This window comes from Budorcas taxicolor, chromosome 8 (assembly GCF_023091745.1).
Source record: "Budorcas taxicolor isolate Tak-1 chromosome 8, Takin1.1, whole genome shotgun sequence".
NCBI lineage: Eukaryota > Metazoa > Chordata > Mammalia > Artiodactyla > Bovidae > Budorcas > Budorcas taxicolor.
The window spans coordinates 19,083,436-19,227,614 of record NC_068917.1 but is presented as its reverse complement, the minus strand read 5'-3'; the positions used below and the strand labels follow the sequence as shown (position 1 = coordinate 19,227,614).

Below are 144,179 nucleotides of genomic sequence, written 5' to 3'. Positions count from 1 at the left end.
AATCATTTAAAAAATCATAGTTTGTGCTACTGTATGGAAATTAAAAAATGGGAGGGTTATCTTAAGAGGAAGGGAGCTTTATCTTAAAGCTAATTTCGCTAGTACTTGGGCTAATTCAGCAGAGTAAGACATTTCTGTTGGCAGATACGCTAGACCAAATGTTCAGAGATGGGAAAAGTTCAGATTCTGAGAGGCAGTTCAGTTTGGCTTCAGGAAAAAGTTTATGCATACATGTCCCTATGCAGTGACTTCCAAAATGTGGCCCATATCTATATTTGTTTTGATTCTTTCTTTCCAATTAGAACCTGTACAATAGCCAACCTGGTATATTTAGAATTCCACAGTATGTCTATGCTTTCCCATCTTTACATTGATTGATGTTTCTTCGTTATCTTCTTCCATCCTGATTGTCCCACCTGCCTCCATCTCTCCTCATAATGAAGATTTAAAAAAACAAAAGAGTTTTGCTCTCTGTTGCCAACTCTAGTAAATTGACAGAGTTTGGGAGGAGCAGTGGCTGCGCAGGTGCAGGAGGGCCTAGAGGAGCTATCCCATGTTGAAGGTCAGGAAGGGTGGCGGTAAGGAAATACCCCTCGCCAAGTTAAGGAGCAGTGGCTGTGCTTTGCTGGAGCAGCCGTGAAGAGATACCACACGCCCAAGGTAAGAGAAACCCAAGGAAGATGGTAGGTGTTGCAAGAGGGCATCAGAGGGCAGACACACTGAAACCATACTCACAGAAAACTAGTCAATCTAATCACACTAGGACCACAGCCTTATCTAACTCAATGAAACCAAGCCATGCCTGCGGGGCAACCCAAGACGGGAGGGTCATGGTGGAGAGGTCTGACAAAATGTGGTCCACTGGAGAAGGGAATGGCAAACCACTTCAATATTCTTGCCTTGAGAACCCCATGAACAGTATGAAAAGGCAAAATAATAGGATGCTGAAAGAGGAACTCCCCAGATCAGTAGGTGCCCAATATGCTACTGGAGATCAGTGGAAAAATAACTCCAGAAAGAAGGAAGGGATGGAGCCAAAGCAAAAAAAATACACAGCTGTGGATGTGATTGGTGATAAGGCAAGGTCCGATGCTGTAAAGAGCAATATTGCATAGGAACCTGGAATGTCAGGTCCATGAATCAAGGCAAATTGGAAGTGGTCAAACAAGAGATGGCAAGGGTGAACGTCAACATTCTAGGAATCAGTGAACTAAAATGGACTGGAATGGGTGAACTTAACTCAGATGACCATTGTACCTATTACTGCAGGCAGGAATCCCTCAGAAGAAATGGAGTAGCCAAAAAGGTCAACAAAAGAGTCCGAAATGCAGTACTTGGATGCAATCTCAAAAATGACAGAATGATCTCTCTTCATTTCCAAGGCAAACCATTCAATATCACAGTTATCCAAGTGTATGCCCCAACCAGTAACTCTGAAGAAGCTGAAGTTGAACGGTTCTATGAAGACCTACAAGACCTTTTAGAACTAACAGCCAGAAAAGATGTCCTTTTCATTATAGGGGACTGCAATACAAAAGTAGGAAGTCAAGAAACACCTGGAGTAACAGGCAAATTTGGCCTTGGAATGTAGAATGAAGCAGGGCAAAGACTAATAGAATTTTGCCAAGAAAATGCACTCGTCATAGCAAACACCCTCTTCCAACAACACAAGAGAAGACTCTACACATGGACATCACCAGACGGTCAACACCAAAATCAGATTGATTATATTCTTTGCAGCCAAAGATGGAGAAGCTCTATACAGTCAACAAAAACAAGACCAGGAGCTGACTGTGGCTCAGATCATGAACTCCTTATTACCAAATTCAGACTCAAATTGAATAAAGTAGGGAAAACCGCTAGACCATTCAGGTATGACCTAAATCAAATCCCTTATCATTATACAGTAGAAGTGAAAAATAGATTTTAGGGCCTAGATCTGATAGATAGAGTGCCTGATGAACTATGGAATGAGGTTCATGACATTGTACAGGAGACAGGGATCAAGACCATTCCCATGGAAAAGAAATGCAAAAAAGCAAAATGGCTGTCAGGGGAAGCCTTACAAATAGCTGTGAAAAGAAGAGAGGTGAAAAGCAAAGGAGAAAAGGAAAGATATAAGCATCTGAATGCAGAGTTCCAGTGAATAGCCAGAAGAGATAAGAAAGCCTTCTTCAGTGATCAATGCAAAGAAATAGAAGAAAAGAACAGAATGGGAAAGACTAGAGATCTCTTCAAGAAAATTAGAGATACCAAGGGAACATTTCATGCAAAGATGGGCTCGATAAAGGACAGAAATGGTCTGGACCTAACAGAAGCAGAAGACATTAAGAAGAGGTGGCAAGAATACACAGAAGAACTGTACAAAAAAGATCTTCATGACCCAGATAATCATGATGGTGTGATCTCTAATCTAGAGCCAGACATCCCGGAATGTGAAGTCAAGTGGGCCTTAGTAAGCATCACTACAAACAAAGCTAGTGGAGGTGATGGAATTCCAGTTGACTATTTCAAATCCTGAAAGATGATGCTGTGAAAGTGCTGCACTCAATATGCCAGCAAATTTGGAAAACTAAGCAGTGGCCACAGGACTGGAAAAAGTCAGTTTTCATTCCAATTCCAAAGAAAGTCAATGCCAAAGAATGCTCAAACTACCACACAATTACATCTCACATGCTAGTAAAGTAATGCTCAAAATTCTCCAAGCCAGGCTTCAGCAATACATGAACCGTGAACTTCCAGATGTTCGAGCTGGTTTTAGAAAAGGCAGAGGAACCAGAGATCAAATTGCCAACATCTGCTGGATCATGGAAAAAGAAAGAGTTCCAGAAAAAACATCTATTTCTGCTTTCTTGACTATGCCAAAGCCTTTGACTCTGTGGATCACAATAAACTGTGGAAAATTCTGAAAGAGATGGGAATACCAGACTACCTGACTTGCCTCTTGAGAAATCTGTATGCAGGTTAGGAAGCAACAGTTAGAACTGGACATGGAAAAACAGACTGGTTCCAAATAGGAAAAGGAGTATGTCAAGGCTGTATACTGTCACCGTGCTTCTTTAACTTCTATGCAGAGTACATCATGAGACACACTGGACTGGAAGAAACATAGCTGGAATCAAGATTGCTGGGAGAAATATCAATAACCTCAGATATGCAGATGACACCACCCTTATGGCAGAAAGTGAAGAGGAACTCAAAAGCCTCTTGATGAAAGTGAAAGAGGAGTGAAAAAGTTGGCTTAAAGCTCAACATTCAGAAAACGAAGATCATGGCATCTGGTTCAATCACTTCATGGCAAATAGATGGGGAAACAGTGGAAACAGTGTCAGACTTTATTTTTTTGGGCTCCAACATCACTGCAGATGGTGACTGCAGCCATGAAATTAAAAGACGCTTACTCCTTGGAAGAAAAGTTATGACCAACCTAGATAGTATATTCAAAAGCAAAGACATTACTTTGTCAACTAAGGTCCATCTAGTCAAGGCTATGGTTTTTCCAGTGGTCATGTATGGATGCGAGAGTTGGACTGTGAAGAAGGCCGAGTGCTGAAGAATTGATGCTTTTGAACTGTGGTGTTGGAGAAGACTCTTGAGAGTCTCTTGGACTGCAAGGAGATCCAACCAGTCCATTCTGAAGGAGATCAGCCCTGGGATTTCTTTGGAAGGAATGATGCTAAAGCTGAAACTCCAGTACTTTGGCCACCTCATGCGAAGAGTTGACTCATTGGAAAAGACTCTGATGCTGGAGGGATTGGAGGCAGGAGCAGAAGGGAACAACAGAGGATGAGATGGCTCGATGGCATCACGGACTCAATGGACGTAAGTCTGAGTGAACTCCGGGAGTTGGTGATGGACAGGGAGGCCTGGCGTGCTGCAATTCATGGGGTCACAAAGAGTCAGACACGACTGAGCAACTGAACTGAACTGAAGTGAATGTATAGGCAAAGATTTAAAGTCACCTTTGGATTCAGAAAAAAAAAAAAAAAATCCAGGATTGATTAGTGACCAAGGTGTGACCTTGAGAGTAGTGGTCCAGATGCTCTTCATTTTGCCCACACTGTTGTTTAAGGTCTAGAGAAAATAACCATCTGTGTTTTTCTTTTGAGCATTTTCTCCTTTAAAATTTCTACTGCATTTTCTATTTATTTTATTCACTTAATCTCCCATTTGATATGCTTGCATTTGGCTCATCACTGACTAAATACTCATACTCCTTCAAAAGACTATCTCACTCAATATCTCTTTTATCTCCCCCAAATGCTAGCGTAATATGTGCTTAATAAATATTTCATGAACTAAACATAATATAGGCAAGATGGAGGATCTAAGGCTGAAAAAGCAAATAACAGATGGATTATACTTATAGATGCATAAATAAAAGAGTTCAGCTGGTAACTGTTCTAAAATGGTTTCATGTACATTGGTCTGTCCACATAATAATCAGATGCTGGAGGGCAAAAGTCCTTAAATACAACCTCATTCACAGATTCCAATGATAGTAGGTAGTTGACCCACCATCTGGGGGATGAGTCCTTCTACTGGAAAGAGTCAAAGGCAACAAAATTTGTTAAGTGCATCACACCTCCAAGAGGCTTTCAGGGAAATTTACATTTGGGGAGTGAAAAGGAGTTGAGCAAAATAGGAAAGATAGACCTAGGATGAAAACTCCTCAAGGCACTGTGAGAGAAAGGGCATAGATTTGAGGGACGAAGGCTTGAAATCCAACATCAGATCTTAGCCCTATTACTGAGCTCTGCCATTCAACTGTTGTATCTTTGGGCAAATTAGGTAACTTCTCTAAACTTCAGTCTCAACCACTGTAAAAGAAACATGGTTATACTAGAGCCAAAAAGCTCAAAAATAAATAATGAGTCCAATGTTAGTAACTTTTTTGCTAACATTAGACTGCAAAGCTAAGATTAGATTGCAAATATAACTGTAAAGTTTGCCTATGTACGTATGATCTTTTCCTATGTTACATATTTACCATCTATGTTTCCACTGACCCTGATTTTGTTTTCTAGCTTATTGACTGAACTATTAAAATGCATCTCAAAATTATAGCCCAACATAAATGGGCTATAAATATACAAACTGAGTTATATCTGTTTGTAGAACTATTGGAAAACAAAATGGGATAATGTCTTTTTAAAAAAATTGTTCACAGAGTTTAATAAATGTGATTTTCCCAAACCCTATTATATCTTCCCATCAAAAGTATGATTTAAAGAGACATTCTAAATCAAGAAGACAGATGCCATGGGATATGGCTGTCAGAGTGGTAACCATTTCATGTACTTCAACTAGACCACCTTCATTTCTATGGCCAGTTCTTTAGATTTCCTGAAGTTACATAGTAAATTTTCAAGTACAACTTAAGTTCTCTAGTAACTTCTTTAATCATTTTTATTCCTTTATGTCAAAGTCTATCATTTTAACAAGTCAGGTTTTTCACATGTAATAAAAACACAAACACTTCCAGTTTTTGCGTTTTGACTCAATGAAAAGACTGAGTTGAAGTCTGTTGTTCCATGAAGGGGAAAGTACTTTTTGTTTTTTTGGGTCCCAGAGCGGCTCATGCCCTTCCTTTGGATGATATGCTTTTCAAGGCGAAAAAACTGACCTTGACCTGTTTGCTTGCAGTGGGCACTTTTGTGAATATAAACAGCAGAAACTTGTTCCAAACAGACATCACGTCAATGTGAGCAGACACTCCTGTCCATCAGAAGGCAATCTCCACATTCATAAAGAAAAATCAGTGAGCTGTGGGTAAGGCTTTTAGTGCACACAGTTTTTAAGAAACATAAATGCCCTAAGAATAAGCAACTTACAAGTCACAAAATAGAGAGGAAGGCAGAAATAGGTATTTGCCTCATTATATCAAATCACAAAGCAGCTGACATTTACTAAGAAGAGGATTATTAGATCAAAATTGTTCAGGAAAGCTAAGACTATCCTATTCACAAGTAACCTTTGAAGAGATTAAGAAGACAAAAGAACAAAAAAGGATATGAAATATTTAATTGTGTTATTCTTGAATATGTAGAACTATTAAGGAAATACTAGATATATAAATAGCACATTACACATTATGCAACTATGATTTATTTTATACTTAGATTGGGGAAGGGATTTATTGCTATGGTCTATTATCAAAAACTAGAAAATAATTATTTATTTTTCCATAGCAAATGTCTACTCTATAATTACGGAAATACAAATCCTATTAGATACTCAAGTAGAGCTGCCAATTAGAAGAATGATATATGAGCTCTGAGAAGAATCTGTACTAGATATATGAAATTGAAGTTAACAACATACAGATAGTTTTTGAAATTAACTCTAACATTACTTGTCAGGTAAACCTGCACACTGAGAATGAATTTCTGAAGTATTAATTATCTTAGATCACTGAAAAGAAGAACAGTAAGCTGAGAGACAATCTCGGAGAGCACTGAAGGACAACTTGGAGGCATGAGTCAGAGAACGCAGGTCTGTTTGAGTGAAATGAGGCTGTCTGTCCACTTGAATGCCACTTCTCAATCTCCTTTGCTGGCTCCTCTGTCTTACTTATTTTTAAATCTTGGTGCCCTTTAGGGTTTGGTTTTGGGACCTTTATACTCATTATACTCTCCAAATATGATTCCATCAAATTTTGTATTGAAAATGTCATCTGTAATGTACTGATATTCAAATTAACACTTCCAGTCCACAGCTATTACTTTAGTTTCAGACTTTTTCAGATTTTCCCATTTCTTCTCAGATATCTTAAAATATTATTCAATATACTAAAATAGTGTGTCCAAAAAAGACCTTCGATCTATCTTAGTCCCTAAAAATTTAAAAAAAAAAAAAAAAAAAGGAGTGTTCCTGGATTACATTTTCTCTTCTACATACCACTCCAGTGTACCAAGTCCTATTGGATCTGAAATACAGCTCAAATCCAATGACTTATCTATCATAGCTTCCATGCTGTTGTCTTAGCCACAGTTATTGTAGGCTGGACTACTGAAGTCATTGCAAATTCTTTTCCTTATTTCTACTCTTGTCTCCCACAATTCATTTTTCACTTGGCAGCCACATGGATCATTAAAAAGAAAGAATGAGAAAGAAAATCAATATAATGTGATTATGGAGCTCATATAGTTATCGTTTACCTAAAAACAACTTATCACTCTTCTTGGAGACCATTAAGCATGAGGAGAACAAATAAATAGATATACATTAAAAAAAACCCCAAATCCAAAATTACTCAATTGGTGTTTTTCCAGAAATATGAGGAAACAGAAGCTACAACCCCAAGTAATATTTTATTGCTGCTAAGATCTTGCAGAACCACCTGGAAGTGTAGGCAACTGAGTGCAAAGTGCCTAGAGGCTCAGAGGTAACAGATTCCAAAAAGCACAACACACATACATCCCCTAAGTATGAGGACTTTCTTAAAATGTAAAATTTAAAGTTGACATTGAAGATACAATAAACAGGACTGAGCTCTAGGGAGGCTGGCCTTTGAGAGCAGCTGTCAAGGTGATATATCTAATAGTAGCAGCGTATCAAAGGCAGTGCCACTGAAAACACCACCTACAATTGAAGATTGCCTTGGACCACAGGGATGTTTCCCTTAATGCCTGTGAGTGGTGAAGGAACCGGGACAAGGGAATGCAGATCTGGCAACAGAAACTACTGGATGCCTTAATCTTTGAGGGCCAAAAGGAAGTTGGTTACACAGGGAAGAAACAGTCTACACCGAAAAGAAGAAAGGGGAGCCCTTTGATTATAAAGCTACCTGTACCACCAAACAGGAACCTCTTGCAAATAGCTGATTCCACGACAAGTAACAAAACAGCACTGAGCATAGTTATAAAGCTTAGTCATCAAGATACTCTATGGAGGGACTTGCCAGGTGCGACAGTGGTTAAGTGTCCACCTTACAGTCTGGGAGATGTGGGTTCAATCTCTGGTCGGGGAATTAAGATCCCACATGTTGCAGAGCAGCTAAGCCCATGTGATTCAACTACTGAGCCCATGTGCTCTAGAGCCCGTGAGCCACAACTCAAGAGGCTCAGTGCCACAATGCAAGAGCCAATGCACCCAAATAAGTAAACGTTTTTAAAAAGAGAAAAATAAAGCAGATAACTAAAAAAAAGATACTCTATGAAGAAGGTGGTAAAAAGCAGCACACTATACCATTTTGGAATATACTCAAAAGATTCACCATGGAGCACATTAAAAAATGTTTTTATTTCACTACACACAAATGTATGAAGTGATTGCCATGAACAGAAGCTCTTAAAGAAGAAATATAAGAACTCAAGGTAAAGATGTTAGGACAATGAGAAGAGATGAAATATGAACTGGTAGAATCCAGGAGAAAATTCTTTCCCATGAAAAAAGTAAAATTACTAGAAAAAATAAAAAGGCAAGTTTAAGGGAAGCACATGAGAGAGCAGATACAATGGAAAACAGAAAAATAGACTCAGGACAAAAATGGGGAAAGCACAAACAAAATCCTCTTGCATTATTTCATTTATGAACTCTATGGCTCTATTATCTATTCAAAAGTAAAATTCCAAACAACAACAACAAAATCAATCATATCACTGCCATTCTTCAAACCCTCCAATAGCCACTAGTGGATTTTAGAATGAAATTCACATTTTGCCCCATAGCCTGTCTTGCATCACTGGCTTCTACTTCTACCGATTTCAAGCTTTCCCCTGCTGTCATTCAGCCATACTGATGATCTTTTACTTATATTGTTTCATCAATTTCAAACATGGTTCTTCAGAACTTCCTACAGCTGAGTCTTAACATACTGTTACAAAAAGGCTTGTGTCCATCACATCACTAAGGTAGTCTCTTCCCTCTTACTGTTTGTTTCTTCCCTAGCCTACCATAACCATAATTATCTCATCAATTACATTACTTACTTAGATGTCATTTTCCTCCCTTCACAGAAATGTAAGCTCCCCAAGAACAGAGGCCTGTATAGTCAAGAACCTAGTACGCAGTTAGCACTTGATAAAGTCTGATGCCTAAAGGAAGGAGAAATAGCTTATTTCTAGGGTTTCTTCTAGTGCCAACGTGCTAGTACTAACATCTAGTACTTCACTTCGTAGAGGATAACAGAATCCACCAAAAACACACAACAAACTTTTAGGTCTTTGCACACCTTGGATTATCAAGCTAGTTATTAACTTTGTATATTTACATATCAATCTACGGGCTCCTCCAGTGGCTCAGCAGGTAAAATATCTGCCTATAAGGGAGGAGAAGGAGACATAGGAGACACAGGTTTGATCCTTGGATCTGGAGGATTCCCTGGAGGAGGAACTGGTAACTCACTCCAGTATCCTTGCCCCAAAAATCCCATTGACAGAGGAGCCTGGTGGGCTACAGTGGGTCGCAATCATAACTAAGCAACTAAGCACAGCACATCAATCTATATAGCTATATATTCATTTATCCATCCATCGTACTTGTTCATGTTTACCTGGAAGACTATGACTAGTATAGATTTTGGTACTGAGAGTGGTTCTAGAGGAACAGAATATTTAGGTTTGTTTTCTGAATTGCTACTGGGATTTCTCAAATTGACACTCTAATCTGATTAAAGACATTTCCCACAGTAAAGAGAGCACTGATAATACACAGCATGATCTCACACCTGGGTATGCCAAAAATCTCCATTAACCCTCTTTGCTGAGTCACGTGAGTCGTGTCCAACTCTGTGACCCCATGGACTATAGCCTGCCAGGCTCCTCTGTCCCTGGGGATTCTCCAGGCAAGAATACTGGAGTGGGTCGCCATGCCCTCTTCTGGGGGATCCTCCTGATCAAGGGATCAACCCTGCATCTCTTAAGTCTCCTGCACTGGCAGGCAGGTTCTTTACCCCTAGCACCACCTAAGAAGCCCTAGACTCTCTATCAACCATTTATTAAGAAATACCATGCTGAGTTACTGGGTACATGACACTTTTGAACATTTTAAGAAGAGCAATGACTTATTGAGATTAGCTTGTTGTCCCTATGTCACTGGACAAAGTGGAGAAATAAAAGGATGAGATCAGGGATTCCAACTCCGAATTTAAGCACTGCATACACACACAAAATCTGAAGCCAATTTTGTGTGCCCCGAAGGAGACCTTTGTTTCCTATAGCCTTAGGGCTGAAATTCTTAAAAATCAAAAGCAGAATCTCATTCTGTGACTGACTGAATTACAAAGAAACCTGAATTTCCAGTCTTTTAGGGTACTTAATAATAGCCTTGATTGAAAAAGGATGGGATCCTGTAAATTGGGGACATATGGGAAGACCCTGATGAAAGTGGAGACATTGAGTCTTTCAAGTCTGATGCATCTTCTTTGCCAAAGATGCTTCCCAGCTGCAGTGGGAGCAGCGTGCTCACTTCCAGTAGAAGTAGCCTCCCCAACCTCAGGGTAATACACAGCCTCTGAATTTCCTTTTAATGGGATTAATTTTCATTGCTTGAGGAAACAGTAATGGTCTCCTCTGAGTGAGTTGTCAACCAAAGCACTGCTGATTCTCCTCTGGATACACCACCGATTTTTGAATCTAGACCTATACCCAGATTCAAGTCCCAATAGGCATCTAAAGGTGAGGTACAAACTACTACAACCATGAGGAGGTGCTCTCTATTCCAAAAGAACTATGAGTTTTCAAACATAAAGACGGACCTGGGGGACACGTGTTGGAATAGACACTAAGGTTATAGATAATGCTTGAAGAAACAATGTTGAATTAGGCTGAATTGATTGATATAGGCTCATCAAGCTGAGATTCTACATTTAATGTTGTAGTTCAAGGAGTCAGAAAGGGCTCAAACATGTTGGGTGGTTGGCTGAAAGAGGGACCAAAAAGGTGTTCCTTAGTGAGTAAATGAGAAGTTCCTGATCTGACTTGGTTTAAGAGAGAGAGAGAGAGAGAGAGAGAGAGAGAGAGAGAGAGAGAGAGAGAGAGAGAGAGAGAGAGAAGAGAGAAGAGAGAGAAGAGAGAAGAGAGAAGAGAGAGAGAGAGAGAAAGTGTGTGTGTGTGTGTGTGCACACGTGCGTGCTCTCTGTCCATGTGATTTCCCAGCCAAGGATACTGGAGTGGGTTGCCATTTCCTTCTCCAAGGGATCTTCCCAACCCAGGGATCAACCAGCATCTCTTGCATCTCCTGTATTAGCAGATGGATTCTTTACCACCTGGGAAACGTTAATACAAAGGGAGGGACTCAAAGGTTTATGGAGATTAGACGTTGGAGTGGATGTTATTTAAGACATACTCACCCACATTGGGAAGGTCCAGAAAATATACTTTTCACCATTACTGTGAGATAGAAATTTATGAGCAGAGCTCTGGGATTTTTGAAGAGATTTATGACCACTGTTCTCCGTAGGTCAATGGAGAACAGTGAAAATTTTCAAGTACAATGAAAGCTACTGTCAGTAACTGGGATATTTAAATTCAAGGGTAGTAACTGGATCCTGGGGTGGCAGGGACCAATGACAGCACTCAGCTGCCTGAAAAGGTGGACATAGTTAGTGTCATGGACAGCAGTCAAAGGAGCAAGCCAGCCTTATAGCATTGCCTGGTGGGTTATGCTGTTCCTAGGAATGAAATGGATAGAAAACCTATTATAATTCTCAATTGACCTTTATAGGCAGGCAAGTTCTATATCAAGTGAACAAGTCTAACCTGAATCCTGAAAACTGAAACTCAAGCCCCCTCAATTTCCAGTATTGAGCCGGTTTGCAGACCCAGAAATCTTTGAGTAAAGGGGAGAATAGGTCCTTTTGAGGAAGGATCCAGGTACACTGCCCAAATTTTATACTGTCAGTCTTTTCAGGACCTTCACCAAAGGGACCTACAGGACTTCCCTGGTGGCACAGTGAAGAATCCATGTGTCAGTGTAGGGGAGATGGGTTTGATCCCGGGTCCGGGAAGATTCTACTTGCCAAGGAGCAACTAAGCTCATGCACCAGAACTACTGAGCCCTTGCTCTAGAGCCTGTGAGCTGCAACTACTGAAGTCTGCACATCGAGAGCCTGTGCTCTGCAACAGGAGAAGCCACCACAATGAGAAGCCTGTATCACAACACAGACTCGCCCCCACTTGTCATGACCTGAGAAAGCCCAAGCAAAGCAAGGAAGACTCAGACAGAAATAAAAATAAATAAAATCATTAAAAAGGGGGGGGACTTATAGCTTTTTTCCCCCAAGGTAACTATGCACTGGGGAAAAGAAAATGATCAGATCTTTTGGGGACTACTGGATACTGGCTTTGAACTGACACTGATTTCAGATGACCCCAAACATCACTGTAGTCCATCAGAGTAGCGTCTTATGGAGCTCAGGCGATCAATGATATTTTAGTTTACATCCATTTCACAGTGAGCCCCACTGGGTCTCCCAGACCATTCTGTGGTTATTTCTCCAGTTCCAGAATGTACAATGGGAACACAGGTATTTAGCGGACAGCAGAATCTCCACATTGGTTCCCTGACCTGTGGAGTGAGGGCTATTGTGTGAAGGTCAAGCAGATTCCACCAGCACTATCTCTAGCTAGGGAAAAAGCAAACCAAAAGCAACACTTTATTTTTAGTGTCACTATCAAGAACTTGACGAACGCACAGGTGGTTATTACCATTACATCCCCATTCGCCTCTACTTGGTCTGTGCAGGAGACAGATGGATCTTGGAGACTGATGGTGGGTTATCACAAACTTAACCCGGTGATGACTCCAATGGCAGCCTGGCTATACCAGAGTTGGTTTTATTGCTTGAGAAAATTGACACATCCCCTGGTAACTGTTATGTAGTTATTGATCTGGCAAATGCTTTTTTCCACCATATCTGTTGATAAGGCCCAACAGAAGCAGTTTGGTTTCAGTTGGTAAGGCCAGGAATATAGCTTCACTATCCTACACCATGGATATATTGACTCTTCAGCCCCAAGTCATACTTTAGCTCATAGAGATCCCTTCTATAAGATATCACTCTGGTTCCTCATACTGATAACATTATGCAGATTGGATCTAGTGAGCAAGAAGCAGCAATTCCTCTAAACTTGTTGGTAAGTAATTTGTGTGTTAGAGGATGGAAAATAAAGGCAACAAAAATTCAAGGGACTCCTCTTTGAGTAAAATTTCTAGGGATCTAGGTGCACGGGGTATATTGAGATACTCATTTGAAACTGAAAGATAAGCTGTTGTATCTGTCTCTTGCCTCAACCAACAAAAACAAACAAACAAAAAACAGGCAAAATACCGGGTGAGCCTTTTGGATTTTGGAGGCAATATATTCCTTATTTGGATATGTTACCCTGGTGCATTTACCAGACCCCAAAAAACTTCTAGTTTTCAGTGGGGATGGAACAAGAAAAGGTTCTGCAACAGGTCTGGGAAGCTGTGCAATCTCTGTTACTTGAGCTATGTAACCCAACAGATCCAATGGTAAATGAGGCAGAAGTGGCCGACAGGGTTGGTGTTTGGAGATTTTGATAGGCCTCTGTAGGTGAATCACAGTGCAAGCTCTTAGGATTCTGGAAGACAGTCCTGCCGTGCATTGCAGAAAACCATAGCTCTTGGCCTGCTATTGGGCCTTCACAGAAACTAACATTAACCATAGGGGCCACCACATTTCCATGCAACCTGAGCTGTCCATCATGAACTGGATGTTTTCTGACACCCCCAAACCAGAAAGCTGGGCATGCATGGGAACATTTCATCATCAAATGGAATCAGTATATACATGACCAGGCCCAAGAAGGCTCTGAATGCATGAGTAATTTACATAAAGAGGTGGCCCAAATGCTCAGGCCGCTTCTGCTCCCCTGCCTTCTCTCTCTCCCTACCAGCATCGTGATGAGTGCTCTAAGACCAGTTGGCAGAGGAAGAGAAGACACAGGCCTGATTTGCAGACGGCTGTGCACAGTATGAAGGCACCATCCCACAGTGGACAGTTATAACACCATAGACCTTTCCTAGGACATCCCCAAAGGATAGGTGAAGGACAACCCTCCCAGATGGCAGACCTTTGAGTTCTGGTTGTTCACTTTGCTTGGAATGAGAAACGGCAAGATATGCAATTACATACTAAATCATCGGCTGTGGTCAATGATTTGGCTGGAAGTTCAGGGACTTGAAAAAAATATGGCTGATAAAAGTTGATAACAAGGAAATTTAAAGAACACATATGTGGATGGACCTCTTTGAATGGGCAAAGAACATGAAGATACTTGTGTTCCATGTGAATGTTCATCAAAGGCTGACCTCAAAAGAGGAGGATTTTAATAATCAAGTGAATGGCATTCTCTGTGCATACCAGTCAGCTTTTATCCCCAGCCAATTCTGTCACCATCCAATGGGTTTATGAGGAAAAATGGCCATGGCTGCAGGGATGGAGGTAGTGCACAGGATTAACAGCACGAATTTCCATTTCCCAAGGGTGACGTGGTTACACCTATTGCTGAGTGCCCAATCTACCAGCAGCCGAGACCAACACTGTGTCCTCATAGGCACCATTTCTTAGGGCCAGGTAATCATCCAGCTGCTTGATGGCCAGTTAATTACCACTTCCACCACGGAAGGAGCAGCATTTTTTTTTTTTCCTAATGGAATGTAGACTCTGGATACAGAGTTGCTTCCCCTTCATGCTATACTTCTGTCAAAAGCACCATCTGTAGACTCACAGAATGCCTTATCTGTCATCAACAATACTTCACATAGCACTGCTTCTGGTTAAATAACTCACTTCATAGCAAAAAAGGTATGACAGTGGGCCTGTGCTCATGGAATTCAGTGGACTTATCACATCCCCCATGATTCAGAAGCAGATAAGTTGAAGGAATGTTAGAATGACCTTTTAGAAACTCAGTAACAGTGCCAGCTAACTGGCAATTCCTTGCAAGACTGGGACGAGGTTCTCCAGGTGATGTATGCTTTAAAGCAGTGTCCAGCACATGGTGCTGCTTCTCCCGCAGCCAGAATTCACAGGTCCACGAATCAAGGGGCAGAAATGAGCACTGCTCAATATTGCTTTAGTGACCCACTAGCAACATTTTTGCTTCCTGTTCCTGTGACCTTAAGCTTGGCCTAGAGATTTTAGTTCCCAAATGAGAAATGCTTTCACCGAGAGAAATCACAATTCCATTAAACTGGAAGTTAAGATTTCTACCCAGTTACTTTGGAGTCTTCATGCCTCTTAATCAATAGGGAAAGAAGGGAGTTACTGCAGGAACTAGGGCAAAGAATCCTGAATCCCAAGGGCATATTGGCATGCTACTCAACAATGGAGTAAGGAAGACTATGTCTGGAATACAGAAGATCCCACAGTCTCTCAGCACTACTATGCCCTGCAATTTAGGTGAAAGGAAAATTACAACAACCCAGTTTAGGCAGGATTACAAATGGCCTAGAACCTTGAGAAATGCAGATTTGGATCACCCTAGCAGTTAAAGAACCAAGAACGGCTTAGATGCTTGCTCAAGGCAAAGGATATACACAAAGAATAACAGAAGGAAATTATAAATACCAGGCATGACCAGTTACAGAAACAAAAACTATAAGATGATTTCCACCCCTCTTCTTATTTTGTTATGAATGTGTATGTGTGTATTACACACACTCTTCTGGAAAAGTAGTGTGTTTTGGGTTATATGCAAGATAGTTATATCATGATAGGCAGAGCTATGATCTTTTTATAGTCTTCATCTGGAGATTAAGTATGATTAAATATGTATATGGATATCAAGTCAGCAAGGGGTGGACTTGTGATGGTTAATTTTATTTGTTAACTTGATTGGGCCATGGGGTGCCCAGATATTTGGTTAAAGATTAAACATTATGAATATGTCTGTGAGGGTATTTCTGGATGAGATTAACATTTTTATCAGTAGACAAGTAAAACTGATTGCCCTCCCCAGTGTGGATGGGCCTTATCCCATTTCTTGAAGGCCTGAAAGTGAAAGTCTCTCAGTCGTGTCCTACTCTTTGTGACCCCATATAGTCCATGGCATTCTCCAGGCCAGAATACTGGAGTTGGTAGCCTTTCCCTTCTCCAGGGGATCTTCCCAACCCAGGGATCAAACCCAGGTCTCCCACAGTGCAGGCAGATTCTTTACCAGCTGAGCCACAAGGGAAGCCCAAGAATACTAGAGTGTGCAGCCTATCCCTTCTCCAGGGGATCTTTCCCACCCAAGAATCAAACTGGGATCTCCTGCACTGCGGACGGATTCTTTATCAACTGAGCTATCAGGGAAGCCCCTTGAAGGCCTAAAGAGAACAAAAATGCTGAGTAAGGGAGAATTTACTCCCTCTGCTCAATTATTACCTCATGAGCAGGGATATTTTTCTTCTGTCTTCTGACTTGGACTCCAACTAGAAGTTACATCATCAGCTCTCTTACTTCTCATGCCTCCAGACTCAGACTGAAATTATACTATTGGTTTCTGGGTCTTCAGTTTGCCTACTGTGGCTCTTGGGACTTCTCAGTCTCCATAATTGCATGACCCAACTCCTTATTACTACACACACAGACATATACACAGACATCATACTTATACATATGAAGTCCACACAGCGATGATATATTTTTACTATATTTTATTGGTTCTGTTTCTTGGAGAACCATAACACATACTTCACATAATTAAATAAAATTTAATATAATTTTATGTAAGTTGAGTGTCAGTTGCAATATCTAATTAAACATACATTAATATAAGTCTTGAACATATTGGGGAGGAAGCAAAAGTGCTTAATAGTTAAAGTGGATGCAGAAATCTTGCCAACAACTCTGCTCTTATAGGAATTTTAATTAAAGCCAGCCCTTCAGAATCACCCTCCCTAATCTTCTCCCCTGAAAGCTGGTTTATGATTGTTCTCGTGTCCTTGTGACTCATATTTAGGGTCTGGAATACTGGGGTTGAATGAGCCAGAGGTCTAGAAATTTTCTGGTATAATTTAGGCTGCAGCATGTATTTTTTCCTGATTTTAAATATATTTTTATGGATATCTTTACTGGAATTTTTTAACATAAAAAAGCCAATAGTTATTTGCTGGAAAAACATTTTTCTAAAGTCTTATTTGCTCACTTGCTCTTATAATAAGTGAAAAACTATTATAGCTTTTCTTATAATGATACATAGTACCTTTTAAGATTTTAGTCATTTCAATATAGATAAAGCCGATATAGCAAACTTTATGTAATGTTAACATTGTTTACTTTTCCTTTAAAAAATATTCCAGTATATCTTTTGTTCCATGAGGACAGAAGAAGAGTTTCTAGAGAATTTATGGAAAGTAAATCACTCACACCTGGATAATTAGACAAGCTGAGCAAAAGAAACTCAATATGAGAGTATATTTCTGTTCAGTTTAGGAATTACACACTTTCAGGAAATAGCAATAAAATTCCTCTAAGATATATAGCTACTAATAGCTTTACTCCTAATTACTTTATGTTACCAAGTTTATCCTTATAATAAACCCAGAAAGTAGATATAATCTCAATCTTATAGGCAAAGATAATAAATCTCAGCAAAGTTAATAAACTTGCTAATGACTGTAACACTGAAATGAAAGTCACCAGTGACCAATTTCTGATCTTAGCCCTATCTAACTCAAGACTATCTTACTTTAGTGACTTTCTCCAAAGATTACAGGCCAAAAGAAAGAAAGAAAGTGAAGTTGCTCAGTCGTATCTGACTCTTTGCAACCCCAGCCCCATGGTATGTAGCCTGCTAGGCTCTTCCATCCATGGGATTTTCTAGACAAGAATACTGGAGTCGGTTGCCATTTCCTTCTCCAATTTTCAGTTGACCCAGGACATGGCTCAGGTTCTCTGATTTTTTCTTTCGCTTTTAATGCAATAGCACCTGTAATAATTTAGAAATCTCTCCATTAAAATACATAGCTGAAGATTATAAAATGTACATTGTCTACATGTATACTACATGAGAGACAAAGAAAGATGCCTTTCCAACACAATTAGTCAATGACAGAGCTGGGAATTAAATTTTTAAAAATTCCGTTCATCTCATCAAATGTAGAATTGACCTTTTTTTTTTTTTTTCACGAGGCCATTTTTCACATTTGAATTCAAGATAAGTGATGTAGTGACATAATGTAATTTTCTTTCATTGCCCTCAGTCTTTGATTAAAGAACTCACAGCCTTGCTTTGAAAAACAGACTTTTTCAGTGACTCATTAAACTAATCATGAACTTTATTCTGTTTCCTTTTATGATAGTACTTATATCCTTGACCTCTTCTGAGAACATCATATAAAAGGTTAATAATGCTATATTAATGAGCATATAAAATAGGTGTCATAATAATCAAAGCTAAAGAATTTATAGAAATGAGTATATTCAGGGTCAATTTAACAAATATAAATCAGTAAGTCTGCAAAAAACTAGAATTACAAAAACGCAAACCTTCTCCTACATTCCATAAATGAAAAATCAAGGGATAAGGAAAGTGAGAAAAGTATTGCCCTATAACCGCTGTGAAAGAATCATTATTCGCCCAAGAAAAGAGTGGATTATTTCTCCCTTGAAAGTTTGCCCCTTCAACTATCAGTGACCCTTAAAAAGGCCTGGCTTCTAGGAGGGAGTGGTCTGGTCAATCATGCCTGAAGCTATTTTTCAGGTTAGTTAGGTATCAAAAATCTTTGAGTAGCCCTCTTGAGTATATCATTATCTGCTCCCTCAGAGTGAGAGCCATAGTTGTCTAACTCAGTGATGCAGGGTCCAGACCTTAGCAATAACTATATTGGTATCTCAGTTACTACTAAAAAGAAAAAGTCACTAGAGTTATAACCTTGGCCATTAGCTTTTGCTCTTGGCAAAAGCAACCTTAGCTTTTAACAGCTTTTTGGAGTTGGTTAAAATGTAGGTTACGTACACTTATTTATACTATATATCAGTTCAGTTCAGTCGCTCAGTCATGTCTGACTCTTTGCAACCCCATGAATCGCAGCACGCCAGGCCTCCCTGTCCATCACTAACTCCTGGAGTTCACTCAGACTCACGTCCATCGAGTCAGTGATGCCATGCAGCCATCTCATCCTCTGTCGTCCCCTTCTCCTCCTGCCCCCAATCCCTCCCAGCATCAGAGTCTTTTCCAATGAGTCAACTCTTCGCATGAGGTGGCCAAAGGACTGGAGTTTCAGCTTTAGCATCATTCCTTCCAAAGTAATCCCAGGGCTGATCTCCTTCAGAATGGACTGGTTGGATCTCCTTGCAGTCCAAGGGACTCTCAAGAGTCTTCTCCAACACCACAGCTCAAAAGCATCAATTCTTCGGCACTCAGCCTTCTCCACAGCCCAACTCTCACATCCATACATGGCCACAGGAAAAACCATAGCCTTGACTAGACAGACTTTAGTTGGCAAAGTAATGTCTCTGCTTTTGAATATGCTATCTAGGTTGGTCATAACTTTTCTTCCAAGGAGTAAGTGTCTTTTAATTTCATGGCTGCAGTCACCACCTGCAGTGATTTTGGAGCCCAAAAAAATAGAGTCTGACACCATTTCCACTGTTTCCCCATCTATTTCCCATGAAGTGATGGGACCGGATGCTACATATATATACATACACACACATACACGGTGGGTACATATGCATACAGAATAAGGTCTCCTTAACTCAAATTATGTGAGTGAATATATCCTTTTTAATTTATTCCCTTTTCTTCTTATCCAGTTATTATACCAGTCTGGTATATCAGCCACAAAACTGGATATTCACTGGGCACCAAAGGAGAAAGCAAAACTGATAAGAGGAAGGTAGATTTTAATTAAAGGGCAGAAAGTGAAGCATTTTTCATGGTTAACAATAGAAATGCTTAGATTCTTGACTCTCTTCACTGAATTTTTTTCTTAAATTTAATTTAAAACATAAGGGAATTTTACTGCCAGAAAGGTTTATAGAAATTGCTTACAAAATACATTGAGATGTGCATATTGGAAATTATGAAAGGTATCATAAAATTTTTTAAAAAATGATAGAAAACACAATAAACATTATAAGCATAAGCACAGAGAAATCTATGCTTTCATTTTGAAGGTAAAATGCCAAATTGGGTAATTCTGAATAATCCAAAAGTACCACTGAATTCGTGTATTAATGAAGTTAGATAACATTTCATCTCATGATTAATTGAAAATATTTATGTCATATCTTTCAATTTATCTTACAAGCACTTCTCTTGAATTCCTTGAAGTATCTTTGAATAAAAATTATTTTTATATGAGAATGGTGTGCATGCAGAGACAGACAATAATTTGAAGGTAACCTTGGTCCCTCAAGCAAAACAAAATCTTAATGTTCCATCTAAGAAAATCTAAATCTTGAAGATCTAAAGAGTTGGACTTAAAAACAAGCAGACATCTCAAGACAAAAGAAAATAAAACTTCTGGGTTATTGTGAAAAGTTCATGAATATTTTCCATAGACATAGAGCACCTTTCCCTCAAAATTTCCAAAACATGAAAATCTTGATTTGTAACACAAACTCAGAGGTGTTTACTGGGTGGATTAGGTATTTTATATGATATGCATATGATAGCATGATTTGAAGCCTGCATACTAATTAAATCACTTGTCCCTGACACTTACAATTCCTCAGCAGACATTATATTTACCAAAAAAGAGGAACCATACTTCTTATCACATAACCTTTCAATGCACACATATCTCGTAAGGGCTTTGCAGGCGGCACCAGTGGTAAAGAACCTGTCTGCCAGTACAGGAGACACAAAAGATTCAGGTTCGATCACTGGGTTGGGAAGATCCCCTGGAGGAGGAAATGGCAACCCACTCTAGTATTCTTGCCTGAGAAGTCCATTCAGTTGGTGGGTTCATAGTCAGATACAACCGAGTACACACACACTCACACACACACATAGCTTAAATCTCATTTCCTGCCATTTCTTTCTATTCTATCCTCACTGAGCTACTGCTATGTAATACAGCTGGATCTTTGCCCATAAAATTCTCACTGCAAACCATTGTCTCTCTGGGATACTCATATCTGAAAGTCAAATTCATCTTTCTACTGCTCCCTGAATTTTCTCATAGTATTTTATACATACATTTTCTAAGTTACTTAAGAAGCTATCTGGTAACTGGTTAATATGCTGCCTTCTATACTAAATTGTATGCTCCACAATGACAGGGCCCTTCTCAAACATGAATGTATCTCTAATGCCTATTATATGGCTTGACAAATAGTAGAAAAATCAAGATTTTTTTCCTAAATAACTGAAAAGCATTCTTTGATCATTTCTTTATTCCATAGTGTACTTAATATAAGCCTTAATCAACAACATAAAATTAAGTTCATATTGGAAACATACGATTGAGTCCAAACCAATAATGTTCAAATTAACATCTGATTGAGATTCCTAATGCAGAAAATTGCCATAGCTATTCAACATGGATGAAAGAAGGAAGTTCTTGTTAGCTGATTAGAGAAGTTCTTTCTGTCATGGTATTAGCTGGAGTTGAGATCTAGAACAAGTTTTCATTTACCAATATTTCTGAAATAATGGGCCTGGCACTCAGTTTAGAATTTTTAGAAATATTCCCTTTACTAACTACTCTTGGTTCCTTTCAGTGGTTGTCAACTGGGAGCAGAATCATTAGCCCCAGGAGGGATATTTGCAAATGTGGTCTAGGGACACTGGTTGTCACAACATTGGAGGATGCTAGTGGCATTTAGCTGCCAGGAGATTATACCTTGCAATGCTTGGGAAAACCTATGTAAAAAAAAAAAAAAAAAAAAGTCCCCCCAAAAACAAAATGCTTCATTATGTAATACTTCAAGTGATACAAGAGTTATTTTGTATAAATTTGTATTACTAACTTCTGCAGATTTTATTATACCATGGGATACATTCTAATCTCATGTTAGTCTATGCATGTAATGACATTTCATTGTCATACACAGTTCTTAGAATTGTTAACCAAGTAGAAGCCTTATTGGAAAATTGTAAGAAAAAAATATAGATAATCCTTCTTCAGCACATTTCCAGGTTGCCCTGAAAACAAGAATTTCATGGATGAATTACTAATAGAAACTACCTTTGCTGCCCAATTTTCTTCCTTTGCTTGAATACTTCAAAGACCAGTTTTCTTTGAAATTGATCAAGGTTTACTTCCTCTCTGTAGCAATTAAAATTACCTACCATACATTATTGACATACATGGCTAAGGATGTTTCCAGAAATCCCTAATAATTTTATCCTTTAAGAGGGAAAACAATAAAGCTAACATCTGAAATCAGATATGTGTAATGTGTCCTTAAAATAAGTATAGTAAATAGAGAAAGAAATTAGACATGGGCTTTATTGAGTTTGAATCTGGGTTTATCTGGGTTTGAATCCTAGCTACAACATATTTCATAAATATAACAAAGGCTCTGGATCAGAAAAATGGTGGATAAGATGAATAATGTCAAAGAAAACAAACACTTTATCAATAGTTTTAAACATCTAAAGAAAGACTAGGCTAATGAAATGAAGGGTCATTTATTAGTGAATAGCTAGCATTAATTTGAGGAAAGAAGACTCAAAGCACCTATTCTAAAGATTTTGATTTAATTGGCAGAAATATCATAAAGTATTAATAATTCCACCTGATGAGTTAAGGACACTTGCCCTTTAGATCACCAATAATCCCATTTATATGGTTCCCTTCATACTAAGTACATTTCTATTTTGCCTTTTCATACTGGTTTTCCTAATGGATCAGATGATCTAAGAACTGTGATTTAGTTGGCAGTCTTAATTCTCATTATGGATTAATAACTGTCTATTTGGTTTATATGTAGTTTTGTTACTGAAACTTACTCAAGCAGATTTCAATTTGACCAATTCCATATATATGGGCAAAGTTGAATTTCTGGAATAAATACTCTCAATTGGCTATTTGTACAGACACCACCAGATCCCCACTGACTGGTAAGTGACTCCTATTCAGAAATCAACTTGCATTTTCTATAACTGCAGCAACAAACAGAAAATTTGGAGAAAAATCCCTGGGTAATTACATTAGATCCTTTAGCTTTGTACACCAATGGAATATTCAAGTTTAGTGTCCTAGAGAATCAAAAACAAAATAGCAAAACAGATAAGTCAAACATAGATTTTGATGACTGAAAAGTGAAGAGCCAGCCAAACACTTTAGATGGAGAAACTACAAGTGCTATTTTGATTTTGCATAGATACTTCATATCTTGAAGTTGATAATCCCTTTCATTTGTGCATGTGTGCTAAGTCTCCAGTCATGTCTGACTCTTTACAACCCTATGGATTTTAGCCCACCAAGCTCTAAGGAAGCCCAATAAAATCATACCTCTTTTCACTTTCAAGTAGCAGAGGATCAGAGTTGTAAAATACGTTGGAAAGTGACAGTTGCTCAGTCGTGTCCAACTCTTTGGAACTCCATGGAATACTGGAGTGGGTAGACTTTCCCTTCTCCTGGGGATTTTCCCAACCCAGGGATCAAACCCAGGTCTCTCGCATTGCAGGTGGATTCTTTACTGGCTGATCCACCAGGGAAGCCCAATACTGCAGTGGGTGGCCTATCCCTTCTCCAGTGGATCTTCCCAAACCAGGAATCTAACCGGGGTCTCCTGTATTGCAGGCAAATTACCTACCAACTGAGCTATCAGGGAAGCCCAACATATGTTGGAAGGAGCAGGCAAATGAGCCAACAAACTTAAAAGGGTTCAGGAATTAGAGAGATAATTAGTGAATCAAGTTGTTCAACATTTTCAGTATGGACTGAGCAATGACTAAGAAGAAGGAAGTTTTCAGTTTGGTTTTAGGTGTGAAAGACAAACATCAAGGGGAAAGAGGAGGTATTTAGCATAGAAAGCACATAAATAGAAGGCTCAGTGATAAAAATGAGAAAATGAAGTTTTGGAATCAATAGCAAGTAAATATTTCTAATCACAAGAATGGCCTAACAAATTACTACTACTATTTCTGTTTGTTGTTTTGTTGTTTAGTTGCCCAGTTGTGTTCAAGTCTTTTCTGGATTCCATGAACTGGGCAAGAATACTGGAGTGGCTTGCCATTTTCTTTCCCTAGGGGATTGAACCTGAGTCTCCTGCCTGCATCTCCTGCATTGCAGGAGGATTCTTTATTGCTGAGTCACTGAGGATTACTACTGCTGCTGCGTAAATCACTCATAAGAGAAGGCAACAAACAATGTGAATTCCCAGGAGATGTTTTCAAGAGCTATTTCAGTCCAAAGGAAAAATTCAGTTAAAGTCAAAGTAATTCTTAAATCTTTTAGGTCAAAGTAGTTTTCATAAAAAATTTGGTTTTGATTTCTTGTTGTAGCATATGCTTAACTTAGAAAGGATAAACTATTAGTTCAGGAATGCCTTAAATTGATAATGTTAGTAATAGAAATGTAGGATGTAGATAGATAGGTGTTTAGGTAGTCAGATCAAATTATGGACATAGATGGAAGAGTAGACAGAAAACCAAATGAAAAGATAAAATTAGCTTAAATCCTCTGAAAATTAATTGATTTTTAAAGTTCTTTAACAATTGCATTAAGGGTCTTGTGTTATAGCAAGATCTGCTATTTCCTCTAAGCTTTATTGTGAATGATATAAAGTATTTTGAATGTGAAAAATATACATTTTTTTTCAGGGTTTCCTAGATACAGGCTTATCTTAGTTAGCACAGTGTTTCTCAAACTTGGCTAGAAATCAGTATTTCTGGGATGCTTGTTAAAGGAACAAATTCCCAGGATCTATACCAACTCCCTCACAGGAAACAGAAGTCTATCAGGGGAGGAATCTGAGAATAGGAAGTTTTAAAAAGCACCGTTGAGATTCGTATGGTTTCAGGATTCAGTGTAACAACATCCATAAATACAGGAGTATGAGTTTCAATATGAAAGCTTTTTCTAAGAGTCAATCTCAGTTTTGGGGAAACTGGGATAGTAAGTGGTAAGACTATCTGCTGGGTATATATTCAGTTCAGTTTCCTATGAATGCCTAAGGCCTACGGACTATGCTTAAACATCTGCTTAAGTGCTGGAGGATGGGGGCAGGGTAAAGGGAGGTAGAGAGATACAAACCACCACCACCAAAAGACAAGACTCCTGCCTACAGAGAGCTTATGGTCTGGTTTGGCAAACATAATTACAAAGACAAACCGAATCTTATGCAAGAAAGTATATAATAAAGTATCTGGGGACTGAGGAAGTACAACGATAATGTAAGAGGAAATTGTGGAAACTGATGAACACAAACATCAAGTGACCTACCACTAAAAGTCACCAGAATTAGGAACAGGAAGGAAGGTACTTTCCATCTCCAAGGCTACTACCCAGCAGGAGGTATTCTCCTCACCTGGCAACAGCCCAGCCAATGAGAGACTGTCACAGCTTAGCCAGTGAAATGTAAGTACACTTCAAGCTCCTAGTTACTTCCTTCCACTGGACTCTTGTTTATAATAGCCTGTCTGAACTCCCCCTTCCCATCTGTAGCACAGTATTCCTCTCTTTCTTTCTCTACCCTTGTCTGTGGTCACCACAGATTGCGTGCCCCAAATCACAAATCTTTGCTGTTCGGAAATAAACCCATTTTGCTGGTAACATAACTGGCTGTTTTATTGGTTTAGGTCAGCATAATGATATCAGTATGGACTTGATTTGAATCACAGGTAAGAAACTGATGGATTCCTGTAGCTAATTTAATCCAGTGAGGATATTTTACAATACAAACTTTTGAAAGGTAAGACTGCAACATCCAGATGTTCAACCTACTCAAAGAAACGAACTCAGTGAAGAACAGAGGCAGGATTAAGTGTGGGAAGCCATCAAGTCATGAAGGAGGCTAATGAAGTAAAACAGCATAGAACCTTTGCTTCTCTTCTCTCTGCCCTTCACTGTTTCGTTACAGTGTTCTCCCAATCAGTATTATTAGGCCATAGAAGGAAATGCTGTGCTTTTACATGGTTTCAAGATGGGGGCATATGAGGGATCTCCAGTGATTACTGGAGGATACTGGGGCTGCATAGGAAAGAAGGTGGTGGCTGAGAGCATAGATGACTCAATGAAAACTACAGAGAGTTTGTGCTAAGTTACTTAAGTCATGTCCAGCTCTTTGAGACCCTATGGACTGTAGCCTGCCAGGCTCCTCTGTCCATGGAATTCTCCAGGCACATATACTGGAGTGGGTTGCCATGCCCTCCTCCAGGGATCTTCCCGACCCAGGGATTGAACTTGTGTCTCTTGTGTCTACTGCATTGGCATGTGGGTTGTTTTGTTTTGCTTTTTTACCACTAGTGCCACCTGGGAAGCCCACAGAGAGTTTAATAAACTCAATAATTTTCAGTCTATACTAGGAGGTACTAGGGATTTATTTGCAGACTGTGGATATTTTAAGCAACTCTGTAATACTGCAGAGAATGAAGTAGCCTATAAAATTATGCGTTTATACAGTATCCTCTAAGACTGTCAAATTGCTTTCTCAAGACTACCACATTATCATCTTAAAAAAAATATTTGATTTATAGGAGTCAGAACTTGGTATCAGCACTCAATTTAGTTTCAGGATGTGTTTCTGACCTACTGTTGTGAACACTTGGAAAACATTTGCTCCATGTTTGAGCAAACTATGTGTTAATTTCTTTTTTTCCTCCTCCTCCACACATTTCCTCTCTTGCCTCAGCAAATGTGAGATTTGAACAGAAGGTCTTGAAGTTCCCAGTTTTATGCATTCTTGAAACAATTTTAAAACACATTTTATATTTAAAAAATTCTTCCCTTTGATGTCAAGAAGTTCCCTGTGGGGCTGCTGTGTATGGAGGCCTTTTTGTCTCCCATTTCCTTTAGGCAAGGTCAGGCTCAATGACCTTCTCTGAGTTCCAAAGGGTAGAACAGTTGGTAATCAAGAGAGGAGCATCCAGGAAACCACCTGAGGCAAGACTAAAGGGATCAGAGAGGTTAGGAGACCAGACCACCTTAGACCCTGCAGGCACCCTAATCATGTCGGCAACCCCACCCTTTTGAAATTTTGCAGAACAAGAATGCAAGACTGTTACTGCCTTGATCCTTATCTTATACCCTGCCTGACTATTTAATCTCTCCCTACTCACAGGGAGTGGGCACAATCTTGAGGCATTAGCCTATTGTGTCCCCACTTTGCCTGACACAGCAATAAAGCCATTCTTTTTTCTCGTCTATGGCTCTGTCTCCATATTTTTGTTTGACTTTGGAGCAAAGAGTCAATATTTTGGCAACACCTTCACCCACCTCCCCCTATACCTACCAATGAATAGCTTCACCTAGATGGCATTAACGTCATGCTTCTCTCCCAGACTCAATACCTTAAGATTCCTTGATTAGAATTCTTTTTAGCAAGGGCTCTCTCTCTCCCCCAAGCTACCTGGGCCTGAGCCCCTTTGGCTGATTTGCTCAGAGCTATGGTTCAGTCTGTAAAGAATCTGCCTGCCGTGCAGAAGATGTGGGTTTGATCCCTGGGTTGGGAAGATCCCCTGGAGAAGGAAATGGCAACCCACTCCAGTACTCTTGCCTGAGAAATCCCATGGACAGAGGAGCCTGGCAGACTCCATGGGGTCAGGCATGACTTAGCTATTAAGCCACCACTACATGATTAATCCTGATTTCCATGCCTTTGTTGAACGGACATATGGGAAGAGGTAAAGTTGGATGGCAGTGCCAAAAAGGACTGAATAAAATTCCACTTTTTATTTTTAAATAGCAGCTTGAGAGCAAGTTTCACCCCCACTTAACCTGCCGTATGGCAGCAATCACACAGGAGCACACAGTCCTCATCATTTATGAACTACTAGCTGGTCCACAATCAGCCCCCTTCAGATGTAATGGCCCACAGGTCAAGAGTTAGCAGTGGGTCCCAAACTTCCTTGATAGTCCACAGAGCAGTAGTTCTCACTGGGTTCTTCTTCGCAACAAGCTCTATCTGTAGGATGTGTCAGAATTTGGAAGGAGAGAAGCCAAAGCAATTTGTACATAATCATTTGACCTGATTGCCACCCACGGTAATCTCAACATTTTCAGAAATGAACACATAAACAGTGCTCACTGTATGTGATATGCCAGGCCCTCTTCAGAGCAGTTTGGCAATACTGACTCACCCAATCCATTCGATCCTCAGAAGAACCATAGGAGCAGCTACCATAATTATGACCAATTACAGATGAGGACACTGACATATAAAGAAGTTAAACAATTTACTCAACATCATACAGATAGTAAGATTTCCAGAAGAGGGAAATTAAGTCTTCTACCCCAAAGAACAGGTAATTTGATTTTCAGAAAAACCATGTGAATCAAATCAAATTAATAAATATTCTTGGGATTCTTTTCTGTTTTCTATGCTTATAATTTATTCATCTCTAGAATATGCGGTTAGGGCTAAACCATAAGACAACTCTAGATGACATGAGGCAGTAGGGTGGATAAGAAGATAGGTGTTGAAATTCTGAAAAAGGTCACTGGTGGCAGCCTTTGGTGAAGTAATACCAGGACGATCAGACTAATGTCTAGAAATTTCCCTCTAAAAATCCTTTGTCTTTGCTATGGATTAAATTGCAACTTTACTAAAGCAACAAGAACTCTTAGACTTATCTTGTTCTCACCTATTGGCAGGTGGAAGATATGAGAAGCTCTCTCCTGAAGACTTGATGGAAAAGAGGAAAGAAAGATTAAAAGCAAGAATAAGTTAGCAGTAAAAACTCTAAAGTTTGTGCTTTAAGAGAAACTAATAAAATGAATAACCACTAGTTAGCCTAACATGGGAGAAGGCAATGGCACCCCACTCCAGTACTCTTGCCTGGAAAATCCCATGACAGAGAAGCCTGGTGGGCTGCAGTGCATGGGGTCGCTAAGAGTCGGACACAACTGAGCAACTTCACTTTCACTTTTCACTTTCATGCACTGGAGAAGGACATTGCAACCCCCTCCAGTGTTCTTGCCTGGAGAATCCCAGGGACGGGGGAGCCTGGTGGGCTGCCGTCCATGGGGTTGCACAGAGTCGGACACGACTGAAGCGACTTAGCAGCAGCGGCAGCCTAATGTGGCAAAGATACAGAAAGTACAAATACTGATTGTGTTTTGATAAGGGAAAAGGATCACAGCTATAGAGGAAATTAAATGTTTGAAAAGCTAGATAAAATGATTGATTTTCTAGGAAGACAAGCTATGAAAATTGACTTAAGAAGTAATGAAAATCCTAAACAGGTCAATAATCATGGAGGATATTAAGAATGTTTTCAAAGAGCTACTTCTTGAAATAGTGCCAAACATGGTTTCAAAATTAATTTTAAAAAGTAATTCCTATGATAGTTAAGGTAACTCAGAAGATAACAAAGTACAATAAAATAAAGGAAGATTCCTAATTGTTTTATAAATCCAGAGTAACATTTATAGTAAACCATAAGAAAGTTAACACATTCAAGTGACAAAATTACACTAATTTCACTTATTATGATTAATGGGGGGAAAATAACTAAACAAAATCCAGCAGTATATTAAGAATAATTCAGTATGACCAAGTTTAATTTATTGTTGGAAATCCAAGATATTTCAGCATTAGCATAGCAATAATTTAAATGACTATTAGAACTGATCAACAGGAAAAGATCATATAATTCCTTTACTAGATGCTTAAAGAGGTATTTGGCAGAATCCAAAATTTCCTTAATAAATGAGGATTATGTGATGCTTTTGAATTTATACTGATGCATGCACACATGTACCTGTATGCACACTAAATATATGTATGATATTTAGACTTGATGGTGACATTCTGGAAGTACTGCAAATAAAGTCAAGATAAAATTAAGGGTAACATCATCAAAGCTGTTTATTATTATTCTGGAGGCACTGAAAAGTTGGATACTAGCACTATGAATATTTAAATAAATAAGAAAATACAATAACCATTAAAAGTTGATATGATTTTTAGTACTATAAAAATCCAAATAAAATAATTTTGAATTTAACAAGAGAACTTACTAAAAATGCTTTATATTCTAAACAATGACTCAGAAGAAAATGTAATGAAAAAAATTCCTAATTTCTATGACAAAACCACAAAAATTGTTGAGAATTAACTTAAGAAATATAGAGTTTGTAGAAATTATGAACTAATGAAGACTTGAACAGAGAAACATTTTGTTCTTGAACCAGATAATTCAGTGTTGTAAAGCTATTTATGTTTCCTACATGCATCTAGAAATGAAACACTGCCCTCCCATTAAAATACCAACAAAATTATCTTAGGATTGATTTGGAAGAATAAATATAGAATGATGCATAGATAAATCTTAAGTGTAATCAGGACTTAATAAACCTATCAAGTATAAAGACCTAAAATGATCAATAGAGTATAAAAATGAAAGTGTTAGTCGTTTAGTCACATTCGACTCTTTGAGACCCAATGGACTATGGCCTGCCAGACTCTTCTGTCCATGGAATTCTCCAGGCAAGAATACTGGAGTGGGTTGCTATTCCCTTCTCCAGGGGATCTTCCTGACCCAGGGATTGAACCCAGGTCTGCACTGCAGGCAGATTCTTTATCATCTGAGCTACCAGAAAAGTCCCCAATAGAGTATGGCATCGATTAGAAACTAGATTAGTGGAAGAGAAGAGAGAGCTCCAAAACAAACCCAAGTATATGTAGGAATTTATTGTGTATAAAAATGACATTTTAATTTCATAGCTATTAAGCTGTTAACTGTCAATGGGATGAGTGGAAGCTATTTGAAACAAATAAAATTAGAGCCTTTGTTTCTTTACACAAAATTCAGAGTGGATCAAATATTTAAAGGTAAAAAATGAAAATACAAAAATTCTAGGAGAAAATTTAAGTGGATATAACTGCTGATAGGAAATGTTTAAAATATGACAAAACCACTGATAGTTTAAAGGAAAACAAGAATTACCTATTAGCTTACCTTAAACAACATAAATTGATATGCAACAATTTGAGAAGAAATTGACTTTAATATGACTGATTTCAATAGAAACCAAAGGACCAATATCCATAATATATAAAATGCCTAAGTATCAATGAGGAAAAGGATTATAATGTACAATGTTCAAGATTATTAATGGAGCCATAAAAACTTAATCAGAGAGCTCACTGTGTCATATGATAAGACATTTGTTGCTTCTGGGAGTTTAAACTAGCACACTCTCCTACAAGGATATCTGGTAATATCCAGTAAAATAAGAAATATTAATAATTTTGACCTAGCAATTCACTTAGTAAACATTTGTACCCAATCAGAAGAACATTTCTGCCCCATCCCCTCTTGCCAATTGTCACGTTGGAAACAGCCTGAATGCCCATCTGTGAGGGTTGCATATATATGTTATGGTATATCACTATACATGGAGATAGTTTTCCATGTGTGGAAAGAGTAAAAATTCTAGTATATACTATGTATATTAGAATTACATATTATATAATTATAGAATATAGACCTTGTCTAGATTATTTTTGCTATAACCCAGAACATTGATGTTTGCATGTCAAATTAGCAAATGTGTTACATGTTAAAAGTAAATCGTAAATGGCATGCAATGTAAAATATTTGTATAAAAAGTTTATCTCATTAATAGTAGTATAGTAGTCTTCAAGATATTTTCACTTTCTAATTTGTCAACATCTAAAATTTTCATATTTTAATAATAAACATGCAATCATCTATGATTAAAATATTAAGAGCAGAGAGCGCTTCCCTATGCCTCTATACTGGAGCTACACTATTTGGTGCCACCTAAACTTAAATTTGTTGTGATTAAATTAACATCAGATAGCAGACCCTGTATTACAGAACAATATTATATTCTGGGAAGGGGAAAAAAAGAGGATGCTTAAGAAATTTTCACTAAAGAAAGCAAGTATGATGAAGATAAGATTTCATGAGTGGACATTTACCAAGCACCTTCACACACATTCACTTAATTCTCATATTATGACTTGTCTTTTATGGATGAGAAGAATTTTCAAAAAGAATAAAGAACCCATAGTTAGTCACAGAAAATTAACACTTGAAATTGCTTTAATTACTTCATTCTATTTCTGTGTGCTAAGTCACTTCAGTTGTGCTTGACTCTGTGTGATCCTATGGACTGTAGCCCACCAGTCTCCTCTGTCCATGGGATTCTCCAGGCAAGAATACTAGAGTGGGTTGCCATGCCCTCCTCCAAGAAATCTTTCTGATTCAGGGATTGAACCCGTGTCTCTTATGTCTCCTGCACTGGCAGGCAGGTTCTTTTCCACTAGCACCACCTGGAAAGCCCTAGTTAGTTAGTTCAGCCGTTCAGTCGTGTCCGACTCTTTGCGACCCCATGAATCACAGCACGCCAGGCCTCCCTGTCCATCACCATCTCCCGGAGTTCACTCAAACTCATTTTCATCGAGTTGGTGATGCCATCCAGCCATCTCATCCTCGGTCATCCCCTTCTCCTTCTGCCCCCAATCCCTCCAAGCATCAGAGTCTTTTCCAATGAGTCAGCTCTTTGCATGAGGTGGCCAAAGTACTGGAGTTTCAGCTTTAGCATCATTCCTTCCAAAGAAATCCCAGGGTTGATCTTCAGAATGGACTGGTTGGATCTCCTTGCAGTCCAAGGGACTCTCAAGAGTCTTCTCCAACACCACAGTTCAAAAGCATCAATTCTTTGGCGCTCAGCCTTCTTCACAGTCCAACTCTCACATCAATACAAGACCACAGGAAAAACCATAGCCTTGACTAGATGGACCTTTGTTGGCAAAGTAATGTCTCTGCTTTTGAGTATGCTATCTAGGTTGGTCATAACTTTTCTTCCAAGGAGTAAGTGTCTTTTAATTTCATGGCTGCAGTGATTTTGGAGCCCCCAAAATAAAGCCCTAGTGCTATGACAAATACCACGGTGTAGCAGGTGCTTCTAGGTGGGGAGATGGATCCTTTTACTGGAGAAGGAAGAGGGAAGGCAGAGCACTGGATGGGGAAGTTCAGATTTCTATCTACAAGATAATTGTATAACCTACAAGTTATGACCAGGATTATTTGTTTACTTATAGTATTTTTTTTCACCCATAAAGAAAAATTGAGACTTTGGGTCAAACTACTAAGGCAGTGTTTTTCTACTCAAAATAAAGCTCCACTCCTCTTCCATGGGGCCAAACTTCAATTTGTAAACGTTATAAATTAAAGATGAACACATGCTGGTCCAAATATAAAGACATTTCAGGACAAAATATGGTATTTCCATTTCTGTATTATTTGGTCTGCTTGGATACATGCCTATGAGTGGGTTTTTATTTATAGAGACATGAGATAGATTATTATTTTTCTGTTACAGAGGAAATTCACAGGGTTTGTTCATAGAGTATTATATTCCTAGGTATCAAAATTACTTTCTACCTGTATTAAATCCCTGGGTTTTCATGATGAAAAGAAAGGCTTTGTGCTGTAATGAATGATACTGTGCAATTTATAATCAAGGTTATGAATTTCCACTTTGCAGCATTCCCTTTTCAAACACCTACAGATTTTCAATATGTGTTCCAACTACACTTACAGAGATTAAAATCTCATCCTAAGAATGCCCTAATATTGGATTACAAGGAAGAACACAGTATCAGCTTGGAATGAAACACAGATTTTCTCCAAAGAAGAAAACTGAAGGAAAAAAAAAACAAAACCAGAAACACAGAAAACTTAACTTGCTTCATTTTTACTGTAAGGGGAAGTTTTAGAAATAATTTACTTTTTCATCACTGAATCCCTAGTTGTTAGGAGGCAGAAGTGAAAATATATTACAAATGCTATTGAATTTTCATTCTCCTCTGTGAATTCCAATCAGAAATTCTTATTTGTGTGTGTGTTAGTCACTCAGTCATGTCTGACTCTTTGCGACCCTGTGGACTGCAGCCTGTCAGGTGCTTCTGTCCATGGAGTTCTCCAGGCAAGAATACTGGAGTGGGTAGCCATTCCCTTCTTCAAAGGATCTTCTTGACCCAGGGATCAAACCCAGGTCTCCTGCATTGCAGGCAGATTCTTTACCATTTGATCCACTAGGGAAGCCTTCAATTTCATTTAAGAAAAATATGTAATCTATGGACATAAGATGGTTTCTAGCTTTGGGGAAACACATCTATCTTGATAATACCATAAATTTACTATAAGAATCCAGTTGCTCTATGCTTCGATTTCCAGCAAATTCAATAACCTGGAGCTGGAAATCCAGAAGTAACAGGAAGGAGATGCCACATTCAACACGAAAGATCAGGCATGAAAAGTTATGCCTCAAAAAGGGTCCTGTATATATCTACTTAATTGTAGTTTTCATCTTTGCTCATAGTCTTAACAAGTCCTATTTCCTTATGTCTAGTCTTTCTTTCTTTGGTGTCTACCCAATAGTCAGAATGGGCTTTTTAAAACACGATACTGTTTATGCTACTTCTGGCGTAAAACTTGTGCAATTGGATATCCCCAACATCTATCTGTGGAGATGAATTACTTTTTTCTGTAAAATAAGCTCCATTGAAATGACAAAATATTAAGTTACAAATATGTATCTGTTTATAATTAAAAGACAGAATCGACTCTGGATTTGAGGAAATAGATGAAACAAGATAGTTTGTCCAGGTGACTAACCACTACTGATTTGAAGCCCTTTTTCCTGATGAGTCATTTATTAAAACAGAAAATATCTTTACTGAACAAATATCTAAGAAGATTTGGGGATTCTATCCTTCCCTTTTGAGTCTAAAGGTTTTTCTCCCATTTCCTCTTACATACCTGTTAATTATATATCAAATTTCAAAGTAGAGAATATCCTCCCTAAACTGGAGACAAGTAAAAGTATGCCATTCCCTTCAACAGAAATTAACAGAAGTCACTATAATTCAGTGAGAGTAACCACTCCAAAGAATGTTTTCAAATATGCAGTAGCTCCATTAACACTGTTAAAAAAAACCCCCTATGTCCCAGGCAGTGTACTAGGCATTTAAAAATAGATGCTCTCATTCAATCCTCAAACATTTACATCCATCTTATCACACAGGCATTTTAATGCCAATTTTGCAAATGAAGTTCAGAGAGACTGAATCTTTCCAGTGATAATAAGACATCTGGCAAATCTCAGGCAGATGAAAATATAATTTAAAAAAATTTTTTTCTGGGATATCATAAAGTAAAAAAAAAGTTACTTTGCATTGAGTCTAGGAAGATGAAGATGAGACAAGAATAATTTATTAGTATTCAGCCAATAATTTCTAGTATATATATAATATCTTTATTTATATAAACATCCACTGCATCAGGTGAACTTGAGCATACCAACTGCTAAAGAATAAACTCTAATGAAGCAAGGATGTACCTGCTTGGGTGAATCATACTCCTGATGATGCTGATAATGCTAGATTTTACTGTAATTTACTGAGCACTTTCCAAAAATTAAATGTTGGGCTATGCTGCATGCATTATCTTATTTAAATTTTGCAACTCTATGTAGCATGTATTCTTATTCATTTTTTTTAAAGTTAGAAAACTGGAGCTCATTATAGTGTAAATAATTTCTTTGAGGAACAAAACCTTTGGATTGTGGCTACTGTGATTCTAAAGCCATGTTCTTTACTCTGGCATGAATACTGCCTCAACAACTGCCTAACTGCCCCAAATCCATGTCCTTGCCCTAATCCTGTGCTGACCCGGCAAGCTCCTGGTTAGACTTCTGGTTTCCCAAACTTAGCCAAGATACTAGCCTAGATCATGGAGATTTGAGCTCTTTGAAGGTAGTCACACACACTGTACCCGAATGGAGTGATCTTGTTCATTTACTAATCAGCCAAAGTAAATTTAATTATCTTTGACTCTTATTTCCCTCTGACTCATTACTCTGTGAGCAAATGAAAAAAAAATTTTTTTCTGTGACTGAAAAGCTCAGAAACAGAAACACCGGCCTTATGCAAATCCTGACAACTTTGGTTGTCTCTTTCCGCAAGTCTTGGTAGTTTATCCGCACTGGGGTTTTCACAGTCTGCTGACACAATGGGAAGGCTTCTAATGAAGTGCCCCACACTCCTGCCAAGTTTATTCACAGGAATTTTCTCAGAGGAGTTGTTGCTAATAGAAGCAAAGTCTCTGACGTGCCAATGAAGAGTTCTTGAGTGAGAGAAAAAGCACCAAAACAGAGTTAGAGACAGGAGGGCCCCTCAGGTGGGTTGAGCAAGATAGGAAAGCAGGTCTTGTCTCTCCCCATCCATTTCCTCCCTCCACCTCCTGCCTTTTCTCCAGGTTGTCTGTTCCTTATCTTTCAAAACTGGATTAAAACTACCTCAGAGCTCAGCAGACCATGACTAATGAGAAGGCTGGGAGTAGGAGGGAGGCTTCTATTAGGATCCCTCTGGGGGTGACAATGAAGGGCCAACCTGGGCATCAACAAAAGGAGATTGCCTCCAACTGCTGTTTCCACTTAGAGCTCCTCAGCATGGGATACAACAATTCCCAAGGATGCCCTGAGCAATGAGTTTCACAGGGGAAAGAATCGGATGGTGCAGTTACAGTACAACCAAGGAACCACCCTTAACAAAGGATCCATTGGAGGAAATGACTAGCTCCAATATTCACTTTCACTGTGAACACTTATTAAGGGCTAGCATCACAAACATGCCTTTATTTATTTAGATTATTCTGCATTCCTTTATTTTGCTTGCAGAGTACATACACAATAGAATGCTGTGGTGGTGGTGGTGGTTTAGTCTCTAAGTCGTGTCTGACTCTTGTGACACCATGGACTATAGCCCACCAGGCTCCTCTGTCCATGGGATTTCCCAGGCAAGAGTACTGGAGTGGGTTGCCATTACCTTTTCCAGGGTATCTTCCTGACCCAGGGATCAAGCCCATATATCCTGCATTGGCAGGTGGATTCTTTACTGCTGAGCCACCAACAGAATGCTATATAAATTAAGAAAAAGCTTGAGCATAGAGAAAAATAAGAGTAAAACAATAAAACAGCTAAAAGAGAATAACATAGGCACATGTATAAGGACAGACTTGAATAATCGCTTAATTCTCAAAAAATTCATTATTTTCATGCTTGATTTAAAGGTATAACAAACTACTTCACACACACATGAAAATGGTGATTGTAAATAGTTTCTTATTTTGTTACCTGGATTGTAAATTGGCATATAATGGAAAATATTTTACTTGTTTTATGAATTATTTAAAAAGTGATCCACACAGTATGTTCCCATAAGTATTACAGGTGTGTAAATGTCTGAGGTGAATTCATAGAGAGTTAAAATATTGAAATAATGCTGTGGTGCATTTTAAAGTGAAAGTTCCCTTAGCTCAAGAATAATAACAAAAAGGTAACTAATTCTTTGTTTCAGACAGGTTTTTATGGCATACAGGCAGATTTTCTTTATTCTTAGATAATTAATTTATGAATGTTTTCTCTGCTATAAATTTTGTTTATTTTCACATATGAACATTAGGAAAAATACTAATTTAAAAATACAAATACACTTTTAAATTTCTTTTTGACCTTCTAGGATTTCCTGGAATTATTTATAAACCTGAAAAAAAAATTTTCTGCTTTATCTGGCTGTTTAGCTAAATAAAGAAAATAAAAATGATTTCAGATAAGCTTCAGGAAACTAAAAACATTTGATATAACTGATTATATTCCTGTCACCTTATTTTGCTTGCACACACACACACACACACACAGAGATATTTATGTATGTATGTGTGTGTGCGGCCTTACCTGGTGGCTCAGTGGTAAAGAATCCTCCTGCTAATGCAGGAGATGCTGGTTCAATCCTTGGGTCAGGAAGATCCTCTAGAGGAAATGGAAACCCACTCCAGTATTCTTGCCTGGAGAATTCCATGGACAGAGGAGCCTGGTGTGCTATAGTCCATGGGTCACAAAGAGTCGGGCACGATTTCGTAACTAACATACACACATCAGTTGTGAAAAATTAATAGGCTCACTGTCTATTGTTCTAGGAAGCATGGAAGATATGCCAACTGAGCATGTCAGCATGTTGCTTCTACTGATTGTGTTCTAGTGGAATCTAACAGAAGCCATCTCCATCTTGTGTGATGTTGTGAGAGAGGCTTGCAGTGATTTTCTGAGAGGCCCTCTCATTAGAAGGAATGCTGACTCCCTCAGACCTATCCTATTAAAAAATAAATGAAAAAGATGAAGAAAAATTGAAATGAAAACAATTCTGGCTGCCAAATTATTTACTCCCTGACCTATATCCAGTGATATGGACAACAATGCCATCCTAATTATCTACTACCTTTCTGTGGCTTTATATCGGGCTCCACTCAAACTCACATTTCTAGATTGTCCTGTTAAAGACAAAAGTCAGAATCTCTGTCTTTTCTGCTTTATCCTTACCTCCTCTTCTGCTCAAGCTCTTCATCTCTGCAATCTGATACTCTGCAAATGTGCACTGTTAATTCGTTCATCCTTCTACATCCATTCATTTATTCCCTGAATATTTAACGATAAGCTCCTAAAGAGAAGTGAGCTGTCCCTGTTTTGTTCATTACTCTATGTTCAGTTGCAGGAACAGTACTTGACAGTATCACACAGTAGTTACTGAATGAATGAATGAACGAACTGAGTGTCAGGCACCATACTGATTGCTGGACTTTGGCTGCACATTCCCATTGATGTGCCAGGATTCCACTACCCTTCTTGATTCCCTGACTAGCATCATGAACATCCATGTCCCTGAATAGTGTTTGATATTATTCAATCTTCAAGTTCCTTTCTTTCTAGTGTCTTTAGGTGGGGACTTCCCCAACCAGCCCTGAACCCCCAAAATCACATTCATTACATCTATAGCTAGACTAATGTTCTGGACAAAGATTAAAAACAGAGGGCAAGATTAGAATTATAAATACATAATACCTTTATAAAATGAAGTAATTTCTATTAGGCTCTAAGTTGTATAAATATATCTTTGTTTTTATTTATAACAATTAACTGTTGGTAACATTTCTCTAGTAAAGCCAGTTGCATCTTAGAATACCAGAACCTCTTGAAAAAAAATCTTATAGCAAGTAAGGGAAAAAGATTGGGGTGCATGATGTTAAGAATATAATTAAGAAGAAAAAAATGTTGGTAGTGCATTTTAATATTGTTACCTACAGTTATTTTTCCAATTAATGTACAAAGTGTATAATAAACGTAACTGATTTTTCAACAAATGACAGAAGTACATATTTAATACATAAACTCATTAAACATTACTTAGTACCAGTATAAACTAAAAGATAGTATTTGCCTCATTTTTATTGATTAAAAAATAAAAGAGAAATTGAGTGACCTTCCTAAAGCTGGAAAGGAAACTAGTTATTACAATTTCCCATCTCTATTCATTATTGCAGATTGAGTGAGAAGGATTCGTACATACAGGAGCCAGCTAGTATAGAGGATAACTTAAATTATCCCGTGAGATGCATTTATACCTTAGTCAAAGTCTGTGAGAATATTACAAATGATAATTCAGAACTTTTCATCACCAGGTATTTTGACCATTTTATTACATTCCTATAAAGATTTACATTTAAAATTGACTTAATAATGCTAAAATCCATTCTTTTCAGTTAACTACTGGTCAACAAGTAGTAATGGTTTTACCAAAGTGCAATAAAAGCATTTCACTAAAGTATGTTAGAATGTATCATCAAAACAACAAAAGTAAGTGTTGGCAAGGTCCCTCAAAGTTTAGAAAAATAACTGCTGTATGACCCAATAATCTCACTTCTGGAAAAACACCTCAAGGTAATGAAATCAGTATTTTGAAGTGGTCTCTATACTGCCATACTCACTGCATTATCATTCATAACAGACAAGGCATGGAAACAACCTCAGTGTCCATTGGTTCATGAACGGATAGAGAAAATGTGTAAATGTGTGTGTTTATCCATAGGTATCTATATGTACACACACAGTGGAATATTGTTCAGCCTTAATAAAAAGAAAGAAATCTTGGAATGTACAACATGGATGAACCTGGAGAACATGATGCTAAGTGAAATAAGCCAGACACAGAAAAACAAATATAGTATGGTGTCACTTGTACATGGAATCTACCAAAGTCTAACTTATAAAATCAGAGTACAATGATGGTTACTGGGGCTAAGAGCAGGGGGGATGGTGATATGTTGGCAAAAGGGTACAACGGATCTGTTATGCGGGATCAGTAAGTTCTTGAGATCTACTGTACAGCATGGCTACGTTCGTCACCAATAAACTGTATTACGTAATAAAATTTGCTAGGAGAGTTGATCTTAAGCATTCTCACCACACACACACGTAAAAGAAACTGTTACTATGTGAAATAATGGACATGTTACTTAGCTTGACTATGGTAATATCTCACAGTGTTCATGTACATCAAAATATCACCTGTATACCTTAAATACACACAACTTCTATTTGTCAAGCAGAAAGTGAAGAGGAACTAAAAAGCCTCTTGATGAAAGTGAAAGAGGAGAGTGAAAAAGTTGGCTTAAAGCTCAACATTCAGAAAACGAAGATCATGGCATCTGGTCCCATCACTTCATGGGAAATAGAGGGGAAACAGTGGAAACAGTGTCAGACTTTATTTGGGGGGCTCCAAAATCACTGCAGATGGTGACTGCAGCCATGAAATTAAAAGACGCTTACTCCTTGGAAGAAAAGTTATGACCAACCTAGATAGCATATTCAAAAGCAGAGACATTACTTTGCCAACAAAGGTCCGTCTAGTCAAAGGTCCAAAATCACTGCAGATGGTGATTGCAGCCATGAAATTAAAAGACGCTTACTCCTTGGAAGAAAAGTTATGACCAACCTAGATAGCATATTGAAAAGCAGAGACATTACTTTGCCAACAAAGGTCTGTCTAGTCAAGGCTGTGGTTTTTCCAGTGGTCATGTATTGATGCAAGAGTTGTACTGTCAAAAAAGCTGAGCACCGAAGAATTGATGCTTTTGAACTGCGGTGTTGGACAAGACTCTTGAGAGTCCGTTGGACTGCAAGGAGATCCAACTAGTCCATTCTAAAGGAGATCAACCCTGGGTGTTCTTTGGAAGGAATGATGCTAAAGCTGAAACTCCAGTACTTTGGCCACCTCATGTAAAGAGTTGACTCATTGAAAAGACTCTGATGCTGGGAGGGATTGGGGGCAGGAGGAGAAGGGGATGACAGAGGATGAGAGGCTGGATGGCATCACCGACTCGATGGACATGAGTTTGAGTGAGCTCTGGGTGATGGTGATGGACAGGGAGGCCTGGCGTGCTGCGAATCATGGGGTAGCAAAGAGTCGGACACGACTGAGCGACTGAAGTGAACTGAACTAATAATTTAATATCAGTGGGGTGAAAGCACGCTCCAACATCAGCAGCAACAACTATCCTATTCTATTTCTATTAGTAGTTCTATTCTATTTCTATTCTAGTAATAGAAAAGTAGTAAAGTTGAAGTCATATTCTGAGAAATCTAGGAAGAACTGAGCCATCTGCTATGAATTCAAAATTTCTTTCTAGTTTTATCTCAGATCCTACAATTTCAAAAACAGTTTGAATCTAATTCCACAATACATTTATGTTTTTTTCCTGCACTGTTTTTGGTAACATGATAGAAACCAAGATCAAACTAATTCAGACAAAAAGAAGATCTTCATTACTATGCAGATGCTTGGATAAATTAAGTGCCTCCTTTCCCTTTTATGCATTTATATGCATAGGTATCATCAAGTTTATTTCAATACCACTGGATGTATTTCATATACCAGTAGTTGAAAATCATAAGAAAAGACTGACTCACCTGGCTTAGGTGAGATACATACTAGGCCAACCACCTGAAGCTAAAGAGGCAGAAATATAGTGTAAAATGTAAGGTTTCTGAGAAACACACTGCTTCCACAAAGTTGTAAGTCTTTCCCCACTCAAGGAAGAAATGCTAACGAGACCAAAGAGCAATTCTATGACACTATTGAAAAATATGAAATGTAATTATTTACTGCAGGTTAAAATTTGTGTTTTAGGAATGCATTTTGCATTTTTTTCTGCATTATTTTATCTTCTTGTGAACTACTCTGTTCTGGAGAAGACTCAACAGTGGCAGTCTTGATGGGGTTCCAGGATCCCAGTATACAGCAGTAGAGGCTATCACTTACAGGAGTCTTAATTTTGATATGATTGTTCATATGTTAGCACAAGCATAATGCTGTTGAGCATAGTGAAGGCTGGCATGGGGATATGGGGGAGTGCACTGTTAAACACTGATGAGAATGAAAATGGGGGGGCGTTGCTCGTGGGAAACCAAGAGCTGAGAGAGACTCTGAGTAAACAGGTTGAGGTGTTTAGATTTTATTCCTTTGGCAACAGGAATAAGTTAGAAATTTTAAAGCTGGAGAAAGTTACACTCTCATCTGTATTTTAGTAAATAACTTTTTGAAGGAGTGTGAAAGATCAGTCAAAGGAGAAAGAAACCAGAGGCAAAACAACCACTTCATTAGTCTTTTATAAACATGCCAGACAAGAGGGTTGGCTTCATCTTGACCTGAGAGACATATAAAAGGAGGCATCAGCAGAATGTGGAGTTAAGTGGGGTTGAGTAAGAGGGAACCAAGGTAAGGGAGGCTGAATGGGAGCTATTGGGTTCATGCTAAGAGAATGGACCTCTTGTAGGTTCTGCATGGTAATCTGAAATCACTGTGATACAAATGCAAAGTCTCCCTGTCTTTTAATACACTGTAACAATACTTGAAATAATCCAGTGGTTTGAAACTTCATAAAGGGATTCTAAAATGCACACAAAATAACATGAATTCAGATGGAAAGAAACAGGAAAATTGAATTGGAAGGCCTAAGAGTAATGTGTCATGGTACCATATGCTGTATCTTTCAATAACGTTCTTACTTGTTCTAAAGCAAAGACAAAAATAAATAAAAATAAGAATAATACATGTTCAAAGATCTACCAACAACATTAAGATCATGATGTTGCCAAGTTCCTCTTCCTTCTTGGTGGACTGTGGAGTCTGCCCACTTCAATAATCACCATCACACACACCACATACCTACAAGCACAGTTTTCTGCCTCACCAGGCTCCAGCTTGCCTGCTTACAATTCACTGGACTTCATTCAAACTCTATTAATGCTTAACGGTGCATTTTTCCACGTCAGTGAAATTAAGAGGTCTTTTAGCCCTGGCTTGTAACACTAATCAAGATGCAAGTAAGTAGGTCAGCACACATTGGTTCAGGAAATTATTCTTCCTATTCTTTTATCTAAAGTCAAAAATGTCAAAATCAGGAAAAACACTTTCTCTAAATGTTAGAGATTATCCTTTGGGTAAATGCAATAAAAAATATTCCACCAGCCCTATCATAGACTGGAGTTAACATTTAATTTTTTTAAAAAGATAGAGTGGTGTCTGTCTATATTGATCACTTTTATCCCAAATGGTGGTGACTATTTTGACCTCTGCAGGTACTTTACAAATTTAGGATTCATGATCTTTCATTCACTAATTCACTAGATATTCACAGATCATGGAAAGTGTGTCAGGCACTATTGTAGACACTATTGTAGACATATAAGATAATGAATATATTAATGAAATATAATTTTTAGTGTTAACTTTTCTAAGAATTTTCCACTTATTAAATATTCTTAAAATCTTATGAAGTCTGGAAACATTTATGAACTTCTTTTTAGAGGTAAGAAAATGTAGAAGCATAGAGAAATTAAATAATTTGTTCATAGATACATGGCTGAAACAGCACTGAAGCTAAGATTTGGAGGCGACAAGTTATCTGTTCCTAGCACCCTTCTATGGTGAAAGGTGAGCAACACTGAATAACCTTGGAATGTTAAAGACAAAGGTCTTGAAGGGTACAAAAGAAGCAAAGGCTATCTTGGATATTAGGAGATCCAAAAAGCCATTAGAGGAAGCAATGCTTGCAAAATATCGTTATTAGTTTATGCCTTTGAGATGGCTGGTCCACTCCCATACACGTGACTAGCAGTACTTCATCAGGGTGAGCTCTTGATATGAGTTTTAGCCCCAAGTCTTGATCTACTCCGTCAATCCTTACGCACTTTCCTGGCCAGTTCCTATCCTGTCTCCTCTGCTCCTCGTCTCCTGTCTGGCATAATTATAGAAGCTCCCATTCATCACACTGAATTATCGCTGAACATTTCTCCTTCCTTAACAGTTTTCACTTTTCAGCTTGACTATGACTCCCACCTAGCCCTTGAGCATGCTTTGCCTCCAGTCACTCCAGCTCTTTGAGGCAGTGAAACAACAAACTCATCTCTGGGCAACTTTCAGGTTGGGCCCTTCTTCCCCGTGAATCTCTAAAATGTGAAAACTACATGTACAGGCCTCTTAATTTTTAATTGTGTTTCTAATTTTTACAAAGACACTTTAAGTGCAAACTCAGACTTCTAAAATAAGGACAAGAGCAGAATCACAAAATTAACAAAGTCTCTGAAGAACAAGAGTTTTCATGGTTCATTGTACATCATTTGTTCAAACTAGAAGTGGATCAATAGTTTTTTATTGGTCCTTTTCATGTTAAACTTTTGTCAGTGGTACACTAAATTGTGTTACTTTGCTGCACTTCAGTGCACAGACCCTCTGACACACTGGGGAGATTCAGGACCAGTAGTCTGAAGTCTTAACTATGGAGGGAGGTGAGGTAGAAAAAGGATGCAGGATAATTTATCGCTTTCCTTCCACTACTCACTCGGAGGTTTTACACAAAAGATGCCTAGTTTTCTCTGTTCAAGTTATATCGTAGTTTAACCGAAAATAACTCGCAATTTCAAGTTCATTATTACCATGCCATTCCCCATTTACTTTCAGCCTGCAAATTAGGAAAAATAAATACAAGAAAATGAAATCTGAAAAAGAAAAAACTTTGAGCCTATTAAACTTGTGGTTGTGCCTGTAATTGTCTTCCTTTTTCCCCCTCATTCCTCCTGAGCTGGTTTTTTTCCCTCTAAAGTAGTTGATGGAGGTTTTTTTCCAATGACTTTATTTTCCTCTTGCTCAATTTACCAAATCTTACTCTATAAAACAATTTCATGTTCAATGATTAGAATATTGATTACTAAATTTACCAGCTCTGAAAATAATGTTTCATGTATCAAAAGGGTATATTTTATTTCAAAATCTTAGCACAGAAAATAGATAACCTTTAAAAAATCAAAAACAATTTAACAAAACTGATATTTACCAAATACAAAAGCATCAAAGACATCAATAATATACCCCCTACCCTGCAGGCATAATTTATACCTAGTATGGATTGCAACATGATCATCTTTCAAAAGATACTTAAAATTTCCATGCATGCATGTATTCACTCAACAAATATCTTCCAGTAAGCAACTACCGACAACATAATATTAAATATGAAGACAAAAAAGACACAGTTCATCTCCAAGGAGCTTCTAATCAAGAAAAATAGACAGAAGACTTACAGTTTATCTGCGGTGGAGCTGAAGAACTTGTTTTCTGGAGCCAAGCTGCTTGTGTTCAACTCCTGGTTTTGCTACTTATCAGTGCTCTAAGCCTCAACTTCCTCAGTAGAGAAAGGGCTGAGGGGTGATAAGAGCTCCTATCCCATGTGTTTGTTGTGAAGGTTAAATGAGATGCGGTTCACCTGTGCTTGGTGCAGTAACTAATTCACAGTGATTAAGCAATAGGCTTACGGTGAAAAGCTACTACCTCATGATACTAAAAGACTCTCATTTGCACTCACGAAGGTTTGGAAGCCGTGGAACAAGCAAATAAAATGGTTCAAAGAACGAATGATCCCTTTTTGTTTGGTATTAGAAGGATGCTCAGGAAGACTTCTGGGCATTAAGGACAGTAAAGGAAGAATTAAAATTGTAATTTATAGAGATGATGCAGGGGGCAGGAAAAGAAGAATACAAGTTAAATGTAGAATATTTTTTAAAACTTCAGAAAATGGAAGAAGCGTTACCTTCTAGGACTGTAAAATTTGACACTGGACAAATATGTAATGGGGCTTTCTCTAATCCATGGTGTTATCAATCATATGTGTGTGTGTATATATATATGTGTGTGTGTGTGTGTGTATGTATGTATGTATATTCCTCCCCCCCCAACAAAAAATAATTCTGGCATCTTGTCCTTGTATCTTGGAGGAAAAAAAACAGGCCTGTGAGTCTAGCAACTCCTGTCTAAATTAAGATCAGCCACTACTTCTCCTATTCATATTATTCATGCTAGTTGAATTACCTACTCTGGTGTGACTTGTTTGTGAAAGTGTTAGTCACTCAATCACGTCCGAATCTTTGTGACCCTATGGACTGTAGCCCGCAGGCTCCTCTCTCCAGACAGGAGTACTGGAGTGGGTTGCCATGTCCTGCTCCAGAGGATCTTCTCGACCCAGGGATCGAACCTGGGTCTCCCACACTGCAGGCAGATTCTTTATCATCTGTGCCACCAGGGAAGCTTGGGGTCTGCTAAACGCCATGAGCAATCAGTGAGGACTCACATCTCCATCCAGCAGAACTCAAACGCCTCTCAATTCTTTGTGAGCATGAGACCTGTCAGTAATAAAGCTTCCTAGTTGGCTTTTCTCTAGCCTGTGGAATCTCAACCTGTGTGTACATAGTTTATCACTCAGGAAGAGATTTAAGGAAATGAGATGCAAATTCTTAGAGCTTTCCTTAATATGGCTCCTTCTTCTCCAGTTCTTCATGTTATAAGTTTCAGAAACCTTAGCTTCCTTAATTCTTCCACATCTACTCAACATTTTAAGACCTTAAGGCCCTCGTGGTCTGCTGGGAATGGTCAGTTCTGCACTGTGATTCTGCAAAGTTCCCCATAAATCCTGGGTCATCATAGGACTCATCTCTCTTGTTTCTCCTTTGTAAGGAGCAGTCTTTCTCTGATGTCTAATTTCTGAAAACAGTTGTTCTATCTATTTTTCCACTTTTCTATTTGATTATGGTAAGAGAATAAGTCTGGTCCTAGCTCACTCCATTATGACTAAAGCAGACATTACTCAAATTGGCGACTGAAGCAGACATTATTTAAATTGGCATCCTATGGATGAAAAAGCAGCCCAGGTGATTCCTTCCTTAATGGTTGCTATCTACATGAAAGCTTGAATACAGGGTTATCCAGGCAAAGAAAGGGGAGAAATCCTTTTTAGGTAGAGAGAACGGTGTGTACAAAATAATGGGTGATAAGAAAGAGCTTGCCACCTGCTGGGAATGGTAAATACCTTAGTATAGCTGAAGCTTACAGGGGGCTTCCCTGTAGCTCTGACAGTAAAAAATCCACCTGCAATGCAGGAGACCCTGTTTGATCCCTGGGTCAGGAAAATCCCCTGAAGAAGGGAATGACAGTCCACTCCAGTGTTCTTGCCTGGAGAATTCCATGGACCATGGGATCACAAAGAGTTGGAAAGGACTGAGTGACTAACACTACTACTATAGCTGAAGCGTATGGGGTCTTTGATGATCTCTGAAGACACCGGTTGTGATGTAAAGGGCAAGGGAAAATCACTAAAAGGTTTTACACAGGGAATCACAAGATCACATGTGTGGTGTCAGAGAAAATGGTAGGAATGTGGATATTAGCATCAGTTATCTTTTAGCATTAGATGATGCTAGACTAAACCTACAGAGTGGCATTAAGGATGGAGAGAAGCAGACAGGTTTGGGAGGTTTGACAGTCAGTGCATGGCCTTCCCTAGGACAGAGCAAGAATCTGTAGTTCAGGAAAGAAGGAACAAAGAATCCTTCCCTGCCCTTCAGTGGTCAAATATGTTGTTTGCAAAGTTAAAGTTAACTCCTAGAAAAATTTCATAGCTGAACCTTTATCTGTTTGTCTTTAAGTACCTACAAATTGACACTGCTCCTCAAAAGATCACTGTGTATGTATGGGACTTTAAGGATAAAATCGGGAAGGAACCCTAGATCTATTGTATCCACCATCAGGACCAGCTAAGATATCAGGTGTTAGTCTAAGAAAAAAAAAAAAATGTCCAGAAAGGCAGAAGACGTCTTTAAGGACCTTTATTCTTACTGTCTTCTCTGAAGACAACAATTCTTATTTTTCCCTCGACTTCTCCCAAAAGCATGGTGTTTTTCATTAGGCCTGAAATAAAGATTTGTTATTCGATTCAATCTATAGTTCTAATTCTGCTACTTTCATTATCTTTTTCTCTTTCTTCTCTTCATGTCTTAATATGTATCTCACACACATGCATGCCGCATGCATACATATACATAGGCATGTGCATATACATTTACACACACCGTGTCATACATGTTTTATGCTGGAAGCTCCACCATAATACTGGGCTCTGTCCTTCCTGAGTTTTTATCTCTATCACACAACACAGGTTCTACTCTCCAAAAATGTCAGTGAAATGAATGTATGTAGGTTAGACACGAAGTGAAGAACAGTGTTTCATATGTATAGGAACAGATCCTGACATATCTGGAGTTGTAAAAAAAAACAAAACCAAGAATAGAATAACAGTACCAAGAAGAAGAGAGGGATGCCACTTTTGTATATTTGTCTTTGACTTCTCTGCCATAATAAAAGTACCATAGACTGGGGGTCTTAAATTACAGAAATATATTTGTGCACCATTCTGAAAGCTGGGTGGTCCAAGATCAAGGTGTTGGCTGATTTGGTTTCTGATAAGGACTTTCTTCCTAGCTTGAAACCAGTTGCTTCTTCACCAGGCCCTCATATGGTGGAGAGATAGGGAACTTTGGTGTTTCTTCTGTTTTTTTTTTCTTTTTTTTAATAAGGCCGCCAGCCCTATTGGGTTAGGGATCCACCCTATCATTCGTGTTTTTATGTGGCTCAGTCATGTCTGACTGTTTTGCAATTCCATGGACTGTAGCCTACCATGTTCCACCTTTATGACTCATTTAATCTTTATTATAGCCCCACAGGCCTGATCCCTAAATATAGTCATTCTAGGGGCTAGAGTTTCAACTTATGAATTTTAGAGGGATCAATTCCGTCTACAGCAATATGCATGCTTATTGAAACTTTGACAGTGTTCACACACCCAGTGCTTTCATGTTAAAGTGTTGCCAAGCTTTTCATACCCATTACCACCTTCTAAAATATCACACATTAGAAATGGGGGCAGTGCTTTGGAGCACAGTGTCTTTGTTTGGTTTGTTGCACTAAGTCTGCACAATGACCTAGAAAGAGGCTTTCTGTTCAAGCCAAATGACCTACATTTGAATTCTAGCTATGACACTCCCACTTTAGGGCAAGTTATTTACATTCTCTGAGACTCAGTTTTCTCACCTATAAATTGGAGATAATAATCTTACCCTGCTGTTCCTAAATAAATAGGAAAATATTTGAGCCATGAAGATTGGGCAATAAGTAAAGGGCCTTTCAACTTCATTCAGTCTAGTTATTTTTGTCAATGATAACCATCAAGGTTTCATATATTATTAGTAGGGCTCATAATAATAGGCATTACTTTGGGCCCAATATTGCTATAAGTAACTTTATCTACATAAGTTATCTAAATTCGTACTCACCAAAATTCCCATGAAGTAGCTATTATTATTACTTTCAGGAAATAAAGACAGCTTCTACTGGCACATAACAGGAACCTAGTGGTTAGGTTAGAACTCAGAGGTAGAAAAAAGCTTGAAAATGTAAGGCAAGAGGTCCCTAAACTTTGAGAAGCTACTTTTGAGTTCTCTGAGGTCTCAGAATCAAGATTGCCGGGAGAAATATCAGTAACCTCAGAAATGCAGATGACACCACCCTTATGGCAGAAAGTGAGAGGAACTAAAAAGCCTGTTGATGAAAGTGAAAGAGGAGAGTGAAAAAGTTGGCTTAAAGCTCAACATTCAGAAAACGAAGATCATGGCATCTGGTCACACACTTCATGGGAAATAGATGGGGAAACAGTGTCAGACTTTATTTTTTTGGGCTCCAAAATCACTGCAGATGGTGACTGCACCCATGAAATTAAAAGACACTTACTCCTTGGAAGAAAAGTTATGACCAACCTAGATAGCATATTGAAAAGCAGAGACATTACTTTGCCAGAAAGGTCCATCTAGTCAAGGCTATGGTTTTTGCTGTGGTCATGTATGGATGTGAGAGTTGGATTGTGAAGAAAGCTGAGCACCGAAGAATTGATGCTTTTGAACTGTGATGTTGGAGAAGACTCTTGAGAGTCCCTTGGACTGCAAGGAGATTCAGCCAGTCCATTCTAAAGGAGATCAGTCCTGGGTGTTCTTTGGAAGGACTGATGCTAAAGCTGAAACTCCAATACTTTGGCCACCTCATGCAAAGAGTTGATTCATTGGAAAAGACCCTGATCCTGGGAGGGATTGGAGGTAGGAGGAGAAGGGGACGACAGAGGATGAGAGGCTGGATGGCATCACTGACTCGATGGACATGAGTTTGAGTGAACTCCGGGACTTGGTGAAGGACAGGGAGGCCTGGCGTGGTGCAATTCATGGGGTTGCAAAGAGTTGCACGCAACTGAGCAACTGAACTGAACTGAACTGAGGTCTCGGAATCAGACAGAAGGAGGGGAGTTTTCCTCTAGCAGCTGCCCCTGCTGTGTTAGTTTTGTATTGTTACTGTAACAAATTACACCACATTTAGTGGCATAGAACAATACAGGTTTATTCTCTTACAGTTCTGGAGATCGAATGTCTAAAATGGGTCTCAGGGCTGCATTTCTTCTGGAGGCTTTAGGGGAGAATCCATTTCCTTGATTTTCTGGCCCCAAGAGACTTCCTGCCTTCATTGGTTTATAGCTCCACATCACTCCAAAATGTTTTCTTCATCACATCTCCATCTCTGATTCTCTTCCCTCCTTCTTTTCCTTTATAAGTGCTCTTGTGAGTATATTGACTTGACCTGGATAATCCAGGGTAATCTTTATATTTTAAGATCTTTGCTTCAGTGGCATCTGTAAAGTCCATTATGCTAGTTATGGTAACATATTCAGAGATTCTGGGGACTATGAAATGGAATTTCTTGTTCAGTCACTCAGTCAAGTCTGATTCTTTGTGATCCCATGGACTGTAACCCACCAGGCTCCTCTGTCCATGGAATTCTCCAGGCAAGAATACTAGAGTGGGTAGCCATTCCCTTCTCCAGTGGATCTTCCTTAGGAGGCCACTATTCTGCCCAAAGATAACTACAGGCGCTGTCACTTCCATTCCACAGGGGCTTATAGACTAGAGGGCGGGCAGTCAATCTAAGCCAAGCCAATCAAGTTGTTTCTTATTAGGACACTAGGGTAAGCCATCTGGCAGGACATTAAAACTTCTTACAGAAGCAGGGCCACAGTCTTCACAGTGAACCAAACCAAGTACAACCTGCAACTGGAGAGACAGGTTAGGGGTAGAGATGACAAGGAAACAAAAACCCCGGTCTGCAGGCAGGAGAATGAACAAACTCGTAGAGGGAAACAGAACTTTAGGATGTCTTTTGTTAACAACCTCTTACAAAATCAAGCTTTAAAACTCCTGTTCCTTGCAAGTAGACCAGTTTGAATTAGAGCCATGCTTGAGCAGGTTGGATGTTGTACCGGAAAGGCCTTCTACCAGTGCTAAAACCCCATCACATTGTGGACAGCACTTACTGCAGGCATCACAGAGGGTGAGTGGCTCCCAGAAACACTGAAAAGGTAGTCTCTTGGGGTATGGACAGAAATCCCCAAATCCAGGACGGTAGGACTTGCATACCATCCAGTATGTATTGGGGTTTTCTTTACTCAATAATTTGTTGTCATTATTTCCCCTCCCAAATCCAACATTGTACTCTGACTGAAGAAATGGACCTCTGGATCCTGGGAAGCCCTCATGGCAGAAATATAATAAAAACATCATTTCCTAGCACTGCAGCAGCACCTGCTGTTATAGCTAATGCAACAGAGAATTCACCAGCACTATACTAGCACTTCCTTTGCATGCATTATCTCACTGGATCTGTATAGGAACCCTACAAAGTGGAAGCATCATCTTCACTGAGAACATTTCAACACTGGGGTAATCTTCACTTACATGTTAGATATTTTGTGATGAAAACATATTCATCCTTGAATAGTAAATCCATAATCAAACTCATATGTAGAGTTATATGGAAAAGGAGCTTTGAAGGGAAACTCTCAAGGGAGAATGGAAACTGGAATGTTAAGAGTTCTCAGGGCTGAGACTGTACGGTCTGGCTTTCATTCATTGCCTTTCAGCAGGATATCCTTAAAAAAGAACCCCTAAGCTCTTTTTTCTAGTTTGTTTCCTTTGTTTCCGGGGGTGGGGGCGGGGGTGGGGTGGGGCTATTGACAGAAATCTTGTATTTTTTGCCTTCTACAAATGAATGTTAAGGAAACTAATACAGCCTGAAATATTGCCTTTTGCCTATGGCCTGACACTTATATGCATGTACAAGTCTTAACCCTCCAGCACTCAGGCTGACCTCCCCCAGAATCCAGCACATATAATTATGAACTTATTGAAACTATTCTCTTCGGCTGTTTCATTTAGCTCCTGGGTGTTCAACTGTTTTAAAATTGTGCAGTCTAAATGCTCCAATTCAACAGAGGCAGTTTCCCCTTCTGAATATTCTCTTTGTTTATAGTTTTAAAGACAGCTTAAGATTTCAAGTGTCTTCTTTCTTTTTCTAAAAAAAATTAGATGCTTTAGGATTACTGGAGCTTATCAGTGAATTAGAAGTGGGAAACAACAATTAAGCATCTAATAATACTCTGCCTAAATCCCTGCTTCATTTTCCCCACATCCTGCACCTTCAGTTCCCAAAAAGACCTGGCAGATCACTTTCCATAAAATGCATTTATATCTGCCATTTGCTCTCTTCTACAGCAGGACTTGATACTGTGAGGCAGATAGCTGAATTCTAGGGGAGTGGAAAATTGAAAAGTGAGATATAACAGGAGAAAAATAATTGAAGAAAAAATTCTTTATTGAGGCTTATAGGAAAAGAACCAACTTTCTGGGTTACACATGAAAACTGGAAGACTATAAGAGAAGCGATTCATCTACAAACAGATAAACAGAAGGTGCCTTTCCAAAGAAGAGGCTGTCCTCCTGGGGATATGACCATCATCCACTTCAATTTTTGGCGAACATTCTCTTATAGAGAAACCATAAAATTTCAGTTCAGCTCTAGAAATGCCATACAATATAAGTGTTTTGCCACGTAGTCCCTTTAATCACAGAATGACTATCAGAATGTTTCCGTTTTACTGAATGTATAACGAATGGAGACATATTTTTCATTGATTTATTTAGCCTGTGTGCTATAGTTACGGAGAAGGCAATGGCACCCCACTCCAGTACTCTTGCCTGGAAAAATCCCATGGACGGAGGAGCCTGGTGGGCTCCAGTCCATGGGGTCGCTAAGAGTCGGACACGACTAAGCGACTTCACTTTCACTTTTCACTTTCATGCATTGGAGAAGGAAATGGCAACCCACTCCAGTGTTCTTGCCTGGAGAATCCCAGGGACGGGGGAGCCTGGTGGGCTGCCGTCTATGGGGTCGCCCAGAGTCGGACACGACTGAAGCGACTCAGCAGCAGCAGCAGTGCTATACTTAGTTTGCTCAGTCGTGCTCAACTCTTTGCAACACCATGGATAGGTTCGCCTGTCCATGGGTATTTCCCGGCAAGAATACAGCAGCGGGTTGCCATTTTCTTCTCTAGGGGATCTTCCCAACCCAGGGATGGAGCCTGTGTCTCCAGTATCTCTTGCATTGCAGGCAGATTCTTTACCACTGAGATACCTGGGAAGCCCTTATTTAGCCCCTATCAGCCTAGAGTCTGATATATACTGCACTGGATACATTTTATCTTGTTTAGCCACTGAATAAATTTTTGTATAATGGTGGATATAAATTATTCATTTAAAGTCAGAAAACATTAACTTCCTTATCCACCTACTTTTTCAATGGCTAAAATATGAACATGGTATTGAAAGTGGCTGGATACTGCCAACTGTGCTTAAGATTCTGTTAATGTTTTTTTAATTGATAAAAAAGTGTTCTTTATTCTTAAAATGCTTTCTATTGAAGTAAATTTGACTGAATTTTATTCTTTATAGTCTACATAGCTAAGGAAATGATATTCAAATTGAAGAAATCTATACTACATAAATGGAGAAGAGAATGACTACCCACTGCAGTATTTTTGCCTGGAAATTCTATGGACAGAGGAGCCTGGTGGGCTACAGTCTATGGGGTCTCAAAGAATCGGACATGACTAAAGTGACTTAGCATGCACACATGCATACTATACAAAGTTGAGATCTTTTCACTTAGAAGATAATAAAATAAATACCTGCTGAGGTATCACTGTGGACACATTAAGCAAGGGCTTACCAAGGCTGACTTTTTGCAGGGGAACAGAACAAGGAAAAAACTGTACAAACCATATTTCTATTAAGCTATTCCAAAGACTTCTTGCTAAGTGGAGGATTTGGCTTGGTGAGGGTGAGGGTGACGGCTGCTTGGTGTGATCCTTGACATTTCTAAAATGAGATCCCCATCAGAATTATAAGACTTCATTCCTTGCATTAATTGTAAATGTGCAATAAAAGAAACATTTCCCTCTTGAAGATGGAGATGGAAACCATGATATCAACATATCCTGGGTGAGAACAGTGCTATGTGAAAATACTTACTTTCAGTTTATAAAATAGCCACTTTCTCATGATACTTGTTCATGCTGTTTCATTTTCCTCCTGAAAATCTCTTTTGATTTCTCTGTCTCTGTTACACACACACTGTACATACACATATGCACTTTTTCCAACTAGTCATTGCTTAACTTTCATATTTCAGTTTAGACATAACCTAATATAGGGAAATGGCACGGACTCAGGTCTATCATGAGCTTCTCCTAGCTTCTTTCACTGTGTCCTCTACTCCCATCACAACACACATCACGCTTGTGGCAATCATCTGAACACTTTTTTGTATCTCCTGATAGATGATAAACTCTGTGAGAGTAGGAACAATATCTATTGTACTCCTAAATTCAGTTGCTGCTCCATGAAAGGTATTCAATAAATGTTTAATGAAATTAATGCTTCAGTGAAAGAGCTTGCAAAGAATGACTTGTAGTCTATAATGGAGCTTATTGAACTGATGACTGTGTTTAATGACACCATGTGCCAATCAGTCAAGGGTATGTTGGTCAATGATAGAAAGATGATTGTCAAAGAGACAAAGGGTAGTAGTGACCTTGAAACTGCTTTTAGAAGAAGCACCTTACCAAGGCTCCAGTTCTGCTGGTCTGACAGAAGATGCATGCTCATAACTGAAATGAGTGTGTCAGTCTACCCAAGCCTGATGTTACTAGATATTTGAATCGTGTAAAAACAAACAGACCAAAAAAAAAAACCAAACACCTCTTTTGGATCTGTTTCCCAGGTGCCCCAAAGCAAAATTCTGAATATAAATCTAGTATGGGGTGTTATGATGAGCAACTGTCCAGGAGAGGCAGAGAGAGAGAGAGAGAGAAAGCAGACAAGCAGACACTTTTCACCCCTACTTTCTATACACTTACGAATCAGATTCCTGGGCCTGCAAAATAGGCAGCAAGACCTAGAAAGACCTAGGGTGAGTTCATGAAAGTAATGTCTATAATGGTCTGCCCATCTGTGTTTTCAGCCAGGAATTCTGAGAATGCAACCTTCTATCTTGTCATTCAAACTTCTATATTAACAGCTAAACAAATGAGAAGCCCTCCAAACAGCAGCTTCTGAAATGGAAAGCCAAATAGAAATATATGAATTGTCCTAGATTTCCTGTTACTGTTAGAAATCTAAAAGGTTTTATTGAGCACAGCATATGCCAAATTCTTAATTATGCCACATGAGGGATATATATGAGGCACTACACAATATTTTCCAAATTCAGAATTTTTTAAGGAAAAAATTTTATGCAGTCTAAATTCTGTCAATTTATACCATTACTTCAGAGAAGGCAATGGCATCCCACTCCAGTACTCTTGCCTGGAAGATCCCATGGACGGAGGAGCCTGGTGGGCTGCAGTCCATGGGGTCGCTAAGAGTTGGACACGACTGAGCGACTTCACTTTCACTTTTCACTTTCATGCATTGGAGAAGGAAATGGCAACCCACTCCAGTGTTCTTGCCTGGAGAATCCCAGAGACGGGGGAGCCTGGTGGGCCCCCATCTATGGGGTCGCACAGAGTTGGACACGATTAAAGCGACTTAGCAGCAGCAGCAGCATACCATGACTTACCCAGAGTGTTAATTTTTAATGTTTGAAGTCCTTATGCCACAAAAAGAAAAGTAAATTTAAAAATTAAATGCAAATAAGACTGAAAAATTAGAATTAACAAGTAAGGATAATGAATGATATTGCTTTTTTGAAAGCACAACTACCATTGTACCTAGAACATGAAAGTCATGGCTAGGGAAGATTCTTTCACTTTTGATGTGCATGTACTCTTACGTCTTATGTAATGTAAACTCAGGGAGAAAAAGAGGCAGTGAGAATGCGGGGAGGGGAGGGAAAGAGGGAAGGAGGATCGGAGGGGAGAGAGAGAGAGACTCTTTGTCTGTTTTGTTAATCACCTTGTCCTCAATGTAAGATGGCTACACATGGTAAGTGTTTGATAAAAACTTGTACGATAAATAATGAGCGATGTTGAGCATCTTTTCATGTGTTTGTTAGCCATCCGTATGTCTTCTTTGGAGAAATGTCTATTTAGTTCTTTGGCCCATTTTTTGATTGGGTCGTTTATTTGGGAATGCAAACTAGTACAGCCACTATGGAGAACAGTCTGGAGATTCCTTAAAAAATTGCAAATAGAACTGCCTTATGACCCAGCAATCCCACTGCTGGGCATACACACTGAGGAAACCAGAATAGAAAGAAACACATGTACCCCAATGTTCATCGCAGCACTGTTTATAATAGCCAGGACATGGAAACAACCTAGATGTCCATCAGCAGACGAATGATCAAGAAAGCTGTGGTACATATACACAATGGAGTATTACTCAGCTATTAAAAAGAATACATTTGAATCAGTTCTAATGAGATGGATGAAACTGGAGCCTATTATACAGAGTGAAGTAAGCCAGAAAGAAAAACACCAATACAGTATACTAACACATATATATGAAATTTAGAAAGATGGTAATGATGACCCTATATGCGAGACAGCAAAAGAGACACAGATGTGTAGAGCAGACTTTTGGACTCAGAGGGAGAGGAAGAGGGTGGGATGATTTGGGAGAATGGCATTGAAACATGTATACTATCACGTAAGAAACGAATCGCCAGTCTATGCTTGATGTAGGATACAGGATGCTTGGGGCTGGTACACGGGGATGATCCAGAGAGATGATATGGGGTGGGAGGTGGGAGAGGGGTTCATGTTTGGGAACTCATGTACACCCGTGGTGGATTCATGTCAATGTATGGCAAAACCAATACAGTATTATAAAGTAAAATAAAGTAAAAATAAAAATTAAAACAAAAAAAATTGTATGATAAATAAAGGAATAAATTTTGTGACTGCTTTTCTCTTTAAATTTCTGTGTAGTTGCTGTGGAGGCAGCAATATCATTTGACATTTACTCAGTGATAGTGCTTCATTTTCCTATTCAGTAACTTTCTGTCCTTTACACATTAGTCAGGACAATAAAATTAGTACTATTTGGCATTACTGTAAATTCAAACACGGTCATCAAAACCAACCACTGAGACTTTGTTATAATGTGGTCATTAAGATGATCTGATGTATACTTCATTCTTTCTGGAGTTAATTCTCCACTGATCTCCAGTAGCATATTGGGCACCTACCAACCTACAAGTTCATCCTTCAGTGTCCTATCTTTTTGCCTTTTCATACTGTTCATGGGGTTCTCAAGGTAAGAACACTGAAGTGGTTTGCCATTCCCTTCTCCAGTGGACCATGTTTTGTCAGAACTCTCCACCAGGACTTGTCCATCTTGGGTGGCCTTACACAGCATGGCTCATAGTTTCATTGAGTTAGACAAGCCTGTGGTCCATGTGATCAGATTGGTTAGTTTTCTGAGATTGTGGTTTTCAGTCTACCCTATGATGGAGAATGCCAAAGAAGGCTCAAACTACCGCACAATGCACTCATCTCACACACTAGTAAAGTAATGCTCAAAATTCTCCAAGCCAGGCTTTAACAATATGTGAACCATGAACTTCCAGATGTTCAAGCTGGTTTTAAAAAAGCAGAGGAACCAGAGATCAAATTGCCAACATCCGCTGGATCATGGAAAAAGCAAGAGAGTTCCAGAAAAACATCTATTTCTGCTTTATTGACTATGCCAAAGTCTTTGACTGTGTGGATCATAAGAAACTGTGGAAAATTATGAAAGAGATGGGAATACCAGACCACCTGACCTGCCTCTTGAGAAATCTGTATGCAGGTCAGGAAGCAACAGTTAGAACTGGACTTGGAACAATAGACTGGTTCCAAATAGGAAAAGAGTACGTCAAGGCTGTATATTGTCATCCTGTTTATTTAACTTATATGCAGAGTACATCATGAGAAACGCTGGGCTGGATATAGCACAAGCTGGAATTAAGATTGCTGGGGAAAAAGAGTACGTCAAAGCTGTATATTGTCACTCTGCTTATTTAACTTATATACAGAGTCCATCATGAGAAACGATGGGCTGGAAAAACCACAAGCTGGAATCAAGATTGCTGGGAGAAATATAAATAACCTCAGATATGCAGATGACACCACCCTTATGGCAGAAAGTAAATAACTAAAGAGCCTCTTGATGAAAGTGAAAGAGGAGAGTGAAAAAGTTGGCTTAAAGCTCAATATTCAGAAAACAAAGATCAGGCATCCAGTCCCATTACTTCATGGAAAACAGATGCAGAAACAGTGGAAACTGGCAGATTTTATGTTTTGCGGCTCCAAAATCACTGCAGATGGTGACTGCAGCCATGAAATTTAAAGACGCTTGCTCCTTAGAAGAAAACTTATGACCAACCTAGACAGCGTGTTAAAAAGCAGAGACATTACTTTGCCAACAAAGGTCCATCTAGTGAAGGTTATGGTTTTTCCAGTAGTCATGTATGGACGTGAGAGTGGACTATAAAGAAAGCTGAGTGCCAAAGAGTTGATGCTTTTGAGCTGTGGTGTTGGAGAAGACTCTTGAGAGTCCCTTGGACTGCAAGGAGATCCAACCAGTCCATCTAAAGGAAATCAGTCCTGAATATTCATTGGAAGGACTGATGCTGAACCTGAAACTTCAATACTTTGTCCACCTGATGTGAAGGACTGACTCTGGAAAAAATCCTGAAGCTGGGAAAGATTGAAGGCAGGAGGAGAAGGGGATGACAGAGGATGAGATGGTTGGATGGTATCATCGACTCAATGGGCATGAGTTTGAGTAAACCCCAGGAGTTGGTGATGGACAGGGAGGCCTGGGATGCTGCAGTCCATGGGGTCAGAAAGATTCGGACACGACTGAGAGTGAACTGAACTACCCGAACTGATGTATACATTCATTTTTATTTTCAAACCATAAAGACAAAAACATAATTCTGGACTTGATCTTGGAACAGAAAAAGGGCATTAATGAGAAAAACTAGTGGAAAGCAGGCCGGAGTTTAGTTAATAGTAATAAACTGATGTTTGTGGATCTCTTGAGGCATAAACTGATTTTGTTATATATACATACCTCAGAGTACGTAAGGGGCCAACATGAAACAACAGGAAGATGGAACAAAGTAAGGAAGGATATGGGAGCAGAGATGAAGACATGAGGACAATAAAAGAACTGACTAAACCTGGGCAGAGAGTGAGGATTGAGGAAGAGTGAGGTCTAAGACTGCCTACGGGAACTTGAGGTTTGAGAGTGGTGAGTATGGCTGATTAGCCTTGAAGAGCAGTGAATTACATCTGACTGAGTTTGAGATATGAAGACAGAAAATGAGTCTTATTCATCTTTGTCCCAAGAGGCTGGCGCAACACTGAACCAAAAAAGAGTATTTATTACTGTGTGGCAAATAACTTTGCATACTTTTTCCATTATATCATTGGGATAAATTGTTAGAAGCAGGATTTCTCAGAGTGTATATATATATACATATATATATATATCTACACATACATATATATAGGGCTTCCCATGTGGCTCTAGTGGTAAAGAATCACGTTGCCAGTACAGGAGACACAAGAGAGATGGGTTTGATCTCTAGGCCAGGAAGATCCCCTGGAGAAGCAAACGGCAACCCACTCCAGTATTCTTGCCTGGAGAACCCCATGGACAGAGGAGCCTGGAGGGCTACAGTCCACAGGGTCGCAAAGAGCTGGACATAACCAATGCGACTCAGCATGAGATTTTAGTGAACTTTTAAAATGATTTCTAATATGTATGACCAATATTGCCATTGCTTAAATGTCCCATGTAAATAGACACATATCTTTCATATATATATATACTGGCAGGTTGTTTCCTACCAAGTAAGTATTGTATATGACCACACCTGAATCAGTCAGTGTTGCCTGAGAAAAATGCAGGCTACTCTATGTATTCCATACATAATAGGTTTTAACACAGGGAAAGGGAGGGAGGCCGGCTTCCATGATCACTGGCATTACCAGGAAAGCAAAGTTGAGGACAACCTTCACCCAGAATTTCAGCTTGCAGCAACAAAGCCCATGGTTCTCAGTGGGTCACCCCAAGAACCTCTGGAGGCCCCCAGCAACCATCTCAGTCTGCAGCCTCATGCAGACAATCTTCAAGATACATCTGGAAGCTACTTCCAACTCTATACCTGCTCAGGGGACTAACCGCAACTCCAGAGAAGGCTACCCCCCACCTTTTCTCTTCTTCCTTCTAAAGCTCATAAATTCCCCTCATTTTCAGACACTGACATGGAACCATGGGAGAGGGAGGTTCTCAGAATTGTAGTTTCAACCTCTCTGTGAGTCAGACAATTGAACATATCATCTTCAGTGTAACACTGGTGACTTAAGAGTGATGTCTCGCTGTTAGAAGAATTTTGTTCTTATTCATATAATATAGTGATATATCAAATATGCATGCATGCAAGTACGTTGTTTCAGTTGTGTCCAACTCTGTGCGACCCCAAGGACTATAGCCTGCCAGGCTCCTCTGTCTATGAGATTCTCCAGGCAAGAATACTGGAATGGTTTAGCAAGCCCTCCTCCAGGGGATCTTCCTGACCCAGGGATCAAACCCGTGTCTCTTACTTATGTCTCCTACATTGGCAGGTGAGTTCTTTACCACTCAGCACTACCTGGAAAGCCCACACAAAATATTTGGAACTCTGTTCTAGAATGATGTGACTATGAGCTATAATTCTTGTCCAGAAACAGACTCAGTGCCCCCGCCCACCCGGGAATGCACTTCTGGACCACATGTGGTAAGTCATTAGGGCCAATACTCAGTTATACCTGGTCTGCAAGATAACAGAGCATCCAGGTCTAGTTCACTCTTATTAAGATGTTTGTGCTCGAACCTCCCAAACACCGTATTTGGTTTGTAGCTGACCTGTGAGCTTCCCTGGTGGCTCAGACAGTAAAGAATATGCCTGCAATTCAGGAGACCCAGGTTCAATTCCTGGGTCAGGAAGATCCCCTGGAGAAGGGAATGGCAACCCACCACAGTATTGTTGCTTGGAGAATCCCATAGACAGAGGAGCCTGGTGGGCTACAGTCCATGGGGCTGTAAAGAGTCGGACACGACTTAGTGACTAACATACACAGAGGTGACCTGTATTAGCTCCAGCAACTCTAGGCTATACTGGATGATGCTCTTATTTTGGTCCCAGCCTAGGTTCTGCTCCTAATAGTAAAGGTTAAGGAACTGACATGCCTGTGTATACACTGATGTGACCTCTTTAGTCCAAAAGAAACATTTTAAGAGCAGGGATGACATCACTTTCACTCTTACCTCTCTTCCAAAACAAACAAAAATGATATATGTTACATTCCTCCTGAAAATAGTTCCACCCACAGCAACTCATGTTATTCAAGATAAAACTCTAACTCTCAAGCACTGCATTCAAAAGTCTTTGCCCACATCCTTCCAATCTATCTCCTGAATTCATCTCCTTATGTTTTTGACAGAGACTACTTTGTTACGCTTTTGTACTGATGCTCACACAGTCCCTTCTACCTGGGATGTTCTTATCTAGAACATTTTTGTCCTTAAAAATTCCCTTCACAGAGCCAAGTCTGGCACTCTGTGATGACTTGGAGGGATGGAGTGGGGGGAGCAGAGGGAGATTCAGGCAAGAAGGGATATATGTATAATTATGGCTGATTTGCATTGTTATATGGCAGAAATCAATACAATATTACAAAAATTTAAAAACAAACAAAAATATGCCTTTTTCCCATTTCAAGAAAACCCAAAACACTCCCCTTACAACTTTCAGAGAAAGCACAAAATATCACTTTAGCCTGAAAATTCTCTAAAATATGGCCTTTTTGCCCTGAATTAATTGTGATCCTTGTTTCTACAACACCAGTGTGCACTGTCTGTACATTTTAGTAGCAGTTTTCACACTGAATTTTAATTGTGCAGATAAGATACATATCCTATTAGATAGTTATATCCTTGAGAGTAAAATAACCGACAATTTAATCTTTAGATTTTTATCACCAAGGGGATTACGCTCAATAAAGTTTTAATTGTCTGAAATGAATAAAAATCTGACACGTGTAATACTTCAGTTTACAAAATACTTCCACATGCATTATTTCACTTAATCCTTATCACAACCCAATGAGGCAGATGTCTTTATTATTTCCATATTCTAGATGAGGAAGTTAAAGCGGCAGGTTATTTAGGATCTGCTCAGCACACCAAACACTCACCATAAATACTCTGATGGATGGCTCAATGCAGACAATTGCTCCCAGCTCCCAGTGCTTTTACAGAAAACAAAAACTCACAGTCTTCATTGCTGAACTTGGTGTCAACAGCCTGTACTTTCTATATGTGGTACAATCATTCAAAACTCAAGACTCATATTTTCAATCTTTCATTACAACTTCCTACACAAATATGCCTTAATCTACGCTTTTGACCTCATCTTGGTTACCTTTCCTGTAAAGTTAGTATCATAACACTGATGCACTTGTCAAGTCTCCTGAATTCTGATAAGATTGAAATAGCATTTACCACATTTTAGCCATCCCTTAAAATTCAGGGGCTGTATAAATGTAAATGTCACTGTAAAAAGATGGGGATGCAGCTATAGAATGTGTTTCTTATTTCAACATGAACGATTCCCTCTGTTGTCATCTGATAAGATTTTCCTACTTTGCTGTTTATTTAGATAAAATTATAGGCAACTTTGGTAAAAGATGGAATATTTGAGTATACATATGAATAGAGACAGGCCAGAAAACCTTGAATATGACTATTTTGCTGAAATGTGGCATACAAAAAGGTTGTGAATAAAAACTGGCCAAAGTTCTGAAGGACTGTTACTCTGCAGCCCAGACACATTGAATATTCCTAGAGTAATTAGAATTTATGCCTTCTAGTTTCCCAAGTCAGTTGCGTCAGGAACTTCTTGATCAATGGCATGGGTTCTGCATGTTAACGCACCTCAGTTGTGTCCAACTCTTTGCAACCTTATGGACTGTAGCCCACCAGGCTTCTCTGTCCATGGGATTCTCCAGGCAAGAATACTGGAGTGGATTGTCATGCCCTCTTCCAGGGGATCTTCTCGACCCAGGAATTGAACCCAGGTCTCCTGTCACTCCTGCACTGCGGGCAGATTCTTTACTGCTAAGCCGCCAAGGAAGCCCTTCTAGATTAATGGACACATGTCCAAATCTCCAGCCCACTACTGATCTTTATGCACCTCCCTAAGCACTGGCATCTTCCTCTGTAAAGCAGAAATAAAAGAAGTACCCTTCTCCTAGGGTTCTTTCGTGAATGCCATATGATGGAGAAGGTAAAGCTTAGCACAGTGCCTGAAACATACTCAGTGTCGAATTAATACTGTTATGATACCCTGTGGTGGGAATAAAATAACAGGAGCAACATAAACAGAATGGGTTCAGAATGCCAAGGAACTAGGCACCCTGCTTGACATTTCATTTCTTTTATACAAAAACTCTGAAGTCAGTTTCTATAGCATCTCCACTTTACAGACAAGGAAACTCCAGTCTAAACGGTGGGTGATTTGGAGGTCTTTCCTATCGTTTAGTCTTTAAGTTGTATCTGACTCTTTGCGACCCTATGGGTTATATCTGCAGACTTCTCTGTGTATTGTGGGGGGAAGGCAATGGCACCCCACCCCAGTACTCTTGCCTGGAAAATCCCATGGATGGAGGAGCCTGGTGGGCTGCAGTCCACGGGGTCGCTAGGAGTCGAATGCGATTGAGCGACTTCTCTTTCACTCTTCACTTTCATGCATTGGAAATGGAAATGGCAACCCACTCCAGTGCTCTTGCCTGGAGAATCCCAGGGATGGGGGAGCCTGGCGGCCTGCCGTCTGTGGGGTCGCACAGGGTCAGACATGACTGAAGCGACTTAGCAGCAGCAGCAGCAGCAGTAGGCAAGAGTACTGGAGTGGGCTGCCATTTCCAGGGACTCCTTCCCTGCATCTCCTGCATTGGCAGGTGGGTTCTTTACCACTGAGCCAACTGGGAAGCCCAGTTTGGAGGTCTTACTCAGGCACTATTATCTCTCATAGGTGGCACTGCCGACAATTCACTATTGTACAGTCAGCCACTTACCCTTTGCCTTTTTAGTCTTCTTTACACCAGGCATCTGTTTTAGACTTCCCACTCTCCATCTGCTATTTTGAAGTCATGCAAAAAACTATGCAAATGGAGATGTTTTTTCCTTTTAATGCCCTCTGGATGGATCCTGAAGTCCTAAGAGCTATGAAGCCCACTTGTAAATCATCATCAACTATCAGCCTCCCATCACTTTATCTCTGCCTTACTCCTTGAGCTTTACTGGGTGGAAACTGATTGGCACAGCATTGTCTATCAGCTTGACACTTCAGGGTATTAAACCATGGGGTGAAATCAAGCTGCAGATACTAGCGGCTCCCGCAGTGTTGTGATAAAACTTAAATTACAATTCAGAGAAGGCACTGTAGACACTGTATGAAAATGCCTGGGTGCTTACATGCAGTGAGAGGAAACTTGAAACCACAGCTTACAGTCTCACTGAACTTGCAAGGCAAACCACTTCACATGAATGTGCATTCAAAATATATAACAAAATGGCAATAGATGCTTCTGCAAAAACTTGCAAAATATTAAATATGGATAAAGGATCTCGGTTAATTTAGATACCACAGGTGTTTGGGTTTTAAAGTGCTATAAGCATTAATATTCATTATGGAAATATGATTTGATAACCAGAGAAGGAACAGGAACAAAGCTTTGGCGATAAGAGGAAATTATCTTCTCAGTGTTCAGGGAACATTTTGCTCTTCATTTTCACAAGTCAGAGTTGACACTAAAAGTTATGTTCCCTTTAGACTGAATTTTCTTCTATAAAAGTGCTCTTTTCATAGCTCGATTCTTGTGTTTTTATTTTAGCTATTACAATATAATTGATTCTAGTCAAATGCATATCATAGACATTATCATTGATAGCTGGAGGGTGTTCAATCCAAGAAACTTTCCAATGGGAAAGAGGAGTCAAGTGAATAGAACAGCAAAATAATTTCTATTAGCTTCTTTTCAAGTTGGAAATGGTACATACTCCATTTTCAGTTTTTCTGAATCCATGCTCCATTGGGCCATATCAGTTTTCACCTTTAACATCAGCCAAATAGATTTGAAAGGAGATAAATTGAGATTCAAAGGATAATATAGTTTTTGAGGGTATAATAAAGCCCACTGAAATGAATTGAATAGCAGCTTGGAGCAGTGTGAATTTTTTTTTTAATACATGGAATTGGTGTCTGTTAGAGCCACTTATTTAAAGGTCTTCCATATTTTATCAGAAACTGATACTTGAAAGGATTTATAGCATTGCCAATAGAATCTTAGAGCTAAACTACTGTGTTTGGGGAAGTATTCAGTTTTAACTCATTTTCTTTTATATCATGGTAACAAATCATTAACAAATGCATGGTATTTTTCCTTAAATACTCACTACAGAAACACACAGAATCCTAAGCTTACAATGTTTTAATCATTATGTTTTCTCTTTCTTACTTTTCTCCTTACTAGAAAAACATGTGGCTTCTAAGAGTAATTATCTGACAGGCATTCATAGCTAGGACTCTTTGATACATTGAATTTGGGAAAAAAAAAAAATAAAACACAAACTCCTAAAATAAACCTTTGAAGTGAATCCGCTATTTTCTTCTTCTAGGTGCAACTAAGATAATTGCGGCATCCAAAGTCCATAACGACATTAGCCCTCATATCTCTATTTTCTGTCCATGTCATTGATCTGCCACTCACTATGTGACCTTGGGCAAGGAGCATTCTTTTGGTGCTTCAGTGTGGATTAGGGAACTGAAAACAGATAATTTTTGTATAACCACAGACAGCACTTCAAAGGAGAAAAAGCACTGGGATAGCAGGGCAGCGTCTGTTTTATCAGTGGCCACTGGGCTGCCTCCATCCCATGTCCTGACTCCCTCTGGGGAACTTTATTTCAGTGGCTTTGTGCCCAGGTATATCTTCAGAGATAAGGAAGATCCCCAGTGAACTCTGCAGCACTTTGCTGGAGCATCTGTCCTGTATACTGGTGTGAACCTATCTATTTTGTGGATTTTAAATTTCCAGTTATCTATTATATGATTGGAGTTGTTGTTACTGTTTAGTCACTGAGTCGTGTCCGACTCTTTTGCAACCCCATGTACTATAGCCTGCCAGGCTCCTCTGTCTATGGGATGTCCCAGGCAAGAATACTGGAGTGGGTTTCCGTTCCCTTCTCCAGGGGATCTTCCCAACCCAGGATTCTTTACCATCTGAACCACTAAGGAAGTCCCAGGTATAAATGATTGCTAACAGCTTAAAAGTCTGCTTTTTCAGACAAAAAAACATGGCACCAAAGACAAGATTCAGGCAATAGTTGGTGAGCTAGCTTTTTTGGAGGAAACAAGGATGGCTACCAATTCTACTTATTTGATAAATATCACTTTCATTCTCTCCTCTCCCAAGAAAGAGAAACCCAGGAGTATCCCATATATTAAACACACACACACACACACAGAGTGTGCAACTATTGGCATAGGAAATGGATAAGCAATTGGTTGTTCACTAGTCTAGTTAATGTGGTCAAATTGGAGGATATATGCTGATGCAGTCTCCTATGTACTTTCATGGAAACAAAATCACACAGGAAATTAAGATCATCTTAATAGGTGAGGAGATCTACTGTTTGATTTTTATCAGATTCAGGGAGAGACTCACTTGCCGAAACCTCTGCTCTAGAGGCTAAGGTAAATTGTCACCACTGGCCAGCAGAGATACTGGGCCTGTGGGATGGCAACAGGCACAGGAAGGGAGCCTGCTGATCTGGGGCTCCTCTGAGCTACAGTTCTTACCACCAACCAGCACATCCATGGACCTCAGGTTATATTTTCTGGGCTGCCGGCAATAGGCAGGTAACTTGCCAACAGGAGGCATATATTAGTTAATCAAGTAGAGATGTTGTGCAATAAGTTTTCTACGATCAGGAATTGGAGGACGAACCAAATTCACCGCTGCTTGAGTAATGTTATTTTGTCGAACACCTTAGATTTTCTAGGCAAAAGGGATCGCTTAGGCCATTCATTCTCAAAGTATGATTCTCCAAGCCATTTGCATCCACATGGATATTAGAAATGTAAATTATCAGGCCGTACTCCAGACCTAGTGGACTATTACAGGAATGCTAATGGCGGTGCTAGCAATTTATGGTCTGGCTATCTAGATGATTCCGATGTATATTCAAGTTTGAGAAGCATCAGCATAGGCAGCTTTATGAAGTTCAGTGAAAATTTTGAAACTAATATCCAGGGCCAAGTCCCACTTATAATTCATTGCAAGTCACAGAACATAAGGTCTGTTCAGATTTATTGAGTGCCAAGAGCAGGGCCAATTCTCGTGTCTCAGTGTCTAGACTCATTGGTGAGTAATGTACACAGAAATGTAGCTTTCACACAGGGCTTAGCAACCATGACTCATAGGTGATATTGAGTTCACCGTATGTTCTTGTAAATAAAGTTTTATTGGAACACACCCATTTATTTATTATACTTAGTGTCTATGTTTTCACAGAGCAATGGCAGAGATGAGAAGCTATGGTAGAGACCTTGTAACAGGTAAGGAGAGTTGCATAACATGATGAGAAAACTTGCAAGAACATTGCATGAAATTCCACTATTAGATTCATACCTAGTCTATAAATATGTTAAGTGTCCCTACAATGATTATACAGAGTACCATCAGCCAAAACTGTTGTCTTTTTGGGAATGAACATATATAAAATTGGGCTATTTTAGAAGGCTATAGCAAGAGCCCAAGAAGATGGGGCTAGCTTGGTAAAAATTGGTTGGGAAAGAAAAGAGAAGAAACAGGTTTGGAATAGAACTGGCAAATACATATGTTGCAACTTAACTTCTCACGCAAAAGACAGACATAAACAACCAATCTCAATGCTTCTATTCTCAGAGCTCTAATTGGCCCTTATGACTGTTTTTTATACAGTCTCTAGGCAGCCACTATGGATCTTCTGGAGATGGTGCTTTAGAAGAACTTATTACCTGGATTCCTGTTCTTGGATTAAAGGATAAAATTGGTAAGGGCTGACATGAGGTGCTCTCTAGACTTCATGTGGGGAAATTTTGGGTAACCCAGGAGGGTTCTCAGGGAGGAGAGATCACCTATGAAGAGTATTAATGAGAAAAGAGGAGATAGAAGGGAAAGCAAATTCCAGGCACTTTCATATACACTGTTTCAATAATCCTCTCTCTATGCTCCCACAACTTAGATACCACCCTCTTTCAGGCTACCCATAGCTCTTGAGTAACTTGCTGGAGGGAGGTAACACAGCCAGTCAGTAATATAATGAACCACATCCTATCTGACACTGTTGCAGCAGCTGCTGCTGCTAAGTCGCTTCAGTCGTGTCCAACTCTGTGTAACTCCATAAACGGCAGCCCACCAGGCTCCGCTGTCCCTGGGATTCTCCAGGCAAGATCACTGGAGTGGGCTGCCATTTCCTTCTCCAATGCATGAAAGTGAAAAGCAAAAGTGAAGTCACTGAGTCGTGTCCAACTCTCAGCGACCCCATGGACTGCAGCCTACCAGGCTCCTCCATCCATGGGATTTTCCAGGCAAGAGCCCTGGAGTGGGGTGCCACTGCCTTCTTCGAATCTGACACTAAAGCCCATATTTTTCTGCTGCAGCTTCTATCACTATACTGGTTTGCCTAAGGCTGTAGTATTCTTAAATTTCACATCTGAAAATGAACTTGACGGTATGGTATATCTGAATGAAGGCCTCAGAGAGACAGAGACAGATAGTTCAGTGATAACAGCAGACCTACAGAGACAGAGAAAGGTAGAGAGAGACTGGCTGGGAACACAGTTCAGAAAGTATATGCATATTTCTTCTAAAAGGAGAAAGTAAACAACAACAAAGACCTTTAACATCAACCTTTCACTAAATAAGCAAGATGGAAAAGGCCCAGAATAAACGTAGCCTTTATACACAGCATGAGAAAACATCTGCTGCCTCATCATACCCAGGAGACAAGACAAATATTCACGTACAAATCCTTCATTCTCTGGAGAGCATACTAACAGTGTGGTGGCTGATGATAGACAGGAGGAGTTAAAAAATAAACTTTCCCAAAACTCTGGAGAGACAGGATCAGAGGTAGATTTTATGGAGAGGTGAGAACTGTCAGGAAGGCCCAGCTACTCTGAACTAGCATCCATCGTAGGGACCAGTTTTCCTAAAACAGCATCTTTTGAAAATTATTCCTTTGATCTAAGCATTGCCCTCTTCTAGACTGCTTTTTTAAGGTAAGTAAATTAAAAAAAAAATCACCAGTGATTGAATGAGAAAGGGTGAGCCGTAATGTCTTGCCACATAAATTTTAATTTTTTCAGTATTATACACAATGCAAAACACCTGAACCATCCTTACTTGCCTTTACAATTGTACCAAATTCTGTCTTATAGATACCATAACACTATGCCAGTGTTAATCAGATGTGTTTCCCAGAATACTCATTCCACATAATTTTCTTTGATTAACAGGTAGAATGGTAAAAAAAAAAAAAGTAAGTGTAGAAAATGTTACCTGTTTTATTCCTTTCATAAACATATGGCAATCAGTTACAAGTCATAGATGGCTCTGTGAAGCCCTGCAGTAATGGGATTTAACCAATTTTTGCCGAAATGTATATGTCCAAGAGCCTTCACTCCTACTCCCCACTATTAGCATGCATTAGAAATCTGGGACACAGTCCGGGAAGTTGGCCTATCATAATATAATCCCTAGCTCTTCTTTCCATTTACAGCTTTTTTTTCTTAATCTGAAGCTTTGATGGCTACAAGCATGCCTATGACTTTACTGTCCATTAGAATTCCCTGGGTGTGCATGCTTACTCATTCAGCCATGTCTGACTCTTTGAGACCCTTTGAACTGTAGCCCCCCTGGCTCTTCTGTCCATGGGAATTTTGAATTACCTGGGAGATTTTTACAAAACAGTTTTGTTGACATTGCTCTGGATCGGTTATTCTAAGGACTGGTGAGGACTCCAGACTTCTATATCTTACAGTCTGAAAAATAACTTAAGAATTGTTTCTAAGATTATATTTTGTGCTATAAAGGGAATAAAAAGCTATCTGCCTTAGAAAGCCCGAGTTTTGATCACAAAATGACCTTATCTTGGTGGATTTGATAAAATCAGAGAACAGAACATCACAAATGTTAGCTTCTTTGGGGCTTGCCAGACGCTAGATTCTTTGCAGTGCAGTGCAGTGCTTGTTGTTGGTTATGTCCAACTCTTTGCAACCTCATGGATTGTAGCCCACCAAGCTCCTCTGTCCATGGAATTTTCCAGGCAAGAATTGTGGAATGGGTTGCCATTGCCTCCTCCAGGGGATTTTCCCAACCAGGGATCGGGATCAAACCCACATCTCTTGCATCTCCTGTACTGGCAGGTGGATTCTTTACCACTGTGCCACATGCGAAGCCTATAACAAGATACAACAAATACAGCTACTGTTCTAGTGTCTATTTATCTTCTGTCAGGAACTCCTGATGAATATTGAGAGAAGATAGACAGAATTCAGAGATGACTCCAAAGTTTTGGGCTTGTACTGTTAGATGGGGAGGACTGTCATTAACCAAGAAGGGAAAGAGCGGAGGAAGAATGAATGAAAGGGGAAGTGGGGAAGATCAGGAGATCAGTTTCTGACATTTTAGGTTTGCGATGCTTTATCATAGAGTTCATGGTAAAGATCTGAGGTGGGTATAACTGTTTTAAAATCAAAGAGAGAGAAAAGGAGTTATTTATTTTTTGCGTTCCGCAAATACATGCATACTTACTAATTTACACAATGGTGCATAACTGATTACTCCTTAACACATGTGACAGCACTATCTCCAAGGCTTCTTCATGGTATAAAATTCTGATTTAATTTTATGCCAAAACTAGTAAAAAAAAATACTAAGGCCTCAAGACCTATAAGTATTCAGTGTGTGTGTGTGTGTGTTAGTTGCTCAGTTGTGTCTGACTCTTTGTGATCCTGTGGACGGTAGCCCACCAGGCTCCTCTGTCCATGGAATTCACCAGGCAAGAATACTGGAATGGGTTGCCATTTCCTTCTCCGAAGTATTCAGTAATTGCCTTATAATTCTAAACTGTGAGTTGCTTCCTTAAGTTTTCCCTTGTACTAGTCACCTAAGACACTTTCATAGCTTCCAGTCTCAGCTAGCCAAGCTTGTAATTAGTTGCTCTTTAAAATGGGTTCATTAATCCTTTCAAGTTTTTCTCTGCTATTTGCTATTGACTACAAATGTTTCTACTTGGCCTGATGTCCAGTCAAATGGTTTCTTCTACTGCTGAGAGCTTGAAACTTTTGTGTGGAAATGAATGGCTGAAGGGCTTTTCTAATGAGCTAGGTGAAGTCATTGCTGGTTTTCACTTGGTCACTCAGAGTTCCTCTTTGTCTGTGAGAGAACATCTGACTAACCATTTGTTTCATTGTTCAGATAACTCCTTCTAATAACAAATGACATACGGCATGTCTTTTAAAAGAGAAATTCTTTCCTTCTCTCAGGGGCATCATCTCCTGACTCGTCAACATCACATTTATAAACAGCCCCTTTTTGTTAGTGGCCACACTCTCTCACCACCAGCTCCTAGAGGAGAAACACTGTGGTGTGAGGCGTGATGAGGCCAGGGGCAAGAGATTCGAGGCTCCCATGTTTCCTATAAATTTGCCTGGGAAAAACTCTGCTCCAGGAAAGCAAAACTTACTATTGTCTTCTTCTCTATAACCAAAACTTGGGAGGAGTGATTTTTTTTTTTTTCCTACCACTGTTAAGATGACAGGAATTTCCTAGACATTCCTGATGGTTTCTAAGAATAATGTCTGGAAGAGGGGAGAAGCTGAGGAGAATGCAGCAACAGTCACCATATCAATAGCGTATGATTCTCTATTCCTAGAATTCAGAAATAATGTCAAAGGGGTTTTCTAGGCTGGAAAGGTGCCACTATCATTTAGGTATGCATACCATGACAAAATACGTGCCAAACTTAAAACAAAGGACTTTCAAACTGATGTTTGGAACGCAATCCATCCTTAGTTGCTCATAAGGAAAAAAAAATATGTCTTAAGAAATTGCTTAAGATTGGGAAAGGGGGTTAGGAAAAGAAAACACCAATACAGTATAATGACACATATATACGGAATTTAGAAAGATGGTAATGATGACCCTGGATGCGAGACAGCAAAAGAGACACAGATGTATAGAACGGACTTTTGGACTCTGAGGGAGAGGGAGAGGGTGGGATGATTTGGGAGAATGGCGTTGAAACATGTATACTATCATGTAAGAAACGAATTGCCAGTCTATGTTCGATACAGGATACAGGATGCTTGGGGCTGGTGCATGGGGATGATCCAGAGAGATGATATGGGGTGGGAGGTGGGAGGGGGATTCAGGATTGGGAACTCATGTACACCCGTGGTGGATTCATGTCAATGTATGGCTAAACCAATACAGTATTGTAAAGTGAAATAAAGTAAAAGAAAAAAAAATGGGTCTGAAGGTTTGTATCAATTAAACAGAGAATCATGGCAAAGATTAGAGGCTTTGTCCTAGAAAGTTCACATTCTGAGGCCAATTTTTGTATTAGCTATAGGCTGTCCTCCAGGTTCAGAACAAATTTCCTGAGATTACTCTTCTGTATCTTCCCAAGCCACACAAAGTGAAAGAAAACCAGAGCACCAGTGATTTTTCTAATGTTAATTAGGAGTGAAAGAAGCAAAACTTAATAGGTGATTAAATTTTAATGCCTCAATGAGTGCCTAACATTCCATGGATAACAGAAAGCTTAAAAGGTGTTGTGATCAAGTCAGCCACTCTTGTGCGGTGTGTATGAACTCTCACATGGTGTGTGTAAAAAGGGTGGTGAGTAGTCATGAGGGAAAAACAGAGTGAAGAGTTGAGGAAAAGAAAAGTGAAACAGTATTCTCTATTATTAAGAAAGGCCTGCTTAAAGAGAGTGCTGTGAACCAAAGCTCTCTTAGTCTACTGTCCATGGAGCCCTTAAGCAGTGTCTCAGACTGTACCGTTACAAATTTTCCACATCTTTAACAAACTTAGAAATTCTGATTCAGTATGGGCAAGGAAATCATGTTTTCAGTCGTCTCCCCAGGTCTACAATGAATATGATGCCACGTTACAGCTTGCCTATACCTTCAGAATTTCTGAGCTGATCTGTCTATAAATAGTGTTAATAAACACCCCAGACTATAAAATTTAGGATGTATGTGCCTTTTCCTTAGGAGGAAATCCGTAGCTTATGCAGCATCTCACGAGGTTCCACGATCTCCCTAATATGCTAAAAACAGAAACCACCACAATAAAAAGAACTGAGTGAAGGAAATCATAGTTGCTGGAATTTGCAGCTTTTCTATTAATTCAATCTGCAGGTGAAGGGAAGACATTCATCACAAGGAGTTGGGGAAGGGCAAACCAAATAAGGACAACTTAACTGATAACACACACTTGTGCTAGTTATAGAATGATACTAAAAACTGTGAGAATTTAATAACTAAAGTACCAAACAGATATCTGCTCTTGCTGTTTAGCTCTGCACTGACCAAATAATCTGTAGTTGCATAAGCAGATGGAGTGAATTATCTTGCTCTTTGCCAGCCAGGTGCCAACTAGCATCTGAAGGCAGCCTGTCTTAAGCATCAAAGCAGCTGTTCAATCTTTCTTTCTTTCTTAATTTCTTTAAAATGATTGGCCAGTCTCCAATCACAGCCTCCTGAACAAAGGTTGAGAGAACACATGAGAAAGGTCCATGGCCAACTTGCTGTAGCCATGCAAGGCTGGGCTGTCTGCCAAGGAGACATCTCTGTGTAAAAATAGATAGATGAACGAAATAACTCCTCAATATTGTGGTAAAGGAAGGAGGTGTTCTAAAATCAAGTGTGCAGACTTCCACTTTTTTCGAAATGTCTATTTATAGGAAAGCTATATAAACTTACACTTATAGTTCGTAAAGCAAAAGCACTGATCTGTTGCTAAACTAGGATTCTTTACACCTGCTACTAAGTGACCTCACCTCATGCCTGCTACCTATGATTTCATTCCCCAACCAACATCTCACGAAATCAAATATCAGTTTTTGCCTAGGCCAGAAAAATATAATTTATCATTTTCAGTTTATTTATCTAGACTTTCCTTCCTTATTTTCTCTATCTTTCCTCCTTCTGTCTCTGCCTCTCTCCATGTCTTTTTTTTTTCTTTCCCCTCCACAAATATTTAATGAGCATTTATTATATACATGCTCAAAAGCAGAAACATGATATGAGCTTAGGAAAACAATATGGAATACATAAATGTCACTAATAACCTATATGATGAATATAATGGTAACATCTATATTTCATCTTTCTTGACCTGTCAGCAGCACTGAAAGATTTAACTACTCTCTCATTTGTGAAACAGCATTATCTTCTGACTTTCACAAAATTAGAATAAGACCTGATTTTCTTCTAATTCACTAGCTACTTGAAAATTAATTTTCTGGGTCTTCATCCCCTACCTGACCAGTAAATATTGTGTAAGTGCATGTCTTAGGGCACTTTCTGTTTTCTATCCAGCTATCTCCTCTACTCCTTGGACTTCATATACCATCTGGTAACTCAAATTTTCATATGTATCCTTGGACTCTCTCCTGAGTACTAGATTTGTATGTCTGACAGCCTACTTGATATCTGAATATATCTAAAAGGAATCTCAGTTTTAATACAATCAAACCTAAACTCCTATTGCCTCTTCCTCATTCTTCCTCATTGTAATAAATAGCACCACCATTTTCTAATTGTTCAAGTTTGGAATGTAGAAGTTATCTCTCAAATGGATGTGTATTTGTGTATATGTGTATGTGTGCTTACTAAGTCACTGCAGTCGTGTCTGCCTCTGTGCAACCCCAAAAACTGTAGCCCTCCAGGCTCCTCTGTCCATGGGACTCTCCAGGCAAGAATATTGGAGTTGGGTTGCCGTGTTCTCCTCCAGGGCATCTTCCCAACCCAGGGATCAAACCGGGGTCTCTTACATCTCCTTCATTGGCAGGTGGATTCTTTACTACTAATGCCACCTGGGAAGCCCCACATATGTTTATATGTATATTCATGTACGGGGCTTCCCAAGTGGCTCAGTGGGTGAAGGATCTGCCTGCCAGTGCAGGAGATGCAGGTTTATTCCCTGGATCAGGAAGATCCCCTGGAGGAGGGCATTGCAACCCACTTCAATATTCTTGCTTGGAGAATCCCATAGGCAGAGAAGCCTGGTGGGCTACAGTCCATAGCGTCACAAAGAGTCAGACACCACTGGAATGACTAAATGCATATACTCATATATATATAAATATACTACACAGATGTGTATATTACATGCATATACACAATACATATATATATATAAATAGAGCTAATATTTTAGTATTTTTTCATATTCCCCACATATATCAAATAGGGACTCAGCAAATGTACATTGAAATAATTACTTAATAAGTCTTGAGCATAAACAACCTTCTTCAGAATAAATTCCAAATCACTGGGACCTTTCCTTTGTAGATATTTGCCTACATGACTCCTCGCTTATCAGCGGTCATGGTTCCTGCCTGTTTCCTTGGAGCCTCCTGCCAGCCTCCATTTTTTTTGTCTCCGGTATGGTATGCCGTGATTCTTGCACTGGCTTACAGGGACCTGTATCTTCTACATATAAATGAGAAACTAAAGTCAATTTGTTTCTACATAAATAAGTGTTACCATTGCAAGATCTATGGGTCAAAAAATTTTAAAACACTAAATGTTTATGCATATTACTGGTTTTATTTCTGATTAATCAGTTTACAAGAGTGGCCAAACTGGGTTCTCTTTTGACACAATGCATATAAAACAATATTTTATATATGCTCTTGGTTGCATCATTTTGAAAATGCGCTTTTCTATTAAACAGTTTTGTCTTTGAAGCTGTTGCTTCCTTCCCATGTGGTATTAAAAAAAAAATGATCAATTTCAACTGTACCCATTAAGCCACATACTAAATACATTAAGGGCAAGAGATAATTAGGAGACAGAAAAGAATCTAACTAGTTGTCATAATATATGCTGCCGAATTGTTCATATTTGATGATTACTGACTTAGTAGAAATTTAATTTATTCCTAGAGGAGTCAAGATGCAAAGATAGATTACCCTGATACTCTCAAAAATTTATGCTGGAAGTTCAAATGGTTTCTGAAACTTTTTATGCTGCGACTAACAATATTATTATAAATATGGTTTCTACCCCATTGCTTTTTCTCAGAATAGTTCCATTCATTTTTAATATAACAGATAGATTTACAGATATCAAGGGTATCTTCCATTTACCATGCTATTTTAATAGAAAATATGATTAATTAGAAATTTCTAGTTCAAACTCACCATGTCACTATTCAATTTTCTTAGCTAAGTTACTTGAAATGTATGAAAAATGACTTAATGTCTCCTAAGATTTTTTAAATATTAAAAATATATAGAGACAAGAGATAAATTTACTTGAATGATTAGACACTCAAAATGTATTTTAAGTAGACAATGCTGTCTTTAATGTTCACTGCTATCGATAGAAAATTTTTTTAAAAAACGTTTTACTTACATGATCTCTACTTTTCAGCTTTCAGCAATGAAGGTTTTATTAATGAGACATATATATATAATGAGCAGGTTGTTAAAGAACCATGATTTAGCAAGTAAATGCAGCTTAATACCTTACAAACACACCTCACAAAGTGGTACCACAGTTTGTGGTATATTAGGGTTAAGACATATTTAAAGAAATATCAAAAGAGAAAAATGTAAAGAGTTTGAACTTTATAAAGTAAGCACTAAGTAAACATATATTATATAATTAGACAATGAAGGAAGGGAGAAAGTGGAAATATACCAATTACATCAAGATTCATAAAGGGCCAATAGATATTGTTTCAGGAAATATAAAATTAAAAGTATTATATAAAATTGTTGTTTTAAATTAACCACTAGAACTAAAATACAAACCATTTGTTCTGGTAAGTTATTGCTGCATAACAAATAATTTTGAAATTCATTGGCTTACAACAGTAACAGTCATCTTATCATTTCTGTTCTGTGGGTGGGGTATTTGGAAATGGCTCGCCAGCAGTGCTGATAAGGTCCCTTACGTGATTCCTATCATATGGAAGCTGGGGTTTGAAGAACGAAGGCTACAGTGAGTAGAGACTGTTCAGGTGCCCAGCTCTCTCTGCATGCTTTCTGTAAGCTAGCTGGCCTCCTTAAACTATGATAGTCTCAGCGCAGCCGGATGTTTACATGGAAGCTGCCATTTTCCAGAGTGAACAGCCCAAGAGAGTAGAGTGGAAGTGTGTAGAATTTTATGACTTTGCTTTGGAAATTGTATAGCACCTTTTTTACATTAATTTATTGATCAAGGTAAACAAAGCCCACTCCAGGCTTAAAGGAAGTAGACATGTAGGTTCTCCATCTTCCCAAAATGGGATTGTCAAAGTCCAGTTGTAAGAAGACCATATGGAATGAAAGATATTGTTGTGGCCATTGTTAGAGAAGACAATCTGTAACGTTTTCTATTTTATCCGAAGACATAATAATAAAAAAGATGGAATACAGACTATGAAATATGACTTAAAATATAGTAATAGTAGCTTACAAATAGCTGTGAAAGAAGAGAAGCGAAAAGCAAAGGAGAAAAGGAAAGATATAAGCATCTGAATGCAGAGTTCCAAAGAATAGCAAGGAGAGATAAAAAAGCCTTCTTCAGTGATCAATGCAAAGAAATAGAGGACAACAACAGAATGGGAAAGACTAGAGATCTCTTCAAGAAAATTAGAAATACCAAGGGAACATTTCATGCAAAGATGGGCTTGATAAAGGACAGAAATGGTCTGGACCTAACAGAAGTAGAAGATATTAAGAAGAGGTGGAAAGAATACACAGAAGAACTGTACAAAAAAGATCTTCACAACCCAGATAATCACGATGGTGTGATCACTCACCTAGAGCCAGACATCCCGGAATGTGAAGTCAAGTGGGCCTTAGAAAGCATCACTATGAACAAAGCTAGTGAAGTGATGGAATTCCACTTGAGCTATTTCAAATCCTGGAAGATGATGCTGTGAAAGTGCTGCACTCAATATCCCAGCAAATTTGGAAAACTCAGCAGTGGCCACAGGACTGGAAAATGTCAGTTTTCATTCCAGTCCCAAAGAAAGGCAATGCCAAAGAATGTTCAAACTACCACACAATTGCACTCATCTCACATGCTAGTAAAGTAATGCTCAAAATTCTCCAAGCCAGGCTTCAACAATATGTGAACCATGAACTTCCAGATGTCCAAGCTGGTTTTAGAAAAGGCAGAGGAATCAGAGATCAAATTGCCAACATTCGCTGGATCATGGAAAAAAGCAAGAGAGTTCCAGAAAAACATCTATTTCTGCTTTATTGACTATGCCAAAGCCTTTGACTGTGTGGATCACAATGCACTGTGGAAAATTCTTTAAGAGATGGGAATACCAGACCACCTGACCTGCCTCTTGAGAAACCTATATGCAGGTCAGGAAGCAACAGTTAGAACTGGACATGGCACAACAGACTGGTTCCAAATAGGAAAAGGAGTACGTCAAGGCTGTATATTGTCCCCCTGCTTATTTAACTTCTATGCAGAGTACATCATGAGAAACGCTGGACTGGAAGAAGCACAAGCTGGAATCAAGATTGCTGGGAGAAATATCAATCACCTCAGATATGCAGATAACACCACCCTTATGGCAGAAAGTGAAGAAGAACTAAAAAGCCTCTTGATGAAAGTGAAAGAGGAGAGTGAAAAAGTTGGCTTAAAGCTTAACATACAGAAAACGAAGATCATGGCATCTGGTTCCATCACTTCATGGGAAATAGATGGGGAAACAGTGGAAACAGTGTCAGACTATTGTTTTGGGCTCCAGAGTCACTGAAGATGGTGACTGCAGCCATGATATTAAAAGACACTTACTCCTTGGAAGGAAAGTTATGACAAACCTAGACAGCATATTGAAAAGCAGAGACATTACTTTTGCCAACAAAGGTCTGTCTAGTCAAGGCTATAGTTTTTCCAGTGGTCGTGTATGGATGTGAGAGTTGGACTGTGAAGAAAGCTGAGCGCCAAAGAATTGATGCTTTTGAATTGTGGTGTTGGAGAAGACTCTTAAAAGTCCCTTGGACTTCAAGGACATCCAACCAGTCCATACTAAAGGAGATCAGTCCTGAGTGTTCATTGGAAGGACTAATGCTAAAGCTGAAACTCCAATACTTTGGCCACCTCATGCAAAGAGTTGACTCATTGGAAAAGATTCTGATGCTGGGAGGGATTGGGGGCAGGAGGAGAAGGGGACAACAGAGGATGAGATGGCTGGATGGCATCACCGACTCGATGGACGTGAGTTTGAGTGAACTCTGGGAGTTGGTGATGGACAGGGAGACCTGGCATGCTGCGATTCATGGGGTTGCAAAGAGTCGGACACTACTGAGCAACTGAACTGAACTGAATAGTAGCCAACACTACATGCCACGTATATATCTAAATTCTTTACAAATATTAACCTAATTAATTCTCACAAAATCTGAAGAAAGATGACAGTAATATCATCATTTTATAGATGAAAGAATTGAGGCAAGAGAGAGAAAATAAATTGCCAATGTGTCGACAGCTAATTGATTGTTAAACTGGGATCTGAAGACAGGAGTCCTACTCCGGAGTGTATTCTCTCAATGTTTTAATCGTAATTGTCTCTTAAGAACAGAATTAAGACCTAGTGTAATAAAAAGTGGCTAAATTCAGTAGTTAGGAGGAAAATCTCCCAGATTCATAAAAAAGTAAACTTCAATTAAATGTACCTGAAAAATATATGTACAACAAAGTGACACCGAAACTAAGGAATGAAAAGAAAGGGTAAAACATACCTGCCAATATGAACAGCTACAATGAAACTTTAACTACGTTTAATTCAAAGCAAAAAACTCAAACAAAAGCAAAACCATGAGGAGGGTAGAATCCTCAGAGATCTAAAAATTGCTCATATCTATGCATCAAACAATATAACATTTATGTTCACAAAGCAAACTATACATGTATATGAACTAATCAACAGAAACACATTTATAGCAGAATTACTCTTGATCCTTAAAATACTATTTATTCTTCTTTTCATCCTTGACAGAGAAAATGGACTGAAATTAAAAAAGTAGAGATCACTAATAGGGAAAAGTAAACAAAAACACAAATATTTGCTTTCAGGAAATAAAGAGAAAAAAACATACTGTCTTACATAACTTTTGAGGCAAAATGTAAATGAATGACAGAATATTCAGAAAATAATACTGAACACACTACAAATCAAATGTATGGGTACCAGTTAACACAAAGATTCTAGAAAAATGTATGACATTTGATAGCTATGGGTTGGATGTAACTTAAATAATCTTGATGATTAGGTCCTCTCTATCCCTGTTTATTTTTGCCCATCTTAATACATCATGAAAGTAGTAAAAAAAAATTGAGAAATATATCTTTGGATAACAATATTGTTAGCAACAAAATAGGTAGACCATTATAATCTAATTCTAGAAAAATAGATAATAAGTATAATTATATGAAAAATATAAGAAATGATAATAGAAAAATAGCAAAAGAAACACGATGTGGAAAGACACTGAAAATACCACCTTTATCAACTCTAGACAAATAAATCTGAGAGTTTGGGTGAAATAGATAATTCTCTAGCAAAATAATCTTACCAGAATATATGAATTATTGTAGTAAATGAACTAGTTTACTGCGATGGTGGCTCAGAGGGTAAAGAGTCTGCCTGCAATATGGGAGACCTGAGTTTGACCCTGGGTTGGGAAGATTCCCTGGAGAAGAAAACGGCAATCCACTTCAGTACTCTTGCCTGGAAAATCCCATGGACAGAGGAGGCACCTGGTGGGCTACAGTTCATAGGGTTGCAAAGGGTCGGACATGACTAAGTGACTTCACTTTTTTTCAGACAGAACTGATCTCAAAATCTGGCACTAATATCGCCCCTCTCCAAAAATAAATGAATAAATTATTTTTTATAAATAATTAGTTTAGAGTCATGAAGGTTTTTCTAAGTATTATACAACAATGAAACTATTAAAAGGAAAAAAATGTATAAATTCAATGTATAAATATTCAAGGGAATTTTCATGGCATAAAAATTGTCAAAAAATAAATGGCAAGCCAGAAAAAAACATACAGTAAGTCTTCTACATATGGACCTTCAAGCTGCAAACTGTCAAAGATGTGAAGGTGCATGCTGGCCCCTATATGTCAGCTGCTGCACTGTACTACTGTGCTTTTCAAGGTACTGTACTGTAAGATTATATGTTTTATTTTTGTGTTTTTTTATGTATGTATTATTTGTGTGAAAAGTATTATAAACCCATTACAGTATAGTACAGTACTATATAGCCAATTGTGTTAGTTGGGTGCCTAGGCTAACTTTGGTGGACTTATTGGACTTACAGACACACTCTTGGAATGGAACTTAGCATGGAGAGGACTTACTGTATTTGGAATCCAGCCCACAAAGGACTAATTACCTTAAAGACCTCTTTCAAATTTTCCAGAAACAGATAACTGTCATAAAAGAAAGCACAATAGGCCATTGATCATCCTCATTCATTATAAGAGAAATGAAAAGTAAATCTACAGTGAGACACAATTTTTTTGCTTAATATACTGGGGAAAAATGAGAAAAGTTTAACAATATACTATTATGATAAAAGTGTTGGGAGACGTGTAAATGAGAAGGGAATTTGATTAAAATTTTGGGATGGCAATTTGGCATGCCTATCAAAATTACATGTAGACAGACTTTCACTGAAGCATTTTACTTCTTAAGAGTTAATCCCACAGATTTATATTTGAGGAATAACACAGAGAAATAATGGGAAGAATCTAACTATCCATCATTAGTGGTATCTCAAAGTAAATTAGTATGTTTTGTTTAAAATAAAGTGTGAGTTCTACATGGATGGACTTAGAGATTGTTATACTGAGTGAACTAAGTCAGAGAAAGAGAAATATCATATGGTATTGCTTATGTTATAAAACTGGGGCTTCCCAAGTGGCTCAGTGGTAAAGAATACTCTTGCTAAGCAGGAGACATGGGTTCAATCCCTTGGTTGGAAAGGTTCCCTGTATATACACATACCATATCTCATATTACATAACACTGCAAACTCCTACTGATTTATCTAACATCCCTCCAAGACTGTTACACATATTTATTCCCATGCCTACTTAGTACATTGCCTGGAACATAATAGTGGCTAATGAATGCTTCGTGATGAAGGCATGTTAGTCAATAAATATAAAGGTTATTTTTTTCAATATGTTCTGTACTTTGGAAGACAGTGGGCTATCTTTGTTCCTTTTGAGTTAATTCAGTTTGATTCTCACAATTCAAAAGAATGTCTCTCTTCCTGTCAATATCTGTCTCTGCTAATCTGAATTAACCGATATCTAGTAAATTTCCTATTCTCAAACTGACATTGCTGCTGCTAAGTCACCTCAGTTGTGTCCGACTCCGTGCAACCCCATAGACGGCAGCCCACCAGGCTCCCCTGTCCCTGGGATTCCACCAATGATAATAATAACAGTAACAATTACATAGTTATGACTTCCAGAAGTACAGACAAAAAGATAACCAAGCAAAGATTTTCGTGGTTATTTTGTGAGTTGAAATTCAGTTTTATGTATCAGGTGAATGGAAGTTAGAGAAAAAGACTTCCTGTGTAAAATGAAATTTAAGTATAAAATAAGCAAACAACAATCACAACAAAACACTCTCTCCAAAAGAAAAATACTCTTTCACAAGTAATACAGAGCTATTATGGGATATATGATGCAATAAATGTCTAAGCAATTGTAGTTCCTGCCAATAAGGGTTTAAAACTGCAAAACAGTGACTAAGATAACTTTTCCTCTAGAGTTATCTTAAGTAAAACGATAGTGTTCATGTCTAGGTTTGAGTTGGACCCAAATGACTTCTGAACCTTTCAGTTTCATGGCATCTGGTCCCATCACTTCATAGCAAATAGACGTGGAAACAATGGAAACAGTGACAGACTTTATTTTCTTGGGCTCCATATGTTTACTGCAGCCATGAAATTAAAATATGCTTGCTCCTTGGAATAATAGCTATGACAAACCTAAACAGTGCATTAAAAAGCAGATTTCTTTGCCGACAAAGATTCATATAGTCAAAGCTATGTCTGAATGTGTGGATGTGAGAGTTGTACCATAAAGAAGGCTGAGTGCCACAGAACTGATGCTTTTGAACTATGGTGTTGGAGAAGACTCCTGAGAGTCCCTTGGACTGCAAGTAGATCAAACCAGTCAATCGTGAAGGAAATCAATCCTGAATATTCATTGGAAGTGATGATGCTGAAGCTGAAGCTCCAACACTTTGGCCACCTGATGCAAATAGCTGACTCATTAGAAAAGGCCCTGATTCTGGGAAAGATTGAAGGCAGGAGGAGAAGGGGATGACAGAGGATGGTTGGAATGCATCACCAACTCAATGGACACGAGTTTGAGCAGGCTCTGATAGGTGGTGAAGGATAGGAAGGCCTGGTGTGCCGCATTCCTCGGGGCTGTAGAGTTGGACACGACTGAGTGAGTGAACAGCCACCACTTCTCAAACTTCCTTTCAGTTTCATGATTTTATTGCTTTATGAAAGATATAAAAAAGACCTCCAAATCTAGAAGAAATTTCTCTATGTTTCTGAGAAGAAACACACTGACTTTATTTTCATTGAATAAAAGAAAACTAGGTCATGGAGATTAGAGCAATGATTTTACCAAAGTAGAGACCATTTTCTTAGGGAAAAATCTAACATTTACATATAGCTTCAAAAATACAATCGCTTCTAAAAATTCAGGATTTAGTCAGAATACACTGTCAACAAAGATATGATTCACATTTTGAAAGATGTTCTAGATAAAAAATCAGCATGTAAGTTTAGTTGTTCTGTGAATTCAAATTTAATTGCAATAGATCTATTTAATATAGAAAGGATAGAAATGATACATAAGTAAATACCCTCCAAGTATCTATTTTGTACTACAAATTTCTGTACACTGAATAATATCAGCATTTAAAAATTCCTATGGTAAAATGTCAAAAAATAACATGAAAGTTATTCAAAGTGACTTTGGTTAAAAATAATAGATTAATTTTGATGTATTTAAATACTAAGGTGATTCTGCATATATATATATATTCTCCAGATATATATATTTATATATAACATAAATAAATCACTGTGAGAAAACCCTGCCCCAGTTACCAGCTTTAATTATTGGGCTGGAAGAGTCACGTTTTGAGGGTTTTTTTTTTCCCCCCCATTACTTCCTGAATTCCAAATCATACTACTATCATTGAGATTCTGAAGTCTCTGTTGTCATTTTTTCTTTCCTAAGGAGGAAACCGTGCCACAAGAGCCAAGTTGCCCTCTGCTGATGTGCTCCTCCCCACCCCACAACCCTCTTTTTTTCCTTCCTCATCCCTAGTCTCCTCCTACTCATCTTTCTCCTCTTTCAAAATTCTCCCATCACCTTAGAGAAAGCCATCACAAGCCCAGGCAATGCCTGCTATCCCCATGGTCCTCCTGTCTATCTCATGGGTGGGTACTAGTTCTTCAGTTCTCAGACTTGAGAGTTCATCAGAGTCATCTGAGATACTCTCTTTAAATGCAGGTGCCCCTAGAGTTCATTTTTATAGGGTTATTGTAGCAAAGAAACTTGGAGTGGATGGTTTAAAATCCAGCTATTTATTGTCTTACAAGTTCGGAGGCTGAATGTACAAAATTAAGTTGTTCACAGGGCTGGTTCCTTCTGAAGTCTGTGAGAGAGGATCTGTTCCCCATTTCCCTAATAGCTTCTGCTGCTTTGCATGTTCCTTGGGTTGTGGATAACTGCCTTCATTTTCACAAGGCATTATTTCCGTGTGTGAGTGTTAAAATTCTCCTTTTTATAAGGACACCATTCATACACTCTATTACAATGACTTCATCTCAGCTTGACTACTCACATCTGCAATGATCCCATTTCTGAGATGGATCACACCTTGAGTCATGTATACATGTGAGAGTTGGATCATAAAGAAGGCTGAGGACTGAAGAATTGATGCTTTTGAACTGTGATGCTGGAGAGGGACTCTTAAGTCTCTTGAACTTCAGGGAGATCAAACCAGTCCATCCTAAAGGAAATCAACTCTGAATATCAATTGGCAGGACTGACACTGAAGCTGAAGCTCCAGTACTTTGGCCACCTGACATAAAGAACTGACTCACTGGAAAAGACCCTGATGCTGGGAAAGATTGAGGACAAAAGGAGAAGGGGGCGACAGAGGATGAGATGGTTGGATGGCATCACTGACTCAATGGACATGAGTTTGAATGAACTCAGGGAAACAGTGCAGGACAGAGAAGCTTGGTGTGCTACAGTTCATGAGGTCACAAAGAGTCGGACATGACTTAGTGACTGAACAAAGACCAGAAGAACTACGTCTGCAATGATCCCATTTCCAAGCTGGATCACATCCTGAGATACAGAGGACTAGAACTTTGAAACATGAGTTTGGGGCAGGGGGACACACTTCTATCCAACTCCCCTTTCGAAAGTTTGATTCATTAAGTCTGAGGTGACAACCAGCAGACTCTATCTTTAACAAATATATCTGGAAATTTGGATGCAGGAGGTCATAGCTAATCATTTTTTGAAAATCACTGAAAAGACTCAGGCAAAAGTTGACTTACTCGTCTTTAGAGCAGTGATTCTCTCCTGGAGGTGGTAGCAATGTTTCTTTTGACTTTTCCACTTGAAAAGCTTTGCATTAACATTTCCTTTAGAGTCATATATATTGATTGTTTAGAAGCAAAACGAAAGGGGGACTTCCAATGCAGAAAATCCTGACTCGAGTGCTGCTCCTATGACTTCCTCATTCATTAGTGTCTTATCTTGGGCAAGTAATCTAATTTTTGTGACTATTTTCACCAATGCCTAATAGGGATAATCTGAGTTGGGAGAAATATAGTAAAATTTATAGTATACTTTGTGTCTGGTACAAAGTAAATTCTCAATGAATGGTAGCTATCACTTTCCACCCTAAGCTTGGGTCATGGCATGGCACAAAATATACTTTCCTTTGGTTTTGTATCATCTTTTCCATTATAGCTCTATGGTTGCTTATTCACATCATGCTCTGAAGTTAACTGTTACTAAACTTTTTCTTACAAAAGCTTGTGTCACAACTGCCATACGACATGTGGCCAGTATGCGAGAGTAACACTAAATGACCATCCCTAAGCGCCAAAACCTGGATTGACAGTTTCTTCATCAAATATTATTTAGGCTAATTGAATTACTTAAAATGAAATTGCTCTCAGGAAAATTAATATATTTAATGTTTCACCACAGAGTCTAAGTCCTCTGCCTTACATATTTACAGTTACTGATTTTTCACTCTGCTTAAATACAGTTCTTTTAAATATGATCACCTGTAAATAAACATTTCTTTCAGGTTAGCACTGAATTTCATGTCAAATGCAGTATATTTACCAATTTTCCACTGCAAATACATCAATTGGAGGAATAAAATCCTGTTAAATAGGATTAAAGACTATTTAATATCATTTAGGATTCTTAAAAAACAATTTCATAATTTTTAGTTACTTTACATAAATTGTAAAGGGTTTAAAAGGATTTCAGACGACTAACGCCTTAAAAATTTTTTTTCCTTAAATTCTATTCCTTTCTTAAGAATCTGTTTGATTTCTTGTGATGAGGAGGCATTTGTCATGAAAATAAAATATATCTGACTAATAAATTCCTCATTAGGAGAATAAACCCTCCCCTCTCACTTCCAATATCTAAAAACACAAAAGATCTCCTACATTCTATACCATATTTCTTTTTCTCAATCCTCAACCTGATTCATTAAGAGTTAAAGGATGTTCTCATATTTGTAGTTTATATATGTATCTCAGCTCTGGAATATGAGTTATAGGGACCCAAGAGAAAAGTCCAGAAAGAAATTTTGAGAACTGCTGAATCTGAAGACATAAGCTTTTGGTGCCATGCCTAAAAATAATTAGCTACGTTTAATTCCAAAAATAGAATTCCACTGTCTGCCAACATTCTGAGACCTGAAGGAGAAACTTGAGTTTTTTGTTTTTTAAATGAAACTTGGCTGTTCCTTCTGTTCACATGGAGCCCAAGTAAGTAGGTTGGAAATTTAAGGTCTGCCTTTTGGCTTAAGTGAATGTTATCAATTGGACTTGGTTTCCAAGTCCATCTCAGAATACAGTTCCTTTTATTCGACTTGTGTCCATTATTTTGGGCTTCCCTGATGGCTCAGACAGTAAAGAATCTGCCTGCAATGCAGGAGACCTGGGTTCGATCCCTGGGTCAGGAAAATCCCCTGGAGAAAGGAATGGCTACCCACTCCAGTATTGTTGCCTGGAGAATCCCATGGGCAGAGGAGCCTAGTGGGCTACACTCCATGGGGTCACAAAGAGTCAGACATGACTGAGCTATTATTTTGGCACTAGCTTACTTTTTATTAAAACTAATATAAGAATTCTTACAGTTATTCCTAAAATGTTTAGTGTTTATGAATACTTAATTGCCCATTTATATCCTAATGCAATTAAAAGAGACTTTTATGTTTGGAATTTCAAGTTTGAGTTTAAAAGTCCCCATAAGCCTTAGAGACAAAAACAATAGACCTTTATTACTACAGCTCCTGGGGGGAGGGGGAGCTCATAAGCAACTCTTCACATTTTCTTCACATTTTGATATAGACAACACTCTGTTAAGCCTGTTTAAAGTATTTTATGATGATATACCTTCTGGTGAATCTTCTTTATCCAATGTGCCCATTTCTCCACAGAAAGGAGGTAAGAGGAGCCTGGAATTATGAGCCTTCTATTGCAAAGTTCTGGTGGGGGTAGACTCATGTAAAGTTGGGGAGATTCACAGCTAATTCTTTTTTCCTGTATACAGAATTGTATCTATTTTTTCCCCATTTATTTTATCTGGTTTCTTGGAGAACTTTCCTAATTTAATTTCTAGTGAGTATAAAGCTCCTATCTATTACAGTTGAGTGAAGAGATGGGGGCTTCTGGATGCTTTTTGTACAGGTTTTCAAATGATGTGGCAGTTTTTATACTCATTCACTCAAGTGTTCAGAGGTACATGATGTCTACAATTCCTGAGCATTTGGGCAGACTTGAGTCAGCTCACTTCGCATCTGTATCACCTTCTGCCTCATGCAGGTATTTAGGCTGTTCCTAGAATCCCATGGACGGAGGAGCCTGGTGGGCTACAGTCCACGGGATCACAAAGAGCTGGACATGACTGAGCGAATCCGTAGTCCTTAGTCTGTTCTACTAAGTCTTTAGCACTTGGTCATCTACTTTCCGTTTCCTACCATTTTATTATCACTTTTCTGCTGTTATATCTTCTTTCCTTTCCTTTTCTGGGTTTGTTCCTATATAGCTAAATTAATGAAGTTTTAAGAGGGAGGAAAGATAAATGGATGTGTTCCATATGCCAACTTTCTTCTTAACCCATTTATCACAGAGTGCAAAACTCTGAATAAGCTTATGTAAGCTCGAAAGCAGTTATGAAATTGTGCCGCCAATCTCCACACATTATATTGACTTTTTTTAAAGCTTCCTCTCATAGATCTTATATATCCACCTTCTAAACATTTCATGATGATGTTGATTTTAGTTTTAACACATTAGAGATTTTCATATATCAAACATACATTGAATACCTGATATATGTGATACATGGTTTGGTGCTGGAAACATTCTGTTAGACTCATTGTATATCTTATTCTTTCTGTCTCACTCTGTTTGTTGGTGTCATCTGTCTGGAGCATATAAATCTAAAGAACTCTTTCCAGTAGCTCTTAGCTTCAGCTTCCTTTGGGAATTTCTGTTCATACTGCAATTGGTCTCATGACACTGTTGATACTTCCTGGTTATAGTGCCCATATTTTCTGAACTAAAAGTCAGGGTCTATTGCCTGATGGGCTTACAAAGAATTTTTGTGTCCTGATTTGTGGTTTTATTTTAAAGTATAAAAATCAAATCACTGTTGGTAATAGTTCAGTTTAATAAAACTTTTGAATTGTGGGCCAACATTAAGCTAAAATGAAAAAATAGAGATATCTTTGTCTTGGAGAAACTTAAGGTATAAATTCATAGTTAATAAATTTACTGTTCAGAAAGAATACATTTATAGGAAATCAGAACTATTCTAGAACATTTTTGGGAGTATGGTGAAATAATGGTGTGGCTTGATTAATAAGTAATGGAAATATTTTAGTAAATGAACACCTTGGTGTATTTTATATTTTACTTCAACTGATAAGAAAACAGATTCACCCTCCCAGGCTTATAATCATGGGAAGACAAGCTATAAAGCTATTCACATTAAAAAAAAAAAAAATTTCACCAACTTATCTACTTAGCTTTAGGGCTATAAACATAAATAATTCAAAAGAACTTCCAGTGAGCTTACTCTAAAGCTATTTTAACCAAAAAAGAAATCCTGAATGAATTTTGTTCCTTCTATAAAGTCAGAAACAATCCGTGTTCTGTATGGCATGAGTAAATCACATTAACTTGTTTATACTAAACTCAAGTCCCCATTGTTTCAATGTTTTCGGCTTTGGGTTGTTTCTTGGTGGTGGCTACATCTCCAGCTGTGTTTCTCAGTGACTTTAGGCATTGAATCAGTAGATTATAAATAAACAAAAAAAGCTGAAGACAACAATTTGAACAATTTCCCTACACTTTAGTAGTCACTGGACCACAGATTTCTAAAGTAGAACTCAATAGAGTAATTGGGAATTGCGTTATTTTCTATCCTTGAATTCTATCAGTTTAATGAGATATTGTTAATTCATGGAAATTAGTTGAAAGAATTTTTAAAAATTGGTTTTCTTTATAATAGTTGTTATCCATATGAGCTATTAAGCTGAGAGATATAATAAGTGTTTTGTGATACTATAATCAACACCAAGTTTTTTAAAACTCTTCTAAAGAAAAAAATAAAGACCCATAGTACTTTAAGTGGAAGGACTGTACATATGTCCTTAATAAAAATGAATTCAAGCTTCCACACTTCTATAAAATTTGAGTAGACAAGAGAATCAGTAGCTCTAGAATTGGTAGGGTTTTATGAACTCATCTCTGTGTTCTAGATACTGTTTCTGTGACTATTTTGTGGTATTAGAACAAATTTTTTAAAAATTCATTTCTTTATGAGATTTCTATCCAGTTAGAGAGTTTAAATGCAAGAGTAAATATGATATAACCAAGAAAGAAGCATCATTCCCAGAAGGTCTCGGGAAGGCCATATGGAGCCAGGAACTGAGCTCCAGTATGGTATTATTTTCATGACAGATTTTGAATAATATGGATTCTCCCATGATGCCACTGCTTGTATTTCTCTGATGGTGGTTGAGAAAATGCATAATTTCACAAGCACTCTGAATTTCATGTTTAAAATCAATCCATCTTTGCAATTAAACCACATCTGTATATTTTTAAAGATTGCAACAAGTATATGCAGCTTATATAATATTTATTTATTCTGTCTACCAATCAAGTCTCTACAAATATAGATTTATCAACGGGTTCTTGCAATTAATTACTATAGCCCAGCAGGAGTCAGTTACTCACCAGTTAGGAATCATGACCTAGATTACTTGGATTTACCAGGAAAATGTCAATTCCGTCTCTGTTTTTTTCTTTTTCTTTTTCTTTTTTTTTTCAGTTTGAAGGCAGTTGTATTTCCTGGCACTGAGTCATAACACAAATCTCCCTCACCTCTAGGGAGCATCTATCAAAGGGTCTACTACTCAGGTAGTAGAATAATTTTGAAGGTGTGCTTTCAAAGTCTTTCTGCCATACTTAAACATAGGAAAAGGGAACTGTCAGTCTCTTTTGCAGTCAGGCTTTTGTCTCCCTATCCCTACTCCAACGAAGAAAAAGTTGTTAATTTGATTAGTCTAGCCTGATAAAATGATGGTAATGAACATATCAGGAAGAGTTATGCTGTTTGAAAGGTGGGAACCTGTATTTTATGAAACTTTTCTTGCATTTATTGTTTGAAATAGGTAAGTAGAGCCAGGTAGGGCTTGAACCCTAAGGACAAGTCATTCATATTTGTGTGACTTATATTCTCTTTTTCTCTCTGCCATCCACGTTCTTTCAGAAGGTAGGAAATGTATATTCTTCAAATATAGATTCAGACTCGCCCATATTTCTTTGTTGTTTGCGCTAGTCTTTTCTTCCTTTTTTTGCTTCCTTTGTAATCCTATTTTAAAGGTTGAGGTCAACACCCTACTTAGTATTCTCATCCCTAAATGTGACTTAGATCATCTTCAGGGTGACAAACCCGTAGTTAAGGATAAAAGTTTAGGCTTTGGGCTGGATGTCAGATTGGAAAAGACGCTTGCCCCTTGGAAGAAAAGCTATGACAGACCTAGATAGTATATTAAAAAGCAGAGACGTTACTTTGCCCACAAAGGTCCGTCTAGTCAAAGCTGTGGTTTTTCCAGTAGTCGTGTAGGGATGTGAGGGTTGGACTATAAAGAAAGCTGAGTGTTGAAGAATTGATGCTTTTGAACTGTTGCTATTGGAGAAGACTCTTGAGAGTCCCTTGGACTGCAAGGAGATCCAACTAATCAATCCTAAAGGAAATCAGTCCTGAATATTCATTGCAAGGACTGTTACTAAAGCTGAAGCTCCAATACTTTGGCCACCTGATGTGAAGAACTGACCCATTGGAAAAGACCCTGATGGTGGGAAAGATTGAAGGCAGGAGGAGAAGGGGGTGACAGAAGATGAGATGTTTGGATGGCATCATTGACTTGATGGACATGAGGTTGAGCAAGCTCTGGGAGTTGGTGATAGACAAGGAGGCCTGGCATGCTGTAGTCCATGGGGTTGCAAGGAGTCAGACATGACCGAGTGACTGAACTGAACTAAAAAGAAGTAAGTAGTAGAATGAGGTCTTTAGAATTAGACTTATAATTTAAATTTTGGATTAGTTAAGTGATTTGGATATAGTGACTTTGAGTTGTAGTTGCCCCATCTGAGAAATATAGATGTATTTTAATAGAAGTAATGGGATTAAATGAGTCTGAATGTATGAAGGTGACACTATCATGAACAGGATCATCTTTACCATCATCACTTCCCTGTGTTGAGTGTTAAGTTTTGCATAGACATGATTTCATTATTATTGGCGCCAATTATAACTTAGAAAATGGAAGCTCAGAGACCTTTAAATGTTTTCTCTAAGATAACATGGCAAGTGCAGGTCAGAGACAGGATTTGAACTCAAGTCTGTCATATTCTAACGTGCATACTCTGAACTACTCTCTGTTATGGCCTCTTGCATGTTCCCTTTATTAATGTAACTAGCTTCATTCTGTTCATGCACAATGTGTGCATGAACTGGATTTAGGGGACAAGTCGTGTATCCTCTTTTAGCTCTGAGTTGCTGAAGGTACTGACTACATGTACACTCTGAACAAAATAATGATTTAATAATGTCAAGTTGAATTCATATATCAACCAGCTCTGAGTTGTCCAAAACAATAGCTACCTTTATAAGTGGCTATTTAAATTTAACTCAATTAAATAAAATTTTAAAATACAGATCTTCAGTCACACTAGTCACAAGTCACGTGCAAAAGCCACATGAAGCTAGTGGCTGCTGCATTGAACAGTACAAATATAGAATAATTTCATCACTGCAGAAAGGTCTATTGGGAAGTACTGAGCTAAATGAATTTCAATGGGAATATGAAGAACTTTGTTTATCAAAGAGTTTGTCTATCACAAATCACAGAAGACACTTAACTAGAAAACTCTTGTGTCACACCCTAACATATACATGCACATATCTGTAGACTCACGGCTATGCAAACCAAATGCAGGGTCTGAACATTCATTCTGCAAAACTTTCCTTCATGGTTAACCTGAATCTGATGCTGCATGAAAAGCTTTGCCTGGGCAACATGTTTAAGCAAAGCACAGAAGATACACTTCTATGTTATTAGTTATCCACATCAACAGATTTTCATCTTGAACATTCCAAGATACAGACAGGCCTGTGAAACTGCAGAAACACTTAGTCAGCCTCATTTTTTGAAAGTTCCTAGAGAGTTCAATTTGTTGGATAAGCTTCAATACAAGGGGAAGGGAAGTTATTTAAGAACTGTGTTTTTCTGAAGGAAACTTAACAAGGCAGGAGAGATGGCATTCTGATATATTGAGCCAATCTTCAGAAATAGTCCATACAGCCATACAGATATGGAAAATGAAAAGCCAGAGTGATCAAACAACTTCAGGAAAATAAACAGATAAGCACAAAAAAATGAAATGAATCAGCATGCCTTTATGCTGCCTGGTTTCCTGAGAATTTATATAGCAGCTAGTGACAGAAAAGTGACTTATTAAGAAACACATACATTGTTTGTTCCTGGGTTCTACTTGTTGTTGCTGTAGTTTTGGTTTTTTCTGTTTAAAGGCAGCAGAGGCTACTGGCGTAACAAACACAAACTTCCTCTTCTTTCTGTTTGTCAATAAAAGGAAAATTATTACCTCAGTTTAGAAACAGCCACTTTTCAATTACTTAATAAAAATTAACATCTCTAGGATGACACTATATATTAAGTGTCTTCTGTCCATGGGGTCGCGAAGAGTCGGACACGACTGAGCGACTTCACTTTCACTTTTCCCTTTCATGCATTGGAGAAGGAAATGGCAACCCACTCCAGTGTTCTTGCCTTGAGAATCCCAGGGATGGGGGAGCCTGGTGGGAGGCCATCTATGGGGTCTCACAGAGTCGTACATGACTGAAGCGACTTAGCAGCAGTAGCAGAGTTGTACATTTATTTTAAGCATTTGCATGCATGTATTTATTATCTGTGTAGTACTGGATTCATTTACCTCTAGATAATGGCTTTTAAATAATCTTACCATCAACACTGTAGGGTGAGTGTGTGGAAACAATATCCCCATTACGTTATTGTTGTTTAGTCGCTAAGTTGTGTCCAGTCATTTTGCAGCCCTCATGGACTGTAGCCTACCAGGTTCCTCTGCCCATGACATTCTTCAGGCAAGAATACTGGCGTTGGTTGCCATTTCCTTCTCCAGGAGATCTTCCCAACCCAGAGGCTGAACCCACATCTCCCGCATTGGCAGGCAGTTTCTTTACCCTTGAGCCACCAGGGAAGCCTTCATGGAAAAAATAGATATCCTCTAGCTTGCATTTTGTGATTATCAAAAACATTCTAAATATGCAAATTTCCTGATTCAACCTTTAATGCCTATACTTTAAAAAAAAAGGACAGCATTTTACGATTTGTTATAGGTATACACTTAAAATGTGCTTATGAGAGATTGAAAGATTATGCTTGACATTTATATTCAGAAAAGCAAAAATGAACAAAAAGAAAAACAATAAATATTTTTCCTAATTTCAACAGAACTTTGAGATATTAGACAGAATACAAATGCTAATTTAGAGAAAGCAAGAGCTAAAGATAGAAGTTTGAGAAAAATATGTTGGTATCCTTGCATGCGTGCGTGCTAAGTCACTTCACTTGTGTTCGACTCTTTGTAATCACATGGACTGTAGTCTGCCAGCCTTCTGTGTCCGTGGGTTTCTTGAGGCAAGAATACTAGAGTGGGTTGCCATGCCCTCCTCCAGGGGATCTACCCGACCCAGGGATTGAATCCATGTCTTCTTACATCTCCTGAATTGGCAGGTGGGTTCTTTACCACTAGCGCCACTGGGGAAGCTCATTGGTATCCATAGTAGCAAATAAAATAAACTCATCTTGATTAAGATTTCCTTTATATTCACATGCAGAAAATCAATGGATTAAAAAATGCTAATGGATTATGACATTCCCTTTGTCTAGAAATCTACTCTTGCGGCATCTGACAATTGTTGAAGTTTTGCAGGTATTCAAGGAAGTCATGGACAATCAAAGGTCATAAAGAGAAGACCCAGCACAGAAAATAAATAAATAAAATAAAAAATGTGAGCACCAGAGGGATCCGGTGTGCATCCCTACTATGCTTTTTATGTAGAATTTTCTAAGCAAAACATTTTTAAAGCAAAAATTTTCTTGCTTCTGCAGGAAATGCCAAATTCTTATCATGGTTCTTTGACTGTAAGAAAGTCAGGGCATCCTAAGTGTGGCTACTATGGTTGCTTCTCTACTACCAAGGCCAGGATGTTACTAGAAAAACTCACAGAAGACAATTTCAGAGGTGGGTTGTCTGGCTTTGGTATTCAGTATTAAGGTCCTTCTTAAGAATTCATACACACATTTTCTACAGGAAAATAAGATACAAAGAGGTCATCACCCCACTTCATTCCACACTTGCAAGATTTCAAAGTTTGTGTTTGAGAGATCAGCACATGGTACAAGGGCAAAGTGCTAGATAAAGCTCACCTAATGAATTAGTGTAGGAAAGTATGGGCAGTCAAGTATGGCCAAGAAGGTTTCAGGAGTCAACAATGATTAGAAGTCAAGCGGGGAAAATGTCATGCAAATAGCAATCATAAATTGAAATATATGCTCATTTGCACATCTGAATTAGTACCTTTATAGTGAAGGCAGAGAAAATGTTCACTGTGGTGCTTGAGTCACATTTTTGACCTGAAGAACAAGTATATTTCTTCTTTTTATGTATTGAATGGTTCAGTCTAATCAAACAACTGGCAGGCCAAGAGCTGAACAATAAATTCAGTCTAAAAGAAATGTTACCAAGCATTGTGCTAGTGTGTGTGTGTGTGTGTGTATGTGTGCGCGCACATGCGCTAGTGTGTGTGGAGGGGAGGGGGTGGTGTGGACTGAATTGATGGAAATATCTAATTCATTACATCAACATGGTTATGGCAGCATATAAAATACACAGGACCAGAACTCATCATGGAAACACTCTTCAAAGTCATGGTATTGATTTCAATTATGATATCTTTCTTGCTAATGCATTCTGTGTTCCTGTTGGTGGGCAGAGAGAGCAGGATTAAATCAAAGTGAAAGCCATACCTAAAGCGAAAAAAGCCTTCATGTAGCCCAAAGAGAGAGAAAAGAAGCAAAAGCTGTGAGCTAGAAGAGCCATTCAGAGGAATGTGCTCAACAGCATGAAGTTTAAAGTCGCCCATAAATATGAGTACATTATCCATCTTTTTCTCTCTTGGCACTTCTGCAGTTGACATTACCACTGTCTGCTGTGTTAAGATTGGGAGAACTAAGCTGGAAAATGTGATAGCAAATCCTTAACTCAAGCAGCAGTATATGGAGCAGGCTGTTAAACTGCCATGTTAGCAGAATGCATAAATGTCAACATTATTTTAGAATGATTTATTATATCCATAATAGTCAAAATAAATAAATGTGGCCCCATAGTCCACAACCCATGGATGGCTTTTCTAATTCAGGATTTTCCAGATGACATTTTCTATTAGGATGGCATTTCAGACCTTTAAAAATAAAATTTGGAATTTTTCTGGGGATTTCTAATGTTCTTGGGATATTATTTCAATTATTCTATAAGGAGGGGTTTAGTAGAAAAGTGCTATCAAGTAGTTAAATGAAGAAAGGGAAGAAAAAAAGACTGTGACATAATTCGCTTAGATAACCATCACTGCAAAAATGGCAATTGCAAAGGTGATTGCATTGTAAAATGTCTTTCTTCAATCTGATTGCTGTGTTGACAACATAAACACTCATACAGATGAACTTCTGAACAGAAATTGAAGAGCTAGGATAGTTATGTGAGTTCAGAATGCAAAATTAAAAGAAAAAAATTACCTGCATATATACTGAAACATTCATTTTTTTTTAGTTTGTATGGAATACAGAATATTTTCTATGGGGATTTTAAAATTAAAGCACAATAAAGTATTCCACTGGCAGCAATATCTTTAGAACTCAAATGAGAAATTTTCTAAAATATGAAAGAGAAAAAGATATTTGGAAGAATTCATATGATTTTTGTTTGCATTTTATAAACAGGAAATGGTATTAAAAATACAATATGATTGTTCTGGGCTTCCCTAGTGGCTCAGATGCTAAAGAATCTGTCTGCAATGCAGGAGACCTAGGTTTGATCCCTGGCTTGGTTAATGAGAAGGGCCAAATAAATAGATATTAATACAGTTACACAAATCATTGGTGCTGATGTCCTTAAATTTATCATAATATACATACACAGTACATATAATACATATCTACTATATATAGTACATAATAAAAATGAATTGAGTGATGTATTGTTTTTAAACAATTATTTTTAAAACCACAACACCTTATTTTGGGTAAACTACTGATATAGGAAATCCCAGTAAAACTGATAACACTAAGTTAACACTAAGTGAAATAGTTCCTATGTGTATCTGGAGTAATACTGGGGTATACTATTAAAAAATTTTAAAAGAAAATTTGAGATTTAAGAAGAAAATGGCAAATGAAAGGTGAAAATGTTTGTGCACATTTTCCGAATGTAACAGTTTGGTTCATACACTTTTGCACAGAATACTTTTCACATTTTTCCTCTGTATGAGACAACACCACCATAGAAAAATCAGTGTTTTTAAAAAAGGTCCTGGGAACAATTTTTCTTGAGATATTTTCCTTCTTTTAGTGTCCTTATTTTCTTAAACTACATTTTATAATCTCCTTTATTGCCCTGATGTCCAAAACAGCCTTCACATTTTGAATCCTAAAATATATTTGGTGACTATAATGGATCTTAGAACAAAAGACCCCCTTCTAACATTTCAGCTCTCAGATACTGAGAAAAATACATGACTATGTGAAACAGGAACTTCTTTTTAATGTGTGAGATTAACAAGGAAAAAAAGAATATGTGACCACTGAAAGATGGGTTATCTTATTTTGTGCTGGTCTTTTTGTTACTTTTTGTATAAGGTACACATGTGAAAAAAAAAAGATAATTATCTATTTATTATGAGACTGAGGTGATGAGTAAACTACATGTCCTAATGAAATGTGTGGAAAAAGAGGAAGGAGATCTATTCTTAAAGCAGTCTAAAATACAGACTATGCATAAAAGCTAATGTGGAAAGGGACAAAGGTGAAGGCAGTTATAAGTATGCTTATCTATATCTGAAGACTAGAGTCTGGGTTCTGGATCTGATATATGATATCTAACCCTATGCGAAGTTAATAATTTAATCTGGAATTTTCAGTTTTTCCATAATATAAAAGTGGGTCAGGCTGACTCCAAGAAAATTGAAGTACCAAAGCTGATTAGGTATGTACTTATAATGCAGACTGAATCTTCCTGGAACCCAACCTGACAATCGGGGCCAATCTGCTTCCCAGCTGGAAAATCTGCTCTCCCGAGGTCATCAAAACCAAGGCTGTTTTGAACTGAGTCACACGTACACCACCATGAAGAACAGAGATAAATAAGAATGCCCTCTAGTTCTCTGCTATCATTTCATACCCTGTTACCTTTGACCACAACTCTACCTCCTCCAACTGGATTTTTCCCTCCTGGACCTTGGGTGAGGACCATAAGATCCTGATACGTTAATGTCCTCTCTTCCCCTTTTGCAGGCTGAAGACTTCCTTGAGCCTCCATCACTTCACAGGTAGATCATTTTTCATTACAGACACAGGATCAGGTTTCTACTTTTGATTGTTACTTATTTCAAATATCCTTTGACCACACTTTGCACATTGGCTTGGACAACCTGAAACTTTTCTTCACTGGTGACCATTTACCAGAGTTCTAATCATTTACCTCTTTGAATGTCATTGGAGTCAGGCAGGCAGACACTCAGGTCTCCTGGTGGCATCTACAATGGATTGGCTTTTGCAGAGTTAAGATGACCTGACCCAGGGGCTACTGGTGAGTCAGTGGCCCCATCTTATTAAGTACCCCAGGACAATTCTTGAAATTCCACTGAAGTAGAAAAGTAATATTTTGGAGGACTTTATGCACCAGGCACCTTCGTAGGCCCTGGGCATATAGAAGGGAAGTAGAAAATAAATAATCTGTGCTTTCAAGAATCTTAATACTCAGAACCACTAGTTTTTTCCCTCACACTTCTTCTTTCTTCAGCCTACATAAAGAATGGATGTTTAACTTGGGGCTCAGGTTATATTCCTTTATATTTCAAAATGATAGATAGGCTTGTCTTATTCCTTATTTTAGAGTTTCTTTTTTTAAGGTCTAATAGTAGGAAAAATAGTGCCAAGTAAAATTTCATATTATCACTGTCAAATTGTCAATATATTTATTTTTCTTGTTGGAGGCAATGTGAAAACATATTCTTTAAATTAAAAATTTCCTACAGGAAACCTGTCACATAGACCGTTTATCAAGATTATATTATGGTTCTGTTTTGGCAAATAAGTTTAACATGCTTCAAAAAGCTATCATGAAACATAGCCTAGATATGTGGCTTTTCTGGTGAATTTTGTATTTATACCCTTTATAGTCTTAAAGAGATGATAGTACCAGACCACCTTACCTATATCTTGAGAAACTGTATGTGGGTCAAGAAGCAACACTTAGAACTGGAAATGGAACAATGGACTGGTTCAAAATTAGGAAAGGAGTACAACAATGCTGTGTATTGTTACCCTGCTGATTTAACTTCTATGCAGAGCATATCATGTGAAATGCTGGGCTTTATGAAGCACAAGCTGGAATCAAGGTTCAGTTCAGTTCAGTTCAGTTCAGTCACTCAGTCATGTCCAACTCTTTGCAACCCCATGGACTGTAGCACACCACGCTTCCCTGTCCATCACCAACTCCTGGAGCTTGCTCAAACTCATGTCCATCGAGTTGGTGATGCCATCCAACCATCTTATCCTCTGTCATCTCCTTCTCTACCTGCCTTCAATCTTTCCCAGCATCAGGGTCTTTTCAAATGAGTCAGTTCTTCTTATCAGGTGGCCAAAGTATTGGAGTTTCAGCTTCAGCATCAGTCCTTCCAATGAATATTCAGGACTGATTTCCTTTAGGATGGACTGGTTGGATCTCCTTGCAGTCCAAGGGACTCTCAAGAGTCTGATTCGTGGGAGAAATATCAACAACCTCAGATATGCAGATGATACCACTCTAATGGCAGAAAGTGAAGAGGAGCTAAGGAGCCTCTTGACAGGGATAAAAGGGGAGAGTGAGAAAGCTGGGTTAAAATTTGACATTTAGAAAACTAAGATCATGGCATCTGGTCCCATCACTTCACGGAAAGTAGAAGGGGAAAAAATGGAAGCAGTGACAGATTTATTTCCTTGGGCTCTAGATTCACTGTGGAGAGTGACTGCAGCTATGAAATTATAAGATGCTTGCTCCTGGGAAAGAATGCTATGACAAAAACCTAGACAGCATATGAAAAAGCAGCAACATCACTTTGCCAACAAAGGCCCATCTAGTCAAAGCTATGGTTTTTTCAGTAGTCATGTATGAATGTGAGAGTTGGACAGTAAAGAAGGTTGAGCACTGAAGAATTGATGCTTTTGAACTGTGGTGTTGGAGAATACTCTTGAGAGTCCCTTGGACTGCAAGGAGATCAAATCAGTCAATTCTAAAGGATATAGTCACTGGAATATTCCCTGAATATTCACTGGAAAGACTGCTGCTGAAGCTGAAGCTCCAATACTTTGGCCCCCTGATATGAAGAAGCAACTCAATGGAAAAGACCTTGGTCATGGGAAAGATTGACGGCAAAAGGCGAAGGGGTCGGTACAAGATGAGAAGGTTAGACAGCATCACTAACTCAGTGGACATGAACCTGGGAGATAGTGGAGGACAGAGGAGCCTGGGGTGCTGCACTACATGGGGTACCAAAGAGTAGGACACGCCTGAGCAACTTCACTTTCTTTCATTCTATAGTTTCTTTTGGAGAAGGAAATGGCAACCCACTCCAGTGTTCTTGCCTGGAGAATCCCATGGACAGAGGGGCCTGGTGGGCTATAGTCTATGGGGTTGCAGAGAGTCGGACATGACTAAGCAACTAACACACACATGCATATTATAGATAATCAGTCTCAAACTGTGTTCTATAGAACAAATGGAGCTGATACGTACTGTGTACAGAGTTTTCACAGACTAATTAGATTATGAAATGCCACACACCATATTTTCCTCTAATAGATTCACAGTGCAGATTAAAATATTAGGGACTTCCCTGGCAGACCAGTGGTTAAGACTCAGTGCTCCCAATGTAGGGGCACAAGTTCCATTCCTGGTGAGAGAACTGGATTTCATGTGCCACAACTAAGACCCAAAAGCCAGATAAGTTAAAAAAAAAAATTACAAAAATAAATAAAATGAAGATGTTAAAAAAAGATTAAAATGTTAAAATCTAGGTACTCTTGTAAGGAAGAAAAAAAATAAAGCCCGACTGAATGTTAACACAATATTTCCCAGACTTATTTAGCTATGTAATACTTAAAAAAAAAAGTAACACTGCTGTTCAGAATAGGTAAACCATATAAAATCATTTTGCTGCTTATTTGTCTTCTATCACACAAAATGAAATTCCCCGGGACAACGTACTCTTGGCATCAGTAATACAAAGCAGGTACTTATCTCAATAGGTACAAATTAGTGAATAAAATACTACTATGAATATTTTAAAAACCTTAGAGTTATTTGGAGTTGTGTTCAGAAATGGTTTTGACTAGAAGCTCTGAACATGACCTAAAAAGAATCGAAGCTTTTACTTTTCAAACCAACTTGATCTTTTTAGTGTTTGTTCACCCATCTGTTTTGTTGGTTATAAGTTCAGTTCCTACATGGGTTGGTTAGATTGCTCCTATCTATAAGGTACCTAAACCCTAGATTTCTGACCCATAAAATCACCATCACATACCTCATAAACAGCCACAACTGATCTCCAGGAAAACAGAGGTGAATACCACTGCTTCCTCGCTAAATCTGTACCTCCATTGCAAAACAAATAAGACAAACAAGTACGCTGCCACTTCAAAGGAAAAAGACCTCCCAGAAACAAACAATAATTATGCATTATGACACACTTGTTTCTCCTAATTGGTGTGTGTGCCTGCTAAGTTGCTTCAGTCATCTCTGACGGGGAGTGGGTAGAAATGTGGGGATCAGAGACACATTCTATGAAGAAAGCCTATTATTGTGTGGTTTGCAGTCAAGTGAGAAATAGGGAATTTTAAAAATTACTAGTAATAAAGGGGGATATTAAAATTCTCAATTATTGATCTGAATTAAAAAATTCAGGCAATGTGAACTGCAGTTATTTCTGGACAAAGGGTGAAACTAACATCTTCAATGCTTTCTCACACAACATAAAAAAATGAATAAATGCTGAATATTAATCCCTGATCATTCTTAGAGAGTCAGGAGGCACTTTGATTATCTCAACTTTATTTTACATTCACTACTGTACCCAGTTATCCACTATTTTAAGTGATTGCTTATTTCCTCCAGAATACACTAAGGCACACCCACCTCTGAATATTCTAGTTTAAATCCATTTTGGAAAAATACTCTTCACATTCAGCAGAAAATTGTATCTATATTACCTTCTGTAAAATGTACTATGGGTTTAGTTTTGAGATATGTTATGAATCCCACTTCAAAAGGGAAAATCCAAGGGCATGAAAATATTCATTTCAAAAATAAAAATGAAATTCTCACAATGAAGAAAGACAAAACCATATACCTGAACACATTTCTTGTTTGATTAATTATTCAACAGTAACATTTTTGTGGCAGAATTGTTTCCCCATTCAGTAACTTTGAACCAAGTTCTACTCTGATAAAAAAAAATGGCAAATGTAAGGAAGCACTGAATATTACTTTTTAAACATTGCTGTAACTTGGTATAAGTGCAATTTAAATACAGCATGAAAATAAATGACATTTGCAGGTGTAATATGACATTGTTCTATAAAATTCCAGTCTAAGTCATAAATCACGGCTTTTGAATCAAATACCTAGGTGCACTGATGCATTTCTAGCAAATAACTCATTTTAACAATGAAAAACCCAATGACATGCAGGATTTTGTAATCAGAGGTTCTCAGCTGCTCACCTTAAAATTAAAATTTGAGTCACATAAGGGCAAAATGAAGAAATCAGCATTACCTCAGGTTTTATTTTAACCAAGGCACCTTCTGAATCTAATCAAAATTAGATATTTGTTTCTTTGTCTGAACCGCCAATTCCTATAATTGGGGTACATTTAATTTGTTTGAGGAGGCCTTACAAATAGCTATGAAAGAAGAGAAGTGAAAAGCAAAGAAGAAAAGGAAAGACATATCCACCTGTATCCAGAGTTCCAAAGAATAGCAAGGAGAGATAAGAAAGCCTTCCTCAGCGATCAGTGCAAAGAAATAGAGGAAAACAACAGAATGGGAAAGACTAGAGATCTCTTCAAGAAAATTAGGGATACTAAGGGAACATTTCATGCAAAGATGGGCTCAATAAAGGACAGAAATGGTAGGGACCTAACAGAAGCAGAAGATATTAAGAAGAGGTGGCAAGAATACACAGAAAAACTGTACAAAAAAGATCTTCACAACCAAGATAATCATGATGGTGTGATCACTCACCTAGAGCCAGACATCCTGGAATGTGAAGTCAAGTGGGCCTTAGAAAGCATCACTATGAACAAAGCTACTGGAGGTGATGGAATTCCAGTTGAACTATTTCAAATCCTGAAAGATGATGCTGTGAAAGTGCTGCACTCAATATCCCAGCAAATTTGGAAAACTCAACAGTGGCCACAGGGCTGGAAAATGTCAATTTTCATTCCAATCCCAAAGAAAGACAATGCCAAAGCATGCTCCAGTACTTTGGCCACCTAATGTGAAGAGCTGACTCACTGGAAAAGGCCCTGATGCTGGGAAAGATCGAGGGCAGGAGGAGAAGGGGACACAGAAGATGAGATGGTTGGATCACATCACCGACTCAATGGACATGGGTTGGGCTAAACTCTGGGAGTTGGTGATAGACAGGCAGGCCTAGCGTGCTGCGATTCATGGGGCTGCAAAGAGTCAGACACAACCGAGTGACTGAACTCACTGAACTGATAATTTGTTTTAATGAATATTTAGGGAACTCTATATGTGCACAAAAGACTGAGTAGGATGAAAGATGAGTAAGATCAATCCCTGCAGTTAAAGAGCTGAAAAATCTAGAAATGAAGAAAATTCATGTACATAAACAGCACAATATTCCTGTTATACCATGACAAGTTTCCAAAATTAAGGTATGAGGTGAGGGAGCTATCATATACTTTTAAGTAGACAGGCTTCACTAGGTAGAGGTGAGCAAGGAGGTATTCAGGGGAGCAGCTGCAGTATGACCAATTTGGATAGATGAATAAAATTATCAGATATTTCTAAAGAAGAGAACAGTTCAGTTGCAGGATAGTGTAAATGGCTTGAAGACTAGAATCACCTGAAAGGGAGAATGCAAAGAAACTGGAGTAAGAGGGTCTTAACTTCTAAGTTGAGGAACTTGTCCTGAGTTAGGCAAGCAGCTACCGTGGACTGTTGCAGCATCCTGGCCACAGGACAGACTGAAATGATGCTGTGCCATAGAAAGAAGAACAGGATGGTTATCAGGCTAGATGGGATGGCAGGAAAGAAGACAGAAACCAAAAGAAAGGTTTAAAGATCAAAGCAATAATCCAGACAAGATGTCAGGAGAGCATGAACTCTGACAGTGGTTATGACAGTGGAGACAAGGGGATGGATGCTGGAGACATCACAGAACTTAAAGCCTAAAGACCTGGCTGCAGATTGTATATAGAAAAAGAGAGGGAGAAAAGCTGACTCTAATACTCTGAATTTGGATACATATTATAATACTATTAAGCAAAATATGGAATTCAAATGCACGAATTTATCCTCACAAATAAGACAATGAGTTTGGTTCTGGATATTTTGAGTTTGGGATTGCTCATAGTACCTGGTAGAGAAGACTACAGGGAATTGTAGACATAGATTGGGTTAATATATAAATGTGGAAGCCATCTATGTACAGGTAGGTAGTAGTTGCAATCACTGCGATAGAAGAGACAGCACAATTAGGGTATAGGAACTCCTATACCTAGAGTTTTATAAGATAAAAGTGATTTAAACATCTATTTTTGATGGGACAGGGAGAAGATCAAGCAAAGAGAAGGGCCACTAAATGAGAAAGAAACTAGTAAAGAAAAAGAAAATACCTACAAACTGATTTAAGAAGGAATATGTTAGACGCTTTTGAACTGTGGTGTTGGAGAAGACTCTTGAGAGTCCCTTGGACTGCAAGGAGATCCAACCAGTCCATCCTAAAGGAGATCAGTCCTGGGTGTTCATTGGAATGACTGATGTTGAAGTTGAAAGTCCAATACTTTGGCCACCTGATGCGAAGAGCTGACTCATTTGAAAAGACCCTGATGCTTGGAACGATTGAGGGCCTGAGTAGAAGGGGATGACAGAGGATGAGATGGTTGGATGGCATCACCGACTCAACAGACATGGGTTTGGGTGGACTCCAGGAGTTGGTGATGGACAGGGAGGCCTAGCGTGCTGCAGTTCATGGGGTTGCAAAGAGTTGGATATGACTGAGCGACTGAACTGAACTGAACTGAAGCATATACTGAAGGATATAAAATATTATTGGGAAATACTTTAAAAAACAACATAATTACACATATATTGCACTCCTGTGCGATGAGACTGAATATTTAAAGAATAACTATAGATGTCAAATTTCTTCAAACTACAATGTATGTTAAAATGCAATGCAGATCAAATACCAACAGGACTTTTCTAGAAATTTGAGAAAATTATGAGGATAGTTTAACTTGCTAAACATAGGACCAGATAAAGGATAATACTGACAGTTTAATTAAAATGAAAATTTCTTAATAAGAGAAAGCAAAACAGGCAGCCACAGAAAGAAGAATGATGGAGGAGACTAAACCTAAGGACCAGAATTAAATCAAATGACCCAGGAACAGTATGGTTAATTAACTCATCGGTGGTTTTCACCAGAAACAGAGAATTCAATGTGTAATTGACATTAGTTAGTCCAAGGCCAATTTCTCATAAAATTTTAGACCTAGATTTGGTTTTTATGATTTATATTGTTTTCAGGTATATAGATTTGCTGTCTGGCAGACCAATGTTCTAATGGTAGTATCAGTTGGGTCACAGCTCTAACATGGGTTGTTGCGAAGATTAAATGAAATAATATATATAAAGTGCTCAGCACAATGTGTGGCACATAGCAAGTACTCAGTATAGCAATGGGTATTATTATTACATGCAATAGCCCTTCCGATTTCAGATAAGGAATTTGAAGCTCTGGTAATTGACAAAGATCTAACAGGAGCTGACAGAACAAGAACTAAAATCCAGAAATTCCCTGAGGTCACAGGCTATATTTAAACCCTAGTAAGGTTTTGGTCCTGCTTTACTAATACCATGAACTATGATCACCCTACTGTGCAGGGGAGACAGAACAGGAGCTCACGTAAAGGATAAAACAGAAGTTCAGCTTTTCTTTGCTGTTTTCCTCCAAGTTCTTTCACGTTATCTGGTTCAGCTATAAGTTAAGTGAGAACGGTATGTTACACATTTAGTGACAGTTTTCTAAAATGGAAATTCAGAATCTATATAGTTGTTCTGTTCTTCCCTTCTATGTAGTTGGTATGTGTTGTTTAACAATAAAAGTAGTGTTCTTTTCGCTATGTTAACATTAAATATTTAGACTACCCACCAAGTGATATTTGGAACTCAGCCATTTAAAAAAAAGCATAAAAAGGTTCCTAAAAGAACTATTTAGAATCCCTCTAGTTAGTAGTCACATACTATGTAATAGAGTTACAAACAGATCTTCCACTAGAGGGCTTTTGCTCTGGTTACAATCCTTTCGCGGATTTCAGTGTGAGCAGTACGGATGCTTAGTTTAGCATCTGTCTGGTATTCAAAGGAGGGCTACGGAAAGACTGAAAGACGGCAGCAAAGGAGCCAGGTCTACTGAATACCTGAAATGCAAGCCACGCCTCCTCAAGCCATGGCCCCTCCACCAACCATCATGCAGCAAAACCATGAGTCACTGTGATGGCAACAGGCTATTCATTAATTAACCGAAGTGGCCAAGGCTTTATTTTTTTCTCAAAAATGAGTAAATAAATGCAGTTTATGTAAAGTCTCATCTTAATGGTTCCATCTGTTTACAATTCACTAAACTATGTATCAGCCTTGATAAGAGATGAATCCTCTAGTTTTGAGGCTAGTACCTACCTAAGGGAAAGTTCCCTCCTCTTAAAACCATCTAGTATAAATTCCCTCTACAATATCTTAAGAAGGAGGCACAAAGTCACTGGAGGAAAACTTAGACTACATTTTATGACTTTGTAAGGCAACTCTGCCTCTATCTTTAAAACACTCTGTGTTAAAGAGATCAACTCTTTATTCATCCAGCTTTCTACATAGCTTCTACCTTTGATCTTGGCTTTGCCCTGTGGAATTACACAGACTTACTCTAATCCCTTTAGCACACAACAATATCATGACTTCACTCCACACATATCGTCCTTCTTTTGGTTTAAATATCTCTTATTCCTCAGGGGAAAACGTTGGGATTTAAAACTTTATACCTAGGCCGTTATTGTTTCTATTAACAGGCAACACCGTGATATTCACAGAAAAAGTCAAAGTTCAGAAAATATTAAATCTATGTGTCATTCTTTAAAATACTATCTGAATCTATGTTTAAGTAGCTTGATATTTAAAGAGTGGGGAGCTATGTTGTGAGCTTATTTATGATAAATATAAAAATTGCTTAGTTATAAAGTTAAATCTAAAAAAATAGCTGAAGATGTGTTGACAGCATTAAAAGTGTGAAAAATTATTCTTAAACTGGAATAAGATTTAGAATAGAATATGATTTTAAAATATTTTGGAGTTCTATATACATGTATTTAAAAAGAAAAGAATGGGGAAAATAAAACTAGGCAAAATTCCTCCTCTTAACTGTGGAGAAAGTTAAAACATACCATTTTGTTCTTATTTCATTAAAGAGGTGATTTTAAAAAAGTGGCAAAGTTCAAACAGTGTACACATATTTCCCAAAATGTTGAAAATAAAGCAAATAATCTTGGGTTATAGCAATAAATACATGGTGCATTTCTCAGTAAAAAGTCTCTGATAACTTTACAAGGAAAAATAAAATTCTAATATATATGGTTTACAAGAAAATCATTTAAAATAAAGTAGAAACAAATATTAGAGTAGCAAAGAAGAACAAAAATTCCAGGAATGAGAGTACTAATTTTAGACAGAAAATCAGACACATTGTGAACACACACAAAAATGTGTATCTGAGTAAACGTAAAATATCCAGTAACACAGTCACAAAACTTGGGAGCTGAATAACTTAACATCAAAGTGTACACAACAAAACTGTGAAAAATACAATGATGATCAAACAGAAACACATCATTAGTAGGAAAATTCAACACATTCTTTCTTAGTTTTTCAATAGACAAAGTTAAAAAAAAATCAAAAATTAAGTCATAGGATTTAAACAAGATTAATCAAGTAAACATTGAACCACATACCACTCTAAAAGATAATTTACCTCTTTTCATGTTTTCATAGTTCATTAATAAAAACTGATAACAAAAATAATTATAATTTAATTGACTTCCATAAAAGAATATCTTGTACAGACCAATGAGCAAAAAAAGGCAATCAAAAAAAACAAAAAAACAAAAAACAAAAATTCCAACAATGGACAAAAATTACTTCTCCGTTCTCTTAGGTTTAAAGAGAAAATCAAAACTACAGTTGCACAACTGCAGGTTATATTAGAAGAGAAAACAATAAAATATCTCTTAGAAAAACAGGATATTAACCAAATATACCCTCAACCTCACATTTATACCTTTAAAAGCTTTTTAAACAGACAATATAATAAAAAGAATAAAGGAAACTAAACTTTATATTAGAGAATTTGCAAACAAAAACAGATTCAATGAAAGAAGATGAAAATTATTTATATTTATATATACACAGACATCAATTAATTTAAATGTGAAAAAGGTTGAATTCATAAGTTAAAAACTGACTCTTCAAAAAACTAAAAATAAGATGGGTAATCTCCAATAGGAAAGCTACTCAAAAATTAAAAGTATAGATAGGTTTCTAACATTAGAAAGGAAAAGGGAATAGATTTCATCTCTGTCATATATGAAATTATTAGTTCTATTTCTGAGGTCTAATGTCTTTTATAACCTAACATCTCATGTTTCAATTACAGTGGTTTTATAATGTGATTTGATATTTGATAGGGTAAATTCCTGGGCTTCCCTGATGGCTCAGTAGTAAAGAAGCTGACTGCCAGTGCAGGAGACATGGGTTTGACCCCTGGGTCCAGAAGATCCCTTGGAGAAAGAAATGGCAACCCACTCCAGTCGCCAGAGAAATCCCATGGACAGAAAAGCCTGGCGGGCTATAGTCTACGGGGTCACAGAAGGGTCAGACATGACTTAGCGACCAAACAGCAGGGTAAATCCCCACCTTAACAACTTAAAACACATTGAATATGATCACCCCACTTTTATTTTTAGTAAATTTTAATTTTAAATTATTGAAAACCTCAAAATTTATTGAGATTTTAACTGTGCAATAAATATATAAAATAATTTACATTTGTAAAGTTTCATCTTTCTACACAGGAAATGAATTTGAGTACCAATTTATTTCCACCTTCTACGTTTAACAAAAATGCTTTGTTCTTTCTCTATAACGTTCACATATTTCTTACTACAGTTAACACTTAAGTATGCGTTACACATTTTGACATCAAAATTTTTCCCATCACAATTTCTTGCTTATTTTTAATGGTATGTAGGGTTAGACTAACAAATCAAAAATATAATAAAGCAACTTTACTAGTGAAACAAATCATATATATATATTTTTGCCAAGTATCAGAATTTCAGGTATGGCCATTATTTACTCATCATATTTCTTAAATTCCTATCATAGAAGATAATGAAAATACATAACACAGAGATCTCAATATACCATTGGAAAAGCTTTGATAAGGATTGAACAGTGGAAAGCTTGAGGATCGAGAATAACAAGATCAAGAGATTAGCCTTGGAGAGAAAAATGCTATCACTATGATCAGAGAAAAATGGTAAAGGTATGCCAGGATATCATCGAATTAGAGGGTGAAGGGGGCCTGCAAGTTGATAGACTTCAGAAAATGTGCTTAAAAGTAGTATGTGTAGGAGAGAAATTTTCCCTGTATAGGTCATTCACTGATAAACCATTTCCAAGTAAAACTGAACTTTTAGAGGAATGATGTGGGAAAACTAATTTTTCTATTGAAATTAAAAATTATAAATACTTAAATTTTCTGAAATGTTAAAGGAATTTTAGATATTTTCATGAAAAGAAAGTGAGAAATTATTCTCATTTACAAAATTAAAGAACAAATAGGATTAATATTTCCAGCCATGTCATACATTTGGAAACCTGCAAAAAATAGTATCCTTAGTTCTAAGACATAGTACTCTCTTTCTTAATGTGTTTCAAAGGACATATTCCCACATAGATATAGTAAAACTTTCTATTTGTGTAATGATTTTGTAAGGCTACTTGCAAAGTTCTATTATCTTTCACCATATTCTGTGAGATAAGTAAGGAAAAGGGGCCATTAACTCCATTTTACAGATGATACCATCAAGACACTCAGTTCCAATGACCCTTAGCATGCTTATGATGAAAAGGCCCCAAATATTCTGAATTCTAGGCATCTTAGCAAGAGGATGCGTCTCTTGCTTTAGTTATATGTCTAGCACTATCCTTTATACTAAAATGTTCTCTAATATTTTCAGTGTTAGTATTCAAGGTTTATATTTCATGGAAAAAAATCAGTACAAAAACATCCTTACACTGTCAAATTCAAACCCCATGCTAATAATGTCTATAAAACTCTCTCTTACATATGGCATCTTTTTCATGGAAAAAAGCTGAAAAATAGCATTATTTGGAAAGAAGGCCAGGCCAATTGCATTGCTGTGAATATTAATCACAAGCCTCCTATTTCAATGGAAAATACCTTAGGGTCATCCAAATCTGGAATGATCTCTTTAGTCTTTTAGGAGAACAAATTAAGGGCTGGGGCTTCCCTGGTGGCTCAGATGGTAAAGAATTCACTGGCAATGCAGGAAACCTGGGTTCAGTCCCTGGGTTGGGAAGATCCCCTAGAGGAAGGCATGGCAACCCACTCCAGTATTCTTGCCTGGAGAATCCCCACGGACAGAGGAGCCTGGGGGGCTACAGTCCATGGGGTTGCAAAGAGTTGGAGATAACTGAGCAACTAAACAGCAGCATACTTCTCTTAAGACAGATACTGTGACAGCTTAGGTATGTATGTTTCATATCTCCATTAATATAAACGACATGTATACTACAAACAACATATATATCTTTGTCCTCTACTTCATCCCTTGATAAGAAAAAAATGATAGACAACCTAACTAACTGAACAAACTTGAGATACAGTGAGTTTGGGCAGCTAAACATATTCTACTTCTATTTGAAGAATTTTTATATTACAGAGGCCATTTGAGTCTTAAGTTACATTATCAGAAGTTTAAGTATATCTGGGGCAGAGGAAAGGCACTCCCTAAAACACCCAACATACAGTCCTATGGGGGACGGAGCTGCCGACGGCCTGTGGAGCAACATGCCTGTTTTATTGTGACTACTGTGATACATTCCTCACCCACGATTCTGCATCCATGAGAAAGACGCAGTGGAGTGGTAGGAAGCATGAAGAGAATGTGCAAGACTGCTATCAGAAATGGATAGACGGGCAGGCTCGGAGCCTGATTGATGATTAAACAATGGCCATTTCAACAAGGAAAGATACCTTCTATTCCATTCTCTGCTCCTCCTCCTGCAGGGGCAATGATCCCACCTCCCCCCAGTCTCCCAGGACCTCCTGCCCAGGGATGAAGCTAGCACCCCGCATGGGGGGCCCTCCCATGATGCCAATGATGGGCCCTCCTCCTCCTGGGATCATGCTGGTGCGACCTGCTCCTAGAATGAGGCTGCCTATGGGAGGCCACATACCCAAGATGCCGGGGCCCCCAATGATGAGATCTTCTGCCTGTCTCATGATGGTGCCCACCTGGCGAGGAAAGACCTGACCAGAAAGATAAACAGATTGGGGAGCCTCTTCATATCAATTTTACATTACTTGCTTTACTTCACCAGAAGATCATGGTGCTGTGACTTGGGGTGTTTTCCAAGAGCATAAAAAGGAAAACTGGTTCCCCCTTCCTATCAAAGTGACAGTAGTTTTGGAGGGAAGTAATGGGACCAAAAAAAAAAAAAAAAGCAATTTTCATTTGTATTGTGAAATGTGAAAATAAAATTTTCAACTCTTTAAAAACAATCCTGTGGGAAATCATGTAATACATATATAAAAGCCTGACTTGATTAAAAAGGAAAACCAAAATGATAGGTATCACTATAGAATAGTCGGGTGAGTATAAGTTTGACCTGCAGGGTTACTTCCGTTTAATACATATTAAAAGTTCTGTGCTGATTCAGTCAGTGAAGGTAGGTTTCTTATTTAACAATGCTAGTGTTGAGAAATAGCAATTTTTATAAACAAACTAGAATTAGAGATCAGGCCGCAATCAACTTTGGAATACCAAGCTGGGAGATAAGTTATTAATCATCTAAAAGAAAAAGCCAAATAATAAGCTTTCTAGAGCTACTCTAGACCATGGTGTTACTTAGAATACCTCCTCCCCTCACCCAAAATATCTGTTGTTCAGTAATTCAGTTGTGTCCAACTCTTTGTGACCCCATGGACTCTAGCACGCCAGGCTTCCCTTTCCTTCACCATCTTCCAGAGCTTGCTCAAACTCATGTCCATTGAGTTAGTGATGCCATCCAACCATCTCGTCCTCTATCATCCCCTTCTTATCCTGCCTTCAATCTTTCCCAGCATCAGGGTCTTTTCTAATGAGTCAGTCCTTTGTAATAGGTGACCAAAATACTGAAGGTTCATCTCCAGCATCATTCCTTCCAATGAATATTCCAGACTGCTTTCCTTTATGATTGACTGGTTTGATCGCCTTGCAGTCCAAGGGACTCTCAAGAGTCTTCTCCAACACCATGCTCCAAAAACATCAATTCTTTAGTGCTCAGTCTTCTTTATGGTCCAACTCTCACATCCATAAATGACTATTGGAAAAACCACAGCTTTGACTAGATGGACTTTTGTTGGTAAAGTAATGTCTCTGCTTTGTAATATGCTGTCTAGGTTGGTCATAGCTTTTCTTCCAAGGAGCAAGCATCTTTTAATTTCATGGCTGCAGTCAACATCTGCAGTGATTTTGGAGCCCAAGAAAATAAAGTCTGTCATTGTTTCCCATCTATATGCCATGAAGTGATGGGACCAGAGCCCAAGAAAAGAAAATCTGTCACAGCTTTCCACTTTTTCCCTTTCTATTTGCCATGAAGTGAGGGGACCAGATGCTATGATCTTAGTTTTTTGAATGTTGAGTTTTAAGCCAACTTTTTCACTCTCCTCTCTTGCCTTCATCAAGAGGCTCTTTAGTTCTTCCTTTTCTGCCATAAGGGTGGTGTCATCTGCATATCTGAGGTTATTGATATTTCTCCCGGCAATCTTGATTCCTGCTTGTGCTTCATCCAGCCTGGCATTTTGTATGATGTACTCTGAATATAAGTTAAATAAGCAGGGTGACAATATACAGCCTCGACAAACTGCTTTCCCAATTTGGAACTAGTCCATTGTTCCATGTCTGGTTCTAATTGTTGCTTCAACATGTACACATACAAATGTGCACAATTACATATATCAACATATATATGTTAACATATATTAACATATATCAACATATAACATATTACATATATTATACATACATAATATGATTTGTGGGAAGATTTTTTTAGGAAAAATAAGGTGCAGAGTACATTTTACTTTAGAAAATACCTTTCCAACACTGTACCTATCTATCTATCTATCTATCTTCCTAAACTCAATTTGATTCATGTGGCTATTTATTCATAGGAAAAATCTTTGAAGTTTTACCCAAAACCCTCTAGAGTAATTAGACTTGAAGATGTATACTTCTTCTGTTGAGAGTGTATTTTCCTATGCTGAAAAGGAAGTTTAATGTATTTGATATACTCAGACCAGTGATTGAGTTTAGATCAGGATATTAATCTTCATTTTTCAAGTTTCTTAGAATAACTGTGGCTATAAATGTGTTTAGTAGGCTTACTACACATGAACTGCAACAAGAATTATTTAAAACTAAAAATAAGAAGGAAAGTAAGTGGATAGTCTTTGTTTTTTTCTTCTTTTTTTTCACAATCACGTGCTTTACAAAAGAAGGTTCCTTAAAATAATGGGCCATAAGAGATTTTTCTAGATTGAAGTAGGTTGATTGAATAATCAAATTCCACAGCCTAATGGAAATAATAAACCTGCTAAAGCCCAACTTTGCAAAAAAAAAAACAAAAACCCACTTGAGTTTATTGGAGAGGATTTTGTATCAATGCTAAATGAGATAGCAAGCATGCAAGAATAATTATTTTTACTTACTGTTCTCTTTAAAGAAAAAAATTGAGTTATCATCCTTTTAGTCAGAAATAAAAATTCTTTCCCTATCATTACCATTAACTTGACTTGTTTTATAATTTAAAGAAGAAATCCTTTAAAATTCTTTCTTGAAGTAAAAGAAGGAACAGGCAATTTGAATCGAACAAAAGGGGGCACTTTTTCTTTGATCTAACAATTATCTTAAGTTTTTGACAAAAGTGCTACAAATTATTCTGATGGGAAGGGCAATGTTTAGGTGCCATGACTATTATGCTTCAATTTAACATTCACTTTCAGACATGAAAAATTCTGACTATAAAGACAAGAGGGAAAAAAAAAGTTCTGTTTTCTCACTGTGGGAAGAAATAAAAGTTGACTGAAAGTGAGTAATATTTGAAGTCCCTGTCCTCATGGACCTTACAAACTTCTGGTTAGGAAAGTAAAGGGTTTGGCATGTTGGTAACATCTTTTTGAGTTCTCATAATACAGTGACTTCCATGCCACTAGTTTCAAAATATGCAGAGAGACATTGGTTTCTGGGAAGATGGAATGGACGTACTTTCCCCTATTTCTCTCACTATGTGCAACTAAAAATCCCATAGCATATACACAAAGTGAACATAAAAGTTTGAAGGGCAAGGTGGGCTTTCTTTTCTCTAATATATGTAGATTTGGAGCTGAAGAACCCGGTAGCATGGAAACACCACCAACAGGTACAGACCAAAATAGTGCCAACGGAAGTCTCCCCTCAGGGATGCAGGGGACACAGGCTTGATCCCTGGCCGGGGAGCTAAGATCCCATATGTCAAGGAGAAACTAAGCCAGTGAGCCACAGCTAGAGAGTCTGTGTGCTGTAATGAAAGATCGTGCGGGCTGCAGCTAGGACTCGACCCAGGCAAATAAATTAAATATTTCCTTTTTAAAAGTCTGCCCTCCAGTGAAAGGGCCAGGCATGGGGCAGCTTAGCAAGACAGGAAATTTGTAGAAAATAATGGTTCTGCTCCAGGTAAAGACTACAGAAAAACCTCTGATCCCACCTGTACTCATGCCCCCAAAGGCTGAATGGGGAGAACAGGCGGCTAGCCCAGAGGGACGGTAACAAAGCCAGCACCCTCCCCAGAGTGGGGTCAGACAGGGAGCTGAGGTTTTCATCTCTATCAATCAGTAAGGAGAGGCCAGTGGAGACCCTGTGGGGATTTGGTTCTTCCACCCACACTGGGCAGTAATGAGGTGCCTCTCCTTTTGAGGGCTTGTCAGAGGAGGACTGGGGGAGAGTCATGACATGTACCATTACCCAGGGCTGGCAAAGCCATGCCTACCACGGTGTCAGCAGAGAACTAGTGGGGAAAGGAACGCCCATCTCCATCTAGCAGGAGAGGACCCTCTCTACCCAGTCAATATATGCCTAGAGGTCACCTCCACCTAGAAGTAATAAATGGTGCCTTCTCCCTTTCTCTAAGGGTAAACACAGATTTAAAAAAAAAGGAATTTTCCCTGGTTCAAAAAGGGAGACTTTTCCATTCCCCTCCCCTTGCTTAGAGAATTTGCTTTAGAAAACTTTTATTTGTGATTCTTTTCCTGCCTCTTTGAGCAATATGTACATCTTTTTGAAAGCTAAATAAGCCTCTTGCCAGTGTTGAAGAACCTAGGAACTCTTTTTCACAAGGACCTGGCTGCCCTCTCTTTGAAACTAAATCATCAAAGAAGATAACACCTCTATCCCCAGTTTCCATGGAAGGACAGAAGCCTGAATTTCTCAGGATGGTGCAAAGCTACCTCATGTCCTATAGATATGAGAAGTTTAATTCTTATTTGGATAAAGGCACTTAGGAAACACAGATTGTCACCCTAGTTATCAGGCCAATTTAGGATGAACTCTGTGTGACAAATATTAAGTCCTCTTACGTGAGAATTAGTTATCATTTATCCTGAAAACATGCAGGCTATGGATTGTATCTCCTGGTTATACAAAAGGCTGAGATTTCTTTCTGTTTTTGCAGTCTCAGAAGATTGCCTGTGATACGCATCACAGTCTGGTTTCAATTATTCAGTGACAAAACTGTTCTCTTGTCTCTCTTTGGGGAGAATTTTTTCTGGGTTGGCAGAATATTTTATTTTTGATTATATTTTACTAAGAGTAAAAGTAAAAATGATTATGCTAACATACTGATGTTGAAGGGGCTCAGAGCAATCCTCCTCCCAAGTGTCACTTTTGCATATGAATTACATTGACCTGAAGTTCAGGACCAAAGACTCAGGAAAAAGGTGTTTTGTTTTGATTTGTTTTTTTACCTTCATCTTAACTGGCTAAAATAATTTAGATAGATGACCTGGTACAGGGAGGAAACTATCACAAGAGATTAAAAAAACATGGGCCAGGTGTGGTAAGTTAGGGGGAAGCCAGCCTGGCCTATGTGTGCCTACTGTCTCTGAATGGCAAGGCGAGCATTTGTTTATCAAATATTTCCTCTTTCCTTCTTTTTGTGAACTGTCTTCCTTTCTCTTGAAACTGCACACTCCAATCTCTTTTTCCTTAGCTCAGAATGGCATATGAGCCTCAACTGCTTGCCTGTTAGGGAACAACTCATCGTCTGTGGATTTCCTGTACACACATCATTTTTTCATTACTCTTAGGTCAATTTAACTAACAGACCAGCCAAAAGAACCTAGAAGGGTAGAGGAAAATTTTCCTCCCCTACAATAAATAAGTTACTGTATTATGTATTTATATCTGATATATAAAATAAAGTAATATAACAGCACATTAATATATATTAATAACAGGGAAAATAAATCTCAAAGTTTAAAAACAAATCAGAGACAGAGAGGGATAATATATAATGATAAAAGGGTCAGTTCTTCAAGAAGGTGTAGCAATCTGAAAAGTGCCTACGTATGTGTGTATGCTCAGTCGTGTCTGACTCTTCGCAACCCTATGGACTGTAGCCCACCAGGATCCTTTGTCTATGGCATTTTTCAGGCAAGGATACTGGGGTGGTTGTCATTCCCTTTCCCAGGGGATCTTCCCAACCCAGGGACTGAACCTGAATCTCCTGTGTCTCCTGCATTGGCAGGCCATTCTTTACCACTGAGCCACCTGGGAAGCCCTGTAACAAACAACAGGACTGCAGAATAGCACAGAGATTATGGGTGAGACTGTATATCTGAAGTTGATCTCATTGGAGAAGTAACAGCAGAAAGAAGAGTGGAAGAGAGGATGGAATATTAGAGCAAGAGGAGATCTTGATTCACATGTAAACTCTATCACTAAATAGCTATGTGACCTTGGACAATTCACTTAATCTTTCTGAACCCCAGTTTCTGCATTTTTTGTAAAATCTACAGTTACACAGATGACTCACAAGTTTCCTTCCAATCTAAAATTTTAGATCTCTCTGAGATCATGTAATTTTGTGTGTTCTGGAAATGGATAATTTTGAGAACAAGCACAAATACTTATAATGAGAGTTTTTAAAGTAGATTTTTTTTATATATTCTTAAAAGAATTTTGGAAATGGTTTATACAGAGATAACAATATAGATGGAATGAGAGGTTAAGAAATCACTAGTCAACAAGTTTTGAAACAAACCACATTGTAAATATCTTACTCTGAAAATAGCATACCACTTTTGAAATGGCCTTAGCATATACTAAAGAACACCCTGAGCATAATGCCAAAATTCACATATGAATAGTAGATTATTTTAAAATGGGGACTATGGTTGAGAGAAATCAACAGATTGTACTTCCATTCTAAGCCAACATTATTCTGACCTTGAATCATGAGTCATATTTGAAGAAAAATCCAGTCAAAATAGAGCAATCAGTGAAAATGCATGTTCTATTTTACTACATATAGCATTATATATAGTACATATGTACTCACAGATGTATATTATACCATAATATATATGTATATATCATAGTAGATATATATTGTGCAATATAATAATATCAGAAAATACTACTCTATTAAAAACCTTAAAGGGACTTCCCTGTTGGTCCAGTGGTTAAGACTTAGTGTTTCTGCTGCAGGAGGAACAAGTTCAATCCCTGGTTGGGAAATAAGATTCCACATGCTCCATGGCCAAAAAGTTAAATAAATAAATGGGCCAAAATATTTTAAAAATCTTATAAATAATTTCCTTCAACACCACTTTATACCAGTGAGGAGATTAATAATAGCATTTGAGTGACATAGTGAGCAATATACAAAATGAGGGGATCCTGGTATTTCACTTCATCCATATCAGTTCAGTTCAGTCACCCAGTCATGTCTGACTCTTTGCAACCCCATGGACTGCAGCACGAGAGGCCTCCCTGTCCATCATCAACTCCTGGAGTTTACTCAAACTCATGCCCATTGAGTCAGTGATGCCATCCAACCATCTCATCCTCTGTCGTCCCCTTCTCCTTTCACCTTCAATCTTTCCCAGCAACAGGGTCTTTTCAAATGAGTCAGTTCTTTGCATCAGGTAGCTAAAGTATTGGAGCTTCAGCATCAGTCCTTCCAATGAACATTCAGGACTGATTTCCTTTAGGACGGACTGGTTGGATCTCTTTGCAGTCTGGGGGCTCTCAAGAGTCTCCTCCAATGTAACAGTTCAAAAGCATCAATGCTTCAGTGCTCAGCTTTCTTTATAGTCCAACTCTCACATCCATACACGACTACTGGAACAACCATGACTTTGACTAGATGGACCTTTGTTGGCAAAGTAACGTCTCTGCTTTTTAACATGCTGTCTAGGTTGGTCATAACTTTTATTCCAAGGAGCAAGCATCTTTTTTATTTTTACTTTATTTTACTTTATAATACTGTATTGGTTTTGCCATACATTGACATGAACCCACCACGGGTGTACATGCGATCCCAAACATGAACCCCCTTCCCACCTCCCTCCCCACAGCATCCCTCTGGGTCATCCCCGTGCACCAGCCCCAAGCATGCTGTATCCTGCTTCGGACATAGACTGGTGATTCGATTCTTACCTGATAGTATACATGTTTCAATGCCATTCTCCCAAATCATCCCACCCTCCCCCTCTCCCTCTGAGTCCAAAAGTCCGCTATACACATCTGTGTCTTTTTTGCTGTCTGGAGCAAGCATCTTTTAATTTCATGGCTGCAATCATCATCTGCAGTGATTTTGGAGCCCCCCCCCAAATAAGTCTCTCACTGTTTCTATTGTTTCCCTGTCTATTTGCCATGAAGTGATGGGACCAAATGCCATGATCTTTGTTTCCTGAATGTTGAGTTTTAGGCCAATTTTTTCACTCTCCTCTTTCACTTTCATCAAGAGTCTGTCAGGAATATGGTCAAGTCAAGATGTAGCTGCTGCTGTGCTGTGCTCAGTCATTTCTGACTCTTTGTGACTATATGGATTGAAGCCCATTAGGCTCCTCTGTTCATGGGATTTTCCAGGCAAGAATACTGGAATGGGTTGCCATTTCCTCCTCCAGGGAATCTTCCTGACTCAGGGATTGAAGCTGCACCTCCTGGTTCTCCTGCACTGCAGGCAGGTCTTTACCACTGAGCTATCGGAGAAGCCCTCAAGATGTAGATAAGGCTGTTAATTTAGAGTAACTTAAATAAATGGTGCCACATTCCCTGTATTCAAAATAATTAAACAAAAAAAGCAGGCATTTAAAAATAAAAGTTCCATAAGCTACGTGTTAACATGGAAAGTAAGTAACAAGTAAGTATTTTCAGAACAACTATCAAACCTAACTTCCTCATGTTTCAACTTGCTAAAAAAAAAAAGAATACATAGTTATTATTTTCCTCTATAAACAGATGGGAAAAGTAAAGCAGAAAAAAATAAATGGATGTTTTCAAGTCATTATAGTACATATATTGATTTTCATGGGGCGTTAGAACAGATGCACATTTCTTTCTTTGAGAGTACAGTTTCATTAAATCTTAAAAGTACACTGTAGGATATTGACAGATGCCCAATGAGAAATTCTGTCAACAAGCGTTTTTTGACCACTTAACTCTGCAGGTCACTATACTAAATACAATGAGCCGTTACAAAAGAAATGCAAGGCATGGCCCTTGGCTTTATGGAAATAAAAAGCAAAGACTGGTGCATACTTTAGAATTTAAGATAATCTGTTGTAGTAGGTAAGCAAAGGAACATTCTCATTTCCTTCACTCAGTCAAGAGGTAAATATATTCCTAGCTATTCTCAGAAGTTAAACGATTCCTCTTACTTGCATTATATTTTTGTAACCATGTTTTTAGTAGTTCCTCCTGGAAATTAAATAAATGTTAAATGAAGAAAATCTCTTCTCAAATTCAAACAACAGAATTGGTTAAGATGGTAGGAATTCAAAATTCCCGGGTTTGGAAGCAGTCCAATTTGGAGCCAAATGGCATTTTCACCACTTTAACCATGTAGCCTGGGGAACTTAACATCCCCTCTGATCTCAGATCTCATTTTCCTCATTTCTTAAACCAGGCTCATAAAAGGCCAACCTAAGAGCACAACTGTAAAAAATAAATTATATATACATACATATTAAAGTGTTTAATATACTACCTAGTACATAGTAGCTGCTTAGTAAATTTTAGGCATCTGACCTGCCTCTTGAGAAATCTGTATGCAGGTCAGGAAGCAACAGTTAGAACTGGACATGGAACAACAGACTGGTTCCAAACGGAAAAGGAGTGCGTCAAGGCTGTATATTGTCACCCTGCTTATTTAACTTGTATGCAGAGTACATCATGAGAAACGCTGGGCTGGAAGAAACACAAGCTGGAATCAAGATTGCTGGGAGAAATATCAAAAACCTCAGATATGCAGATGACACCACTCTTATGGAAGAAAGTGAAGAGGAACTCAAAAGCCTCTTGATGAAAGTGAAAGAGGAGAGTGAAAAAGTTGGCTTAAAGCTCAACATTCAGAAAGTGAAGATCATGGCATCTGGTACCATCACTTCATGGGAAATAGATGGGGAAACAGTGGAAACAGTGTCAGACTTTATTTTTTTGGGCTCCCAAATCACTGCAGATGGTGACTGCAGCCATGAAATTAAAAGACGCTTACTCCTTGGAAGAAAAGTTATGACCAACATAGATAGCATATTCAAAAGCAGAGACATTACTTTGCCAACAAAGGTCCATCTAGTCAAGGCTATGGTTTTTCCAGTAGTCATGTATGGATGTGAGAGTTGGACTGTGAAGAAGGCTGAGCACCAAAGAATTGATGCTTTTGAACTGTGGTGTTGGAGAAGACTCTTGAGAGTCCCTTGGACTGCAAGGAGATCCAACCAGTCCATTCTAAATGAGATCAGCCCTGGGATTTCTTTGGAAGGAATGATGCTAAAGCTGAAGCTCCAGTCCTTTGGCCATTTCATGCGAAGAGTTGACTCATTGCCAAAAACTCTGATGCTGGGAGGGATTGGGGGCAGGAGGAGAAGGGAACGACAGAGGATGAGATGGCTGGATGGCATCATGGACTCGATGGACGTGAGTCTGGGTGAACTCTGGGAGTTGGTGATGGACAGGGAGGCCTGGTGTGCTGCAATTCATGGGGTCGCAGAGAGTCAGACACGACTGAGCAACTAAAGTGAACTGACTGAACATTTAATAACAATACGATTGTTACTTCTAAAATTTGTCAGAATATAATAAGGAACATTTATGTTTAGGTATGGTTTCCACTGTACTATTGGAATATGACAATAAAATGGGATTAAAAAAAGCCTAAAATATGCAGAAATGTTTCCCTATTTTCTCAACACCTTCTTAATATACTGTATCCAGTTTTTCAGAATAAAGAGACTACTTTCATGCCCCTTGTTTTATCTGCCTAGATGCATATAGACACATGTATTTATTTCACATCTAGTACAAAGAATATATCATCATGACACTCAATGAAGAAAAATCATAGAGTCTGTAGCAATTGATGACTTTCAGCAACACTTTAAATCCCATGAGAGGGCTCATTTCCAACATATCCACCTTGTAACTTATTTATAAAGGTTCCAGGAAATCTCTTTTCCTGAAGGACAATTTTACTTTTGGTTGGAAGATTAAGTTCCCTGAAGGCTGCCACTCAAACAACTTCTTTACAAACAACCAATAGGAACACCAAGTCTAACACATACATTCATTTAGAACCTAACTGTTCTGCAGTTTGCCATTTACTACACTCCTTCCTCTCAATTTTATGTCAAAATAGTTGTGAAAATAGGTTTATATACAGCTCAAGGAAACTAATGAATTGTTTTGGTCTTGTTTTAGAGGCACTCGAGATTACTTAGCTATTTCTAGATTTAAAGCAACATCTGTACAGGTGTTACAGATAGGAATCTGTTGCCTCCTTTATGCAAGGTAGAGTTCTAGGACGTGGGAACTTAAAGTAGGCAAGTTTTCTCATGCTGATTTCTTTAGTAATGTAATAGGATGAAATTAACAAATAAATAGACTAAATAATAGGTTAATAATGTAATTTCAGGTAGTATCATGAAGAAAAGGAGCACAATAATGGGGTAAGAATGATGAAATGTGGGGGAGGGGGCTGTACATTCCATGGGGTACTTTTGGAAAGTTTCACTTAGGAAATGATGTTTGAGCATAAACATAAAATGATATAAAACAGCCAGCCACAAAAATAGGAAAAGAACATTCCAGACAGAAGGAAGAACAAGCATCAAAGAACACAATACACTTAAGAAACTAAAACAATTCATTAAAATGAAACTAATAGAGTAAAAATCTTAATTCATTTAGTTTAATTAAGGCAATATGAAATTTTTATTGTAGAAAATTTGGAACATACAGCAAAGTATAAAAATAAACATTTTACATAAACTATTTAAAAAGTTTTGGTATTTGGGTATGTATCTTTCCATAATTTTTAGATACTTACATAGAAAAGGGAAAAGCATAAAATACCCTACTGTGTATAATTTTTATTCTACCTTTTTAAAAAACTTAATTGATTAGGAGGACCTAATCTATTCAGTCATTAAACTAATTCATAGACATAGTTTATAGGGGCTGCATGTTATTCCCTCATACAAAAGCAGTGTCTTTTATGTAATCAACTTCCCATGTTGGATTTTTAGGTCGTTTTTATTTTTCTATCTATTTATTTGCTCCAAAAGAAATTCTGTAATCAGTATTTTTATGAAAATATCTTTGTCACAATTTTATATAGTTTCTTGGAATTTGGAAGTAAGATTCATTTTGATCTTTAACATTAAAATAGTAAAGAGCCTGTCTTAGTCTCATTAGACTCTATACACATTTAATAAACAATAAAATCTTTTAAAGAGACTTTTAAAAATTTATTATTTTGTCTATCTGTCATGTATATACATTTGTATGGCCACTGGTCTTTTAAAAGAATTCATCAACACAGAAGACCATTCTAATCTGCAGGAGAGTGGTCATTAAAGAAGAAAGGATTCTGTGATTTACAAGAGATCACTAGCAGAATGACCTCTCAGAGACTCACTAAAATTATGACTGCCAGAAGTCTTTGACTCAGGATTTAGAAAAAAATCTTAGTTTCTTTACAGTTCAGTAACAGAAAGTAATTCTAAAGGTAAGATAGCATTTTAGCAATGATGGATCTATTGAAATTTCTACTTACAGCTTTATTTTGAGCTACCTTGATCTCCACATGTGTTTCCCCAACCCTTTCTGATCCACATGCTTATTTATTGTCTTTCTAACTTATCCTAGAGCTATTTCTGCCCACTGGAGGAACAACATCAATAAACTGCAAGATTCTATTAGGTTTAGCCAACAAATGTTGATTTTTCCTGTTGGGTTTAATTTGTTGGTCTGCTATCATGGTGGTTCTAATATGTCATTTAGTGACCTTTCCTTCTCTATATTCTATGTAATATTAGTCCTTTTATGTACTTACATTGGAGGATGAATTTTTGATGTGCAATTGTCATTCCAGATAATTATGGTGTTATTGATTAATGCATGAAAACAGACACATAGCTAAGCAACCAAGGCAGTACACTAGAAGTTAAAGAATACCAGATTTTATCCCCTTGTCTTCTATTGACTTGGAAGACCAACTTGACTAGGCAACTTAACCTCCTTCCTAAGAAATATACTCTTATGGTGATGCATCTATGTTATCTGTCAAGTGGGAATGATGCCTTGTATTGATTTTTTCCTTAGATGATGAAGTATGTGTCTAATCAAGCTCATTTTAAAGCACTTCACAAATACAAAGGCTATAAAAATACTGAGAAAGGCTGCTATGCTCACTGGAATAAAAATGTTCTGAAAAATATATTTCTAACTAAGGGTTGTAAGAGAAAAATATCTTACTTCCATCCTGAGAGAACTACCTCTGTGACTCTGCCCTTGTTTTTTGCCAAGGGTGAGAACTGAACAAGAAATGTACAGGTACTCAGATAAATATATCTGAAGATAAATTAGACATCTTATTTTCATATAAACATATTAAAAGACCATTATAGAAAACTGTGTGGGCCTTAAAATCACTGAAAACAAACACACACACCCCATGACTCTTTCTTTAATATTCTGTTCAACTTGGGCTTCTTATGCATGCTTCACTAAAAATATCTTCCAGGAATTTCTTCCCAGTCTGTTGAGACTAACAACTATCCCACCAAAGAACTCTCTCAGAGAGGTTTAGAAATAAATCTGAATTCCATAGCGCAATGGAAGCTGTGAACTATACCACAGAACATCTTTCACAGTCATTGGGGTATTTATTTTTCCTCTTCTCATCTGTACGTTCACTGACTCGCCAACCACACCAAAGCTTATACCATGTGGATAAGTCATATCTAAGAGGAATTACTTTTTTCTTCTGAAGCCTGGAAGTTTAGGCATGCATGGCTTTAACTTTTCAAACAAGGCAGTGAATATTTCATAACTTAAGAAATTTAAAGAAAATCGCAGGAGGATTGGTCCCGGATCACCTTTATTTGTCTTTTGGGTATATATGTATGGTTTTTGTTTTCATTTCATTATTTCGAATGCTTGTGCTTTTTAAGAATTTGTCTGTCTGCATGTGCAAAGCACAGCATGTCCTGATGAGAAAAGGCTCTGTTCAGGTACTAGCCTGGTACTGTGAGTGTTGTTTCCTGGTCCCCCTAGTCTTGGTACCAGGATTCTGATATTTAATAGACTCTGCCATTGAGAATACACACAATTTCTCCTTTATAATGCCCACCAATGGGCATTATAATTATGTGACAATTCATGTATACACGGCTATCTTCAAAATGTAGAACCAAACAAGGACTTGTTGTATAGCACATGGAACTCTACTCAATGTTATGTGGCAGCCTGGATGGAAGTGGGGTTTGGGGGAGAATGGATTCATGTATATGTATGGTTGAATTCCTTCACTGTTCATGTGAAATTAACACAACATTGTTAATTGGCTATGAAAGTGAAACTGAAAGTTGCTCAGTCATGTCCAACTCTTTGGGAACCCATAGACTATACAGTCCATGGAATTCGCCACACCAGAATACTGGAGTAGGTAGCCTTTCCCTTTTCCAGGGGATCTTCCCAACCCACATTGCAGGCAGATTCTTTACCAGCTGGGCCACAAGGGAAGCCCAAGAATACTGGAGTGGGTGGCCTATTCCTTCTCCAGCAGATCTTCCTGACCCAGGAATGGAACCGAGGTCTCCTGCATTGCTGGCGGATTCTTTACCAACTGAACTATATACCCCAATACAAAATAAAAAGTTTAAAATTTGAAGAAAAAAGACAAATACGTGACAATCAGAATAAAATGAGACCTTGCTGAGATTAATTTTACCCAAAATACATGATTGTGGTAGGATATACATATACATTCAGACTCTTAATTCAATTTTCCTTTTCTATGTCATATAGGAAGGAAGGTACTGGAAGAAGAAATATTTTTCTTCACATCCTGGAAAGGTTTGGGGATGAATTTCTCCCAGCCCTATATCAGAAGGAATTATAATTTTGCTTGATAATACTTTGGAATCTGGGTTTACATGTCATATACAGTCTACGAGAAAACAGAAGTTTTGTGAGAGAGAAGGAAGAGATAGAGGGAATGAGGGAGAAGGAAAATAAAAAAGGGAGGAGAGAGAGAGACGAAGATGAGAGAGAACAGGAATGGGGAGAGGGGAAAGAGAGACAGACTCATTGAAAGAAAAAAAAAAAGGCGTTTTTCCTCAGATTAAAAGGAAACCATTTGAGGTAGATGGGGTAGGAAAGGATATAAATTGGCCCCAAAGATCCCAGAGGAATTGTTTACGAAAGAAAAAAGGAAGACTGGCGAGTGACGTTCAAAAAAGAACATTGAAAGAGACATTATCTGAAGGTCTAGAAACCGCACAATAGCTTGGCCAGTATGTATCCACCTCCAACCCTGATTACAGCTAGACTCTCCCTTTCCCGACCCCAAAGCCTTGCACAGTTAACCCTCCCATCTGCATCTGGAACTAACATCTCACAACCTGACTATCCAGCAAAAATGATGGTTGTATTTGCTACAGAGTTTAGCAGCATATCAGCAATACCATCTGATGTGGCCATCATATTTTTAAGACACCTCAGACACTTGTAAGAGCAAGATCGAGCAGGGGGCCCTCACACCCACTGATACTAAATGTGGGCTGGACCAGACCTGAAAAAACTCCAGGCTCCATAAACTCAGAGAAGACGATGATAAACTCAATGGATAATGAATATGTTAACTGTCCTAAAGAGTGAATGTATGTATGATCATACACACAAAGATGACATATACTATTCAGAGTGGGTCAGATGGCAACTTAAAAATAAATTATTCACATTTGGGAACTGGTAAAACAGGCTGAACTGCCTATGAGAACTTATTCTGTTCTTGAAACTTCTTTGTATCATCAGCTAAATCTTTCCTCTCTTCCATCTTGCTTCAAACCCTATCCTGCTCTGTGTCAGAATGGTGACTGAATTACATCTTTTCACACTAACTTCAGAGATCTCTTAGCCTCTAAGACACTCAATGAAGCTATGAGCCATGCTGTATAGGGACACCCTCAAGATGGATGGGTCATGGTGGAGAATTGTGACAGAATGTGGTCCACTGGGAAGGGGAGGGCAAACCACTTAAGTATTTTAGCCTTGAGAACACTGTGTACAATAAGAAAAGGCAAAAAGATAGGACACTGAAAGAGGAACTCCCCAGGTCAGTAGGTGCCCAATATGCTACTGGAGATCAGTGGAGAAATAACTCCAGAAAGAATAAAGGGATGGAGCCAAAGCAATAACAACACACAGTTGTGGATGTAACAGGTGACGGAAGCAAGGTCTGATGTTGCAAAGAGTAATATTGCATAGGAACCTGGAAACTGGTCAACCATTGTAAAAGAATGAAACTAGAACACTTTTTAACACCATACACAAAAATAAACTCAAAATGGATTAAAGATCTAAATGTAAGACCAGAAACTATAAAACTCCTAGAGGAGAATATAGGCAAAACACTCTCTGACATAAATCACAGCAGGATCCTCTATGACCCACCTCCCAGAATACTGGAAATAAAAGCAAAAATAAACAATTGGGATCTAATTAAAGTTAAAAGCTTCTGCACAACAAAGGAAACTATAAGCAAGGTGAAAAGACAGCCTTCTGAATGGGAGAAAATAATAGCAAATGAAGCAACTGACAAACAACTAATCTCAAAAATATACAAGCAACTCCTGCAGCTCAATTCCAGAAAAATAAATGACCCAATCAAAAAATGGGCCAAAGAACTAAATAGACATTTCACCAAAAAAGACATACAGATGGCTAAAAATCACATGAAAAGATGCTCAACATCACTCATTATCAGAGAAATGCAAATCAAAACCACAATGAGGTACCATTTCACACCAGTCAGAATGGCAGCGATCCAAAAGTCTACAAGCAATAAATGCTGGAGAGGGTGTGGAGAAAAGGGAACCCTCTTACACTGTTGGTGGGAATGCAAACTAGTAGAGCCACTACGGAGAACAGCGTGGAGATTCCTTAAAAAACTGGAAATAGAACTTATGACCCAGCAATCCCACAGCTGGGCATACACACCGAGGAAACCAGAATTGAAAGAGACGTGTGTACACCAATGTTCATCGCAGCACTGTTTATAACAGCCAGGACATGGAAGCAACCTAGATGTCCATCAGCAGATGAATGGATAAGAAAGCTGTGGTACATATACACAATGGAGTATTACTCAGCCATTAAAAAGAATACATTTGAGTCAGTTCTAATGAGGCGGATGAAGCTGGAGCCGATTATACAGAGTGAAGTAAGCCAGAAAGAAAAACACCAATACAGTATACTAACGCATATATATGGAATTTAGAAAGATGGTAGCAATAACCCTGTATGTGAGACAGCAAAAGAGACACAGATGTATAGAACAGTCTTTTGGACTCTGTGGGAGAGGGAGAGGGTGGGATGATTTGGGAGAATGGCATTGAAACATGTATAATATCATATAAGAAATGAATCGCCAGTCTAGGTTTGATGCGGGATACAGGATGCTTGGGGCTGGTGCACTGGGATGACCCAGAGGGATGGTATGGGGAGGGACGTGGGAGGGGAGTTCAAGATTGGGAACTCATGTATACCCGTGGTGGATTCATGTTGATGTATGGCAAAACCAATACAGTATTGTAAAGTAAAATAAAGTTAAAAAAAAAAAAAAAAAGGAACCTGGAATGTTAGGTCCATTAATCAAGGCAAATTGGAAGTGGTCTCACAGGAGATGGCAAGAGTGAATGTCGACATTTTAGGAATCAGCAAACTAAAATGGGGTGGAATGGGTGAATTTAACTCGGATGACCATTATATCTACTACTGCAGGCAAGAATCCCTTAGAAGAAATGGAGCAGCCATCATAGGTAACAAAAAAGTCCAAAATGGAGTACTTGGATGCAATCTCAGAAACGACAGAATGATCTCTGTTCATTTCCAAAGCAAACCATTCAATATCATGGTAATCCAAGTCTATGCCTCAACCAGTAATGCTGAAGAAGCTGAAGTTGAACAGTTCTAGGAAGACCTATAAGACCTTTTAGAACTAACACCCAAAAAAGATGTCCTTTTCATTATAGGGGACTGGAATGCAAAAGTAGGAAGTCAAGAAACACCTGGAGTAACAGGCAAATTTGGCCTTGGAGTACAGAATGAAGCAGGGCAAAGGCTAATAGAGTTTTGCCAAGAGAACACACTGGTCATAACAAACACCCTCTTCCAACAAGACAAGAGAAGACTCTACACATGGGCATCACCAGATGGTCAACACTGAAATCAAATTGATTATACTCTTCGCAGCCAAAGATGGAGAAGCTCAACACTGTCAGCAAAACAAGACCGGGAGCTGACTGTGGCTCAGATCATGGCCTCCTTATCTTCAAATTCATACTTAAGTTGAAGAAAGTAGGGAAAACCACTAGACCATTCAAGTATGACCTAAATCAAATCCCTTGTGATTATACAGTGGAAGTAGGAAATAGATTTAAGGGACTAGATCTGATAGAGTGCCTGATGAACTATGGATGGAGGGTCATGATATTGTATAGGAGACAGGGATCAAGAACATCCCTAAGAAAAAGATATGCAAAAAAGCAAAATGGCTGTCTGAGGAGGCCTTACAAATAGCTGTGAGAGAAGAGAAGCGTAAGGCAAAGAAGAAAAGGAAAAATATACCCATTTGAATGCAGAGTTCCAAAGAATAGCAAGGAGAGATAAGAAAGCCTACCTTAGTAATCAATGCGAAGAAATAGAGGAAAACAATAGATTGGGAAAGACTAGAGATCTCTTCAAGAAAATTAGAGATGTCAAGAGAACTTTTCATGCAAAGATGGGCTCAATAAAGGACAGAAATGGTATGGACCTAACAGAAGCAGAAGATATTAAGAAGAGGTGGCAAGAATATGTACAAAAGAAGAAATGTACAGAAGAAATGTACAAAAACGATCTTCCCAACCCAGATAATCACAATGGTGTGATCACTCATCTAGAGCCAGACATCCTGGAATGTGAAGTCAAGTGGGCCTTAGGAAGCATCACTACAAACAAAGATAGTGGAGGGGATGGAATTCCAGTTGAGCTATTTCAAATCCTAAAAGATGATGCTGTGAAAGTGCTGCACTGGATATGCCAGCAAATTTGGAAGACTCAGCAGTGGCCACAGGACTGCAAAACATCAGTTTTCATTCCAATCCCTAAGAACGGCAATGCCAAAGAATGCTCAAACTACCACACAATTGCACTCATCTCACATGCTAATAAAGTAATGCTCAAAATTTTCTAAGCCAGGCTTCAACAATACATGAAACATGAACTTCTGGATGTTCAAGCTGGTTTTAGAAAAGGCAGAGGAATCAGAGATAAAATTGCCAACATTCGCTGGAAAAAGCAAGAGAGTTCCAGAAAAACATCTATTTCTGCTTTATTGACTATGCCAAAGCCTTTGACTGTTGGATCACAACAAACTGTGGAAAATCTTCAAGAGATAGGAATACCAGACCACCTGACCTGCCTCTTGAGAAATCTGTATGCAGGTCAGGAAGCAACAGTTAGAACTGGACATGGAACAACAGACTGGTTACAAATTGGGAAAGGGGTACATCAAGGCTCTATATTGTCAACCTACTTATTTAACATGTGCAGAGTATGCAGAGTATGCCATGAGAAATGCTGGACTGGATGAAGCACACGCTGGAATTAGGATTGCCAGGAGAAATATCAATAACCTCAGATATGCAGATGACATCACCCTTATGGCAGAAAGTGAAGAAAAACTAAAAAGCCTATTGATGAAAGTGAAAGAGGAGAGCGAAAAAGTTGGCTTAAAGCTCAGCATTCAGAAAACGAAGATCATGGCATCTGGTCCTATCACCTCATGGCAAATAGATGGAGAAACAGTGGAAATAGTGGCAGACTTTTTTCGTCGGCGGGGGGGGGGGGGGGTGGGGGGGGTGGGGCTCCGAATTCACTGCAGATTGTGACTGCAGCCATGAAATTAAAAGATGCTTACTCCTTGGAAGGAAAGTTATGACCAACATAGACAGCAATATTAAAAAGCAGAGACAATATTTTGCCAGCAAAGGTCCATCTAGTCAAGGCTATGGTTTTTCCAGTGGTCATGTATGGATGTGAGAGTTGGACTATAAAGAAAGCTGAGTACTGAAGAATTGATGCTTTTGAACTGTGGTTTGGAGAAGACTCTTGAGAGTCCCTTGGACTGCAAGGAGATCCAACCAGTCCATCCAAAAGCAGATCAATCCTGGTTGTTCATTGGAAGAAGTGATGTTGATGATGAAACTCCAATACTTTGGCCACCTGATGTGAAGAGCTGAAAAGACCCTGGTTACATTTGAAAAGACCCTGAAGCTAGGAAAGACTGAAGGTGGTAAAAGAAGGGGATGACAGAGGATGAGATGGTTGGTTTGCATCACCGACTCAATGGACATGAGTTTGAGTAAACTCTGGGAGTTGGTGATGGATAGGGAGGCCTGGCATGCTGCAGTCCATGGGGTTGCAAAGAGTCGGACACAACTGAGCAACTGAACTAAACTAAAGACATTCTGATCCACTTTAAGAGCAGAGTCTTATCACAGGTGATCCGGGACATTCAGTCTTGTGCGACTGACTCTTTGAAGTCACAGTGCTTTGCAAATCATCAGGACTTCCATGTCCTCACACCAGAATGCAGAGCTGAGAGAAGTACACAGGTTTAGATCCTGGTGGCAGTAACACCCATTCAACAGATCTGGACCACAGAGTCCTCTCTCTCGCTGGCTGTCTACCCACAAGCTGTGGCCTAGGTGGAGTTATTTCTTGAGTTTCTTTTCTCTAATGAATTCTCTGAAAGCAACTGATGCCTTATCTCGGGGCAGCTTCTCTCTTAGTCTTAGGTTCTGTTTTCTCTGGAATGTTGCTGATGTCTGAGGTTTCATAAAGCAACTGGGAGTTCAATGTTCACAAATAAATTCCACATTGAATGTTGTCTGAACAGAATTTAGTAATACTCTTGTGGCACCATCAAAAATCCTATGTCACTATCGGAAATCCTAGGTCTGTTTGTTTAAGGATTTAATGTACCCATCTGAGTATCACATGTAAATATGCAACATGATGCCCTAGAACAGACTGCTTTATCAGTGGCACTTTATTTAACACTCCATTATGTATAACTTGACAACTCTGGGACCAGATTCTTCTATGGAAACAGTAAGAATTTCATACAATTTGATCCTCATGTTAATTTAGGAAATGCAAGTAATTTAGGAAATGCAAGTAATTTAGGAAATGCAAGTTATACTTGCTCACAATGGTAAATGCAATAAGGGAGTGTCTATATTACTTAAAAATGAAAACTAGCGTTTAAAATTATCTGAATTGGGAGAGATTTTTAAAGTCTTCTAGGCAAAGATAAATTCAATTTCACTCTTTCCAGCCATGCTTAAATCCTACCAAGAACAGTGACATCACAAGTCAATAAGAAAGCTCACAGTATTTCTATCATATTTACAATTATGTTTGAGTCATCACATCTATCTTTAGATTTGAATACAACAGGACTTTCCTCTACTGTGTAGAAGATTTATATCTACAAAATCTCACTGATAGCTAACTCTGGAAAAAAAAAAAAAATCTGGACGGTCCTTTCCATGTTCCCCAAAGGATTCCTTTAGATATCAGTTTTTTCAGACTAAGGAATTGCCATTCATTTCTTACCATGTGAAAAACATGCCTAGAGAAAAAATAACCTGCCTTAAAATTGAATGACATCATGTTACTGAAGCAAAGAACCAGGCCACTGCCCAGTGATGGTGATTATAGACTACAGTATAGAAAATTAGTACTTGTTAAAAAGTGGAATATTTGATATGTTAAGCTGTCATTAACAGTGGGTTTTATTGTGAGAAGATGTAGTTTAATGGACGAACTTTGGCCCCTAAAAGGTATAGATTAATTTTCTAATTTGGCAACCATTTTGCTAGTGATCAAGGGCAAGACATTTAATGACTTTGCTCCTTCATATGTTGAAATATATACACTCATATTTTTAAAGGGCAATATGAATTATATATAAAACAAATCCATTTATGTGGAGATACCAAGCAAAAATCAGAAAACAAAATATCCACCTATACATCATCTGGGTAGGATCTTACTTTTAGGACTACTTTATCTTCCTATGCTTGCTCCATTTTCTTAAAATGGATACAATTATAATGTGTACTTTGAGTTGTTAAGAGGAATAACTAGATATGCTTATAAATCACTCAGAAAAGTATCTGATACCTAATGATGCTTAGTGATTACTTGTATGATTATCATTTATTACTTAAAATGTCCTACAAAGGATGAAGCTTTTTTCTAATGTCGAGGATAATTGTCAAGAAAAACCATGGGATTTGATTTCAATTTTACTGTAAAGTAAAAAAGAGAAAGAAAAAATGAGCCATGAAGTCATCCTTGGAATAAGAGTATAAGGAAACAAATGGCTTATTGAAATATATAGAGTTACATTTTTTAAAGTTATATTTACATAAAAGTCCTTTACAATTGCTTTCCAACTGTACGGCTTTTCTCTGAAGTCTCATATTTTTCTCAGTGACCTCTTAACAGATCTGCCAAATAGTAGAACTAGTTTGAAATGATGTTTTGAAAACTAGAAATAATGTAGGCTCCAGGGGGAAAAAAGAGGGGTACAATTTACCTGTCTGTTCTGATTAGAACTACTAATTGAATGTGAAGGTATATGTGCATAAAAATGCGATGCTCCAGTAAGAAGGGAAAACCCCTAAAATACATTTTAAAAAACTTGATATGGATTCATAATGGCCAATGAAATTTAAAAAACCATCTAGTAGAGGCTTTTATTTAAGGTTTGTGTCATTTCTGAACATTCTTGCTAGCTGGCCATTCAGATTCTATTTTCATACCATCATATGAAACTGGAAATTTGCATGTGTGCTGAGTCGCTTCAGTCATGTCCAGCTCCTTGCGACTCTACGGACTGTAGCCTGCCAGGCTCCTCTATCCATGGGATTCCCCAAGTAAAAATACTGGAGTGGGTTACCATGCCCTCCTCCAGGAGATCTTCCTGACCCAGGGATCAAACCTGCATCAAATCTGCAACTCAACGCAGATCCTTAACCACTGGACCACTGGGGAAATACTGAAAATTTACCATTTCCCGAATCACCTCAGGCTAAAGTTAGGCACAAGGAATGCGGTGGAAGTAGCACAGGTTTGGGGTGCAGGGCACCCTGGGTTCATATTCTGGCTCAGTCATACACATTGAGTGTCCTCCGTAAAAGCAGCGGTGCTAAGCCTTAGATTCCCCCCATGTGAAACACGAGTGGTGATCTCCACCTCTGATAGTTCTCTGTGTTAACACAGTTAAGCCAGATATTTGATTAAACACTAATCCAGATGTTGATATGAAGGTATTTCGCAGATGTGGCTAGCATCTGTAGTCAGTTGGCTTTAAGTAGATTACCTTAAAAATGTGTGTTGATGTTCAAGACCTCAGCATCAGCTCCTGCTGAGTGGCAAGCCTACTGGCGTATTCTACAGATTTCAGACAGACTCAAGACTACAATAAACTCCCAGCACACTTTCTAGTCTGCTGGCCTGCCCTACTGGTTTTGAACTTGCCTACCACTAACTCATTCACTCTCTCTCTTTCTGTCTCCATCCATATAATTATTTGTATAAGTATAAGATATATACACACAAATATATACTTACATACACATATATATGGGGCTTCCCTGGTGGTTCAGATAGTAAAGAATCCATCTTAAATTCAGGAGACCCAGGTTGAGACCTCATTGGGAAGATCCCCTGGAGAAGGGAATGGCAACCCATCCCAGTATTCTAGACTAGAGAATTCCAAGGACAGAGGATCCTGGCAGGCTTACAGTCCATGGGGTCACAGAGAGTTGGACACCACTGAGTGACTGTATACATTTATATAAAGGTATTTAAAAATGTGGGCAAAAATAAATTATATAATTTTCTTGTCAATTGTGCTTAAATGCCATTGGGAAGAGTGGCCTCATAAGGTTCTATGAAAGCTCATGAGGTTTTCATTGTTTATAATAATATTTGAATTGTTACTGTTCTCTCACTCTTCTAAGGGATGATATATTGTTGTTGTCTTCCTGGAAACCATGGCTGATAGAAGAGCTATTCCTGTGAGACAGTCTAAGATACAAAGGTACGCTATATATCTGACTCCTCGATGGCCCCTTCCCAAACATTATCTGAAAATTATCTTCCTGGAGCCTCCCTTCTAGTCAAAGTTCTAATACAATCGAAACAATATCTGATCCTAGCTTGGATCTGGTTCTGTAAATAGTATGATTAAGTCAACTGACAAATTTGAAATGGAATGTAGATTAAAGTAGATAAAAGTATCACACTTCATAAATGCATTGCATTTACGTAAGAGAATATTCTAACTTTTAGGAAATACACATTGAAGTACATAAAGGGAAATGGGGTATGACGTATGAAACCTACTCTCAAATGGGTCTGGAAAACTTGTAAAAAACGGGTAATCATAAAGCAAGCACAGAAAATGTTAATGACTGCTGCGGATTCTGGGTAAAGAGGACAGAAAAATTCTTTGTTTCATTCTTATAACTTTTCTGTATGTTTAAGATAATGTTAAAACAAAAATTTTGAAAATGCAAAAAAAAAAAAAAAAAAAAAAAAGGAAAATGGCATTAGTTCAGTTCAATTCAGTCACTCAGTTGTGTCCGACTCTTTGCGACCCCATGAATCACAGCACGCCAGGCCTCCCTGTCCATCACCAACTCCCGGAGTTCACTCAAACTCATGTCCATTGAGTCGGTGATGCCATCCAGCCATCTCATCCTCTGTCGTCCCCTTCTCCTCTGCCCCCAATCCTTCCCAGCATCAGAGTCTTTTCCAATGAGTCAACTCTTCTCATGAGGTGGCCAAAGTACTGGAGTTTCAGCTTTAGCATCATTCCCTCCAAAGAAATCCCAGGGCTGATCTCCTTTAGAATGGACTGGTTGGATCTCCTTGCAGTCCAAGGGACTCTCAAGAGTCTTCTACAACACCACAGTTCAAAAACATCAGTTCTTCAGTGCTCAGCTTTCTTCACAGTCCAACTCTCACATCCATACATGATCACAGGAAAAACCATAGCCTTGACTAGATGGACCTTTGTTGGCAAAGTAATATCTCTGCCTTTGAATATGCTATCTATGTTGGTCATAACTTTCCTTCCAAGGAGTAAGCATCTTTTAATTTCATGGCTGCAATCACCATCTGCAGTGATTTTGGAGCCCCCAAAAATAAAGTCTGACATGGTTTCCACTGTTTCCCCATCTATTTCCCATGAAGTGATGGGACCAGATGCCATGATCTTAGTTTTCTGACTGTTGACCTTTTAATCAAGAGGATTTTTAGTTCCTCTTCACTTTCTGCCATAAGGGTGGTATCATCTGCATATCTGAGGTTATTGATATTTCTCCCAGCAATCTTGATTCCAGCTTGTGTTTCTTCCAGTCCAGCGTTTCTCATGATGTACTCTGCATACAAGTTAAATAAGCAGGGTGACAATATACAGCCTTGACATACTCCTTTTCCTATTTGGAACCAGTCTGTTGTTCCATGTCCAGTTCTAACTGTTGCTTCCTGACCTGCATATAGGTTTCTCAAGAGGCAGGTCAGGCGGTCTAGTATTCCCATCTCTTTCAGAATTTTCATAGATGGACCCAAACCAAAACCTTGGAGTGATTAGCACCCCTTTCAGGGCACCTGAACTAATTGGTAGCTGACAACATATTTGTGTGTGCTTAGTCGTGTCTGACTCTTTGTGACCCCACAGACTATAGCCCACCAGCTTCCTCTGTCCATGGGATTCTCCAGATAAGAATACTGGAGTGGGTTGCCATGCCCTCTCCAGAGGATCTTCTTGATGCAGGAATTGAACCCATGTCTCTTACTTCTGCATTGGCAGGCAGGTTCTTTACCACTAGCACCACTCGGGAATCCGCAGTTGACAATACCCTTTGGCTAAGTTTAAAGGCTTGCACCTGTTGGGCTCACAACAGTCCTGTTCCTCCAACACTGGCTGAGCCAGTGTCACCTTCCAAGTGGAAAGGGGGTGAGCATAAGGGGTGACCATAACGGAGGCTGAAGATGAAGAAGCATTCGGTTATTCTTCCATCACTAGCTTATGTTCTCATACGTGAATGATTTAATATTAGGTTTAAGACTGGATGTAGTTCATTAAAAAAAAAATGTCTTTTTTCTTTAAGATACTTGCCATTTATGCATCATTTCAAGACGCTTAAGTTCTAGCTCGTTAAAACTTTGTCTTGAATGAAACGAGGCACCAAGATTACCCAAAAGGACCCGTTTGATGGAATAACCCCCGGGGCCATTTACTTTGGGGCACTGTAAGGAGGTGGTCATAAACGCAGTAGATCACTTGAACTGTAACGTGTTTCATGAAGAATGAACATTACTCAGAGGACTACTACAAGAAGCTTTACAACTTCCAGACGAGCTGTCCCATTGTTTTCTCTGATGCAACTAATTGGGACCCACCGAGTGGAAAGACTCAATGGACATGAATGTGAGCAAACTCCAAGAGACAGTGGAGGACAGAGGGGCCTGACAGGGTGCAGTCCACGGGGTCGCAAAAAGAGCAGGACATGACTTGGTGATTGAACAACAATGGAAAGGCAGTGCTACGCAGACCCTGCTGTTTTCAGAGCTAACCTGGAATCTCCAAGACCTTTCGAAACTCGGCTTCCTAGGAAACATGCATTTGGTTACACACCTTACAATTTCAAGTCCAGTTAACAAAACTAACAGGGATTTGCCTTGTCTCTTGTTTACTTCAGAACTCTGTCTGATGTCCCTCCATCTCGTGGGTTCTTCCTTCTCTTTTTCTTGATATATGAGGCCTGTGTCCTCATGAGGCACAGGCAGTCCAACCAGAAAGATAAAACCCAAATCAGGTTCAGAACCTTGCTTTATTATGCTTCTTCAGAAACTATAGGAACTTGGGTAAGTATGCCTGTAACTGAAAACCTTTCCCTGCTCAGTCATTCCTGGTTCCTGTGCCCTGAGTAAGCTACGGCCATTCTTAATGCCCATCTCAGAGTAGTCCACACCCCAGGACAGCCATGGACATCTGAATGTGATGTACTTCTGTGCTCCCTGCACATCTATACCGGGCAAACCTTTCACCAAAGTACAGAAGAAAAGTTAAAAGTAACAGTCTTTTACTTCAGGGTACAAGGAGGAAGTAAAGAATGAATTCTTCTTCCAGAGCTCCAGATGGTGGAAAAAGTCCTGTTTGTGTAGAGAAGTCAAGACGATTTCATCACCATACCTCTTCTGCTGTGGCAAAGTTCCTGCCTGTCTCAGTTTCAACTTCAGAGTTAAGATGCTTCACAAGTCTCTGTTTTTGTTTAATTTTTTTTGTTGTTGTTCCTGCAAAAGGCTGTATCCATTAGAATACTAACCATTTCTCCCTTTAAATCTTTCATTCTCTGCCTAGTGCTTCCCAGGTGGCTCAGTGGTAAAAAAAAAAAAAAAATCTGCCTGCCAGTTCAGGAGATGCAAGAGATATGGTCAACCCCTGGGACAGGAAGATGCCCTGGAGGAGGGCATGGCAGCCCTCTCTAGTATTCTTGCCTGGGGAATCCGAGGCACAGAGAAGCCTGGCAGGCTACAGTCCATGGGGCTGCAAAGAGCTGGACAAGGCCGAGCACTCATGCATGCATTCTCTGTCTAATTAATTTCACACAAAGCTGTTCAATTCATCTTCCTTCATTTTACTCCTTTGCTTTAAAGAACAACTAAATAATAATAATAAAAACACAGACCTTCACATACAGAAGACATCTCAAACTTTTATCTGGGCTTTAAACTTCTCTAGAAATTGCTATAACTTTTCTCCTAATAACTTTCTTCCTGTCCTTTTCCATGACTCTCCACTCCACTCCTGACACACTGCCTCACATGTTCTCTTCCATCTTGCTATCTTTGCTGATGGCAATCACGCATCGTCTGCAGTATCATTTAAACATCCACCTGAGAAAAGCCCACTAATCCTTAGGCTCAGTTTCAATGTCTTTCCTTTTATGAACACTTCACGATTACCCCAGGCATACAATTTTCCCCTATTCGGTATCTCTGAAGTAGTTTTCACAGGACTACATGCCCTTTCTTCCTATCATGGGCAAGGGGATCCTAGTTTCCTTCCAGGACCTGGAGTCTAGAGCTGGATAATACAAGTCCAATTCTTGACTCCTCCTTCCTGGCTCATGATCTGAGCAAGTTACTTATTAATCTCTGTGAGCCTCAGCTTTCTCATCTATAAAACAGGTATTTAAAAAAGTACCCACCTTGTATAAACAAAAGCTAAATGTGTTATTATAAAAGGCACCTGGACTCATGCTTTACGGCACAGAATCTGTCATGTCAGTATCTGCCAATATGAGTATTACTGGCATATACTCCTCCACATGAGCACATACATTGTGTTTTGAATATTGGTACTCTAAAAATATAGGTCAAAAAATTATAAAATGAATCAAGGTAGATTTTGAAGATGTGTTCTTGACTCTATACAGAAATTCTTCTAAAGAAGTGACAGATTGGGGTGAACTGATTTTTTAGTGGATGATTTCTAGTTAATGATTTTTGGGGGTGGGTGGCTCAGATGGTAAAGTGTCTGCCTACAATGCAGGAGACCTGGGTTTAATCCCTGGGTTGGGAAGATCCCCTGGAGAAGGAAACGGCAACCCACTTCAGTACTCTTGCCTGGAAAATCCCATGGACGGAGAAGCCTGGTAGGCTACAGTCCATGGGGTCGCAAAGAGTTGGACATGACTGAGCGACTTCACTTTCACTTTCACTTTCAAAGATAAATAAAAGTTTAAACTGCAAAAAGATCAATCTGTGAAGCTATCTGAGTTAAGGAATGCAAAATCTCCTATTCATAAGATATTCCAAAGTCATGCAGGAGAAGTTGATGACATACAACCCTCAAAAAGAGTTTGCATGACATAGCAAAGAAGATAAACCATCACCTTCCAGCTTAGAAGGCTACTGCATTAATTGAGCTGGGTGGTCTCATATGAAAGCCAGTGCGCAAGAAACCAGGGGTCCTATATTTTATCTCTGATCTTATCAATGAATCCATTTTGAGTATAAAAAGATTTCTTTTGTTGCCTAAAATAAAACCATGGTGATATTTCTTTCCAGGATGCTTTTTTACAGTTTGTAAAATAATACATATCAAATTGACACAAAGGTATAAAGTTAAATTACATTATGTGTTTCATCAATTGCCTTTACCAAAAGAATGAAAATACATGAGGTCAGGACTACATAAACACACAACACACATTTTTCCCAGCTGTCAAAATAGAATGACAAAGGACTCTTTGGGCATTCTACCTCAGTATTTGGAAAAGTAGCACTGATTACTATATTCTTCAGTTATGCATAATCTCCATGGACTAATAAATTCTGAATCCAGAGTTGGTGTACAAGTCCTTTGGGTTTTCTCGCTTGTCTTTCTGATCGCAGCTACTCACTTCCCTTACCCACAGGGCACTGCTCAGGATGTCCCTGCTCTTCCTGGCCCTTCTGTCTGCACACAGGAAAAGCCTCTTTTTCCCTCCTGCCACAGTCAACTCTCACACATCCTTCCAATTTCAATTCAGGTATAATGTTTTCTCCTCTCTAGATTTTTTGGAGCAAAGTTGACCATGTCCATCTCTAGACAGTGCCACGATCATACCACTGTTTTGCTCCTACTACAATGACTGACTTACATGTTCTTTTCTTGATCTAACTGTGAAGCCCTGGAAGACTGAGTCATGGATTAATTCATCCCTTAATCCCTTGTGTGCAGGACAAAGTAGGTCTTTGATAAATACTGTTTTAGTGAATTCATAAATAAACTCCTATCACTTTTTCTCAGTGGAATTTTAAGTTCCGTGTGTATGTAAATCCCCTACATATTCAAAGTATCTTACCTTTACAAACCAGATCTGTCTTATGTCCATTTAGAAAGTCACAAATGTCCATATATACTTTTGAAGATGCTTTGCTTTTTTCATCCTAAATTCTCCACAAAATTACTTGGGGGTTTTGGGGACAAAGTAACCACTCTCAAACTTAATATTAGGACCTGAAGTTTGACAGCAAAGCAGATTTTCTGAACTTGAGAACTGTTTCTAATCAACAATTCCTCCTGCCAAATAGCTGATAGCCAAAGTGTATTCCCATATGCGCCACCATCTATGATACTGGAGTATTTTTTTTTTCCTCCCATTCATCCTTTCATGAACCCATTCACCAATCCATCTATCCATGTAGCCAACAATTTCTATGTAAACACAGTCTACCAGGCACTGCACTCAGGACTGGAGATCCAACGATCAAAAAGGCAGAGGACCTGCCTTTACATAGCACACAGCACACAGAGGAGAGGCAGGCCCATAAAAAACACCACAGCAAAAGATTTCACAATGAGGTAAGTGCTACTAGAGAAGTGTGCCAGGTACAATGGGTGAAGTGCAGGAAAAGCAGAGACTGGGAGAGTTTTTAAAGAATAGTTTGAGACTATTTCATAAGCCATACCTCTCAGGGTCTGAAGAAACCCTGGTGTCATGCCAAATCATCCTTTCCACTGATTTCAGCCAAGGACCACGAACCGCATCCTAACCTTTCCACTGTCTCTGTTAGTTGTTCTCAGTGATGGCTGGGGAGCACTTTATTTGAAAACCCGATAGCCCTTTCCCCTTCAGCCAGCCTGCAGGGTGATGGCAACATGGGAGCTGAGCCTATCAGTGCTCCTATCAAGCAGCTGAAAAAGTTGTAGCCCGTGAGTCATAACTCTTTTCATGTGCTTCCAGGTCTGTGGGAGGAGAGGCCTTTGGCTGGCAGCACTGGGAATCTAGCACCTATGCTGATCACTTGGGGAAAGAAAGATGCTACCACCACCAGAAGAGCTACAGAATCCTCCTACCTCTCTCAAGTGTGCCTCTCCCCAGTGCCATGGGGAGGCCATGCCTTGAAATAGCGTGAGAGCCAAAACCCACATTTTCAGAAAAAAAAAGGAACAAATAAATTAAGCTTCTGCCACCCACCTCCCTTCTGTGCAGCTCAGGAAAACCAAGTGAAATAAACAAGCAAATTAGAGGCTGGTACGTGAGTGTCAGATCACGAACATGTTTTGAAGGCTCTGCCAACCGTTTCTTCCTGAATTGGGTTTGTTCTGGTGGGGAAGATAATAATTAGTGATCATACTGCTAATATTGATGCCTAATGTCTATTGAAAACTTACTGCGTACCAGACACTAGGCTTACAATTTACATGCATACCTTTTTAACCATACAAACAGAAAGTACTATGATAATCTAGACTTTTATCCAGGGAGTCTGGGGCTCGGAAGGGTCAGACCAATTTGCCAAATTTCACAGGTATCATAGGTAGCCGAGCAGACCCTGTGACCATCAATATCTTAAATCTGTTGCTCTTAAACAATATGTGAGTGTGTGCTAAGTCGCTTCAATCATGTCTGACTCTTTACAACCT

The 144,179-nt window shown here is 38.5% G+C and overlaps 1 pseudogene; it reads left to right on the top strand.

The window, feature by feature from the left end:
- The first annotated feature begins 61,396 nt into the window (after positions 1 to 61,396).
- On the top strand, positions 61,397 to 113,152 carry LOC128052671 (U1 small nuclear ribonucleoprotein C-like; annotated as a pseudogene).
- Positions 113,153 to 144,179: the final 31,027 nt, after the last annotated feature.